This window comes from Anser anser, assembly GCF_964211835.1.
Source record: "Anser anser genome assembly, chromosome: Z".
NCBI lineage: Eukaryota > Metazoa > Chordata > Aves > Anseriformes > Anatidae > Anser > Anser anser.
The window spans coordinates 59,834,425-59,945,212 of NC_139723.1; the positions used below are offsets into that span (position 1 = coordinate 59,834,425).

The 110,788-nt window shown below is 39.4% G+C and overlaps 1 protein-coding gene and 1 long non-coding RNA gene across 6 annotated transcripts; one reads left to right on the top strand and one right to left on the bottom strand.

The window, feature by feature from the left end:
* Positions 1-941: 941 nt before the first annotated feature.
* Positions 942-102,745, bottom strand: DOCK8 (dedicator of cytokinesis 8). Of its 4 annotated transcripts, none has more exons than XM_083816391.1 (48): positions 102,275-102,745; positions 78,325-78,427; positions 74,098-74,273; positions 71,102-71,173; positions 65,968-66,091; positions 65,193-65,405; positions 64,577-64,662; positions 63,918-63,984; positions 63,403-63,552; positions 62,685-62,765; positions 61,731-61,890; positions 60,981-61,120; positions 60,655-60,748; positions 59,582-59,744; positions 49,231-49,348; positions 47,503-47,573; positions 46,697-46,835; positions 45,096-45,197; positions 44,223-44,318; positions 42,906-43,140; positions 41,816-41,980; positions 39,901-40,076; positions 39,151-39,246; positions 37,731-37,826; positions 36,754-36,903; positions 34,287-34,400; positions 33,061-33,216; positions 30,718-30,857; positions 29,717-29,886; positions 27,896-28,041; positions 26,749-26,931; positions 25,853-25,988; positions 24,949-25,036; positions 22,295-22,391; positions 20,888-21,022; positions 19,156-19,308; positions 17,843-18,001; positions 16,935-17,035; positions 16,285-16,477; positions 11,430-11,573; positions 10,410-10,541; positions 9,465-9,599; positions 8,838-8,927; positions 7,556-7,792; positions 6,773-6,916; positions 5,136-5,242; positions 4,066-4,233; positions 942-3,435 (listed from the first exon to the last, which is right to left on the bottom strand). In XM_083816391.1, exons 1-48 carry the CDS (start codon positions 102,325-102,327, stop codon positions 3,375-3,377), a joined length of 6,315 nt encoding a protein of 2,104 aa, XP_083672517.1. In that variant the 5' UTR covers positions 102,328-102,745; the 3' UTR covers positions 942-3,374. The 4 variants fall into 4 exon arrangements, with proteins under 4 accessions (XP_083672517.1, XP_083672516.1, XP_083672519.1 ...); XM_083816390.1 differs by having other exon boundaries at positions 65,193-65,408; XM_083816393.1 differs by lacking the exon at positions 102,275-102,745 and adding an exon at positions 83,732-83,750 and having other exon boundaries at positions 1,002-3,435; positions 65,193-65,408.
* Positions 83,882-91,153, top strand: LOC310889219. Of its 2 annotated transcripts, none has more exons than XR_014576464.1 (2): positions 83,882-85,045; positions 88,492-91,153. It is a non-coding gene; the product is annotated as an uncharacterized lncRNA (long non-coding RNA). The 2 variants fall into 2 exon arrangements; XR_014576465.1 differs by having other exon boundaries at positions 88,495-91,153.
* Positions 102,746-110,788: the final 8,043 nt, after the last annotated feature.

Genomic DNA, 110,788 nt, shown 5'->3' on the forward strand with positions numbered 1-110,788 from the left:
CACAGAATTATATTCATTTTACTCTGTCGAGCAGTCAATCAATGCCAGGTTTTACTGTTACCTTTCCAAGTAGTACTTGAGCTCTACTGTGAGCATGCATTGCCTTTATTCATGTAATCAAAAAGTACTTTTCTACAGGGGCCCCTTCTCCTTTCACTGCCCTGGTTAGACCAGTGCATTACCCAGGCTGAGATGACTTATTTTAAACACGTCATTTAACCAGCTTAAAAGATTGTTAAAACATAGTCAATTGAGCTACTCCTCAAATCACCCCACTTCCAAATTCAGCAGTAATTGCAACATCCTGTGAACACTTTTTGTATGTGGTTCTGTCTTCCAGAAGGAAGTGGCACTGTCACGCAGTAAAACATTAGGTGTTATTAGGTGGTTCATTTCTGCAACAAACTCTGCTCTGAGAGATTGTAACACCTTGAGGAGTTCTTGCTGTTGTGGCAAGATGGGGCACAGCTGGGGCTGTGAACAAGCAGATGCTGGCACTGAGCTGGAGGATTCCAGCCTTAAAATCAGCCCCGCACTCCTTAAAGCTGGTGCTCATTGGTGGTAAATGCAAGGAGTGAAATGAGGTGTGGTAAACTCTCAGCCCAGCCACCAGTGGGAACCTCTGGATCTGGATGGAGGTAGTTTTGCTTGCGTTTGATTGCAAGTCTCCATAGTTTACCCCTGAACCTCACTCATATGTGTGGACACACACAACCTTCTCTGACCTTGAATAGCCCAGAGAGCATGCGACTGAAGAATCAGGTGTGATTCTGTGTTATACCTACACTCCGCAGGAAGGAAGGAGGGCTTTACAGTCACTGAGCTTCCAACCTGCCATTTTTCATGGCAATTGAACGAAAAAAGAAGTTGCGAAGCTGCGCAGACACAATTTATCCTAAGGACAGACCAATGCTTTCCCATCCCAAATCTTTGCTTTCTGCTGAATGGACGATTCTACAAGGAGAGGCTGTTCCTACTGAAGCTTTCAGACACATTTTTTCTGAGGTACAAGATGCAACACAGTGGTGCTTCTGAACTTCCTACGAAACAGTCACTTTATTGAAAAAAAGAATATCATAAGGTAGAAAATTTACATTTCATATAGTTCAACTCTTCAAAGAAATGTACAAACCATGTGTCGTTTGTGGAAGGGATGATGTGGGCTACAAAGTGAGGGCTAGACTGGCCAACTGTTTGAGGGGTGTTCAGCTCATAAAACTTGAGCATTGAGTCCTTCAGTATTCAAATTACCCAGAGAACTGTTACAACACAAGGAGATCAATTGCACAGGACCACACAACATAAAACACTTCCTTACTTTTACATACTATATTGTACACCTGTAGGATTTTTTTCATTTGTTTCGATTTTGTTTACCTGATGTTTCTGATATTTAGCTGTAAAGGATAAGCATCTTGTAAACAATGAGGCTGGATTATGGGGTGGAAAGATGACAGTATGCTCACCTTCTTCCAAAATAGGCTGTTAAAGAAGGTAGATAAGAGGCTAGGCTTTGTCAGGCAGCGATTTCATGGCTTCAAAGCTTTGGGAAATTAGTCATCTTTTTAACTTAAAACTGTTTCACAGTAGCTTTAATATAGAAAAGCCACTCCATGGAGGCATCTTTTCCTTTGAGCTTTTTAAAGTATATATATATATTTACAAACTTTGGATGCTTTCACTTCAAAATCACAGTATTTATTTCTGATTGTTACATTTAACAAGACTATGAATGAGAAGGGAAGTTTTTCCTTACACTCTAAGTGCTGTATAAGTGCAGTATTTTATTTAACTTGTTTCCACACCTCGTCTTGTTAGACCATCTCTGTGAATCTTCTGCATATTACATGCAAAATCTGGCTTACTCAGATGTCAATGGAAGTGCTGGGAAGATTCCTAGGGAATTCCTAGGGACTTCTGGGAAGGCTGCAGATGAGCATAAAAAGTCGAAATGTTTCCACTGAAAGCAGCAGCCTCAGCCTACCTTATACTGACACAGCAAATAGGTTTTGTATTGAGAATCACATGATCTCTGAAAAGGTTCAGTATAATTTTCTAAAACAATGTATGTAGAAAAAAAACTCCTTAATTTCACTATTTCATTTAATTTTAACATCAAATTATGTTCTTGGGCAAATAGGATAGGTTACTTGAATCAGCACTGAACTATCATTTCCAAACAGTGAAAAGATAGAAGAAAGGAAGTAACATCAGGGGAACTTATTTCAAAACACAAACATTACACAGTAAACAAGGTCACAGTGCAAATTGTGGTTCTGCCATGGCCTCACTAAATGAGTTCTGAAGTCTTAAAATCTCTGTGTAACAACATCCCCATCTGCATAATAGTAACAATGTCTCCTCACTTCAGAAAAGTGTTGTAAAGACTATTTAGTAAGATGCTTGCTCAGGGATCAGAAAATACTAAGCATTAGGCATTATAAATTACATTGTAATTTATCTTTAAATGCAGTAAAGCCTGCATAAGTGCTTTGTAGGAAACCCTCACTGTGTGCTTTTGAAGTTAATTTTGAATAAGGTTATCTATGTAAGAGCATTACATAATAAAAATCAGTCATAGCTTAGCATCTCCTTTTTAAGCTATTACTTATTAGCTTTGCTAAACATGACATTGAGTATTAAGAAATACAAGAAATCCAACATGTCAGGTAGTTGTCTCTACATTTCACAGGAAATGTACATACTTTTCATACAGAAGAAAGAAAAAATAAAAATTATAAGAATTACTCTTTGCTACTTGCTTTCTGAGCTTTGGTAAGAGAATTTGTGCAGAAATCTCTCTGCAGTTGAACACTGTGTTGGAAACTGGTGATAGAAACTGAAGGAATTTTTCCTTCCTACAGCTCCAGCTCAGTGAACACTGAGCAGGGGTCCATGTCCCTTCTCATTAAGAAAACATTTAAGCATGTGATTAACTTGCAGAATGTGTTTTAGTGCCAAATGGACATGGATAAATGCTGTCTTGGAAAAGGAACATAAATAGACGTCATTCCTCAGAGTCTCTTAGACATCTTGTTTGGATTCATGTAACACCTCAGCCAAACCTCAGCCTGCCAGTGGTGACCAATCTCATGCCACTGATCACTGCAATGCTCTGCCCCTTCCGCATTACACGACTATTTCACAATAAATGTAAAAGCATCTAAAAAGCTCCCCCTTTTTCCCAAGCCCTTATGAGATATAGTTGATTTGGAGTCATCCCACAGTTCTCTGAGATCTCATTTAAATAAATGCTGTCCAGAAAGAGCACGTGCTATCTTGTAAGAGGAGATTTCTGATTTCACTGGTGTTGAATACTCCCATCACTTCTGGCTTCTGGCATGAAGCTCTTCCTTGGCTGAAGCAGATAGTTCTTAGGTGCTCTGTGAACTCTGGGCATCATATTTCTTAAAACTGTGGTTATGAAAAGATTCCCTGCAATGAAATGGATCCAGAAATAAAATTTGCAAATTAAAAAAATCCAGGAAATACCTGCACCGTGAAAAGGAGCAGCTTCCCAATCACCAGCTGAAACATGTTACATGTTTGCAGGCCAGAAGCTTAGTCCTTCTTCCCCTCCCACCCCACACTGGACACAATGGATTTGTGAACAAGCATATATTCTTCAGTAAAGAGCAGAAATAAAGACTCTTCTGTCTCAGTCATGGGACTAGACTGGATTATGTTATCTGGAAGTGAAAGAATCATTCTTACTTCATGCTGGCTAACACCACAAGGTGCCATACATTCAAAATATACATGTTCTTATCTGGCTTCAAGTGTTCAAGAAATGGTTAAGATACACTTGATCAGGTTGAAGGGGAAGTCTTTTGTCACCGTGCATTAAAATGACATCAGTCCCTAATCCATGATGGAAGTGCTTGAGAAACACAATACTACATTCTGCTCCAGTGGAAGTCAGCAGACTTCTTTCATCAAGTATGAATTTGACAGTGTGTATTATGGCCTGTTTTTTGCTGCTGGTAAACCTGCCTTTCCTCCTGAAAAAAAAAAAAAAGGCATATTTTTGTATAGCTGCAACAGAAAGTCCTGCCCTGTCTGTACCTTGTACTGTGGACTTTCACTACAGCATTGTACAGCTCTGGGATCTTCCTCTCAATCATGGGCCTAAGGTTCTCCTTCAGCTTCCCGTAGTTCTTTTTGAGTTCTTGTTGATATTCCCGCTGGTCAGCAGTTATAAGGCGCTTGTTCTTATCCACTGCTTCACCACACCTAGACAAAAGGAAAGAAAAGAAGGTATGACATGTATCACCTAGTTCTGCTAAACTCATTAACTTTGCATTAGGTAATCTGAATAGGCCAGTTGCTGGCTCCTCCAGGCCAGCCATTCCTGTGATATCTGGTCAAGTTGAAAGTGATAAAGGACAAGTAAGAAATCTCTGTCGAAGTACACAAACTGAAGTAATATTTTTAAGGAAATTAGAAACGCATGAGAGAGCTAATAAAAATAAAAACAAAACAACAAACAATAATAATACAAAATAAATGTAATGGTTGCAGAATACTGAGTAACTGGCCAACTTACTGTCAACACATGCAGCTACGGTATCTGACAGTAGTATTATATGCACAAGGCTCATTCTGATTTTATTCAGAGTTGTCCTTCAGCAATTGTGCTTTGTCTGGACTAAAAGGATAAGTATCTTGCTACATGAGTATGCTTATTAAAATTTACAAGCATATCTCAAAGCAAAGGCCGTATGTGTCTACCACTACCAACGTGTCCTGAGAGGGTCAAACATTTTCTTATATAAATATATATAAGAAATATTTATACATTTATATTCCTATATATAAATATCTTCTAATAAAATCAAAGCATTAGTCTTAAGTGCTCAATTTCCCTAAAATATCAGAAGATAAAACAAATTTAAGCTCTTATTTTCTACATAATTCTTTTGAAGTGTTAAAATTTACTCTCATTTGGGATGCAAAACCCACCAAAGCACTGACCATGAAGCAGAGACAAGTTCTGCACCAAGTGTCTGAAGCGTGAGCTGTCAGGATTTGTGGTTCTAGTTTGCATAATTTATTACACAGTCATATTACTGTTGCATTATTGCCATTACTGACATTATTGATGCAATTCAATATTTCAGTTTTGTTTTACTGACCTCATTATAAATTCTTTGAAGCATAACCTCAGCTTGTTGTGATGTCGATAAAGTTTGGGGTCTGCTGGAATTTCAGCCAGGAACACTTGTGCTACCTCTAGCGGTCCCTTGTAGGAATAACAAAGGAAAATATCAGAAAAACATCTGCTTAGACTGAAAACAGACCACATGTTTGGTTATTTTGTTTGTTATTTCATGTGTAGAATTATGAAAGAAAATAAAACCATGCACAGTCATGAGAACAGGACGTTTTTGCTTGTTTTTTCCCTATTTTATTTTTGTTAGAGTTTTTGCCTATTGTATTTTATCCTCTCCTCCTTTTATTTCTCCTCCAGGCCCACAAAGAAGAGAAAGAACAAATTCTAGTCAATAGAGAAGATCTGGGGTAGCTGTACTACCAAATCTGGTTACATGAGAGAAACACAGTTCCTTATGCTTGGTATTACAAAGACCTCAAGGGAGTTAGATAAGCCCAGGGCAGAAAGGTGCCACTCTCCAAAGCTCAAAACTGCATCTTACTTCATACTGGAGGCTTTGGCTGATGAAGAATCTGGAGAAACCAAGTGTATTTAGGCTTTCAGCAAAGAAACCAAGTCCTGTGAAAAGGCAAATAATGCCGACTTCCATTCTTTCCTTTCAGGTTTATTTATTTATTTATTTATTTTTACTGGGCATATTTATGTTATTATAGCCACATCTCAGCTTTCTTTTTGAGCACCCATGTATTTGGCTTCATGTATTTTCTGTGAACTGTCAGTTTGTGATGATCCCACAGCAGAGTTATTATTATATTAATTCCCTGAGGACGCATCTGGAGTGAACAAAATGGCTGAGATGGCTAGTGTGTTAGAAATAGAAAATCCTTGGATGAATCCACAAGGCTTATGTGAGTATCTGCACCTACAACCAACACAGCACTTCAACAAGCACTTTTGCCAGGAGAAACACTCCCACCTCTGCTTGACTTCACCTCTACTTGACACAACCACATAGCAAACCTGATGAAGGAACTGTGCTGAGAACTACTTGAGTAATAAAAGAGAAGATTGCCTCCTTTCATTTTTCTTTTTTATTTTTATTTTTAATTTTTTATCCCTCTGCCAGAGAAATCCTCTGCATCTGTATTGGTTTGAAAAGAAGGAACTGTGGACACGAAGGGAGCATGGAAGACCATTCTTGTCAACAGAGACATGTTATGTCAGTTTAGAGCATTTCCTAGACCTGACACCCATACCTCAGCTGATCTAATCCATGTTAGAGGCTCTGTGACCTGAGAACCAAGCTCTCATGAGATGTATCTAGCACTTCTTATATCACCTGGGGTGGCAATATCACAGAAACACAATGTCTAAGCATTTTAGTGTTTCTGCTTTCAACCAGGACTTGGAAAGTGTATGCACGTGCACAAACCTGCAAATGAATGGAGGATAAACTATTTATGCTCCCTAAATCTATGAGCAGAAAGTCCTAATGACTGTACAGAATACAAGAACTATGTATCAACGGATAAAGTTTAAATGCACATTGTGACTAAATGTGTCTGACTAAATGTACTTGTCCCAGTGCAAGAGATTATTGCGGAAAAAGTGCAGAGCATTATGCAGGAAATATTCATCTGGCTTATTTTGATCCCTTACCTGATTTACAGTGGCTCCAACTGAGCCCTGCAAAACCATTTGTAACATTTTGGCATCTGGTGGCTCTTGGTTTGTGGCTGCAGTTAGTTCCTGTGTTTTTTTCCTCATATCTTCAATAGCAACTTCAATTGGTGTTAAAATAAACTAGTGGAAATGGAAGAGATTCTTCATTACTTGAACTATATACACAGTTGAACCATTCTAAATCTGGCAATAAAACTACCATCAATCCATGTTAGAGTAGTAGTTGTGAAGTCCAGGAAGACTGTTCTTTCTAAATGCCGTCTTGATAAATGCTCCATCTGATCCACAACTCTTTGACGTCTTACCTTGCAAGAGTAGGATTTGGATCAGACTCCCTGTTTGTACATACTCATTATTATCCTAAGTTACTGATTTTATGTCTTAAAGAGTTTTCCACTTCCTACTGCTAAGAAAGTTTCCTTGCCTCTATAGCAGCTCTGAGCCCAATTTAACTCTTTAACTGTGCTTTATCAGCTGAAGTACAGCCATAAACAGAGCTCCACGTATCCTCCAGCACAGCAACTCAGAGGTCAAAAGAAGGATGTATATCCTCCATCCTCTCTGTTTCACCGTAAGTATTCATCTTGTATTTCTCTACCTATTCTATGCCATTCCAATTTATGAGAGTAATGTCTGAAAAATTCAGCTTTCTTTTCTTCTGTCAAGCAAAGAATTTGAAAATCTCCCCCTCTCCCTACCCTCTGCCCAGAGACTCCTTCAGCCCCCGAGAAAGTAGATCTGTCTTCAAAACCCAATTACCTCTTCTTTTTGGATAATATTTATTCTAGTTTTGATGTAGGGGAAAGCATGCATTGTTGTCAAGATGGTGTTCCTCTTGTATTGCTCGCTAAGCTCTCCTCTAGGGCGCCCATCCATGGTGAAAGGCGTAGTGTACATGAACCGACAGAGGTTGAAGTTCTTCTCAAAGTAAGTTACCCTGTCCTTCATCTCATACTCATCAAAATACGGCTCCACAAAAGTAATCTGTATGTATGCCTGAGAGAAGAGGAATACAATGAAAAGAGTAAAGGAATGGTACATATGAAATATCCCATAGTTCACACTTGGCTAAGCATGGTCTGGAACTGCACAGAGCTGCAAATCCTTCAGAGCTCCTTCTTTTCTCCAGAGCTGACAAAACTTATCTCTGGAGAGGGCACAGCATAACTCCGGGAATCAGAGCAAGAGCAGGGACTGGAGATCAGAGCTTCAACTTTCCATCTGCTGTGACTAGCTACCAAACCAAGCCTTTCACGTAAGCTTTCATGGAATCATAGAATATACCAAGTTGGAAGGAACCCACAAGGACCATTGAGTCCAACTCCTGGGTCCCCAGAGGATCACCCAAATGTCAGACCATGTGTCTGACAGTGTTATCCAAATGCTTTTTGAACTCCATCAGACTCAGTGCCATGACCACTGCCCTGGGGAGCCTGTCCCAGTGCCCGACCACCCTCTGGGTGCAGAACCTTTCCCTAACACCCAGCCTGACCCTCCCCTGTCCCAGCTCCACGCCGTTCCCTCGGGCCCTGTCGCTGTCCCCAGAGAGCAGAGCTCAGCGCCTGCCCCTCCGCTCCCCTCGTGAGGGAGCTGCAGGCCGCCATGAGGCCTCCCCTCAGCCTGCTCTGCTCTGGGCTGAGCAAACCAAGGGGCCTCAGCTGCTCCTCATACCTCTTGTCCTCTAAACTCTTCACCATCTTCACAGCACTCTTTTGGATGCTCTCTAATAGTTTAATGTCCTTTTTGTATTGTGGTGCCCAAAACTGCACGAGGTACTTGAGGTGAGGCCACACCAATGCTGAGAAAAGCAGGACAATCCCTTTGCTTGACTGGCTACCTTGATGCACCCCAGGATATGGTTGACTCTCTTGGCTTTAAGGACCTCCCTAGTCACACAGGTATAGCTGTAGTGTTGTTTTTTTTTTTGTTTGTTTTGTTTTTGTGCTTTGCTGTTTGAATATAAAAGCTTCAAGGAAGGAGATCCCTCTCTCTCCCTTTCTCTTCTGTGATGAAGTACTCAACTCAGTAGTACTTTCCCTACCTTATTAGGATCCAGCTTGCTTTTGTCTACAGGAGCGGAGTCTTTAATCACTTCCACAGCATCCTCCCCAAAACACTGGCCATAAAATCCCTGGAAAAGAAACAGAATTATTCCAGAGTGTTTTAAGTCCTTAATACAAAGCTATTGACCTAAGTGTCTCTAGGGAAAAGGAGCAACTATGACTATTTCTGGGCTCTGTACAGTAAACACACTGCTTCATGAACAACAGCTGGCCAGGCTCAGGCACCTTATTGACAAAGCTCAGTGTGAGCTGCTCACAAAAATGTAAAGCTCCAGCTAAAAAGAGAAGAAGAGAACATTGCAGTTTGAAGAAAAAGTTGAAAAGGTACCAAAGCAAATATTGGGCCTGTTTAGATCAAATCATTCAACATATCATGAATCTTCCCATTAGCGACATGGCCTCAAGGTACTGAGAATGGATCACTTTCATCATTTTGCCGTAAAAAGGCTATAAAAGAAAGGATATATACAAAGGGAATAATCTATGGTATAGATCAGATTGTGATTGATTTCTGTATATCAGTAATAATATTAGAGTTGTGCACATTCATTAGAAAGTATGACATAGCATAGGAGATTATATTATCACAACATTTTTTTCTTTACCTCTAATCTGTGAGAAATCTCTGGAAGTTTGGTAATTGCAGGCTCCTTATAAACAAATTCCTGTTCATCTAAGTCCCCAAATTTAGATCCATAGAAACCAACACGGAAGTAAGTTCCAAACATTCGCTTTTGACCCTAAATGATGCAGAAAAAGAGGAAAATTACAATTACTTTTTATTCAATGGCAACATAGAATACTTTGAATGCCTTTTTTTTTTTTTTCAATTTGATGTACTGAAAACAACTGAAAACCTACTAATCCTACATCTTCCCATAATTCAGAGTCATATTTAGTTTTATGTGTTTTCAATGCCAATGAATTAGAAGCACATGTTCATGAAAGCAAGCATAGAGGTGAAGGGCAGATTTGACTGAAACCTAACTTAAAATTTAGGCTGACCATGAAGTGACTTTTACAAAACAAAATAATATATTCATATGTTTTTTTAATTCCATCAAACTTGACAAAATTCAAATTTGGCAATGAGCAACGGTTGGTAAGAACTTGAAACTGACTAGACTCAGTAGTAAAATGTTTCTGGAGGTAGAGAAATTAGGGGGCAGCACGCATGTTGAGAATTCAGCCAGGCATTTGTCTTTCTTCTATTTGAGCATTGAAAATACTAGCTAATGGACAAGAAGGTTGTTTTTCTTAAGTCGATGTGGCCAGGTTGAATCAGGCAATTTCTTCTTCTAGGTCTGTTCAGATGTTCTTCTGTAACTCTAAAACAGTTTTAGATTCATTTCTTCTTTTTCTTACAGGGAGAATAGAGCCTGTTTCACTGTAGAGTGTACTTCACAGGTAAGACAAAGCAGATGGTAGCTGTTATTACAAAAAGGAAATGAATCTAGTTCATACCAGTTTTCATTTTATTATCACCAGTCATAAACAAACAGTGCAACCCAGTAACCTGTCTTGCTAGTGCTGCCTTGCCTTACAAGTACCTTATTAATAATGCTGTCAAAGGCCTTCTGTAGCTTGCTGTGTGTCAAGGTAAGCTTTCTGAAGTCTCGATGTGCTTCCAGTATAGGGATGACAATTTTGTACACCTCATTCACAGTTTCATACAATCCTCCCTTGGGAAAAAAAAGGGAAAAAAAGAAAAAAACATAGAAGAAAAGAAATGAGTCCTCAGGCACTCTGAAAAGGAACTGGATCTATACCAATGGACAGGCTGAAAAGGGTATTTATGGGACTTCAATCTGTTATGTAATTTGTTTTAGCTTTCTAAAATCCAATAATACTAGAAGAGTAGTTCTTAAAGTAGCTCTAAACCAAAAACTGGATCAAATTTGGATCTCTGATCTGCTGAGCTCTCAGCCCCAAATTCCTGTGTGAAGAACGTGGTTTCTGGTTATGGACCAGAACAGTTAGAGTTCTAGGTGAGAAGAAGGGAATGGATTTGTTTTGTGTGTATAGCTTTATTGAGACCAACGAGCAACAAAATCTGCATCTGCAATAAAGGAACCCAAATGATTTCTTCAGAGATGCTAAATAATGCTCTTTACCACTGCAGCAATGCAATGAGCTAGTTGAGTATTAACATCGTGACTCTCTACATAGTAAGGGTAGATTTTTAGGTCAGTGGTTATACTCTGTGTGAAAGCATAGCAGTAACTCTCACATCTTTCATAAAATCTGTATTTTAAGCAGGCCCTTTTTTTTTAAGATGTACCATCCCATGAAAATATCAGCCAGAAAGTCAATCACTTTCTGTTGATGCTGCCTGTAGTCCCCACAGTAGAGGTGGGTACGTGGCTGAGCTAGGCTACTTGTAAAGTGTGTTATGTGGAGCTGTTTGAGACAAGGCTGGGTCAACCACAAGATGCATCCCTTCCTTTGTCATCTGCAGTGGGGCAGATCTGTGGAGCCTGGCTGAGCAGTAAGCCTGCCATTCCTTGTGTGCAGGAAAACAAGCTGGCATAGCCCCTCTACATCTCCCCATGCTTTTGGCCCTCACTCACCGTGCTGAAGAGTTCTGCTGCTTGTTCCAGTAGCCCTACCAGACCACTTTCTGAAAAATACCTCCCAGAACATATACCATCTTCGTCTGGAGACAAAACATCATCTGAAACAGCAGATTCCTCCAGCACATTAGATGAAATGTTCTAAAATAAATCAGAGTAGAAAAATCAGGATCCAAGAGCAATAGTCTACAGTAAAGACCCAGGCAGAAACAGTTTCAACATATTTATATGACAGGAAGAAGAATGAGATGGAAGTGCAGCCAGGGGGTAAATAGTTAAATCTTATTTAGAAGCAAATGGAACATCATAAATCTTCACAGATGACAGATCAGGAGATTTTTAGAAGAATCCTAAACTTTCTCGCCTCAGGTTTAAAAGGCAAACTCCTGTAGATCACTAACTGACCTTCCTCTGGTAGCTGGATTTCCCTGGATCTGCAATGCACAGAATCTCCTATGCTGCAGCGGTCACTAGCAGCCATACCCTTTCAGTTTCTTTTACCTCAGAGGTGAAAAAAATTCAGGCTGTACATCAGGTCTCTTGTGAGCTGTTTGAATAAGCTGAATTTTCAAGTTGTTAATTTTACAACTTCTGCAAACAAAGAAGTAGAACATATACGATATTATTCTAAGAACTATAATACTGGAATGTTCCTTCTTGGCTCAGCCTCTACCCTGTTACACCTTGATCCTAAACAATTTACTCATTTTTTTGTTAAAGTTACTGATCTTATCGTGTGTTTAAATAAAACTAAGTAAATTATGCAGTGTCAGTCACTCTTTTGAGATTCTAGACCACAAAGTAACAAGTCCACAGCTCTTCAGGATCCCTTTGGATTAATGACACTGGGTAGAACCAACATAAAAACTATTAGAATATATAGAACTACATGTAAATGCACATTAAAATATGTGCAAATACAATATGGAACTAGCATATGTGACTTTCAAGAGCAGCAGTAATCCTAGGGTTCAATTTGTTAGTAATTAAAAGAAGTTAACTTGGTGTCATGGTGTCTCACTTCAGCAGAACTGACAACGGCAATCTATCTGAGTGCAGGATAGATGCCAGTTGGCTAGCTATCTGACTCCTGAAAGACATCTTTATAAAACTGCAGAGACACTGAGGGCTGTTACTATTGATCAGATTTCAGATAAGGAATTGGCATCACATATCATTAGCAACACAGGACTTTTCCCTGTGGATTTTGTAGCTGTATTTATTCCTCCACAGGTGAAATTTACTCCAGCCATGCTGCCATTACCGTGTCTAGTCTGAACACCATGTCAGCTCCACTGCAAGGGTGAGCACAAAGCTCAGGACAGCATCTGCAGGAGTTAAGAATGTGTCTGAATTTCAGCCAGAGGGAAAACTGCAGCACCTTTTAGCGTTCCAATGCCTGCCATTTTTGACCTACCAATTTCATGTCATGGAAGACAGTGACATAAACCACAGTTGGCATACCTGGCACATATCTAGGGAAACTCATACAACACGTTACAGTTCAATTCCTGGCTTTCTGTAGCAGTAGCCGTTAAGACTGTTTTCAGAGAGTGGCATGCAGCTTTTGAGGGCTTTCTTGTTTTGTTTTCTTTAGCAATGGGAAAAGTGTCCAGAGAAGTGATTTATTTGTGAGAGAAAACCAAGAAAATCACAGACATTAATTATCTCTTCTTTGGCTCTAAATCTGTAATAACTTATGTCAGACATGTATTTCCATGTTTTACAATCCACATGTTCTAATAGGAGGCCACCCTCCATGACATATTTCTGGTGCTAGTATGATGTTTTGCAAAGTGGACATACCTCATTCACCTTTAACCTTGATCTACCTTCCATATGGAAGAATTTTGTAAGTCACTATATGATAAAGGCAATACATAAGTTATGTCATATATTATTTGCAATTATTTTGGACCTCATGGACCTATTTTTCTTTAAGGAAAAGTGACACTTTTGTGAACTCAAGAGGCTTGACAGTGATCATCGGCCCTTATCCCCATGTTAGGAAGGAAGACTGCAACTTAGATCCCTAAAACAGCATAGCTGAATTAGCCTGACACCAGGCCCAGGCTAATTAGCCATGTGTCTCAGCAGGTAGACGTACACATACTAGGACCTTGTCTGTGGTAATATAAAGTGACTTTATAGTTAGTCCACATGTAGTTCATGGTTTCCTTAAGTCCTCCTCATCACTTGTAAGGGTGATTTATTGCAAACACAAATTGCTAATCTCCAGGGATAGTTTTATGATTGCAGAGATGGGAGCATATACAGTTTTGCCTGGCACAGTATAAGGACAAGTGTTATATCACTGACAACCAGTTGTCTGGATGTTAATGGAGTTGTCACAAGAGACCTATGTCAACTCGTTTAATTCTTTGCTACATCACTTTACTCTTTTATGCATATATACGTATATAAAAAGATAACACTTCTGCTCATTCAGAACAATAGTTTTTATACACATTAATTCTCTCAATTCCACAACTGAATACATATCACCAATACTAGTTAATTCCATATTCAAGCTAAATGGAGAAATGGATACAGAAAGAATCAGTGGGTGAGATCTGGAACTCCAGGTAAAGCTGGGACACTTTGAGTAGTGTTATTCTTTTTTTAAAGAGGTCATCTGAACAAGGTAATCACAGGTGCTACAAAACACAAACCTATTTGTAAAGAACGGGAGCTCCTCTCTTGAAAAGCTTTGTAAAATGCGAAGTGCTATTATAGTTAATTATTGTCATTGAGCAAACTGAGGTTTAAAATTATGCTGTCAGATGAAGAGTTTTGTAATTGGGTTTCTGGTCATTAAGGCATTTAATTCCCGCTCCCCTATGGAGCAACTGTTCCTTTAGCAAATGTAGTTACATAAGCATTTTGACAAAGGAGACTGATTTGTCTAAGATACTCTTAACTCCTAAGTTTTAACTTCTCTAGTGCCTTGTAGAATAGACTTTAGTTCTCTAAAATAACTGGAACCATACTCATTCATCTGATCAGTCTGGGAGGAAGGAAAGAAGGAATTGCATTAAGGTCAACTGCGCAAGATTACAAGTGTTCATGGTAGACTGGGAGCAGAAAGACCTTGGAAAAGGAATGCAGATTTCATCTACATGCAGACGATAATCATATAAAACAAGTAGGGAGGAAAGAAGAAAATAGAAATAATTATTGTAAGTTACAAGTCAGGAATGCAAAACTGATATGGGATGCAAAAGAATAAGGGATGCAGAAGTGTAAATCCATGGCCAGAATATTATCCAGTAAGAAGTATATACAGGTAACTACCAGTGTACTAATTGTAAAGGAATTCTAATAATGCTAGTCCGTTGCCTGATTGCTAAGGTGGAATTGTGAATACTATTCCCCAACATATTAAACTCAATGCAAAATGCCATGTGGTTCAATAATATTCACATTTACTATTCTGAAGGGAAAAAGCAAATGTGTTGTGATTATATCAAGGGATGATGAATGTACCAACTACTAGTGTTAGCCATTTCAAAATCACCTGGATCATAAAATGTGCCCCTCAACTCTTCGAATGAACTAAGCAAAAGGGTATTCATGCAGCTAGTACTGAGTTGCTGTATGTTTTGGAAAACTGGAGAAGTTCCAGAGGAGGAAATGTCTTTTGGGGACTACATTTTTAAAAAAGCGAACAGGATAAGCAGCCATTGGTAGGTTTATCAGGCTACATTCCAGACAAAATAGCGGAAATTCTGATACAAACTTTTACTAAGGAAAAAAAATCAGAGATTGTAATTAATCTGAATCAACACAGACTATAGAAACTCAGGTTCTACTTTTAAAGAGATTATAATCTGACAAAGGCAATAATGCCCAAACAACAGATGTCTATCCAACATCTGAGTTAGTACTGCACAACATTTCTATTAATTGCTTAGAATGATTCCAAAGCATTGCAGCAAATGCTACAAATGAAAAATAGTCTTAGATAGATCTTCACATGTCTTAGACAATAATCACAAATGAATAATCTACACATGGGGATATTTTAAGGGTACAGTCATTTCTGGTTTTTAATTATGTGTGGAAAAAAAAGTGATAAACTCAGTAAGTTGGCACAAAAATTAGTTCAGGTAAGGATAACTAAAACTGCATAATCTGACAAACTATGTACAAATAAATAGTTGCATTTCACAATGTCTAAGTGACAATAAAGAATGACTTCCTTATCCATGAGATGTAGAAAAGAAGTGTGTAAGAAAACAAATAAACAAACAAAAACCACAAAAATTCTTTGGAAAAGATCAATGTATCACTGAGAAATGAGCTCAACAAGGCCAAAACAACCAGTGGAGTCTTTGAAGATAAAACTGAGAGATGGTACTTCACAGGGTTAGAGAATTTATGGGACACTTTTACTGCTTATAGACTAATATGATTATGCCATTCACTACTCAGAAGGATGTTGGTTAGTAACTAGAGGACTGTCAAAGAATTGGAGAACATATCTAAAAGAACACAGTAACTCCAGTTACCTAGCTTATCCGAAAGAAGGTTGAAAGATTCATCTCTAGTTATTAAGAAACAACCCTAGGAAAAGATATATGATAATAGAAGGGTTCTATTTGGCAAACGTGAGATTACAGCATCCAAAGGATGCAAAGAGAAAATAGAGACAGAGAGATACTACAGTACCAGTTTTCATCAGTGAGTGTAATAAATCTTAAGCACAACCTATCAAAAGCATTGATGGATTCACTGTAACTTTTCCTTTCCATACATGCACTCTTACTCTGCTTTAACACAGGAAGAAATACACACACCATGACAGATCATCCCAGCCTTATACTGTCAGAACTTCGGATCCTCTCCTTACCTGAAAGCTGACACTGCCCACTGGGAGATAGCTATGATCTTCAAGCATGCTGAGGTACTCAGCCACCAGTGCTGCAGCATGGACAAGACACATGGCTGCTTCTGTGTAGCACTTCCTCTTGGTGTGCTTCTCTGCCATATTCTGCAGCCAAGTCAGTCTCAAGTCAGGCGATGTCTGGTATCCTTTAGCAATTCTAACAACACGAGGAAGAAAGGAGATATGACTGATCTCTTCTTCTCAAATAACAGAAAGGACCCCTATAGTTCCAGGGTAAATGGAAGCGGACACCTGTTTCTTTATTCCGTGAATATGATTCACTGAGCACTGGGCAAATGAAATAACTAGGGAAGAGGAACGAGGACAGAGAGAGATTATGAGGAGAGTAAAATTCCTGAATCCTGGACCCTTCGGTGATCATTAGTCCCTGACTCCTGTCCTTGCCCAGGCCCATGTCCACCAGCCACCTCCCACGGCTCCACTGCAACACTGTCCATCCTGCCTGGGCCCCCTGAGAGAGGTCAGCTGTGCTGAAGTAGCAGTGTACATGCAGAACAGCCATTGGTTTTGTCCACAGATTGTCCCTAACATACACAGCTCTTGTGCTCACCTCACTGCAGAATTTCCTCAGTAACAACTGTAAGTGGATTCACCTGTACATGAGATCCATGAGCATCTCTGGATCTTCCTGAAATTCCCTCATTTTCACCGTATCTGACAGGATGCTGTTCAGATTACACAGCAGCTCCTCTACCTGCAGTAATATAAAGATCAACATGAATTTCTCACGCATTTTTTTTCCCTTCTAGAAAAACACCAGCATCTTCACCAAATGATAAGTTATTCCCATTTAGTTCCTCTTAGCCAAGGAAATGACAGGATGCTGAATTGCTACTAGGTATGTTTTTCCAGCTCTACTCAATGCAGCAAACACTGCTGACATAGTAAATCTTATACATACATTTTAATGAATCAAAATGAGTTGGACCCCTGTGATCAGTTTAATTCTGAATGGAAAAAAATAAACAAAGCAAAACAGCACAAACCTACCTGCTAATTCAGTTCATCTTTAGTTGAACTGTGATCTGATAACAAAGCAGGTGTTTTTGTAAGTCTTCAACACAAACTAAGTTATTTTAAGAATTTCAGCAAAGCACCTGGAACTTGTCTGAAATGTTTTTCATTATTGCTACTCCTGCCTTATAAACTGGGAGATAAGCTTTCATAGTGCTACTTGTCTGAAAATATAATTAATCAGATTCCTTCTTGGGAAACTCTTACAGTGTACAATTCCTGCTGGAGTCTAGGAAAAAAATGTGCACAAAGCTAAGAGATAACTCTTCTCTAACGTGATTCCAATGGAAATTTCCAAGAGTTTATTCTACAAAATTACATCCTCCACTTTTGTCCTGCTTATTATTGCATAAGAGATAAGCTCAGGCAATAACTCCTGCATCCTTATTTTCATTACTGTGGAAGACCAAGATTATAGGTCTTGCTCCAAGCACATTGCTATGTGAAAGCTCTGATATAAAGCCACAGATATCACAAAAGATTTGACCTGAAGGGGAAATGGCGTTGCCTGCATATCCACATCTTCTTCTGCATAGGCCAGGATGGTTCGTAAGGAACGTCGAAGGAATTCCTCATTAAATTCGGGTGATTTGCCAACCAAAGAAGCTAGTGACATGGTCACCTGCATCTTCACTCTTGCAAAATTCTTTCAGAAGAAAAAAACAAAAACAAGAGAATGATGGCTACACCACACCATGCATATCAGTTCACGTATCTCTGTCTCCTGAATAAACCAAACACATTTTTCCCTGCCCACACTGAGTGGATAAAATCACTGCTCAGGCAAGTAAGAATCAGCAAACCCTGACTCTGATGTGTCCATGCTTTGGGGCAAGAATGTGCCTTGGAATACATATGCTTGCTTCAGACAGGGGGAAAGTCAGAAGCCCTTTTCTTTTCCCCTCTGGACAGGTCAGCAGGTACATAAGTCACGCCATCCACAGAGAAGGAGAGGCAGCAGGACTATGTAAGCATTCTGGAAACAAGTCTAGGAAGCAAAAGGCCTCTGAGGGCTTCACATGGTAATGTACCATGCCTTGCTGGTTAACTGTCTCAGAGGCATATTCTGCTCCTGCAAAGCCAACACTTTTCACATATTCAAAGCTTTAAAAGTAAAAACTAGAAAAAATACTAGAAAAATACTGTGTAAAATCAGATGCTATCTAAAATGCTAATGAATGTCCTTACAGGCTAGGACATTAGGAATCTACAAGCATAAAATAAGCATTTTGCTCTGTATGCATGGGTACAGTCAGAGCCTAGATTACTGTTCCCAACACAAAAGGGCAAGTGGAAAATTCACATTAATAACTAAATACAGTCATTCCACTGAGGCTGTAAATGCATTAGAGTAGAACTGGTCTAGGTTTAAGCAGTTCTGACACAGGAGTGAAAAAGAATACCAGAAAAACTGAAGAGTGTTGTTTACCCATAGAATCACAGGATCGTAGAATCATCTAGGTTGGAAAAGACCTTCAAGATCAAGTCCAAACAACAACCTGACCTACCCAGCCCAATCCCTAGACCATGTCTTGCCCTTGCTAACAGAAGTCTATTTGAAAATGCATTTACAGATACTGCATAAAAAAAAAATAAATCACATTTTCCTAAACAAGACAGAACAATAATTAAAACTACTTTTCCCCTACACTTGTAGGCACCTCTTTGACTTCATGTATGTGAAACAGCACAACATATTAATCTGCAGATGCTTCCCATGTGTTATCACAACTTAAGTTTTACTTTCACTTGGTCACAAAATTGATGTCACAAAACATACTGCTGTTCTCAGAATCTTACACTGGTAGAGCTGAAGCTGTATCTCATGAGGAGATAAAGAGTAGCACATGCTTGAGTCCGTGTAACATCTATGCTGCTGCTGCAGTGGTGGAGAACTCTTTGACACAGGTCAGCACACTGTTCCACCTCTTCTTCAAACAGGAAATCTCCAAACTAAGGGAAACAAAGAATACATCATTCATTACTCACATTTCTGGCCATTAAAATATGAATTTGTGCTTAGCACACAAAAATCACAGGATTCAGACAAAGATTAAAATTTGCAAGAAAGATATTTTATATCCTTTGATACAGACATCTGATTTCTGTGCCTCTGTAGGTTCCATTTCCAAGCCTTTTTACAGAAAAGAAAGGTTTTAAAATAGCCTTAGTGTTTAAATAAAGAGCAACAGATTGAGAGAGAATAAATTTTTTTATGGAGTCCCATGGCTCCAGAAGATTTTGAAAGATCAAATATTGCAAAATTCATAAAAAGCATGGAGAGTTGCTATTTTCAGAATATATAATGGTTGATGAAACACGCAAATATTTCCTTAAGCATAAGGAGCAATTACTAGCTTTTTGCACCAACACCCTACCCTTCCTCAGCCCTCCAGCATGTTCTCCCTCCTACGGTATGCCACAAAACTTCAATTGCCCAGCTTTCATCCAGACCCTCCTTTAAAGCGTCTCCTCAACACACCTCATAGACAACAAACCCATGGGACAGGATGTCTGTCCTAAGAAAATGTCAGTGTATACAGCACAGATGCACCAGTACCGTATGTACATAGACTGGACTGATAAAGGTGTGTGAACAGAATACAGGATATTATTTCTCATTTCCAGGACTATTCCCCAGTCCTCAAACTTTCTTCACTTGATTATCTCACTGTTTTAAGCCTAATTTATATTACAAACCTGCTGGCACAGGGTTCTATCATTTTCATTTGTTTATAAAATAACATTTATATACCTAAGGTGTAACAGAAATAATTGGAATGATTGCTTCATAAAATAAAGAACTGAGTCAGCTTAACTGGAAGATCTATTTCAATGAAATAACGATTGCTTCACAAAATTCATTATTTTAATTGGAAGTTAGCTTTCAAAGATAAAGTACAATGAAAACATAATTATGAGTTTCATAACTGCTCATATACCTACCCTATAATTAGGCTTTGTCATCCAATCTACATCTAACAGCAGACAGGCATTAATTGGACAGGAGTATCCTGTTTATTATTTGCATTTTAGAAACGTTTAGGTGAAAAAAGCATTTCACAGATTTTTCCTTTTTGGAAATGTTTTTCTTTGTAGGTGAATGGATCTTTACCAGATTTTAGATTGGAAAGTGGTCTTGATGATATAATAACTCATTTTACTTCATGGAATCTGTGCAGTCCCTAGAGTTAAGATTCCTAATTAAAATCAAAAAGTATTTAAAATGATTAGATGGATTTTTTTTAACCTTTTTTATTAGTGAGTTTTCTATATTCAAGAGTAAACTGCTAGAATCATGAAGTTATTCTGATTCAGTTAGTCCACTTTTTGTGGTCAACGAAATAATCTCGCAACAACTGGAGAAGTTTCTCCGTGTCCCTACAGACAGGCATTGGTATTTACATATGCAAAACATATTTAGTGAATGCCACAGGAAAAATGGTGAGTGAATGCACACAGCTCTGCTCTAGAAATGCTGCTCTGATAACTTGACTGGAAGCATGTAAACAGAAGTATTTCAAGAGCATACCTTAGCAATGAGTGCTCTGAGTGTAGCAAAGCAATGAGTCAAATAAGTGGTGCTCTGATCGCAGCCAAGAGAATTTACCAGGACCTTCAAAACTCCTCCCAAAAGATTGTCTCTGCATTCTGCCGCAAAGCTTGCCTATACACGGAGGAGAAAAACAACAATAACTGCATTAGGTAATTCAGCAGTGAACTGGCACATAGGAATTGGTTGTTCTACTATCCTGTCCACAAGACACATCTGGCAGCTTGGAGATCACAGTTTTTTTTTTTTTTTTTTTTTTTTTTTTTTTAATTTGTTAATATTTGCTGAAAAGGAAACTCAAAACAGTTTTGTAGTGATCAGGAAGATGAGTGAAAATGTTTCCAACATTTCTCAATATCCACAGACCCCCAATGCACTTTTAAGCTCAGCCAGCTTCTGCAGTGACTCTTGCAGCACTGTCCACTTTTTGTCCAGTCTTTCATGCACATTGGACTAGGAAGTGATTCCTTGGTGGCCATGCACCAGCCTTTTCCCTCATGCATTTCCTGGGCATACAAGCTATACAGGCATACTGGTATGCTCTGATCAAACCCGCAACCTGGATATTGGGAACACAAGGCTCTATGAGGAGTGTCATGCAAAAATCATGCCTGGTACTGCAACTATCTGCTAAATGCTTTTCAATTAGCAAGTTTTGAAGAACAAAGTCTTCTCTTTGTTATGTATTAATATGTATGTTGCTCCAACAGCAGTATTCCAATACCCATGACTTTGGAGCATCTTTCCTAAACCATCCTGGCACAGTTAACTATCACAGTTCCACTGTGAAATTTTGCTTCATCTGACTCCTGCAAGTTAAGTTCTTTACATTGCTGTTAAGGGGGAAACATCAGCACATCCTTTTCAGAAGCATTCCATGCTGGTGGAAGATCCTTTCCTGCATCAGGCACTCTGTGGGAGTCAAGGCTAAATCCTTTTCTCTCACAGGATCACATGAGAAGCAAAGTATGACCTAAGGCTGGCCACCAGCCCAGTTCCAAATTACTAATAACTTTCGATACATTCCTAACATAAATGAAAATTTTTCTTTCCTCATCCTCTCCAAACTCCTGTGTCATGGTAAGACAGCTGAAACAGCTTTCAGCCACATCAGCTGAAGACAAGGGGGTAGCCTTCCATTTCATTCACACTAGTGTAATGCTGTATAGTAGAAAGTGCTTGTGACACCAGTGTAAAGCAATAGTTTTGTCTTTGAATTAATTCATCCTTGTCTTCCCCTCCACTCCACTTCCCCACCCCAATTATACAAGCTTATAGGAGGTCTTTAATGAAAACAATTTGCAATGCCTAAGAACATAAAGGCTTGCTTCCACTGACTTCTGAGGGAGCAGGGATTGGTACAAAGCCAGCTCTGCAGTTTCCCACCTGGATGATGTTCTCTTGCATGTCAAGAATGATCAGGTTAGCTTCAGTTGCCAGGTTTCCGCTGATCAGAGCTTCTTGATCTAGCTCTGCTTTTGTCCTACAAAAAGGAGTTCTAATTAAAGCACACAGCAAGTATCACAGGAATTAGATGACCTTCTATCTAAACAAAAGCAAAATACAAATGATGGTATTCTGAATGATCCTGTAAGAGCAAACAATGAAAACAGTGTTCAGCAGTGTTTCTTAAGAACCATGGTGTCAAATGAGGAGAGCTGATGCTGTAGGTTACAAGTTCTAAAGGGAACACCTGAAAACTAGTCCACTGGATAGGTCAAATAGATGCTGATGCTTCCTTCTTGGCTACTCTACCCTCAATATCACGCTCCATTGTTCAACAACCTAGGCAGATATTTCTGAATGCATTAGCAGGACATGAAAACCCAAAATGGAAAAAAAAAAAAAAAAAGGAAAGAAGGCTGCATTTGGCAGAGGGGAAACAGCTTCAGCGCCATAGCAGCAGTACTTAATATAAGAACTCAAGAACGCTGATTCTTGGGATCGTTGACAATACAAGACAGCAGGTCCCATGGCTGCAGGGTCAGTGCAGCAGCACCCCAGACCACCTAAGAGAGGTCTGAAGCACTTCCCAAAGACAGAAAGTATGGCAATGTGACACCATTTTAGTTGAGACCTAAGGATGAGATCTGTAATACAGTTCCCCTTCAGCTGAGCACTCTGAGCTTGGGGCTCAACTCCTAACAACTGTGTATTTTCAGACATGCCATAAACACAAAGAGGAGGTTTTATTCTACATCCTAAACCACTCGGAAATGGGCTATTGCATGGCCTGAAGCTACTCTTTAAAGCTTGAGATTAGAGCTGCTCTGACTTGGGCCAAGAGCACCCAAAGGTGTATTTCTTGGATAGATGAACAGTCTTAAAACCACACTTCTGAGTGAGTTAATAATCTGTGGCTTTTCTGCTATGTTTGCTTCCCTTTTCTGCCCAGTGGAGTCACACCCAAAAAGAAAACCAGAAAAGTAAAGAGCCATTCTTTGGGGCACAACCAGGTAAATCTGGAGAGGGCCAGGACAGGAAGTCACGACAATAGTACAGTTATTAATTACAGTGACTCAAAGCAATGAAGAACAGAAGGGCCTGCCAAGAAGCTGGCCATGGATTGCTAAATACGAGTAAGAACTGAACAAATCAAGCAAACAACATAGTCCTTTGAACCATTTCCAGCAACCACGCAGTCTTACACAGTAACCATGCTGAATGGATCTTCTTTGACACCACACTTAGCTTATATCTGCAGCTCCCATCCCAGCCTATGCTGGGCTCAAGGAGAAACAGGCTGAGTGGCCACGTGCAAACTCACCATGCCACATATGCCCTGCAAACACCTTACCTGCAGGAGGTACTCTATGGGGATCCACAAAGGACGAGAGCAAAGATCTCACATACCATAGTCACAAGCACAATGAAACAGAAGTGCCTTGACAACATGAAGAGCTTTACTTATTTACCAGAATTTGTAATTTAAGTGGTTTAACTGAACCAATACAAATAGATATTGTAGAGCTGCTGCTTGAGGACTGGCTTGCTCTGGCTTCAGTGAAACTGGGGGAAAGCAAGCTGCTTTCAAGGCAAAGTAAGAATATCCTCACAAGATCTGCACCTCTTCCAATCTTGGACAGACAGCAGAAGGATTACTCTTTTAAGGTTCAAATAAATTCCTAATTAACAATCTTTGTGTTCAAAAATGTGTGTGATAATCACAGATGAATGCTAGGTGGCAACAACACAGTTGCTGAGCAGAGCACAACCCAGTATTCTCAGTTCAAGCTCACACACGTTGAAGAATACCATCAGAGCTCAGAGCAGCTGGACTGGTGAGAGGCCATTGTGTGTCACATAGTCAAAATTCAAGCAAGTATCTATGGAAAATGATCTATGCACAGCCCCTTTAGGGAAAAGCAATAAGTTTCATGCTTATAGAAACTTAGCACACATCATATGAAAATACTGTTAGTAGAAAACCTTTCTTGAAAATATGTTTTTCAATAAGCCTAGACACTCACTTGTGTACAAGTACTTGCGTACACTTGTGTACAAGTACTTGTGCACAAGTACTGAAAAGGTGAAATGTATTGGTACATCATAACTTACAAACTGCAACAAGAAAAATGTTCATAACGGAATCACCTTCCCCTATTCCTGCCAATAACTCTTCCATTAACACTGCACATCAAACCCAGCTCAACTTATTTAATGTGGCAAAACTTACACCACAGTGTTAAACACAGCGAGGTGCTACAGCAGCAGCAAAGTAAGCATCATAGCAAGCCTCTGTGAAGTATTTGACATGACGTACCAATGACTAGTGTGTCCCACTCTGGTATCAAAAGGAAAAAATGCATAGTGATTTAAACATCCCATTCAAGCATTTGTGATCTTTTTCTTGTGCTACAGCAACAGCTGATACCTCTGCTGCATAAACATTTTCTATTTCTTTCCCTTTGACAGAGGAGTGAAAGGATTGAGACTGCTGATTTTGCAATACAACAATCCTATGAGAAAGAACAAAACATAATAATAATAATAAAAGCTTGGTTCTAATAAAAGCAATATATTTTCATTAAATGACTTACTTATCTTGTCTCTCATTTGCCTGCCGCCAGTGAGTCTGCTCCTTTCTCCACCTCAGGTTTTCATTTAGCCCCGCTGACCTGTCATTCCCTAAAAGTGCAATATATATCAGTGAGATCAAAGGAAAGGGGGACACCTGAAGTCTAACAGCTCATTGAAAGACAGAGCTACAGGTCTGAAAAAGTCTGTTAGACTCATTCGATTTTATGGCCTCAGGGTTCTAGAAAAACGATAGGACCATTTTTTCACCTAGCATTTTTAGAACATCAGCTTGTGTACAGCTGTCGTCAAAGACCAAAAAAAGAATTATTCCATGTATTAAATGAAACTTTTTTTTTTTTGCTACAATTTGTTCTCACTTATAATTCTGACACTATTTCATAGCTCTTGATTAACAACAATTTGTCAGAACATCTTCAGATTTTTTGTTTGCTTTCATATTCTTCACCTGAGAAGAGGCCAGTCCTAGCTACCTGCTGCATAGTTAAAGACTAGTAATTTTTTTATCCACAGCAAAACAAAATGCTGGGAAAGGGAAAGGACTGTGGGAGAAAAAGATAAGGATAAGAACAGGCAGTGTGCATGAAACACAGGTTTCATGAAACTCCGGGTTGGAAATGAGGAGACATTTCTTCTCAGAAAGAGCAGTCAGGCATTAGAACAGGTTGCCCAGGGAGGTGGTGGAGTCACCATCCTTGGGGGTGTTCAAGGAAAGATTGGACGTGGTGCTTAGGGACGTGGTTTAGTGGGTGATAGTGGTGGTAGGGTGATGGTTGGATCAGATGATCTTGGAGGTCTTTTCAAACCTTAATGATTGTTTGATTCTAAGAAATTCAGCAAACACATTTGCATCTACAACCTCTTGAGATCCTGTCAAAAGACATGGGGAAAGGGAGTATGAAGTACCAGCTGGTATTCTGCAGCGCTTCATCATTTCTCCTCTGGCTCCTTCACCTCTCAATAAAGCCTCTTCTAATCGGGCCTTCACGTCTCGGGACTTCTGGAGTGCTTGGGTGCTAACTTTATCTGAGCTTTGTTTGCCCTGAAAGTAAAGTCAAAGCAATCACCATCAGTGCTGCCACCTTTGGACATGAGTCCAGGTTACACCACCAGAACCAAAGACAACAGGAAAGACTTGGACAGCAGGCAGAATATCATTGACTAGTATACAAAGGTTGGCACATATACTTAAAGGTTGCATATGAGGAAGGAGATAGTATATATACTGTTAATAAACACAAAAATGTAGCTCAGTGTTACAGAGTGAGGAATCAAAGCACAGAGATAAAGTTATTTGACCCATTTCTGATAGGCTCTGTCAGAGAGGGGAGTCCTGATGTCCAGACCCAACCCTTAAGTGAAGGGTCATCTGCCAGGACCTTGCTTTAAATGGGTAGTGCATAAAGAGAACAGCTCCAGTAGTGACAGTTCCAATTGCTTACATTCCTTCACAGACAAAAAATATTAGTAAACTGGACCTGTGGATGTATTACCCATCCAAAATAGCCTTCAAATCGCCAGGATAAGGAAAATAATACAACCAATAATAAAGCAACTTTATAAGATGCCCTCAAAGGTTTTGACGGCATTATGCATGAATGCTGGTGTCAGTTATTTTATCTGAATTAATTTATCTATTCGTAGTTTAGATTAGACAAGAGCTAATTTAACACTTATTGATAACAAATTTCCCCTGGACAGCCAGAATGAAAAAAGAACAACAACAATAACAACAACAAAAAAAGATCACCAGACAAACAAACAAAATACTTGCCAACAAAATCATGCTATGTTTCACTTACCTTGTACTCAAAGCATGAAACACAAATGAAAAGGAGGTCTAAAATCCTGTTCAGTTGCATGGATGGAAGATCTGCAATCCATTTCTGTATTAGATTCTGATCAGCGTTTTTCATGATCCAGAGGAAACAAATCAAAAGATTGCGAGTGGTGTCAGGACCTAATGTGGCACTCTGTCTGTAGGGCTGGAAGCAGATAAGGTAAATGTCAGCTGGAAGAAGAAAAAGAAGAGGGAGGATATTCAAGTGAAGTAATGTTACTTAAATTTCAGTGGAGTCAAATCTCAAGGTTACGCTTCAGTAAGTTTAGCCTCTTTCAGGTTATACTAACTGCATTTTTAAAATCTATGCATGTGTATTAGTGACAGCAGGTTTAGTTGTATGTATGTGAAAGCAAGACAGAAGCACAGAACCACTGTTGCTAGATGACTGTATTTTAATTTCTTTAGAATAATGTAGGCATATATTCTATAACTGTTTGGTCCCCTCTTGCCAGCTGCATCAGCCAAATTGCACAGAAGATAAAAGCAATTACAAAGAAAAAGATTTATAGAGAAAAACTGCATGGAGCTACGACAGAGGAGGTTCAGGCTGGATATTAGGAAACGGTTCTTCACCAAGAGGGTGGTCAGGGACTGGGACAGGCTCCCCAGGACACTGAGGCTGCTGGAGTTCAAGAAGCGTTTGGACAACCCCCTAAGGCATATGGTCTGATTTTTGGGTGGTCCTATGTGGAGCCAGGAGTCGGACTTGATGATCCTTGTGGGTCCCTTCCAACTCAGGATATCCCATAATTCCATGAAAAGATGGATCTAGAGCCCTAATTCCATGGATTTAGATGAGACTGGGACTGGGAGGTGGAAGGGTGGGAGATGGGGAGTTATAGTAGCATTTGCTGATGTCAAAATGTGACTAGGTTGGGTGTGAAGATGGCAATAGGCACACAGAAGAAAAAAATGGAATCACTTATGGTGAAGAGGCAATTAGAAGATTGGAACAGAAGAGTAGGAGATGACAGGAGGAATATACATGAAGCATTCTTGGAGGAAAGAAGAAAACAATTTCTTATGACTTTAGTTATTAGTCACAAGAAGGGATACCAAGAAGGAAACATATGCAAGAAAGGAGACTGGCAGAGCCCTGGACATACCAAGGACGCCAGCGATATTCCAGAGCTCCTGAGGCTGAACTGATTCCCCGCAATGGCAAGTGCCACATTTTGATTGATTGCCCCTGCAGACTCTTGTTCTTCTTCTGGGTTTCCTGTGCGCCCCTTTCCACTGCGTGCATCTGAAACTAGATTTGAAACATTCCATTGGGACTTCATCAGCAATCCAGTTGTTGCTGCTCACATGTCACAGTCTTCCATTAGGTGGTTACCTAACAATACGTTTGGCACCTCCATCCCTGAGACTTGGTCTGGCTGATGTACTAACCAGCAAGAGGCACAGCATTAGCAAGATCGTTTGAAGTCACTCGCAAAAGATGTCAAATTGTTCAAATAAACACAGGGAAAGGAGATGTGCCCAATAATCTCCATGTGTTCGTGGAAGCTGAATTAAAAGCAAAGGCAGTAGCAAACATGAGGTTGGCTCTGAAGTTCAAAACCAAGCCAGAGATGCTCAGTTTCTGTCTATTCCAGGTGAAAGGACCAATGTGAATGCCATGCCTGAGCTTGGGGATATTCAGAAAGTACCTAAGTCCGCTAACACCTAACACAGGCAATATTTCCTGTAGGTTAAAGGACAAGCTTAATTTCAGTTATTTGGCTGCTTCTATTCCCTGCAAGTTCTTGAAATCAATTTTCAGCAAATAAAGTTAGTTATACCCAAGCTTCATAAAAATCTCATTTGATTCTGAGTGTCCATTTGTGTTTTGCAAGAACTGTTTCTCACAGAAACTAAGTGACCAGCCAATCTCAGTGTGTTCAGAACAAGATCAACAACCTCTGATATTGCAGGTATTCAAAAGAAAGGCACTCTAAAAACTAGCCGTATCGGTACACCTGGGCTTCTTCACTCTGACTCCTTTTCATCTGTGGCATAAGGACAATAATTATATTAGAAGAATGCAGTGAGACCTGATTAACCTATGTGTAAAAAATGCTTTAATGTTATTAGACTGAAACTGCTCAATAATACATTCATAGTATTAATTGTTTTGTCCAGACATCAAAATGCAAAATATTTTCAGAACCAGTGACAAAAGTATATTCTTCAAAGATTACACCTTTTTATTTTCTGTAGTCTTCATTATTTTATTTTTATGAAAGTGAAAGGTAGTTTTCCAAGTAGCAAAGATCGACTCTCAAATAAACAGTCAAATTGTTATTTTGAGCATCTTCATATGAACATACTTGTAGAAAAACAGAAGTACTTAGATAAAAATGTATTAAAAGGCTTAATGATATCGGGCAAAGTTTATAGTTATAACAGGTGATAAGAACATATTTCCTGACTGATAGTTAAACTTGCCAGAGATTAATTTTGATATCATGTTAATAACCCTAAAGAGCAATAGAAAAATGTGGAGGGTATACAATCCAATTTATTTAACTGTGACGTAATGCAATGTCCATATCAATCTTGTTTTCTTTCCCACTGTCTGTTAAACCTATCTGTATCTCAGTATTTCTTGCAAACTCTTTTTGCAAGATTCTACAGACATATATCTCTGGTCTATTGTTTGTTCACGGGTGAGGACACTTAAATTTTTCCTGTCTTTAAAAATCCTGTTTACTTGGAAGTAAAGAAATATTCAACCTTGCTGAACTGTGGGGAATTTCAGCACTTAGGGTATACTTTTAATGTTTAAGTCAGATTGTTTAGACAAGGTACTTAGAGTCTACCCGATCTAGTGGGAGGTGTCCCTGCCCATGGCAGAGGGGTTGGAATTAGAAGGTCCCGTCCAACCCAAACCATTCTGCGATTCTATGAAGAGGCTGAAAAAGACAAACGAATAAGGGTCTTACTTGTAAAATCATGGAGCTGTGGCAGTGAATCCAAAATAATACCAACCAAAGGGAGGTATAAAGCTGCAATTTTAATCTTCACCTCTTTTTTGGAGCAACGTGGGTCTAGGTCATGGGAACTCAGCAGGCTAAGGATAGCACTGACAGCTTTTTTTTGTACCTTGCTAATCCTGTTAACACAAAAAATAGCCACGAGCTCCATTAATGAATTATGCACAAATTATTTTTAGATCAAAGGTTTAAGAAACACGGAGACGGTAGAAGAAACAAATTAGTACCTCAATATTCATTATATAATAACATCCACTCTGAGCAGAGAGCCATGTTCCCTGCAAAAGATAGCTGTCCTACGAGGCCAATTCAGTTCAGAGCACCCAAGTCTTTCAAAGCATCTCATAAAATTCAAAATGGTGAAGAGAGATTCTTAAAGATAAGCATCAGACTCTGTACAAAGTTAATCTAACCTCTTAAGTTTAGACAAATGCAGTGGTGTTTTACAGAGAAAAGCAACTGAAATTTTAAGCTGTGATCTGTCTGCTTGCAAATAGTACTTTCTCACTCACTGAGATCAACATACCACAGATAAAGCAATGACTGTTTTATTGCTATGTTACAGAGTGACTCATTTAAAGATGGTGAAGACCATTCTTTTGTTTCCCTTTCTCCAGAATCAATTTTCTTCACAACGACTGATTTATTAATGTTTGTGAGAATGTCAGTAGCAGATATCTAAACATCCACTGCATTTTTATATGAACCTTTATGAAGGTTCATGCAGTAGTACTTCTTTATGGAGGGAGCACCAAATAAGCTTTGCAGGACTCACCCACTCTGTGCCAAAGACAGAAAATATTATTTCTCATAACTCCAGCCAACACTGCTATGATATATTCAGCGCATCCAGGGGATAAATAGGACTACCCTGTAGTTAAACTATGGCCTAGCCAATAGTAATAGTGTGACAATGTTCTATTCTAAAATTTGCAGATTGGGATACTCACCCCTCACTGTCTGCATCCAGCGCTGCTGACAATTCTGTGAAGAGTAAGCCAGTCAAAAAGTGCTGCTGACGGTATTCTGATGAGAGGTCAAACATACCAGCGATTTTCTGGTCCTGGAAACTAGAGCAGGAGCTAGAGTTCTGCAGAAGTATATTAGCAGTAGTTAAAGGATGATTACTGAAATGAAACTTTCTTAAAAATGTTGTAGGGACATCCATGTAGATTACGAAATATCCTACCAGAGAAGTACAGACATTAAAAGAAGTTTGGACATTTTGGAGGAAAATATCTGAGAGTGAAATAAAAAGCACCCATTTTTCAGTGAGTTGCTTGCTAGGATGCAACCTCATCCTTTCCATTCTGCACAAATCAGTAACTCATTTGACATTTTTTGAGACGTAAAATTCCTACGCTGTATTTATCAGTTTGGGTAGGAGAGAAAGTCAGAATTTTCTCCACATTCAGGATTCTACATTGCTCTTACTGTTGCAGAGCAGATGAGGTGGACTTTGGAAATCAGAAGCTCTGCACTCTTCAGCATCCACAATGTCTACCATGGAAGTAAGGTCAGGAAGGTTGTGTGAACAGTGTTTCCTTTCACCCTGGAAATCCTTGACTGAGCTAACTGTCAGCAGACATAATTTAGAGCAGCGTTCAAACTCCTGTAACTTATGACTATGACTGATATACGGCCAGTCCAGGAATGGAAAGTTACTGCTATATATGTGTTGTGAACTTTTTAGCTTCTCCAATCATAGGTGCCACAGGTCACCTAGAATGCTTTTATCCCCTGATCAGGTGAGCATAACTCTTAGACTCTACTCCACAGTGCAGCTACTAGGGTTTATGAGTCCGAAATTTGCTTTTAATTTATATTGTTCAATATTCTCTCCCAGTATTTCCGTCAGTCACCTGGGAATAGTCCCAGAAAACAAACATATGAAGTATCAGTATACCACATCATGGAAGATGTCTTCCAGCATACCGGATCAAATGAAACCTACATCTCTGAGTAGCCCCATATTTCGGATTCACATAGCTCCACCTACTCCCATTTAAACCTCAAGCAGACAAGCACTGGATGTGATTTGTTTGTGTGGTATAACACTAAGGTGAAGAACATCCACTTAAAGTGAATTTGGCTACTCTCCAGGAATTCCAAAAGATTTATTCACAAGGCCGCATTTCTTACTGAAAATCTAACTGTAGTTGGGTAGCACTCCTGCAGACAGATCAGAATTAGTGCAAGGGTGGTCAGCTATTGTATTACATCATGCAAGGTTCTCAGAAGCCTTATTTATTTGTGTAGTTGCACTTCACAAGTTACTTCTAAATGAAAAAAAGAGTTGATGCTGCTTGAAGGAAAATGATCAAATTGGTGTCTACCCAGCTCTGATTTCCTAGAACTAGTTGCAAGAGCTATGCTGATTTCCCCCACCCCCACAAGCAGTGTACCCCTGTTCTAGCCCTTTGACATTCAGGATTAGCATTAAGCAAAACTCTAAGGAAAATATATATAAGGAAAACCAGGAAAAGCTCTAAGAAAATATTATTTACTATTATTGACCTGTCAGAACCCTTAAGGTATGAGATGTAGCATATCTTTAGCAATGACACTTGAAGAGGAAACCATAAATTTGAATTGCTCCATTACTCAGAGAAATCACTGGCAAAGTCATAGCATATTCTGTACTACGGGGTGGGGAGGAGCCCAAGAAAAGAACACTGCTATTTAACATAGAAAGAATGATAATCCTTCTCTGCACAACACTACAGCTCAACAGAAAATTTTTCAATGATATTGAAAATTACAGTGGTTTAGTCACTATCTCACATAGTGCTAGCACCTTCATCCACTTGGACAACAGAAACTTCGGCTAGAAGGCAAATGCACTGAAAGTTTGCTGTGCACTGCCACACGCCAAATTTTCCATAATGTCTCCAGACACTGATACTGAAATACATATTTGTGGTTGTGTGTGTGTGGAATATAGGTATGCCTGTAAATGAGCTCTGTACCTTCAGAGGCATGTTCCTTTTAGACCTTGTATGTCTACCTTAACAGTCATTTTCTATTTACATGTTTCTAGAGAGGTATGCTGAAGAATTACCACAAATATATCTGTGCCATACAAATTTTAACTTGTGTGGGTTCAGTTTCACAGTAGCACTCCTTAGTCTTTACTCTTTTGCCCCTTTTCTTACAAGAGGGAGATTGTTCTCCCCGATTCAGTGGTGGCTGATTAATTCTAACCTAAGCAGCATAATACAGAGCAACAGAAATCTTTCCCTACATTCATTGTTCAGGTGAAGTCCACATAACATTGCCTGATGGATGCCTACCTGGGAGGACAAGGATGGGGAGGGGGATGCTGGAGCAGAAGCTGAGGTCATGAAGAAGAGGTTCAGATTGAGGTAGTGCTCATGGCTGCAGAGAATTCTCAGGAATTCCAGCCTCATGGAAATCAGGGTGGAGAGTGAATTCAGCTTGTTCGAGAGCTAGAAAAACAAACCAAAAAATGTGCCTCGTGACTGGTGTTTGCTATTTAAATTACCACGCAGTGAAATATCCTCCTTCCTGAAACAGCCCAGCATGCATTAAAATGCTCAGTGTTTCCCTGTACCTAACCACTGTTTCCATCCATTAGGTGGTGTTTGTTTGGAATGGTGGGTGATGCTTTTTTTCCCTTCTGGCTGACTTCCCAACTTCCCAAGAGACTGTCATTTATTTTTTCTCTCCCAAAAGAAAAACACATAATAATTTTTCCCTTTTCCATAACAACAAGATGAAAAACAAACAAAAATTTGTTGAGTCTGTGGCAAATTCATCAAAAGGCTGGCTAGTCAGCACACAGCACCAGTGGTCTTGTGATGTCCCTTCATAATAATACTGACATTAGTGGGATTTTGCACATACTATAGGAAACTGGGGTGGCAGACACCTTGAATTCTCCCATCTCCCATTAGCTGACAGCTTTGCCTTGTTTTGGCAGAAAACCTGCAGCAGGTATATCAATTCACAAGAAAGAAGGAAAACCTTCCAACTCAAACACAACAAATAACTTCATACTATTACCCTGAAAACATTATTTATTTTTAATTTTTTGGAGGCTTGTCCTAGTTTCGGCTAGGATAAACCACAACACTTGTAAAGGAAGAAGACAGAGGTGGATGATTTTGATTGAACCTCCCATATCTAAATCTTGCCTATAACAGCAATGTTTTAGTGAGAGACCAAAAGCTGCTCTATATGCTCTGCAGGCCTTGAGGATCACAAAGGCTGCTACTCAGGGATGTAAAAGAGGAAGGGAAGAAAAGTAGCCCCATGGATGCTCTGCAGCAGTGTAAGGTATTGCATTTCTAAAAGAATCCTAACCTCTACTCACTTTTTTTCCCGCAGACCACAAATCAAAAGAGTTTTAAACTCTCTGTATATGCAATAGGAAATAGGAAATTTACCTTACCCTTTAACACAACTCAAAGGATCCTGATGGATAAATGAATCAAACACAACAGAACACAAGACTGGCCATAAGCCAAATACAATCCCAATCACGCATGGTGCATACCTGATTGCAGTAATGTTTGATGAGATTAAACACAAATCCTCGGTCCATTAAAGAAAGAAGATCATACAAGAAAAATGCCAGGCTGATATTAATTTTTTCTGCTTGTTCACTTTCCTTTAAAAAAATAAGGGTGTGGGGAGAGAGAATTACTGTTATGATTTACAAATGTCACGTAAAGGTGGAAGACTTTTTAGAATCACTGAAAAATACTGTAGGGGACAGCTCCCAGAGACATGTCATGGAATAGACTGGACAAATTGTTTCACTTCTCTAATTTACATGATCTTGTTAAAATTATGCAGAATCACTCCTGTAAATGATTTCAACTGTTGCTGCTTTCAGAGAGAAATTGGAATAGGAAGAATAACCAAGTTTATCTTTGCAAACCTTTGGGCTGACAACACTGAAATGGAATTTGAAACCTGTTCTGAACTACCTATGGGCTCCAAACTTGTATATGCCACTTTCTTTCTCTTTCTCTTTTTCTTTTCTTTTTTTTTTTTTTTTTCTTTTTCTTTTTTAAATTGAACTTTTAACATTACAAAAAAATGTTTAGGTATTCAACGTATTCTTTTAAGATATTAATAAAAATATTCACTGGATATACTGATAGAATGCCAAGTATTTTGTTTAGAAATTTAATGTTTAAAACTGATCAGAAAAATATTATCTCTAAGATAAACCTGTGGATTCTACCACTTGTTAACTAAACTCCTTTATATTTACAATTGGCCTGATTACCAGAGACACACAAAGAACTCCACGTACCCTCTAAAACAAGGGTACAGTTATTCCAAACATATCAGTTTAAATTATAATAGCTCAGTAGCATATGTAGTTCACCGAGAAGAATTTGTGGAGGTGCCTGAGGGGTCTGCACACGTTTTATGCTCAGAGCCCTCAGGTGGGTTAATTGAAGACTGACAGGAGATGATTGCAAAAAATGTTGCTGCTACTGTTATCTCTGACTAGTGAGAGCAGGTGTGCAGCACCTCAGGGTGCTTATGACTTACTTTTTCATTTTTCAACCTTTTTGTTGCTTTTCAGGAACATATATATATATACAATTTATGATATGAATTTACACTGCAAAATATTTTTCAACTGTGCTGAAAAAAAATAGTTTTCCACCAGCTTACAGGGTATTCTAAACCTCAGTTCAATCTAACATGTCCAACCATATATCGAAACATACAGATTGTAACTTCATGGGTTTAAAAAGCAGACAGGTATCAGCTCCTGCTGTTCTGTACAACTAATCAACAACCTTAATTCTGCAAACACTGCAGTAGGATTTTCACATGTAATTAGGCTCTGTATACTCAATCAAAATAGAATTGAATTAACAGTCCATAAAAACCTGTGTATTTCTCATGAAGAAGCCATAAAATACTAATCTCTTGGTAAAACTTACAGTTCCATTAAAACATTTTAATGTAGCAAATTTTTATCACACAGCATAATAATAATAAAAAAAAAAAGTCACTGATGCCTAAGTGAACATTTCCATGAAATGCTTTTCCTGCACGTGGCTATCACAGTAGCACACCAAAGGATGGAGTGGAACAAAGGCTGAAAACTTCAGAAACAACTTTTTGGTGGACAGTGATGATCACCTCTGCCATTCTCTCTCTCATTTGTCTGGTTGTGGCCCTTCACTAGTTTCAGCCACTTGACAGCACAGCTGGGCACAGGTGGAGAACTGGACTGGGGACCCAAGCTGGTTGAGCAGTAATTGAGCAGGTCAGCTTTCCAGCCTGGTTTGCCCTGTGGCAGAACATACTGCCCTGCCAGCACAGTGCTTTGGCAGCTCTGGGGCATGAAAATAAGCCAGCTGCAACAACAGAGTGAACAGAAGTCACCCAGTGCATATCTGTGGCTTTCACTTTATGTACTGGCCAATGGCGAGTGGCATCAGTGATGCCAGTTGACAGTAGTGATGTTAAAATACAAAGCGCATTTCATGATCCTTTTAGCTTCATAACCCATTATGTCAATGGAACGTTAAAATACACCAGGAGAAAGACTTACATGGGTTTTAGGGTTTATTTTTTGTCTTTGAGTTTCATGTGACCAATTCATCTTAAGAGATATTTGGGGCTATACCACTCATGGCTGGGTTTTGCAGACCTCAGGACGTACACTGCATTCATGTTACAACCAGGGAAGTCAAATGTAGAAAGAAGCGCTATGCAGTAGGATTGCGGGTAATGAGAAAGGCGGATAAAAGGAAAAAGCTACACATGGGCTGCACCTTGATGTCCTACAACTGAACATAAAGCAACTCAGCTACTGAAAGAGGGAGTCCAACATTTCCTGTCTGTGGGAAATGGGATTCCCTCCTATATCAAGACTACAGCCTCAGATTTGGTCTAATTCCTGTGACGCTCTTGAAGGTAAAACAGGATTAAATACAGCTTAGTGTAATGTAACATGATCAGCCATTATACTTATTTCATGCATTTACCTTCTGTGGTTTGACTAAAAGTGCAGCAATCTCTGAAGTAACAACGCTAACTATGGTGGTAATATCATCTTTGAAACGGTCAGAGAACCGGCTTCTTCGAGGGTTGTCCTGTTTCTCTATATTGTGAACATACTGAGCCATACTCTTTATCTGCAAAGAAAAAAAAAAAGGAAACAGAGATATAACAGAGATATAACTACTGCTTTAAGTTAGTCCATGGGAGTAAGATTCATAAGATTCCTTACTTCTTTCTCCCTGAATGTAGCCACCCTCATCTTCTCAGAGCCACTTGACAAATCCTATATTTATTGGCAATGACAACAGAGAGCTTAGGGCTCGACCGTAGATGGTCACTGATTCCTGCTCATCATCACTTGGCTGGCTGCTCTCAGCACTGAGGCTGGGATGACCCTCGCTGGTCCCCTGCCCCTGAAGCTCTGAAATTCTGCTGCTTGCACCTTCTGGCTTTCATGATGACAGACAGGGAGTAACACTTTCGGAGTTAATTCCCACTCCTTGATCTGCTCTTGTGTTGTTTATATGCTTTCAGTGGAAACCAGTATGTCAAAAAAATTTCCAGTGGCATCTGTCACCTCAGGGCTCTGTAAAACTGACTTTGGGAAGCCTTGCCACTTCACCTACGTTATTAACAAAGTGTAAGAAATGGGAGCAGTTATTCACAGAAAAGGAAGAACGGGCTCAGTTTGACATGTCTTTCAGACTTCTGTAGCTGTAGACCGCTGTGCATGTAGTTCATGTGAGATTTTGGTGTCACAGGCTGTCAGTTGGGAATGGGAGTGAATATGGAGAATTCTTCACATGTACTTCCATTATCTGGAATTTTACAGATAATATCACAGATAATGTCACAGTGGGATTGAATAACTGAAGACATTGTGGTCCAACTAAAGCTGTGCCTGCTGTACATGCTGCATTTCACCGTCAACTTGATACAAAACACCACTGATATATCTTACCAGGAGTTCAAAGAAGAACCAGGCGTACTTGAAGACAGTCTCTCTCACCATACCCGTGCTGACCACCATCTGCAGTGCCAGCTCCTCATGGAAGTGCTAGATAATAAACACAAAGTGTTGGTAAATGGCTTTTCATCCAACTCTTCCTTCAGTTTCAACCAACCCCCAACACTCACACCTTCAACATCACTCATACTGGAGTCAGTAGATGGTTGGGGACATGTGGACATCCCGGTAGGATGAGAAGGTGGATTTTACTAAAATGCTGCATAAGGAGCATGATGGTAGCAAACAGGCTTTAGGATCCATTTTTCTGTGGATCCAGAACCTTGGATACCCAAATTGGAAAATGCCTTTGGTCCATTTTCATCCTGTTGGCTGTGTGCCTGGCAGTGAGCGGTCACATCCTCTGCTCCCTCCTGAGTGTTGCTGTTTAGTACATTTGTGTTTCTTGAGAGAAGGTGTAAGTAAGATTAACTCTGTGGTGGGAGAGAAAGACACAGCAACAACCACAGCAGAGCATTCATCAAATTTTCAGTTGGACACCACTCTCTTTGCAGTGAGATCCAAACATAAGACTCACAGTCCCAATGATCTAAACTTTTAGGAAGCTCAGACCTGGACTAAGCATTTATTGTAGTGTTTATTGTCTGTTTCTGACACACGAAAAAATAAAGCTAATGAAATTCCAAAGGCTATTTACATTCAATAGAACACAATAGTGCAGACAAGATTCAGGATGGGTATGAACCTATGCTTTTTGACACAAATCAAACTGATAAACAGGAATAAGAAAGAAGTGTCTCTTAACCACAACAGAAATTCTGGACTGCTCACTGTAGAGTTTTTCCCAAGCTTCTTCATCCAAAGCTACTCCTGCTGATTAATGCCAAACATGAGATACAGCTCTGGAGGAATTAGCTATCTAATATGGTATCTTCTATGTTGTCAAAAAGCTATTTGGGGTTACATACTCAGGATGAGGAGGAATTTCTTGGTTCTAAAAGCTACAAAAAGGGGAGAAGTAAAACATTCCTTACAGAAGACTGAGGTGGCAAACACGTCTGAATGCAATTTACGGTAACATGTAAAGGCAGGTATCCAAGGGGAAAAAGCAGTGAAAAAAGACAGAGGCCCTAGCACCTTGAGAAAGAGAGCAAAGGGAGGATTCAGGCAGGCTGCTACTTGTCTAAATCTGTCCCAGAAAAAGAATTTAAAGACTATGGAGCAGAGGCAGAAATGTTTGGGCAATATTTACCCACAGATTCAGTATTCCACCACAGACTCCTTGTTCAACAAAACTGGTTGTTATTTTGTTCTCCCTCTCCCCTTTCCACGTGTGGAAGTGCTTATTACCAGCACTGTCCCCAGAGACTCCAGGCTCCGTTAATTTGCACCCTCATACTTATTGGTATGCTACCTTTTTATTGGATGGTCTTGGATTTGCACAAACACTTGGCATATCATTTGTTCCTTCAATGTAGAAAGACATCCGACTGGAGCTGTGATCCACAGGCTGAAGAGAATGGCCAGAAGAAATATGTACATAATAAGCTAATACATAGAACATGCTAATTACCAGAAAATAAATCAGCAGTGGTGTTTTCTTGGCAGGTAAATACAGATGTTCACCTAAACATCTTTTTTGCGTCTTTCTCTCCCACTGATCCTCCTCCCCCGAGGAGGCCAAAGACCACCTGAATTTGGCAGACACAGGAGAGCGAAAATACCAACACTGACATCATGTGCCCAACGTCAGCACTGCAGCTGTGTTTTGGAAGCTCTAAATTTCACCCTCGAAAGGTCCTTTGAAAGGTCCTTTAAGTATATTCGGTAGTTATACATCCTAAATAAACTATCATCTGGGATTCTTCCTACCACTAAAAGTAATGACAATGTAGTGGCAGTAGTCACTCAAGCATTGTAAATTGCTACATTTATCAATGCGATGAAGCTGTAACATCAGATGTTTTAACTGTGTATTATTTGGAAAAAAATAAAAACATCCTGAAATTAGGATGCTTCTGGTGATATATACAGTGCAAATCCAACTCTGGTTTATATGTATACATACATAAGAAGCAAATCCAACTCTCAAAGAGCAAATCTAGATTCTCAGCTCAGGTTTTGGCCCATACACTTCTCCAGATATTTGACTTCCTTCTCTTACCTTGGATGACATGATGCTTTTGACCTCCTCATCAGTAGCAGCCTGTGTGACAGTGATGTCAGGATTGCTGCAGCTTATAACTCGGCTCTGCAGAAGTTTGCTCCCCACAGCCACTGCAGAAGTACGCCCAAATGTGTAATAACGAGACTCCGACAGAATGGCACTGCCCCCTGCACCTGCCCATGGGGAGATGTTTGAACTAAGACTGAAGAACATATTTATATGAGACAAACATGAGATTCACTGAGATCTCTGCTTGGTGCTGCTACAGCACCAGCAATATGAATAGCACAGAGCTCCCAAAAATCTCACCACCAACAGCTTTGTTAACAAATTACTTAGGCATTGAATAACAAGGAACAGACATTTTGTGAAACTACAGCTCATAAGGTGATTGTGCGTGCGGTAGTGAAAGTTTAAGACTATCTGAGTAGCAGCACTATTGTAGTAGCTCTTTCTTCCCTCTATCGCCTCTTTTTAATTTTTCTGTAGATTAAGAAAAGATTCACATGCCTGAACAGATAAAATTTAACACCATACTCAAAGTAGCCAAGAAGGCTGGTAGATTTGCCTGCAGGAATTTCACTAAACAGTTATCTAGTTTTCAGCTTCCCTGTAGATCTTATTTTTCCAAGATAAAGATTTTCTAAGTGTAGGCAAACTTAGAGGTTTTAGCACATCCTAATGTCTGCCTAAATGTTCCTTATGGGAGGTTTACATGAATATTTGAAAAAGACTTACATATCTTTAGTTCTCACAGCACAGCTGCTTGGTGATATGTCAATCAATACATAGCAATTGATCATATGAATCCCATATGTTTTAGGACAATAGACACCAACAGAGTCACAGAACCAGTGAATGGTTAAGGTTAAAAGGGACCTCTTGAGGCCGTCTCGTCCAAACCCCTGCTCAAGCAGGTATACCCACAGCAGGTTACCCAGGTCCCTGTCCTGGTGTTTGAATATCTTCAAAGAGGACGATTCCACAACCTTTCTGGGCAACCTATTCCAGTGCTCCGTCACTGGTACAGTACAGAAGTGCTTCCTGATGCTTAGACGGAACCTCTTGTGTTCCAGTTTATGCCCTTTGCCTCTTGTCCTGGGCACAGCTGAAAAGAGCCTGTCTCTGTCCTTCTTTGCACCCTCCATTCAGGTATTTACAGAAATGGATATGAACCCCTTGACCCTTCTCTTTTCCAAGCTGAACAGTCCCACCTCTTTCAGCCTTTCCTCATGGAGTGATGCTACAGTCCCGTGATCGTCTTGGTGGCCCTCCATTCAACTTTTTCCACTACATCTATGCCTCTCTGGTACTGGGGAACCAAGAACTAGACACAGCACTCCATCTGTGGCCTCAACAGTACTGAATAAAAGGGAAGGATTATATTACTCAACCTATTGGCCAACATACAGGATTTTATTCTCTGCTGACATGCTTAATGCAATGGAGAAATTAGCAAAGCTTGGCCCTCTGCCACTTAGCAGTAAGTTGATTTGCATGGAAAGCAGTTCACTGATTTACAGGCCAGTAAGAAATTGGCTTCTTAGGGCCATTTTAATTTTGGAGGAAATTTCTTTGAAGAAAGCCTCAGTTCAGGACATGTCTTGCTCTTTCATCTCCATGGAGCTACATGTTGCCTGTAGCCATAATGCATGCCCTCTGACCAAGACTCTGGATCTTAAACAAAGGACAGTGGGAGAGAGATCATGGGTGGCAAATCTATGTTGCTCTCTGCAGCACTCAGAAAAGTGATGCATCTAAACAGTGCTGTGCTTGAAAGGTATGTAGTCTGGTTATAAGCAGTTCTTTTTTGCTATTTTATAGGCAGTTGCCTATGTCTCAGAAGCAGCACACTTAGAAGCATGTATCAATAAAAAAAAGAATTCTTTTGCAACTATTGCATCAATATTACCTAGTTTGGCCACTTCTCTTTGAGGGTCTGGCAGACGAAATACATAGTAGACATAAGATGCCAGAAGGCAGTTTCTCCCATGCTGGTCTTTGCTCAGATCTTTGCTGTTGTGGAGACTGTTCACTATTGCAACCACAGATTCAAAGGCAAACTGCGAGAAGTTGGCTGTGAAACAAAAGGCAAGAGTTAATCTTAGCCCTGAAGGGTGTTACACAAATAGGTTAGGGCATTCCAACTAATTCATACATGCTTTAATTCTGTCCTTAACAAATTCACAGCTGCAGACAACAATTGTTATACCACGCCAGAATCAAACTGTATATAGACCAATAACCCATCTTCAATTGACCTACTTTCTGCTTCTCCACCAATTGGTGCTTCAAAAAGGCAGACCCTAACTGTTAATTATCATTTCTAGAAGCCTTCAGGCATTTCCTATAAAATACCTACTTGAAAGGCACCAATACTCATTCTCCTCCAGCTGACAGGGAAATACAAGCTACCAGGCTCTTCCACAAATAATACAGTGAATGACAAGTACTGATTATCAAAATGAGATAGGAAATCAACTGCACCACTCTCTCCAAGTATGCTTTCCTTCCAGATATAACATAAGTAATAGGCAGCTGGCAGCTTCAGAAACAGAAAACGCATGACTATATCATCTCTGTTTTTGTGCTCACCCAATTCTGTCTAAAAATACTTGGGCAGAGGAAGTGGTGCAATCAGCAGTGTCAGCTGTAGAATAAGTTACTTTGCCGGTCTTTTCCTTGCAAAGCAACTGAACTCTAAACAAAGTTAAACCACAATCCTGCTTCTGATATGTCTCTCCAAGTAAGTAAACAACTACAATTTACCTCTAAAAGAGAGGTACCTCTGAAAGTTTTATGTGTGAGGAGAAGAGGAGGACAGATAATCTAATCAAACCTGATTAAATTGTGTTGTGAAATTGTGTCTTGAGAAGCACAACTCCTTCTGAAGTGGACTACCCCAACTACTAAACCTGAGCCTGAATAATTAGCAAGCTTTTCCACAGCCACATATTTAGTTTGCTTACACTACCATTCTAAGACCATGCATCAGTAAATACCTGTTTGGCCAGCTATGACCATGGGCTGTACAGCCAGCTGGAAAAGTTTATCTAGTACTAAATGTAAAAACAAAACAAGAGGTTCGAGGCGTGAAGAATTCAAACAGATAATGCTGAGTTTCAGTTCATGTTCCAGTGTAGCCTCTGTGATCTTTTGGTCCATCAGTCGAATGGGGAAGGTCACTTGACTTTCCAGAGAGTGGCACAGAGTGAAGAACTTCTCCAGGTGATTGTCCTGCAAATACAGTGCACTCACAGTTAACAAAGTTGATACAGGTCAGCCTGCTACTAGCTAAGCAGAGCCTGAATTACATCTGATATGTGGAGAAAAAATATTTTCGCCCTTCTGGCTTAAAGTGCTGGTTAGCTCTAGAGACCAATTTCTAAGTCAACTGCCACAACGATTTGTTTGCTTCTTTTCATCTGGCTCAAATTCAGAATGTGGTTAGCTCAGATTAAAAGCAGAAAAGCTAAAACCCGCACTAAAGTGATTGCTTCATTTCATGACAATGCTGTTCCTTCTCCCCGTCACATCGTAAGTTTATAGCTCCTCTGCTACCTGCATCTAACAGTCTCACTTCCAGCTACATACAAGTTATGTGCCTTATGGGTATGCCATACTTGTATGTAAGAAGTATGCTATAAAAGGGTAGCAGACCTGCTTCAGACACAGGATCTCTGGTTGTTTGGATGTAGCTATCAGAGTTAAACAGAATAAGAGAAAGAGTAGGAGACACAACAAAACACCAGAAACAATGCAATCTGTTGAGCTTCAAATCCCAACAAAAATGGGAAACCTCTGATTTGCTATCACATTTAGATGACCAGATTCCTAGAGTTCTCATTCAGCACTAAGCTTGGGTCCTTAGACCACATGGCATGGGTGGCTGAGCTGCCTAAAGCATTTTGGCAGTCCAACCTGTCCCTGAAGGAGGGGAGATGCCATGCTTCTCTGCAGATGTGGGTACACTGTCTGACCTAACTTCACAGAACAGAAGACACACACAGAAGAAACTGGCACTGCGCCCTGCAAGTGTCCTTCAAGCAGATCTCTGCTGAGCTGAGAGGACACCAGACTCCCTATCGCTTGATGTGACTGGCTGCTGAGAGTGCTCATTTGTTCACTCATACCCATGGATTTCATTCACCGAGAATATCAGGTTCTTTCCACAGCTATAAGACAGTAGGAACTTTTTAGCTGTTTTCAAACCTGTGTAGGCTTAAATGTCTCCAGTGTATAAACCTCCTCAATCAGCCTGGACATCTGAACTCTCTTTGAAATGAAACTACAACTGCATGTTGCTTCTGATGCATTACCTGGGTGTGAACAGATGAAACAGCTTGCACTTCAATATTGAAAACACCCTTGTGTCCTTCAACCCACTTAATAGGTGGCGTCTGTGATGGAACTTTCTGTGATAGAAAAGAAATATGGGAATCATTGTCCTCCTTTTAATGATCAAGCAGAAAGCCTGTTTACATAGGTCTGTAGGGTCTTCATGTGTTCACTTCACTTCAGATATCTAATTCAATGTCATACAGAGGACCCCAGTTAGGCATCTTCTTGCTGTTATAGACTAGGTGAATTAAAACTGATGCATTAAAGAGGGAAATGACGAACATTTCAGCTGGATGCCTAGCATAGACAGTGTGAATGCACATCACCTGATGGGAATTTTTTAAGGTCAGAAGTTCATAGTTAATGAAATGCCAAAGGCACTCATTGGTGATGTGGTACCCATGGACAGTTTTTAAACCCATGGACAGTTTCTAAACCTGTGGACAGTTTCCTGCTTGCCATATTTTACTCTGATTGCAGTTTTGTGCTCTAGTAGCAGCACCTGATTCCATTTCCTCTCCCTTTCCCACATAGCTACAAAAAATGAGCAAATCATGCTGTGAAAGAAAGCAAATTATTAAACTGACACCCTCTAAACAGATGTATCACCGGTTAGACAATTTGCAATGATTGGTTTGGATTAATAATTTTAAAAAACACAATATAACAATTTAAAATAATAATAACACCAATGAAAATAATAACAAAAACATTTTTCTCCAGAGCTTTCACCCTTTAAAGTACAAAAAGGGGCAATAGTCTACAAGCAGACACCAATGTTAGATCATAAAATACTCATAATGTTCTTCTACACTGGGAAAATATTATCTTTTTATAATTTTCTTTGTTACCTCAGGAGAATGAATTGAGTAGTGGAAAGGCAGCTTATCCAATGCAACAGGAAGACAATAATGTCCTGTTTGAAGACGATCATTTAGCAGAATTGGCAGCCACTGAAACAAATGAAGAGAAAATGCGGCAATATTCATGACTATATATGATTAGAGCTATTTATCTAATTTGTTATGGACAGTCGACAGAACAACAAATGGGATATTGACCTGAGTTTCTCTGCTCCAATTCATTCAACAGTAATTTGCATTTTAAATTCACTGATAGCTACTGTAGAAAAATGTTCAAGACTGCTTTACAAACCAACTCTTTTGAAGAAAACAAACACAGAGATTTTAATGTGACATATTTTTCAAATAAATCCTATCAGAAAGATTTAATAGGGCCCATGTTTTTATTTAAAAAATAACTTGTCTTGAATAGGCTGATTTCTGGCTTTGAAGCAAATCAACAGAGTTAAAGTTTTGCTAGGGATAAATTGAAGGTTTTGCTAGGGATAAATTGAACATTTTGCTCAATGTCACCATGAGGATTAGGGTCAGAATGACCCATCCAAACTCTGTATTGATATCCGGACACAATTCTTTTTGCTCTTATTTAAATCTGAAAGAGGCTGTGCATTTGAGTAGCACAATGCAGACATATTTCGTATTTAGGTGAGTAGAAACCTAAAAATTAAGTCCTCGCCTATGTCAAGTCTTGCTTCTGAACTACAGCCTAATTTACTTCTTACCAATACCATTGGAATTGGTGGAACTGTATCTGTCCACAAAAGAAAGCCCATTTGAAAGGATTATTGGTACTGGAGTCAAAAACAAACACATACTTCACAACCAGAACAGATAGATAGGCTCCACAGTTCAATAGCACTAGGACTTTTTCCATTCTAAAGTATTATCATCATTTATGCTTTTCACTCATTTTAAAATCTCTCTAGTTAAAAATATCTATTGATAAAGAAAAATGTCAAAGAGATTATACTACAATATGTATTTCTTATGCTAAAACATGCTAGGTTCAACATGAAGATAAACAAAAGTGATAGAATTACATTTTGGCTTCTGGATTTTTTGTGATTTTTATTTTTACAAGGGTAAAGACCAGTTTTAAGATAAACTATATGCCATATAAAACTTAATTATATTATTTTAGTTGTTACCTCATGTATGAACATGTTAGATAAACAGCAAATAACAGTAATTGCTTTTTTTTTTCCAGCAAATAAAACCTAACAGAATTAGGTGCTATACTATAAAGCACTGCTGTTGTAAATATTTAGGTGTATACTTAACTTCAGTTGCTTTGAGTGAATTCATCAACTTCAAAGATGATTACCAATGTAAAGTTACAGGACAAGGATGTAACATAGCACAAGTTGCATCTGTATTTTTAAAACCTGTATGCTTAATGAACATATAAATATGCCTGTGTTATCTGTGAATTGACTATGAGGACCTTCTACAGGTTTTGATGTGTTAACACAACCAGAAAGGAAAGGTGTGACAAAATTCTTGACAAGCAAAGAGTCTATATGCACGAGATGCACACCATGCCCACTTACCCCCCATACATGTACACATTTATATTAAATGAAACTTACTGAATACCCGACGACGGTTTCCACAGATGCTCCTTGCTTTGGCTGGCAGCTGATATGATAGAATGTGAACAATAGATGGTGTTTCTCTGTGAGTTTTGCTGGCAGTTTAATTTTAACTTCTTCATAAAAGTCAGGAGACCTGTTTAAAAAAAAAAAAAAGCCACACACATCTCCAGAGTAAGTATGAGACTGGGCAAAAGGCATGTTTGCCGGTAGGCTTCCAGATGTTTATAAGAAAAGTATAGATACTGAAAACAGCTTCTGAGACAAGTTAAGCAAATGGGGTACACCCATCTCTGGACATACATATGAACTATCTACAGCTTTGAATCAGGGAAAAAGCATAGATGCAGAGTGTATCAGCTGGAATGTTTCAAGTATCACCCATCTTCTTACTTCCAAAACCATTCAGTCTTAATTTGGGATTTCAGCTGTTACTGTATAAAACCAAATCTTGAGTACACATTCATAAGAGAGAGCCCCTTCAGCTCTTTTGGATCTGTGAATTCATCAAAGTGAATGTTATTACAAAGTTGTGCTGCTGCTTCCTGCTCTTACTCCTTAACCTTCAGACTATGAATATTTTTGACTAACCTTTGACTACAGAGCTCCAAACAAAATAAAGCAATGGTCACTTACGCAAATGCATGTACTAATCTAAATTAAATACTGACAAATACTCATAAAATATAAAAGTTTAAAATGGATTAGTACCATTATTCTTTAATTAACTGTGTAGGCTGAGAGTTATGTAAAGAATTCATGATTAATACATCTCATCTCATACAAATAATAAGAATGCTTACTTATTATGATATGTGATAGCTGTGTATATCTCCTGCACAAATTCTGGACCTGAAGATTTCCCAAAAATTACCTGCATTAAGAAGAAAAGAAAGTAACAGCAGTCAGATCTAAAGCATTTAATAGTTATCATCCTGTACCAATTTTAAGACAATATATCAAAGCTGAAAATAACCCTTCAATTTGATCTTTGCATGTTAAAACAAATGTGTTATTATCTGGCATCTTCCCCACGCAACATTCAGTGTAAAACACCAGGAAAATGGGGCAAAGGCACTGACTATCTTGTATTATATTGTCTAGTCATGCACTATTAAAAGTTAGGAACTGCAGAAATGAAGTTGTGATAAGCCTCTTGAACATTACCACATTGCCTTTAATCAAATGTTAAAATGCTAAATTATCTTTTTTAAGTTTGTTTTTCAGTTGTATCTTGATCGTTTAGGGTGAGATTCATCTCACCTTAACCTTAGAGGTCCACAGCTCCTTTATGTTTAATGGTGTTTGATTCACTTTTCTCATTTCAGCCTCCATGGTAAGGTGCTGGAACCCAGCAACCTTAAAGGGAGACCAGGGAAATAAGCTCAGACAAGGATATCTGTACAGCACAAGCCCGTATGTACTGAGGTGAAGCTCACGCTCACAGTGCAGAGTGATGCAAGACAAACTGCCTCTGTCCTACGTGATCATCAAAACTTAATTAGTAATACGGGGAGAATTTAACAAAACCAACACTGCAGTATTGTGTGAAAGATAAGTGTTACATTCATACAGCACAGCTCCAGAAGAAGAAGAAACGTGGCTTGGGAAAATATTGTGCTGATACTCTGATTTGAATTCCAGAGCTCAACTGGGGTAAGGAATGTACAACTGTAAAGTATGCACTGTGTTAGCATACTCATAAAGGCTGATCAGGTGTCAGTTCCTGCTCCAACATATTGCTGGATTAGGGTTCCTCAAAGTAATATTTCAATTCAGTATTTTTCCCTTTAGCACAACTAAAATCACAAAAGATGTTATCCCATGTCATTCTTAAATAGCCAATGACGTGGTCTGAAAGTTTCCCAAAAATTTCAGTCTGAAGCTGATGCCTACAGGGCTAAAGCACTTCAAGCTTAACACCTGAAACTTAGTAAAATTGAGGACAGGATCCTATGATGAGAAATGTTGGATGACCTGAACACTGACAGCACTGCCTGCTTTGCTAGGAGTGCATTCATGTGCCTTAATACACAGGACGGTCCAGAAAAAAACTACCTAAGCTGCATGATTGTGCACCCGTTCATATTCACGTAGCGAAGACTTCAACTTCTGCATGGCAGTGTTACATCATTTGCGTACACACAGTGCACATGGATGGGTTACACTGGATGGCAGAATGCATCATTCTTAAAAGGTCTCTGAGGCTCTGTGAATTTTACTGGCAGAGTTTCCAATATGGCATTGGTTTAATATAGCGCCACTCTTTCGAAAATAAGGTCGGAAGAGTTAGATAAGAGGGAGAGATATGCCCGTTTTCCACTCCAATGACAGTTCTTTCCTGGCATGGGTCAGGACTGCAGTTCTGCTTCCTGATGAGTTGACAAGCTTCACAATCTCTCTGATGTTTGCGTTCCTAAGGCCCAACTAGAAACTGTGGCAGCATGAAGTAAACAACAAGTTGTCTCTTCAGTGACTCCTCAGGACTGCACCTAAGCAAAAGGTTGCTAAAAATGCTCAGCTTTTATTACCGGCATTGCACAGGATGGGTCTTCACCGCACATAAACTGGATCTTGATAGTAATGTTTCTTGCAGAAGCTGGTCGGTTAGCAAAATTCAGCCTCTGAGGGTAAACGTAGAGGAGATTTCTGAAAGAAAGAGAAAGAAGAATAAAATAGGCAAATGGCAAGCTTTTCAAAATGAAGTGCACAAACTTGCTTTTACCTTCTCTCTCTTTTTTTTTTCTTCTCACTTCTCTTTCACTTCTTTTTTCATTTCTCTCCCTGTCCTTCAGTCCCACCTATATAGTGAAAGCTTTGCAGAAACAATTTTCCAAAAGTTTGCATGGAAAAGATAAGTTCTTTCTGTGAATAAAACATGTTGTGTTTAGGGATTCTAATTTCTAGATAGAAATGAATGAATAACTCTGCCTGATGTAATAAAAAGTAGGAATCTCTCAAGAAAGCAGCTCCCTTCTCAGCTACAAAGAATCAGATTTTGAAAGGGGAAAGGAATCACTCAGAGAATCACAAATAAAACCAACAATATACACTCCTAGATTACAACACCGAAAGCGGCGTGTTTCTAGATTATGCAGATCAAAAGGCAGTGTTGATAATGCTGAATAAATATAAACAAGAAATTTAACCTGTAATTCTAGAAACTGACTAGAAATGAGCTTCAGAACTCATTTTTTAGTAAGAAATACAAACAATTCTTTAAAACACATCATACATTACTAGCTTCTGTACCCGGACAGATTACTAAACTTAAAACGCACCATTAATTTCTGTGGGCTATTTGGCAGCACAGATGGTCTTCTGAGTTCAAGACCCAAGAATTCTGACAGAAGAGTCAAAATGAAAATACAAAGCTTTTTCTCCACTGAAGTCTCTGGAAGGTCTGAGATTTCAGCTAGACCTGAATTGTACACATTCTGGAATCACAACTATGTCTATTTTATGAGTAATTAAATAGCCATTTTGGCATAAGATTCTCACGCTTTGTCCTTATAGTATAAGAAATAAGATGAATGTTTGGTGGAAGCATGTCGGCTTCCACCAAGCAGTACTCACGGACTTTCACCCTTGCTTTGTGTCTGTGACAGTCAGAAACTACACACAAAGTTTCCCTGTCCTTATCACAGTACCTTAGTGCTATTGTCAGCTGCAATTGTGTGGAGTAGCTTTGGAGAATATTGTAATTAAATCAGATAGTCCATCTTCCATTTGTTGTATTCTAGGACATGGAAAACTGTGGTTTGTACTCCTTATTGTCATGTGCCAGAAAGTGACAGTACTTTTCAGTTACATAGTTCAAGCTACTGCACCAACCAACATACGCTACATGAGCCATGGCATGTCTTAGCAAACAGACCAGTACGTGACTTGCCTTTGCCTTAGTTCAGCATAGCACTCCTGGCTGCCACACTAATGTGCTTTCTTCCTTACCTTCCTACATGCACTTTCTGCTCTACCAAATTCTTTCCAACATGATGTTAGGAAAAGCTAAGTGAAAGTGAGAAATATATCAGTAACCTCCACTGAATTATGTCTGGGGAATGGCATATTAAATGAAGGATATTATCAGCATTACAACTGTCAGAGATGAAGAAATACATATAGGAGAGGGTGCATAATCCAGTTGTTGCTTCATTAATCTGCAGCCCAGCAAAAGATGTCACAAATCCATATAATGTCCCTGAGCACTGGATTTTACATTTAGATGTGACTTGAGATGAAAGATATGGAAAATCACAAACAAACAGAGCTCTCTGCTGACTCTGCTGACAACCAAGGAAGCATTACTCCAGCATGTACTGTACTGAAGAGCTAAAGCTTATGCCATTTATGCTCAAGCAGTTTTAGGGACCTTGCTTACATGTGTATTAAACCTGAGGAAGAACAGAGGCAAACACTGATTCTGGGCATCCTGAAGAGATGAAAGTGATGCCTGACTCTAAAAGTAGGAAGCTGGAAAGATGATTGAATGAGGTTTCTTCACACTGCAATAGGGACAGGCATGAACAGCAGATCCTTTGCTGTCTAGTCCCTAGAGTGTTACTACCTGCCAGCATCAGTGCCCTCCAAAAACCACAGAGCCTGGGCATTTCCACACAGCAGTTAGCATGCCTCTAAGGATGTGGTGAGCTCCAGGAGGCATCATGACCCCCTTGAGGCTCTGTGCTGAGCTGAAGTATTCAAACAACATGCCATAGCAATTGCTTTCCGATAGTGTAATTAAACTTCTCCTCTCAGTCCCTCAACAGAAAGAGCAAGGGTCTATCTCCAACCATAGCCAGAAGCATGCACAAAAAACAAAAGAGCCATCCACAAGTCAGTAGGCATCTACAAAAGCCATGGCAGAACACTGAACGCCAACACTAGAGTCCCAAAGGATAACAGGGTTCTGGGGGAGGTACTGATTCAGACAGCTTCTCTGGGTCCGAGGCTGACCCAGCAAGGACTGTAAAGTAAAAGGCTGTTTCAGGATGGGAAAGCTAAGGGTCCATACAGCTTGACACAGGACACAATGCAACAATTCTCAGTTGAATTTGCTGACTTTTCTATACTTTCATGAGACTTAGCAGTGATGATTTGATCACTTCCTATGGCCAAAGCAATGCAGACCAGTGTTTTTTCAAAATAAAATCTGTGCATACTTTTCAAGACTGTGATCTGACAGAATTTTTGTCTGTAGTAATTTGCTGTGTATTATATGTGTGATATAATGAAATCTTTCTTCTTGCTGTTACATATAAGGTTTCAACAAGTGCATCTCAAACTTCTTAGACATGTTAATTGATGACTGTACATAACAAAAGCCAATATATTAGCAAGCAGTCACTACTGATAAAAACTACAAATTGTGTGTAAGTGTACAGAGACTGATCAATCAGCATTGCTATATGCTACTTATGGTATTGGAAACAAAACCTGATACTCTCATTAGTTATAACTTTCAATCTTTGTGGATTTCTCTTGTTCTATTCTTTCTGGGGGAATCTTCAGAAAAAAAATGGTTGAAACAGATAATGTAAATCAAAAATACTGTACAGAACTACTGCCCTTACCAGGCACTGACTAGAACAAACGGCATAATGACAGAACTTCAACATGTCATATCCCAAAGGTTGTATATATATATCATATATTGTATATCTTAGAACAATTTTCTTCTAATTTGGACAATAGTTTGAATATTTTTTCTCATGTTGCTGAAATTAGGAAGTATTAAAGAGCCAGTGGTCGGATCACATTAAATTTTGAGTGAGAGTAATTTTCAGTTTAGTCTGTCCATTAGTACCGTTGTGAAAACCTTAATAAACATTCTATTAAATTTTTAGTTAAAAAAAAAATGTTACCAGAGGAATGGAGTGAAAGGCTGACTCTTAACATCAGATTCCTGAGGATTCAAATCACATCAAAATTATGAAAAGAAAGTAGATCTTCCTAAGCTTAGATGTAATCTAGAGCTTAGAGTCAAGGCAGACAAAAATCTTAACAGCTTTCTCTCCAGAACCCAGATTTATTCTATATACATCATTAAACTGACTTCCTGTTACTTCAAAAATTAAATATTACAAAAAAAAAAAGTAGTCAACCACATAACGTGATTGACAACCAGGACCAAAGACAAGTAAGTGAGATGATGTGAATCATAAAAAGCACGAAGAAAATAATGTTACCCATCATAATAATTTTCTAGTGTTCAAATGTAGAGAATTTTCTGACCCACAATTCTCTACTTCACATTTTCTTTTTCAGAAGTTAGTCTTAAAACAACTTTAAACTTTTTCAATATGAAAAGCAGAGATTATACCACCTTCTGAGGTCTCTACCCTCACATTGCAGTCCTCTGCCATAACTAAATCCACTGCTCCACTGATAATAACCTCACCTCCTTAACTTCCCAAGTAGCAGTGTTATTTAAGGGGATAAAGTGAGTGGATATCCACCAGGTATTGACTATTACAATATGAAGACACTGTAGTAACCAGATGGTAGGTCATACATAAGGCATAGCCCTGTCACTTGACTGAAGTATGAAAAATTGAAAAAGGAAGATAGCAACCATGACTTAAAGCTGTATTTCTACATCCATTCACCATCCCAGAACCTGCAATTCCTTTAGCTCTGTAAACCTAGGTGAAGTTCTACCTCAAAATTATTTGTAGTGAATCCCTGATAATTAAGGACATACCAGATCTTTACATGACAGTCAACCTACTCAAAATATGGTGGTATGGTTGACAATTGTGGTGGGATAATTTTGGCTTTTAAAATTTCATTTGGAAACTTAAAAAAACCTTAATGGTGGCCATAGGATTCAGCAGTAAACCTAGCACAGAAGAATTATGCAGCTAGGAGTCAACAAGTGGAAGCTGGATTTGTCTAAATTGACTTGTGGATTGCATTCACCACCACCACCTCCCCACCCTCCCCAGATCCTGATCTGGGAGGCTAGAATTTATACTGACAAGCTGCAATGCTCCTCAGTGATACCTCTTCTCTAAACTGCATGCCTCAAGGTATCTATAAAGCAAGAATAGAAACGTATTGAGAAAAATGATGTGGTCTCTGCAGAAAGCCCTGCAGAGCTAGGCTAAAGAAGTCATCTGTCTTACCAAATGGGAAGACACCTACTACTACCACCAGTAATCCAACATCTTAACAATTCTTGGGTGAAGTTCAAGCATGTTCATTTTGGTGGAAAGCAAATGGTCTGAAGAAGGCACAGTGTCCTGAGGTCAGCAACAAGATCTGCAGGCTTGCAAAGGAATTCTTTCAGTTCTGAGAGTCCTGGCTGAGAGCTCTTTACAATAGAAACAGATTCAGTCAGTATCTCTCAGGCTCACACTACTGAACTAGGGTTAGTATCAGTGATCAGAGTAGCTTCATTATTTCTCTCCAACACCTTCACACAAGATCACAGTATAAGCCATGGCCTGATGAAGTGGAGCTGCAGCAAGACCAAAACAGTGAAGAGGATGATTCCAATCAAAATCATCTGGAAAGGTAGATGCCTCATAGTAGTTGTTTCTTTCATGTTTTCAGTATAACTTCTCTCTTGTGAGGATGGTGAGCATTTGGTGTTGCACTAACTAGTAGCAATAATAATAAACGAGCAGTTCAATTTTTCTGGGAGTGCTTGACAGAGCGCTCTTATCTTAACATCCTAGAGTAGAAGCAATAGTCATACCTTTTACAGGACACAGAAGTGGGAAAAAGAAATAGCCTCAAATTTTGGGGAATCAAACCACAACAAATTCCCAGAACTGACTGAACATAATATACAAATATTAGTGTAAACCTTCTGACGTTCCTGCATGATAGGCATCTTGCTGTGGATGTGACCATGCAGTTGGAGAATATGAGATATAACCATTAAAACAAGGTTTTGCAGAAGTCAGTGACAGAATCGGAACTGAATTCAGGAAGAGCCATTCAGTCCCACATTTCTTATACTTTAGGATTCTGCTTGGACTGAGATACCTACATGTTAAATCCATGCAGTCTTTAATTCCTGCAGGTCTCTGGAAGACTCAATTTTACTTGCAAAAGACATGAACACTAGTTTCTTTGGAATATATTATGAATGATTTACATTTACTTTCTGTTAATTTCAAAGCTGACTTCAACAAGATTTTCTTGCTGATAGTGTTCTTTTGTTTCCACACATCAGACTGAAGAAATAATACTGAAGCTGAAGAACAAAGGCATCAAGAATAAAACATCAGCTATGTTTGGAGGCAAAACACAACATTTAGGTAAGATGTGACACTATATGGTAGATTTTAAATAGTATAAAAGTGCTATAAAAAGTAGTATAAAACAGAATGTGAAAACAAATATTATACTAATGATTTCCATATAGAGCAGCTATTCAAGACACCAAATTGTCAAGATTTGGTTAAATGCTATTGCATTTCAAATCACACTTGCTTAACAGCCAACTCAAAACTGTGTATTTATGAATCTAATTTATGATGTTAAATTACAATTACCCAAAATGTTTTGAACAACCCCCAAAACCCCTCTAATTAAAGTACTTGCTTTTTTTTTTTTTTTAATAATAAAACACTTTTCTTTAGAGGCTCTGCTTTCATCTGGAAGTTTAGGCAAATACATATTTTATTCAGATTCTCTGCTCAGTGAATATGCAATGATTACCATGCCATGGTGGCATGTTTTTTTCTGTGCCAGTACTATATAACTAATGAAGATTGTCATGAAAAACAAGCTGTCTATGGGAGTGGGGCCTGTGCTCCCAGAACGCTGTTTGTGAAGTTTTTATCTTTATTGTTTCTGCTTTGTTATACAGTATTTGACAAAGTCATTTTTAACTAAGTAATAAGCAGAGGAAATTTTATGAAACCTTCCATGAAAAGTCTTACTTCCCCCTCCAAATCTCATCAATCATAGGCTCATAGAATCATTGAATCATTAAGATTGTAAAAGACCTCCAAGATCATCTGATCCAGCCATCACCCTACCACCAATGTCACCCACTAAGCCGTGTCCCTAAGCACCACGTTCAACCTTTACTTGAACACCCCCAGGGACGGTGACTCCACCACCTCCCTGGGCAACCTGCCCCAGTGCCTGACTGCTCTTTCTGAGAAGAAATGTCTCCTCATTTCCAACCTGAGCCTCCCCTGACACAACTTGAGACCATTCTCTCTAGTCCTATCTCTGGTTATCTGTGAGAAGAGGCCGACCCCCAGCTCCCCACACCTTCCTTTCAGGTAGTTGCAGAGAGCAATAAGGTCTCCCCTGAGCCTCCTCTTCTCCAGACTAAACAACCCCAGTTCCCTCAGCCTCTCCCCATAGGACTTGTGTTCCAGGCCCTTCACCAGCTTCGTAGCCCTTCTCTGGACATGCTCCAGGGCCTCGATGTCCTTCTTGTAGTGAGGGGCCCAAAGCTGAACACAGTACTCGAGGGGCAGCCTCACCAGAGCCAAGTATAGTGGGACAATCACTTACCTAGTCCTGCTGGACACACTTCATGATCCAAGCCAGGATGCCGTTGGCCTTCTTGGCCACCTGAGCACACTGCCGGTTTGTACTCAGCCAACTATCCACCAATATTCGCAGGTCCTGCTTTAGTAGTAATAGGGGAATCACAGAGCATCATTTACCTACAGTCTTTCCTCACTCAACACTAGTCAAAGATGGGTGGAATGACTACCATAGAAAAGCCTCCAACTAATGCTGCAGACTGCAGACTAGAGCAAATCTGAGCACACTGCCAAGTGGTGTGCAATTAAATGAAATAAAACAGCATAGAAAAGCTTTATTTCCCCCCTTCCCTTAAAAATCCTGTAAACACTAGGCACTTCTCCTATCAAAGCACAGACTTTCCATGCCTGGTTAAGCTGAGTTACTGCTGAGATGATGGGACTTAACCATCCCTTTTCCTCAGAACCAACACCTCACAGGGGCAGTAAGCATCACTATTTTCATTTATACTTCACAAGAAAATAAAATGATAAACAAACTTTAAATTATATGTTTTTTCCTATTAAGAACAGAAGGAAAGGTATTGAAAGAAATAAATCTTGGAATGTTTTGACATTTTCAGGGAGCTATTTTTATAAAAGAATTGTAGGTACACAACAAAAAGAAGTGTTCAGTTTCTCAATGCACAAAGAAAGTGGGCTGGCTGATCTCTCTGGCATAAATCAGAAACAGAATCACCTAAAATAATGGCATTACACCAGTATAAAAACTAGCAAAAGCCAAGTTCAAAGAGTACTACAGAGGACTCTGCTTTTCCTACAATAGAGAAAAAACTATTATTCAAAAAGAAAAAAAAAAGACTTTTTTTTTCCCCCCCTCAGGTATCTTACACTGGAAAAAGAAAGACAGACAGACAGACAGACAGACAGACAGAAAGAAAGAAAAGAAAGAAAAGAAAGAAAAGAAAGAAAAGAAAGAAGGAAAGAAAAAGAAAACTAAGACTTTGCATCTCTTTTAAACATCCAGGCAACAAACTGAAGGTAGGTATTTCATTAGTATTGTCTGGACATGTGCAGAAGTATTATTATCTTAGTAAGATCTTACCAGACTGTATTTTTAAAAGCTTTTATTGATTTGTTATTCTAATAGTTTTCTATATGTAACCCTCTCCTACGTTCACGGTAACACATTAATAGGAAACAGCTAATAACTTCATCCATTTTTCATTCTTTTAATACCTAAATCCATAGCACTGGTAAATAAAACTGGTTTGTAGACTTACAGTCAAAATTAGGAAACATTAAACTGACTTCAGCACACCAGCAGGCCGTCACAGTCAATTCAGTTATGACTAACTGCTAGCACATTGTTTTATGAAGCTATGGCTCTACTTCTATGATTCTATGGTCCTTGAGTTAGAGGAAAGATAATAAAATAACATAAAAAACTTCGTATCTGGCTTTGTTCAAGTTCAGAGTTAACTTCGTGGAGGGTAGCTTTGTCTCAAGCAAGGAGGCTTGGATGGCGATTAATTTAAACAGATAATTGGCTTATACTCCCTATCAACACTTATGCTCACCAAAAGGAGCACTGTTGTGATTGTGTATATGGTGTAGGAAAAGCATCTCAGACACAGCTAGGTTATTCTAGCTTGTAGGAAAAGGAGGTGCTTTCAATGTTGCTGCACAAACCCAGGTGCTACTTCCTGGCCCCACCAAGTCCGCATTTTGTAAGGTTTGCAAAGCTGCCTCATTTGACTTTCTGCAGAACTATTTCTGGAGTTCAGAATTATTAACTATTTCAGCAGCCTTTATAGGCAGCTCCCTGGTCTGACTCCAAACATGGTTGCAGTCACAAAGCTGTCAGAACACAACCTAGCATTCTGGCGGTTTTTTTTTTACCTTTCCCCCAGTGTATTTAAAAAGCTGTCTCCAGGGTTAAATTGAGGTATTAACTGATTGAGTTTACAGTTTACAGCATAATACTATTTATGGCATGTCTGTTGTGTCATCACCATTGATTCATTAATTGAGGTAAAGATTACCTAAGGCAAATATACTAAATAGATCTTCTCTTTATTACTTACTACTAGTTAGGCAGGACAGCATCCATTTTGTTGCCACAACTTTTACTTAAGGTGAAAATCAAAACAGAGCTCAAAAAAAATCTGAACAGGCTATGCATGCTGGGTGTGAACAACTGTTGAGCAACAGCAAGAGTTTCTTCTAATATGGACGTGTTTATGCAACACAGATGCCTAACTACTGAAGATGTGTGGAGACACACCAACTTGCTTCTGGAGATCCACAAATTAATTTTTAACATGGTGACTCTGGTATTCAGGATGTCTAGCTGCAGAAATTTACCCTGGTGAGAATTAAAGAGAATATTCTGTGTGAACTCAATTCCCTTTCTAGCTCAGGAACTCACAGTGGTTGCCAATGCTTTTTGTTTTCAAAAGCAAATCTTTATACACTACATGGCTCAACACTGGAGCTAGAAAGTGCGGCTCATTTTTGGAGACAGACAACGAATAGGAAAGTTAAAACTTCAGCCTATTTTTTTCATTAAAAAAGTGTTTTTACTCAAGTTCATTTACGTTTGCATTTTCAATTGTATAAAAACTACCACTGCTTTTCTTCCATGTTTTCACTAACAAAATGGTCACATGAAAATATTTTTTATCTGTAATACTGCAATAAACACCTTTTGAATTACTGTTAGTTAGCTACTTCCAGTATCACTACTTATTAGAACACTATGCTGCACAAACACATTGAAGCACATTCTTTTGATACGTGTTGCTTCTTGGAGACTCAGGTATGTCAGACCACTAAGAAATGCTACTGAGTATTTTAGTCTTCTTGAAACAACCAGAACAGATTTAATGAAATAAATGACATAGAGTCCTTGTTCAAAGTGAAAAAATACACAGAGCTACACATTACTTCCTTAGATGGCCAGATGACTCAAATTAACAGTAGTAATTATCAAGCACAAATATCTATGAAAACTATGAATATTAAAAATAATGGTAATTGAAATAAACACACAAAAGGGAAGATGATTATATATATTAAAACATATTATATATATATATAATATGTCAAATATATATATGTGTTTGTGTATCAATTATATATATATGTAATATCTATGTCAATATATATACGTCCATTATATATATGTCAAGTCAATGAAAGCTGCTAGGTTTTTGGACATTTTAGAAATATTTTGCATGGGACAAGGTAACTACATAACTAAATACAGCATCCAGCAGGTATCTTACCTTGTAATGGCTAACAATATCAGATCATCAGCATAACACATAGTTTTAAGCATTTAAAAAATATTTCTGAAAAAATAAATCACAATTATCTTTGCAAATGGATCTTAAGAATTAAAGAAAAATAATCTTACCTATAAATGGTATGGGGAACATACACTTCTCTAATTGGGAATTCCAAAATCTCTTTGTGAGGACGACTACGGTTTTCTGGAAATGGCTTCACTGGTAGTAATTCTGGTGTCAGGCAATAGCCGAGGTTTTCTGGAGCTGGGGAGATCTCCAGTTTAAGTGTTCCTTTAAAGAAATCATATTTCAGCAAAAAAAAAAAAAAAATCAAAAATAACTAAAGCATAGAAATAAGCAGAAGTAAGAACTGGATCTTTGGTTTGAGGCCTACGTAAGAATAAAAAACATGCATGTAGAAGGATACACAGCGAGCTGAAAAAAGGTGCTGTCTAGCAGAGTTCTGTCGCTGTCTATGAAGATTCTGCTTTGATTAATATCTGCCAAAGTAGACACCACCCAACAGGAACAACACACTTGCTGTGTGGTCAGCAATTAAATGATTACTACTGATAACATTGACACAAAAATTAACCAGGCCTTCAATTTAAGTTTTGGTAAGTGAAAACTTTTGGGGGAACACAGACTTGTCATTTCTGGCTGTCAGCTAAAAAGGCAAAAGAAGCTTTGCACTCAGTTCGTGTTTTCTGAGGTTCCTCTACAATCCAGAAGAGTTCAAGCCATAATTTATGTAAAAAGTGAAAATCAGCTGGGCAGGTGTTTAAGTGTAACTAAACTCTATCTTCACATCTCTACTTTGTTAGCTAACACTGACCCAAATACAAGATGAAATATGTACACATTTTAATCTCCTTCTGTAAAGTATGACCCATTAAAAAAAACTGCAAGGAAAATCTCCTTTGAAAGCACTGTCTTCAAACAGCTTGAATAATAATAAAAGGCATCCAGTAAATACACTGTAAATTAGGGAGGAAAGCAAATCACTGGAGAGTATCAAGCTAAATATGAATCTTCATACCCACTCATGTGGACCTGAGGAACCCAGAGAGTTCCACAACAGTATGTTATAGAGTTTAAAAAAAAAAAAAAAAAGTTTATTATATTTTGGGGTTGAAGTTGATAGAGCAATTTAGAGGAGAAAAGTACGTATATTCTATTCCACCCAAAATGGATTATGTACCTGGTAAAGTCTTAATTCTTCTCTGCAAGGAAGATGATCTTTTGAAATCAGCTAAAAATTTGAACAGATCTTCATCACTAAGCCTGTCACCTTCCTACAGGAGAAAGACAAAAATCAGTATTCTTATAACAATACTCCATGACACTGAGAAAAGTTTCTGAGTGAAACATAACCTTGAGGCATCCAAAGCAGGTGGGTCACTGCCAACTCAACAGCAATTATCCTCTGTACCCCCACTAACATCACTGGGTAATTTTTCCCAACACAGCTCACATGACACATATGAAATATATCTTAGGCAATCAGAAATAAAGAGCATCTTGTACCTGTTTAAAGAAGGTGCTGAGTGTCAGAGAGATTGTTTTGAAGTTTGATGATGGATAATTGTCCTCGGAGCTGAGACTTCTCTCAGAAAGTCTTCTCGCCTGTAGCAGTGTTGCCTTCTTGTCACTAGCTGATCCTTTCCCTTCAAAGGGAAATTAAATAAAATACCAGCTTGCTTTGTATTGCTCCTCTACAAAGACTATAAGGATACACTAAAAATCCACGAGTTCCTGGTAACGTCAGAGGACAGAGAACAGTACCTACTACCTTTTGCCTGTATTTCCCACTACTCGTATTTCAGACTATGCGACATAATGGAATGCCAGGACACACCTAGTGTGACATTATTTCTGCTGCAACGCACAAGCTTATTTAAATTTTTATTTAATGGGTTTTATAACCCCCTTTGGTCAATGTTGGGTGCAGCTTAAAAATATCACTTGTACAATCCAGAAACTAAGTATTTTGATTCCTACGTATTGCAGATGGACTCCATACAGTAAAGACACTTTCCCTACTACAAAGCTAGTGTTCAACCAAAATTGAGTCTAAAACATGGAAGAATATTTAGAGTACATAAAAATACATAAGCAGAGATGAAATAGTGAGAATATTAAATTGTATTTGAAGGCTGAGAAGGTGTGAACTTGAATCTGTCAGTCATTCTTGAGGCCAGAGTGAATGACATTGTTTCCTGTGGTCAAAACCACCTAAGAGTTGCTTTGTGTTAGTTAGAAAACTTAGATGACTACCATTTAAACCTTCAGTCTCAGGTATTTCTCGTTCAAGTGTGGAAACATTGAAGAAATTAGTTAGGCTTATGGGAATCCAGGCGAACGGCATTCTGTATTTCCCCAGCCGCTGACAGAAGGATTCAGCTTGTGCTTTCAGTTTTTCAATCTTTTCTTTTGTCTAAGACAAAGAAAATAATGGATGTGTTAAAAGCAATCAGTTAGTTTAACTCAGTAATGAGAAAAAAAAAAAAGAAATTTACAGTTCAGTAAATTGCACTCTTATCTCTTGTGTTTTCTTGTTACGTTACTGCCAGGATCATAGCTGTTTTAATTTGTAATTCACTTCCCATTTCTTTTTAACAAGTTCATTTTTATTATCAAAAATGAGTATGCAGATCTTCTTGCAGTGACCCTTATGCCCATCATGAGCAAGCACAATAAAATGTTAGCAGGTTTAGTTCCTTCAACAGATACACAAACAATATTGTACTGAAGGTGATATCTAAAAGGTGAGAGATGTGGTGGGATTCTAGGAAACACTATCAGTCTGCTCCACGGAGGTAAACGACCATGCATTCCCTGAATAAAGCTCATGCTATCTAGTGATGTCAGCAACGAACTGGTCATGCACATGCCATAACAGGTTGGTTGTCTATCCAAATTAACAGCTTGTCCCTGAGGTATAAATATTTGTGCAAAATCCATTTTGCATTGCCATCTTTTTTTTTGTAAATCCCTAGCTGCTTTGTGGCTCAAGACTTTGGAATCAGTACAGATTTTCAAAGTGGTCAGGAAGCAAAAAGTCTTCTTTGTGTCTTGTCTTCTCCTGACTTCTTCATGTCAATCAAAGACACCAAATGGCTTGTCCCATGGATGCACCAACTGACTTCCTCCCCATTGTTCTGTGGATTCTGCCCTATTCCATGTGTGTGCATTTTTTGATCTAAACATTCTTCATGGTTGTTGACTTACCTTGCCAGCTTCACTTTCTTTAAGAACCATGTAGGGTTCTGCACAGTCTCCAATTTCTCCTTGCTGAAGTACTTTTTCTATCTACAAAAAGCAATAAAATAAGACACTCAGAAAGGAAAAATGTCACCATAATTAACACATTGCTTCTCTAGCAATATGAAAGAACCAGCCTAAATTTACAATACACAACTCTTAAAGCAGTCTTTATGGACTAATGTACAATGAAACTTCTCCCAGTTTTCCATCTGTTTAGTTATAAAGCAGAAAACCTGTATGTGACAACACTGTCCATCAAGTATGACTGAGTTTTCACTGAAATCAAGAAAATTAACACATTCCAAATGAAACGGTTCAGGCTAACTTAGTTTCAGAATTAAATATACAAAAAAATGCAAAGTGTTCTAAACCAAAGGCCCTTCTTCCTCTCACCCCCCCAATATTATTCAAAAATTAAAAATGACTTATTTCACTTTACTTTTAATTTTCTTAACAAAGAGAGAGGAAACTCTACCTACTAGAACTAGAACACAGAGTATTGATATAACTTCTTAGCTTGGGAGTGAGATATACCTACATCTGTATGATTAAAAATTATCAGAATACCTCCTCTCAGCTATGGGAAACTTACGTTTGTTAACTATTTGTCAACTCCACAAACTCAGACAATAGGCACGGCTGGGAACAGGAAGCATGTTGTTGAGGTAGCACTGTAACATACCTTTATTACTAGGTATATATCCGATGAGGGATAAGTGACAGAAAATACTGCTGATCTTGCCTGAGTAGACGGGTCAATGGAGGGTGTATGAGAACGCAAGAATCCTCTTAATGAATCAGGGTTCAGGTCACAATGAAAATTTTCAGAGATCTTGAAAAGAAAAAGACTTATAATGTATTGCAAAGTAAAAATGCATTGAATTTTGTTTTAATAAGTCAAAAGAAGTAACTTGAACTACAGAATAAACAATTGCAAATGTGATAGTTTGAATAAAAAGAAACCTGGATCAGGCTGCACACGTGCAAAAGTTGTGTACTTTTTGTAAGTTGTTCTAAATAGCTTTTAGAGTTAAAAGATATAAATAAGAGATAAAATCCAAGCCAATTGAAAAAACAGAAACAGAAGACAAGATAAACGTCCTAGAATTTTCAATCAATAATGAAATTAATCTGAAAAAAGTAAATGAATGAACAATTATTATTCCATTCCTTTTTTAAGCTGTAGTGTACACTTACTTTTTTTCTTTCTTTTATATCATAGAGAGCTATGCATGCAAACAAAGGTTCAATCTCTATATCAAACCTGTTAAGGAAAGACACATAGTACACTCATTAATATTTTACTCCTAAGACTCTGCATAACAAAAAAAAAAAGGGCGGATATATTTTCACTGGTATTTCCATTAGGAAGTGAGGAAAAATATTTAGTTCCAGAGTTTGGCTCTCCCAAAATTTGGAGGATTTTTTTTTTTTAATAGTGCCTTTCATTAGATGATTTCAAGAGGAAAAAAAACAAAAAGGAGTAAATTGCTGTCAATATTTTCTAAATTGGTCCGAAAGCTGGTCTCAGATATCAGTTAAAATGATCGTACCATTCTTGATTTTTTTTCTATTTATCAAGTCCACTAGCATGCACAGAGACCAATCTAGTTTTACTCATAATATATAACTGGCATCATCTCCAAATCCTTTTCACCATGACAATATAAAGACTTCTGTAAATATGGATAGAAACAGTTTTCTGCCAAAATTACACATGGCAAGAACAAGCAAGCATGTAAATGCTTGTTGAACAGGAAACATGCAGTGTAACAGGTCTGTAGCAATACAATCAGATAAATTAAGAAACTGTAAATGAGAGCTGTAACTGAGGCCTTCCAGAGAAGGATACTTACTTCAGAGACTGCAGCTTTACCAAAATCCTGTTACCCAGGTGTTCCTTTGGGCGATCTGGCACTGGTCGTATCTCCACTGCATCTTCCTATCATTAAACAGTTATTCTATTCATATACTGTTAAAGTAATTGTAAATTTGCATGCTTACATAACAGCTTTATATGATGTAACTTGGCTGCTGCTACCAAACAATGTTCCCTCACTCAGCAACCATTTCACCTCTTCAGCCAGAAAGAAAATTGATATATATTCCCAAAATTGATATATATTCCCAAATATCTACACTACTGACTGTCATCTGGTGTGTTTCCCAGGCATGTGTTGCTTGTTCTGACACAAATATTTTAACAGAATGTGGCTTGACCCACACTAAACGAGGGTAACAAGGCCTTAGGCAACACCATGAGTCTGGTACAACCACCTGAATGCACATACAAAATACTTTGTGGAGCCCATGGTGGTGTCCCTTCACCCAAGCTAGACACACAAAAGCAGAAGAGGCAGAGATCCAGGCCAGGAGCCCCATGTTTCAATGTGGAGCAGGCATCCATCAACACTCCGAGAATGCCCCCCCCAGCAAAGCACAGCTTGTGCACGGGAAGTCCTCCGAGCTCACCTCGTCCACGGATGGGTAGAGGGCGAGGAGCTCAGCGTGCCTGTTGGTTCGCCGGGCTTCCTCGTTCTGCCTCTCAAACTCCTCGGCGCTGACGTGCCGCAGCAGGTTCTCCAGGCGGGGATCGGGCTGCAGGCTGCGCAGGTCAAAGTCGCAGGAGGCCGGGGCAGTTCTGGAGGTGTCCTCGTGGAGCGTGGGCACATGTCTGGGCCCCGTCTGCTGGAAAATGAAGGCACAGCAAAACCTCTTACAGCCCACTGCGGTGTGGACGTCATGAGGTTTCTCTTGCCTATCTTTCAGAGGCTGCCTTAATTTCACATCTGCCAGGAGGCCCAACAAGTGGGAGATGACGGCAAGTACTGTCCTACACTTTGTGCCTCTCCACGTGCAGGGGAACAAAGAAAAGGGTTGTTCACCTCCCATTTTCAAGGTGGACATTGCTGAAGTCAAAGCAGAGCAAGGTGAGGTGGTGAGCCATTGTAATTCTTCAGGTCTCCGAGCCTGACTATATCCACATTGGGAACAAACAGGCCAGGGGACCTCCAGCAGCACATAGCCCACTTTGTTGCTCACACTTCCCTGATCAGGGGGTGGCAGCGGGAGTTACACAGCCACATCAGCCCGTGCACTGATACCTACATGCTCTACATGCAATGGTTACAGAAACTCCTCATAAAGACAAGCCAACTGCTACAGCGATCCCAGTATGCTGCACCTTGACTTCTTCTGAGGGAAGCTACTATATTTGATAACTTTTTCTAGAGAAAATAAAAGATACCTGAAAACTTGCTTCACCAGAGTCCAAAGTTTCTGATTCAAATGTTTGCTTCTGAAGACGCTTGTGAAAATCTTTTCGGGATCCCTTATTTTTCAGATTACAAGTATCTGAATTCCCTTGGTTCCTTTCAGAGAGAAACCCAAGTAAGTCAGGATGAAGCAAAAAAGGAATTAAAGGAAAACAAAACAGAAAAATAAAAACTAAAAATTAAGTAATTAAGCAAATTAAGTGTATAAAACTATTTATTCTTTTCGAACAATCTGCTAAATTCTGTGGTAGCCTTTTTGGAATTAGTTTCCTTAGTTACAGTATCTTGCTCTGTTCATTTTCCTTTCCATAGCACTTACAAAGCAACATCTAAATATCTCAGTACTTTCATAAAGATGTCACAATACGTAATTATTGATCAGGGAGACACCTTTTATTATATTTTGAGACTAACTGAATTATATCATCTGATGTGTATTAATTTTAATTGTTTTTGAATTTTAATCATTTACCAGTTCAGTGCAAATGAAAACTGAAGTCATAAAAGAGACAACCCCATCTGTCCTTGGTTATGACCTTGTTTTGGAACTGCATTAATCATCCAGAATGAAAGACAGGAATTTAATACAAGTTTGTTTTGAGACACCTTAGCATCCATAAGAGGTTTTGTTGATTTATTTTTAACTACCTCTAGTGTCATTCCAATGATGAATACAGAGATTTGCTTACCTGAGATCACACTTTCCCTCTGAGGCACAAGCTACACTAAAGATGCCCTTCCCATAAAGCATTCCTGGAAATTTATTTTACTTATTTTTAAAAGGATGGTAGCAATTAAAACTCACCAGGAGGCAAACTCTGTTTTTAACAGACATGTCACATTAATGGCTGAATTCTAAAAGCAGGACAAGGAAAAGAAATAAAGGACAACTGAAGGGAGAAACCAACATGCACAGGAACTCACCTCATCTTGGCCTATACCAAAATAATTGTGGTGCTTTCAGACTGATAGCCAAATAAACTCCACCACACTGCTCTTTCCATCGCCCCTCCTCAAAGGAAGGAGTGCAGAAAATATGATGAGGAAAACAAAAACAAACAAAAACAACCCAAATCCTCACTAGCTGAGATAAAGATAATTAAACTAAATGATATTTAGTCACGTCCTGGGAAGCAGGGCCTCAATACATGTAGCAGTTGTTTGGGAGGACAGACACAATGACAGCCCACCCCCGCCCCTTCTTCCCCTTTCCCAGCTTTTATTGCTGAGTGTGACTCCACAAGATAAGGAATATCCCTTTGGTTGGTTTAGGTCAGCTGCCCTGGTGATGTCCCCTTCTCACCCCTTGCCAACTCCCTGCTAGCTCTGGGAGGTTTGTAGGGAGTCTGGGTGCTGTGCCTGCACTGCTCAGCAGTAGGCACAACACTGGTGTGATACCACTGCTGTTCTAGCTACAGGTGCAGAGCACAGCACTGTATGGGCTGCTGCAGGGAAAGTTAAGGCAGTACAGACATAGTACAACCACAAAGACCCCTCAGCTGCACCTAGCCCCTATTGCACATGTCCCCCTGCTCAGAGGCATGAGGACTAGGAGACCTCCTCAGTCTTTGCTCCTTGTGCCACCCACCAAACTTTTTTCGCTCTGCTGCCTTTAACTTTCCCATCAGGAATGGATGAAAGCCACACACACATTTCTATCACCCACAGCTCTCCAGACCATAAGTTCATCTCCCTGTCCTACAAATCTTTATCTCTCAAGTTGACAACCACATCCTTTTCAGACTTTCTCAATACAGTGGAAAACTTCCTATGAGTACTTTCTCCTCCCTTAACTTCTTTGCCTCCTCCTCATACCTGTTTTCAGAATAGTGCCCCAGCATACCATGAGACTCCCAATAGCAGCCACTGGTTTTCCCAACAGTGGAGCATCTTTTATGCTACCTTGTTCTTTGCAATTTTAATTGCTTACTTTGTTAGCCCTCAAAGGTCAGCTCTTTGGGAGGGCTCAGACTTAATAAAGCGTCTGAATTCAAATTTGCCTCACCTGAAACAGTGAGACAATAAAACACCCCAAAAGTCTTTTCATGCATGTGTATCTCTCTGGCTCCATTCACATTTTTGCATGCACACATAAGAGCAAAAATAGCCATGTGCTATTTATTGTTTGCTGCATGTACTTGACTGCTCAGTCGCTATTTGTGTGCAGAGACAATGCTGCCTCTTTACAGTGCACTCAGAGCTGTGCTGTGTGAAAGCATGAGCACTGTGCACTGCACAGTGTACGTAGTGAGCCTGCAAAACCCGCCAGCTTCTTTCTGGTGACTCATTGTGGATCACTTCTGAGAACTGAACCAATTTCATAAGCACCCCTGGAGGAAGTCTCCTCACAGCTCTCGGAAGCTGCTTCCTCCCCGCACAGGTGGCAAAACTGAACCATGCAAATCCTTTATGGCCGGGGGGAGATGATCCACAATGCATGGTTGCTGACATACCCCCACATCAGTAAAACCAGTAGCTGGGTGACTGGGCACAGCACAATGACAGCAAATATGCTGGCCTGCCCAGTGCCACATTGCTCCTCAGGAAGAGGGCATGAGCACACGAGGAGGTGAACAGGAAATGCTGCAGAAAACTGGAGCCCCAGAAAGGTTTTTCTGAGGAACTGAACAGGAGGGTCTGCTGGGGAAGGCAGAGAGCTCCACTCACACACTGCATCCCCAAGAATCTGGGTTTGGGCTCCCCTGCACAGCAAGCATGTGCTGAAAGTTCCCTTCACATGTAATATGTGAAATTGAATGAAACGAAATAAAAATGGATAAGAGAAGAAAAAAAAGGAGAGGAGGACAGGACAGGACACGACAGGGACAAGGATGGGACAGGACATAAAATAAAATAATAAAATAAAATAAAATAAAATAAAATAAAATAAAATAAAATAAAATAAAATAAAATAAAATAAAATAAAATAAAATGCATAGATCCAGTTCTCTGTGTTGAATTACACTGACCCCAAATGCAGAAATCCTTCACCGGATTCTATGTAAAATAGTTTTCTTGGATGTATCGGTAACAATCCAATGAATACTGCCAATCTCTGCCAGGAAAGCCCATAATACTCTTTTTTTTTTTTTTTTTGTTCTAGGACTACACTTCCTTTTCACACACCATTAGAAATCAAATCATGTAGAATTTTCAGGGCATGTAGAGGAAAGAGATGATCCACACATATTTATCCCTGTTCTCATTCCTTTTAGTGTTATAAAATAGTAAGGTAGCATAAATCAAAATTAGTGCGGCCTGGTTATTTTAGCAACAAATGTAATAAAAATGGGAAATGCACTTTCCCTGCACTGTCAATTGTACAGTGTATAGTTTTGACCTTTCGTAAAATGATAGCATTTTCAGTGCAGGGGCATGTTCTGGTAGCATCTGAAAATTTAGCCATGAGCAGAAATCTGTCTTGTTTCTGCTTAAGGTGATTCTTTAAATCTCCTGTTTTCTGACAAGAAATTCAGAAAGTTTTGGAAGCTGTGGATCTTCAGGAAATCTACAGCATTTGCAAAACATAATCAAAAAACTGTATATAGAATCATAGAATACCCTGATTTGGAAGGGACCCACAAGGATCATTAGGTCCAACTCCTGGCTCCACACAAGACCACCCAACAGTCTGACCACATGTCTGAGAGCACAGTCCAAATGCTTCTTGAACTCCAACAGGCCCGGTGCCATGACACTGCCCTGGGGAGCCTGTCCCAGTGCCCGACCCCCCTCTGGGCGCAGAACCTTTCCCTAACACCCAGCCTGACCCTCCCCTGTCCCAGCTCCATGCCGTTCCCTCGGGCCCTGTCGCTGTCCCCAGAGAGCAGAGCTCAGCGCCTGCCCCTCCGCTCCCCTCGTGAGGGAGCTGCAGGCCGCCATGAGGCCTCCCCTCAGCCTGCTCTGCTCTGGGCTGAGCAAACCCAGGGACCTCAGCTGCTCCTCATACATCTTGCCCTCTAGTCCCTCCACTATCTTCATAGTGCTCCATTGGATGCTCACTAATAGTTTTATGTACTTTTTGTATTGTGGTGCCCCAAACTGTACAAAATAAATAGTGTACAATAGTAGTCAAAGAGCCTGAAAGGACTGAAGACTAGACAGCTAACAGCTGTATATTAAAAGCCTGGTATGAATGGATAGAGTGAAAACTGACAAAACTCAAACTGCAATAGTCCTTACATAAATGCACAAAACTTAAAAAGAAAAAAAAAAAAGAAAAGAACAAAAAAGATTTTTCAAGCATCATATAAAAGGAGAAAAAGAAGGGATAAGAGGTCACGATGAAAGATCAACTACTCACCACATAAACACTGAGTAGACACCGAAGCTATTACAGTAGGAGAAGAGATTAAAAAAGCTTGGCTTGTTTAGCCCATCAGTTTAAAAGCTGGGGTAGGATATGATTGCTGTCCCTCAGTGTGCAAAGAGGCTAAAGAGTAAGGAGAGAAGAAACAGCTTTGGCCTAAGAAGAAGTGGCACACATGGCTATGAAAATGTTTAGGCCAGGACCTGGAAAATGACTGCAACTTTTAGATGAGTAAAGTTTTAGGACAACCGTGGTAACAGCTACTACTACTTACTACTAAGATACTGCTTTAAAATGGAGGTGAATCAGATTAGAAAGGTATTAGGTAACCTGAAAGCAAGGGATTGACCTGACACCCACTTGGACCACACGGTTGAGGAATAAAATTGGAATATATTTGAATTGGTTCATTTGTAATTTGTTCATGAATTTATGACATGGAAATTTTAACTACCAGGCATTCAAGAACTAAGCTTTGTTTCTCTGAAGATAATATTCCACCAAGTATGTTATAGTTGCCAATTAATTGACTCCTGAGAATGCAAGGAAGCACAATGAATGTATCCTGAATTAATCCTGATTTAGATAAATCATCATTATAGACACTTGATGTGAATTACTTCCTGATTAATTCCCATCGGCTCAAACAAAACAGTAGAGCAAAACTACTGAGAAGTCAGTTCTGGTCTTCAGTCACTGATTCAAATTATTTTTTAAAATTACTAATAACATACATCTTCTCTCTGTCAAATAGGACACAAAATGTTTTCTACTTCATTTACTTGTAGGTAGCTTACTTTCTATTCACAATCAGCCAGTCCCGGAGATACGTCTGAACACAATCTCTGACATGTGAATCCAGTTCAACCCTGTGGAAAAAGCAACACATGGTAAATATTTTAGTAACTAGGTCATGCCTTAAGGACAGAGAAATTTATCTAAACATGCTGTTCAGATAAAGGCCTCACTATTAGTTCTCTCCTGTATGTTTATTTATTGCTAAGCTATTGTTTGAGGTTTAAGGAATATGTGTACTGTATGGGTACCCTTATGCAGGTTTTGGTTGCTGTGTTTATAAATTAACAAACATACATTTAACAGAGATAACCACTTGCCACTAATATAAGACTGGTGTTGCTATAAAGTACTGCAAAATAAATTAAAGTGTACCACGTATCCATCTTTGTGTTTTTCCAATAGAGATACTTTTCCAGAGGCCTCAGCTCCTGTACTCTTGCAAATACATAGTCTCTTTGTAAGACTTTGGTATAACTTTCTTTCTCACAGAAATGGAGAAAATTCCAGAAATGGACCCTAAGCATTTAATCAGACAGCTCAAAAAAACTGTGAGATATGAAAATACTTTACAATTTTATGATTCTGAAATGTCTCATCTAATGTAGAAAGTTGTCAGTGCTGCCTGAGAGGCTGGATACTTATTGGCACTGAAACATTATAAGCTATAGTCAATGTTAGTGATGATGAACGTGCTATCATGATGTTGTAGCACAATTACCCTACCCCTATTCTGAAGAACGTTAGTGACCTGTACCAAAATCGATTGTTAGCACTTTCCACCCAGTGCTCAAATAGATTTGCAGCCCAGGCTGGGTAACATCTGATCGGGGTTGAGACCACCTCATGGCACGAGTGGGCTGAGGCAGCACGTGGTGACTTCCTGCATCAGAAGGACATGCTTTTGTCAGCAGCCAGCACATTAACCTCATCTGGTTGGTGTGTCTGCTTCCTGCTTTCAGCACAGGAAGATACTAAAAGCTGCATTGCCTGCACGCAGATTTCCAGTGTATGCCCTTCCCAAGTGATCACCTCCCTAACATGCCATGCATCCTTGACCAGGATTTTGCATGTGGTGTTAATATCCATAGTGGCAGCGTAAATGGCTAAGCAAGGAGCTGTTGTATAAAAACGTCTGTTGGATACAAATTTGTTGCTACTGTCTCTCCAAGCTATGCCACAGATACCTTTAAGTATATTTTAATACCACTGTGGTGGAAAAAGTTAACTGCTGTTTTAAATAACAGTTATATTGGGAGACAGTGCTGCAAATGTGTGTGTGTATGGGAATCATTTTGTCTTTTAAAATCACGTTGAATAACTACTTGAGCTGTTAATAACAATAAACTTAATTTCACTTACTCACTTGTTGTGAATAACTTAAGTAAAACATAACTTAAACACATAAACTTAAGTTGGATATTTTTTTACTATTTTCATCCTGTCTTCCTGTCTTATTAGTAGTGTATTTATATACTGAATGTGAACTTCAAGCATCAAAATATTGTCTTTTGATATCCGTTCTCTTTCCCCAGCTACAAGAAAACAAGAGTTCATAAGAAAGACTGGAACATTTTATATGAGTGACTTCATGTGCAACTTTAAGTCAAAAATCACATTTTGTGCAAATTTTACAAAATCTCATGGGATCTGTATGATTCAAAGAGCTCTCAGGATCTGCATGATTAGTGTGACACCTTCTCTAACACCTTTGCTCTTCTGAACTTCCTGAGAATTACGTTAGGCCAGGAAGGAATATGCAGGCTGAGAACCCACCTAGGGGAACTCAGCTAGTCCACAGACAGTGAAAATCACCTGAATTGTCATTCCCACTTAGCCTCATCACATTTGGTGTGCTGAGCAGAAAGCACTGAAGGCATACGGTTGTTGTATAGGGCTCTAACTCATACAGCTAGCTGGTATAAATTAGGACAGGCTGTTACATCTCATGCAGGAGCAGAGGGGGATGCAGGTCTGCCCTGAGACAGGACACCATAAGCTAAGCCTGTTCATGCCTTCAGCACTCAGGTTCAGCACAGCAGAGAACATAGACCATGTTCATATGGTTATATCGTGAATACACTGGAAGGAGCCAAGCTGCATCCCAAACACTCCTACACAGTTAGCCATCTTTGCAAACACAACAGTTTGGGGCTAAACTGGTGCTGACTTCAGGTTTATCTGGCTCTTGCTGCTTGCAAACCTTGCTACACCTTTGTGGTTCTACTCAACAGTAACATTTATGGCCAAACAATCCTTGGAGAGTATTTTGCATACAGCGCATAGGACTCTCCTAAACCACACTAGAAAATTCTCCAAGGCAGTGCTTTTTCTCATTCTGAAAAATTCTTTTGCTCGTATCTTCCTTGTTTATCAAACCACCGTAAGTATTTCCAGGATAGATAATTACCAGTATCAACTCATGCTAACTATTATAATTTAAAAACCATTGAAAATAGTGGAAAGCTTCCTAATTATTTCAATAATATATACCTGGGCCCAGAATTGACTTCTACACTAGAAATTGACATTTTTTTTCTTCCCCCAAACCTTCTGAATATTAAACAAAGAAGATACTGAGAAAAAGATGCTTAGTGATCTAGTCAATGCCATGTAACACGCAGCTGGTAGGAAAGAAAAAAAGGAAAAAAGGCTTGGTCCTATGGTTGTTACATGATCAAAATCAGCCTCCACCTCCAAGAGTCACAGCTACAATTGTTTTTCATACTACCCTCCTGCCCTTCTTCCCTCTTTGTCCTGGTCTACCCCTACCTCCCATCTGCAGCTACCAGCCAGAGCAGAAAGTTGTCTAAGTTCTTGCATAACTTTAACTGTGCCAACAGGCCTAACAGAATCAATGACAAAGTTCAGATATTTAAAGCTAAGCAAGTACATGAGGGCTGGATGGATAGCAGAGTGAGGTGTCTGGACCAATATCTTTATGCTCAAAACTATTTTTAATCATGCAGCATTTCAGAGAGAGAAAAAGTCTCCTTACCCATCTTCTGGCATAGAAGGTTGTAAAGTCCTGCACTCTTTGGGTGTAAAGACAACATCCAAGTCATCTTCAGGAAAATCACCAAGTTCATGTGCCAGTTCTGAGTCCAAGTTGTTCAGCTGCATCATTAGGAAGCCTTCAAAATCTAGTGGGTCTACTGCGTCATAAAAGGAAGGCTAAAGAAAGAAAGAAATAACTTTGTTTTAGTAACAGAGGTATTTATAATAGTGTAACTTAGGCTTCCTTATTTAATTCTTGTCATTGTCCCATTTTTATTAAAAATAAGGAAGAGCTATCTAGCCTAATGTACTGTGCCATTGCATTGAATGCAGGGAAGAGTTGCTAACAAAACATGTAGCTGTAAAAGAAATGATGAAACAAAGAAAGAAAAGTTTTAATGTAAAACAAAAACAAAAACAAAGAAAAAAAACAAATTTGCACCTATTTTCCTTTTTAAGCTTTCACAGATGCTGGTAGGAGTAGTGCTGTCTGAAGTACATTCTGGATTCCCTCAGATGTACTCTGCTGGATCCCTGTGAAGCACACCCAGTCCCTCTTGTCCAGTCTATGGCGTTCATCAGAGTGATAGAAAAAGCATCAGAAAGTAGGAAACAAGGGCAAGGCAACCAACATGACAGTGGCCAGCTGGCAGGGAGCTGCCAATGGGCTCTGAACCATGTGTGAGAAAGGCACTAGCAATAACAATGCTAAGGCAGTAAGTCTGGTAGGTTACACTGAGCTAAGTGCCAGCACCATGGCTGCCATCGTGAAGATGCCTCTCAACTGGGGTGTTGTGCCTGAAGGGTACTGGCTATTAGAAATGCTATGTGCTTACAGCTCCAAAGTTGAGGGCAAGATTTACCCAAAATAGGAAGAAATTATTTTCCATCTCTGAATGTTGTTGGTTTTAAATTGTTTGGGATTTTAGTTTTACTTGTTTTAATTTTATTGGATTTTTCAACAGTTAGTACAATAACTATACAACATATTACATGGAACTACTAAAGTAATTATTACAAACCTTAGGTAACCACCATTTCTATGGCATGTGGCATTGCACCTCGATAGAGAACAGAAGTATTTGATTTTATTTTATCAGCCATTCTTACACAGAACATTCAATCCACAACAAAGTTCAAAAAGTGCAAGCTCTGCCACTCGTACATGCTGTGAAACTGTCTGGCTCTTTTTATTTGGTTTGTCTCAAAAACAGAAGCAGTAAATGTAGTTTGATATCATATCTAAAATTGTTACACATAAATGTAACTTCATATATTACTTTAAATGTATTTTTCCATTTGTAAATAAAAATGACATTTATTTTCACTTTCTATATGGTCAATAAAAATAGATTGTATATGTGTAGAAAATAAAATATCTGTCTAGTTGTGTGCAGAGACCAGCATCTCATATTATTGACTGTCTTGACAAGTAACTAAGAGTTCTAAAAAGTACAGATTTAGAAAACTCTGGTTTATGTTTTGCGAGTTCCAGAAAGGCCGTGGAAACCTAAGTGCAGTAATATCAATGAAATATAGTTAGAGCATTAAAACAATAGCATTGAAATACCTTATTTATTAGGAGGAAGAATTTTAGCCAAAAAAATAGATATCAAATCATCCTTGATTGTGAAGAACCAGGACTGTATAGCACCAGCCAGCCCAAACACATTTCATACAACGGCTTTCTGAAGCTTCCAACAATAGTTAGTCTGAAACTTGATAAGATAATCTATCTCTATGGTTCTGTTGATGGGGTGTGGGGAAAACAAGGCACCTGATGTCCTTGATAATAATACTGCCGTTATATGCAATGTTACTGTGACAATTGTCTCATCCAGGGTATAATCTCGAGCTATTCTCTTTACATTTCTGTCTTCTTCTCCACAAATAAAATCTGCAGGTCAAAACCATGAAGTTTTCACTCATTATTACTGAGACCTACTCATGAAAGACTCTCATGGGAGTTGGCTGGATTTTCACCGGAGTAAGAATTTACTTCTGTAAGTGACAGTGTTGTACTCAGGAATTTTATCTCAACTGGACAATGAAGAATTCTGCAACTTATGAAAAGTACAAAGGTGCACAGCAGTAACAAAGGTCTGGGTAGCTCTGAACTAAAATGGTTCATGCGTACCATGCCACATCACATCAGTCACTGTAGATAAGGAGATGAGTTAAAAATGGTTGGTGGTATAACTACAAGTATTGGAGGCTTATTAGTGTTCTGGAAACTTAAGTGAGGAAGTTATTCAGCTAATGAAAATCCAAAAACATCACAGAAAGTGAAGCATATTTTGGAGAAATACTGTAAAAACATCTAGGAGATGCAAAGCATTTTAAACATTTGTAAAAAATAGCAAATGATGCTGTGGAGACCATTGAGCACACCCCACAAAAACCCACATATTCCTCTTTTATAGGGAAACTCTAGTGGTCTCTACATGAGCGAAGTGTCAGAACTTGCCCATCTGCCTGTACATTTAAATGATCTATTTAATTCTCTGAAATCAGTTTTGGAAAAATTTTTCTCATTCTTTGCCCTTCTTACCCAAAAGGAAAACCTAACACTGACTGAGCATACTGGGTCAACAGTTATGAGTAAATAGGAATCTTTATTAGCTATTGACTTTTCACTAATAGTCTTAGGACAATATCCTTGAAGCCCATTTACTGTACTGTCCTGCTAGTAGTTAGAACAGTATGTGTTAATGCGTAGATATATATTAGCAAACTGTACAAAAAATAATTTGCAAAAGATTAAAGCAAAACACAGTTTAAATTATATATATATGTATAAACATATTATGTCCTTTCAGTTGCTGAAGATGTAATGTTTTGCATGCAAAATAATGTTGCTTATTACAATCTAATTTTCAATTAAGCATTGCATTTCCTTTCAGATACCACACTTCGTCATTCCAACAAGTCAAATACATCACAATTCATTATGTCTTGTAACTTTTTCTAGCTGAAGTGATAGTAATAATCTTTAATTAATGGAACTGTGTGCTTTTGACTATTGTGAATGAGATACAAATGGAAAAGATGGTGAAAAAGGTAAATACAGGTGGAGGGTAATGGTCTCCCTAACTGTGCAAATTATCAAAGAAAACAAAGAGAGATACTGTTTCAATCCAGACGCCTACACTCATATTCACACATTACAGAAGTGTGCAAAACAATCATTCTACAAAAAAAAAGAAAAAAGCCACAAATCATTACTACAAACATACCTTTTTAAGGAGGATGGACTAGAGGCATGTAGATTGTGACAGCGCACAAAATGGCAGCTATGGTGCAATACCCAGGAAATGAAATGTTACCGAGTTTCTTAAGAGCAAAAGCAACTTTATGCATGCAGAAGAGAACCCAGCCTCCACTGTCGGAATAACCACAATGAATAAGTTAAAGCACACCACAGCATTTCAGATTAAGGAAGTGAGTAGTGGCGGGAGGCCCTGACACACAGGAAGTAAACGCTTACATCTAGTGTTTTTCATTTTTCACAATCACTGGTGCATAGAGACTTTTTCTGCTACTACTTATTGATACCAAAGTTTTTTTTTTTTTTTTTTTTTTTTTTTTTTTTTTTATGGCATAGCATGTTTGCAGAATCCTCATCGTCCTGAAAGGCAATTAAGAAGATCTGGTATTTTTTCCCTTTGTCATAAGGGCAATGTCATATGGTCTGATTTTGGGGGAGGGGAAGAGGATTAACTGTGGAAGGCTGAATTTGGAGCCATATAACCATTGACTCAGTTAGGTCTATGCCAATCAGGACACACTTTGGCATTTCTCACTTAGCACGCTTACTCAATATCACTGAAAGGCAGGCTGGCATGCTGTCTCTGCTGCTAGCTCTGGGAACTATGAAATAAGCCATGCTAGTAGAGCCTCCACCTTTCTGTTTTTTTCTTGTTGATCTCGTTTTGTAAAACATCTGTGGCCACCACACAATGCATTTCCTTGGTTGTGGAGTTGAACATTTCTGGCAAGGCAAGGCAAGGCTGTTATATATTCCAACACTAACTATTTAACTTTGATTCTCAGTAGTATGTAGAACGACTGTCTATTTCAGGCTCCAAGGACCATTCCTAGTTCTTTCAAGTGTGTAATATCCTCAACATACCAGGGAGCATTTTTAACAGCTTGAGGCAGAAGACAGGTGAAGTAAAGATGGCTTAAGATACCAAACTTGTACATAGAAGACAAACCCAGAACTTACCAGATGAAGAGTAGAAAAGCCAGGTGTGCTTAAACTTCGTTGACAGAACTGCGCAAAGCCTGGTTGGAGAGTAAATTGCTTTCTTATTTCTGCAGAGGAGTACCTTTAATTAAGCAGAGAAAACCCTTATAATTACAGTTATACACATACATATGTCAAATCCTAGACCTCATCCAATCTAGCCTTATGTCCCAGTGTTTAGAAACATATTTTGATTATGTTCTAGACTCCTCTTGTTTTGTAATTCATACAGATCTCCAACAAACATTTGCAGTCCTAAGTAATTAATATTCTGACACTCTTTCAACACATTTATATCCTTATGTATCCTTGCAACTGGGAAGGATTACGCAAGAAAGAATTACCTTGCCCTTAAATGAAGTATGACTGCAACCTGTGGCAGTGATACCTGCAGATTTGTTTCTGTAAAAAAGAATTAAAGAATAATAGAGCAAAGAAAGAAGAATGAACATCAGAGAGGAATATATTTTAAAGAACTAGTAATTGACCAATGGATAAAATCAAAGTAGGACTGCTCATTGAACAGTGTAAGCACAGATTTATGCTAATAGCGTAATCTGTTCTGAACAACACAAGAGAAACCCAAGCATGAATTTAAAAAACAGTCTGAACTGTGTCAGATGAACATTTGAGGAAAAGAGAACTTTAGTGCTAATTAGTTGATTTCAATGGGAACAAAAAGGCCAGTACTGACTTCTTTGGAAATCCCAGAGTGATAATACAGTTGCATGTACCCAGAGTGCAAAACAGAGCAGCTTGCTCATTCTTCAAGGAAATAAATAAATAAATATGTAATATTATTTAAGACTAATCAAACATGAAGTGATAACAAAACATTTACAATATATTACTCCATGAATATTCAGGACAAGATTTTCAAAAGAAGAAGAGGCAATTAAGCAGATTCCAAATCTGAACAAAAGCCTTCTGGCAGCCAGCCCACCAGGACAACCAACACTGAGACAGGAAAACACAGAGGCAAGAAGACCTTCTCTTCTATATGAGACTCTCTTCCAACTCCAGCGAGCATTGGTAGGTGTCTTCAAACTACCATATGCCACAGTCTCCTTATTTCCTGTGCACCTTCTTTCCGTGACTGCTTGACCTATTCTGCCACATGTAGTTTCTGGCTACTGCTGTTGTTCACACGTATGACAAAAAACAAATTCTGCTGAATGCAGTTCTACTCTTGTTAAGGGTCAGGCATCTCACAAAAGGTATTTAAATTTTTGGCCTTATTTCCAAAGTATAGATGTATAAGATGCATAACTAAGAGTAGGTGCTTGGAGGTCAAGGCCTGGCATGAACGGGACATGACTATACTCTAAAGGCAGCAGTAACTGCAGACAGAGCAAAGCCAGAGTTACAGAGAAAGAAAAGGAATCCATTTGGAAGAGAAATTCCTTGTCAATACTGATATCCCAAATCTCAGGAAGTACAAAATGTGTTTTGTTTTTTTTTTTTTTTTTAAAGGTGATTCAATAATTATATAAGAAAGAAGCCATGGAGGGAGAGTAAGGAAGTCTGCAGATTTCCTCATTATTATTGCCCTATTTTGAAAAGCAAACCTGTTTGTATATCAAGGTGGTTTTTTTTTTTTTCATCTTCCCACTACAGACAATCTCTAATCATGAATGTATGTAACAAAGCATGAAATACACCCCAGATTATTAAAAATTATGATTTTCCTTTGAACAGAGTAAGTCAGTTTCTATCCCGTGCGGAAATACCTGTTACTGATGTAAATAAAAGTCTAGGAGCAGATGTATTCATAAACCTGTGTTACAGTGTATTGCAGAAGCTGCTGCTAGGGAAAAAAAAAAAAAGTAAAAATTACACCAGATATGGGGTCATTTTTGAAAAGGAAATGGTATGAACTTTCACCCACAAAAGAGGAAGCATGCATGTGGACATGGGGGCTAATTTGCTGTCTGGTAAAAGCCTGTGCAAACCCAGCTAACTGAGAGGAAACAAGTTTCTCAAAATTAGTTCCAGAGGCTCCCCAGTATGCAAAAGAAAGAATTTGCAAAATAAATTGCTTCAACTGAAGAATAAGCCCATAATCTATAAAGGTGAATTTCAAAAGGTTTAAGAGTAGTTTAATTGATTGATTTCACATTTTTCTTATCTCTGAAGGAAGAATGAGAAGAAATAGAGTTATAGTTACAGAAGACAGCAGGTTGGTTTGAACTGACTCAGAAATGATTGGCAGGATCTAATGGGAATAAGTAGAGGAAAGACACAGCTGCTAAGAGCCAGCAAACCCAAAGTACAAGTCAGCTACCCAACATGGAGAAAAGGTGGGTGCTACAGTCAGAGATTGTCATGGAGAGTTTTGAAAACCTGAGTACCAAGCTGGGAACAGATGGCCATTCCAGAAGCCCTTCATGATTATTTGAGTTCTCCGTTTTTTGGGAGGACTCAAACAATCACGAATCAGTCAGCTTGTCTCTGACACTCAAAAAGATAGCAAAGCAAATTACTGGGCAATCAACTGATGACCAGCTGGAACTGGTCCAGGTCCCAAACTATAACCTCCAATTGAAGCACAGGCCATGAAATCAATTTTAATCATTAATCACCATAACAATGCCTGTTTATTATTAGCCTGATGATGAATTGCACAGTGAGCAACTAAAAGTTGTTTAGTACCCCAAGGTCTGAAAAGTTTGTGACTTATTGGTATAGAAAAGAAAAATTAGATAATGATGATTATGGATTTATCAAATGACAGTCACATAAAGATTTATAATACTTTTCTCTGAGAGTTAGCTGGTTTCAGTAAGGCTCTTGTTAGTATCCCTCACAGCATTCCCTTAAGCAAATTAAAGAGAGAATGTGTAGATGGAATCAACGCAACTGCTTCCAAACTTGGTTAAAAACAAACAAAAACAAACAAACAAAAACAAACAAACAAAAAATATCCCCACACTTACGCAAGGTGTAGTCATCAAAAGTTTAGAGGAAGATTGTGAACAGATTTCAAACAATGTACTGTAAGTGAGTAAAGTAATTTGTCTTCAGCCTAGCTCCAGCCTAGCATTTTATTTAAGAACACTGATGATGGTATAGATGACGTAGTAATGAAATTTGTGGATGACATCAGACTGGAAGAAATTGTGAGTACTGAAAAAAGGGCTATACTTAACATGATCTCACATTTAGAAACTGTCTAAATCAGCACAATTAAATTGAATAAAAATAAATGTAAAACCCTAAATGTAGGAAGAAGAAAGCCCATCAAACGCAGAAATACAAAAAGGGAGATGCACTGTCTAAATAAATAACCACGCTGCAGACAATCTGAGAGAGAAGACCAGGCCACTTATTAACAGAGTACTATAAGTGCAGAAAAAAGGGGAAGTTATTTCTATCTATTTAAGCCAATGACAGTGTTAAAGCTGATGTACACGCTAAGAATACCACAGAGGAATATGCAATCACAGTGAAAAGGCTCCAAAGGAAAGCAGTGAGAATACTCGACATTTTGATCCACCTGGTAAGATTGAAAAAAGTGGTGTCCAGATTCCAAAAGAGATGAGTGAGGGGAGACAGAGCAGTTGTCCCCAACTACGTTAAAGATAGCAAACCATAAAGAAAACAGTGAGCAATTCATGTCCATAAATGGAAAAAAGCAATCTTCTTAAACTAAAATACAAAATATTTAATAAGCAATTGGGAAAAATGTTCCCACTTTGAAGGCAATGGGACACTGGAAGAAGCTATCTGGTGATGCCACAGTGATGAGAGCACACCAGCACTGTAGTGAATACTACCAAGAACTAACAAGAGGCAACAGCTGGGCAGCTGCAAGCCTTTCACAGAGCAGAAGTGGCACCAGCAGCATTAACAGCTGCTGCAGCTCTAACAGCTCTACAGAACTATCATTTTGGTACCAGTCCCCCCGCCAACCCCCCCTTTTTTTTTTTTTTTAGGAGAAAGCTGCCTGAAAAATAAAAATGTAGATTTGGAGGAGTTTTTTTTTCCACAACAGTCACGGTGGAATTCACAGTTAGTCAGTGTTCCCATGTTATGTTGCAAGACAGTATAGACCTAGAGAAAGATGGGAGATGATCGCAGCCTAAGGCTTTCCTGGGTTTTTTAGATCCTTGGTTGCTCCACAGTGTTGGAGCAAAATAACGTCAGTTGGAATTCATTGCTTCACTCTGTATTGATGTGGCCCTTCATGAATGATGATGCAGTATTCCTTGGTGCAAATCTTGAAAAAGCTGGAGCTCTCCAGACTTTCTGAACCACCCAAATATGACACAAGATAGCCAAAAAAATATACCAGTGCTGTTCTGCTTAATCAGAATTTTGACAGCATCTGCGTCACTCATTGATACAATCCTCCAGCAATTCTCCTGAATTGCTGAAAAAAAGTTGAAACATTCAACTTTTCATTGCAAAAATACTATCCAATGCAAAGTGTATAGTTTGTATAATATATTAAACCAATACTGCAACTGATGTAACAGACTGTATCTGTGGGTTTTAAAAATTAAATCTAACTCGTAGGTCAAATTCTGAGGTGTGTCTCAGTAGAGAGCTCATTGCAGGTTTGGGGACCTGGAAGTTTGGGGTAGTGCTTGGGCCTAGATGAGGTATCGGGAAAGGAAGGTAACATTGTCATTTACTTTCTCTCTCTAACATGTAATACTGTAGTTGAACACGAGTAAGTTCTATAATTAAAGTGATATGAATATACATAATGCAAGGAGCTAGTTCTGTAATTCTTTGAAACATGTTTAAAAGAAGAGACAATAAGGATTTTGCTAGTACAGATATCATACGAAATCTTGAACACAGAACGAGGGATTTACAGAGAAAAGAAAACATAAAGAGAATAGTTGTAAAGATCATCTATTTATTGGAAAACAGAAGGTACGTAATAGGAAAAAAAAATCTTAAAAGTATGCTTCATACACCTACCAATCCAGTTATCCAAATAAAATTAAACATTATGTACTAGATTGGGGTATGAAAAGAAAATTTTAACACCCTGACAATCTCTTTCAGCAGATTCTGAGGAATAGTGAGTTGCCTTCTGCAAGAGCTGCCTACATAATATGACATCAAGAAAAGATGAAAAAAAATGAAATAAAAAGGGACTATAAGAACAACATCCAAGGATGGAGAAACATTTGCATGTAAATGTATATAGATGGGAGAATCATGAAGTAAAACAGTGAAAAGTTTGGCTTAACAGGTAAAATATTAATCCTTAGCTACCCTGAGAAGTAATCCCTTCCATCTGTTGCCGGTGCAGAAGCTTCTCAGCTAGCTTTTGTTCTTTTTCTGAGCCTTCAACATGCAACTTCTCTAGTTACAACTGAAAAACACAGAACCAAAAATTCTAGAAGAGAAAAAGCTATCAAATACCTACCCCTCTCCTCCACTCCCACACACAAACACACAGATTTTTGGGCAGCAATCCAGATCTTTAACTAGCAAATATGGGAATCTTGCTTAGAAGTTCTTCTCTTGCTGCCAGTGGAACTGCCTGTTCTTCTTTTAAGTTTATAATTAGTCCTTAAGGCACCAGAGGCCAGCTTTGTTACTCACTGTTTACAGCAGTGGCTGATCTGAACTAGCAGCTAATTGGCGACTCAGGTAGGCTGTGCATCCTTTGGCACACTCCTTCTTAGGGGTCTACCACATTACGTCGTATCAACTAAGGCAATAACAATCCTATTCAATTTGGCTGAAATTTAACCACAATCTTCTCAAAAAAGATGGTGCAGGAACGAAGAGAGAAGTCTTGGAGGGGAAATTGACTTCATTACACTGGCAGCTTGTTACACAGAAAAACAGGCAAGAGGTCACTTTTTATTTTTGTCCCAGGTCATGTATGCCATTCATTCAGTGAAGATTTTTCACTGCAGCTTGGCTTTGCTGTTTCTCCCTCAGGAAGAGACATAAGCATACAAGTAATAATACTAATACTACTGTAAGAAATGGTCCAGCAATTCGTGCCACTAAGGGGTTTTGAAGGGTTAACATTGAGGCCTGGGTTTAGGCGCGAAAAGAACAAGGGATTTCTTCGGAGAAAAACTACTGACTTTGCACGGATGTGCAGTAACTTCTGATAGCCGGCCAAGAGACCACCAGATAAGGAGGAAGAATGAGAGCCTTCCTGTCTTCCTGTCTCCCTGGACCACCAGATAAGGAGGAAGAATGAGGGCCTTCCTGTCTCCCTGTTCGAGCAGCCCCTGAGAAAGTAACAGAGACTGATAAGCAGGCGACATCGGATTCGGGAAACCAATTATAATAACCTTGCCTCTTTTAGAAGTAGTAATAAATATGTATTAGCCTAGGAGTATAAAAAAGTAGATGCCTTACGTAATGGGTGTGCGTCCCGGTGGAGCAGAGACTCCCGGCGCACCCAGCGCTGTTTGCTTGCCTCTATTCGTTTAATAAATTGTAAACTCTGATTGTAATCCTATTTGGGACTCAGTCATTTATAACAATTGGGGGCTCGTCCGGGATGGTCTTGGTTCCTGAATTCTGACTTGATCTAGGAGGGGCGCCCCCACCATTTGGTGGCTCCTGTTCGAGTCAGGTCGGGGCTAATGCCATCTTGAACCTGAATAAGGGCAAGCAAAGATTTAGATTTTTTTATGAGCTCCCTTTGCCGGCTGCAGCACTATATTTTGCCCGTAATTCTGCGCGCGAAGATCCGAACGAAGACGACGGAGTCGTAAGTATTTAAGGCGTATACCGTTCGGTTGGGTGGGTTTCGGTTGCCTGTGTGTGTGTGAGAGTGTGATTGAGACGGAACGTAGTTCCGAAGCGATTGTGGAGGTCTTCTAACCGCGGTTCCAATCTCCCGCGAGGGACTTGGCCGGTGAAGGACCGAAGCGATTCCTATAGGATTCGTGGGTGGGTGATAGGTCCTAAACCCCCTGCAAGACACTCTCACTAAGGCAACCAAGGGCTGTAGGAATTGCCACAGTAAAATTCCTAGATGGGTCAGACAAAATTGAAGACCCGGGACCAGAGAAAAGGGAGCAAATTACCAGACATACCACCAGAAAGTCCATTAGGGATAATGATTAGAAATTGGAACGATAGGGGCCCCAGAAAAGGGAAAAAGTAAATTAAAAATGGTTCAGTATTGTATGACAGAATGGCCAAAGGAGCCTTTAAGACCACATGTCTTTTGGCCCGTTTTCGGATCCTTTGAAGACTGGGTTTGCCAGGCCTTAAATATACATGTTAATTCAAAGGAACCTTTTAGCCAGGAGGAAAGTGATTATGCAGGATTATGGATCAGGATCTCACGTCCTTTTCCAGCCTCAATATTTACACTAAAAGCAGACGAGAAGTTTGACGAAGAAGAGAACAAAAAAATAAAAAAATAAAAAAAAAAGGAAAAAGAAAAAGATGATGAATGGGAGTCATTGGATAACCTACCACCTCTATATCCTAACAATCCACCCCCGGTGGTGCATCTTGTAATCCTGTTTTGTTCTTAAATGTTTTGACTGTGTCAAGGAGGAAGGTGGGAGCATTATCTAAGTAACAGTTTAGAAGTTTGGGGATATTCGCGGTGGTGTTCGGTCAGTTTCCCAAGTATCGGGGGAGAGGGGCTGACTGATTATCAAAGTGGTAGAACGGAGAGTCACTTCTTTGGTGGTTCGGGCCTGAGCCCTGGGAATTTGGTAAGAAGGGGGAGAGCGAATTTATTTAGGCCTCAATACCTTTTTAAACCCCCATCTTGACGGATACACAGGAGTGATTCCTTGTTTTGTGTAGGCTTACTATCAAAGTGCATGAGAAAAATTAGCATTTGGCTTGAAATTCGGTCTTATTGAAATGTAAATTTTGTGGAAAAGGTGTTATTGTTTGTCTAGAAGACAGAAGGCCGAGTGCTTCAGGTGTTTTTCCGAAGTCCTGCGGATTTATGATTGGAATGGGGCTCATTAATAATCTGAAATAGTAAAGTTTGTATGTGGAAAGAAGAGTTTAATCCCAGAGAATTGGGACATTTGGGAAGAAGATTAGGAAAAGATAGTAAAAACCTGCAATAAAAAGGTTTGCGTGGAAATTGAAACAAGGGACAGTAACTAATATAAATAAATAAAAGGGAATGGGAAATCAAGGAAAAGGGGAAAATCCAAAAAAAAAAGACGTCCTAAAAAAGAAAAAGCCTCCTTGGGTGCATATTGGCACATTGGAAGGATATTGTTAGAAATGGGGGCACAGAAAGCAAGAGGACTTTCACTAAGTATTGCAATCAATGGTGGCCACTATATAAACTAAATGGCCACTTTATGGATCAATCGACTATAACAGTGTCTTGCAATTAATGTTTTTGAGGAGAGAAGGAAAATAGGATGAAATGTTGTATAGTGATATGTTGTTTCAGCATGTTGGAGGGAAAAGGTTTGGAATTAAGTTGGCCCCTGACTGAGCATTTGGTGTTGGCATTAGAAAAGTACGGGCTGGAGAAAGATAAAGGAAGTGTTAAAAGGGTTGTTGAAGGTGTTAAAGGTTGTGTGGCATGTAGTATTTAACAGAGCTGTTTGAAGTTGAATGAGCAGGGGAAGAGGATGTAGGAATGTTAATAGTTCCGTCTCAACCCGAGGCTGAGATCTCTAAATCGCGGGTGTGAGCCCTCTGGGGCAGGGGGACCGTGATGGGTCCGAGAGAGTTGTCGTGGAAACAGAAAAGCAGCTAACTTTTGAAACAACCTGAGTTCCTGTGTGAGCTCAGATTGCCAATGGGACCGCTCAGGGAACTTTCAACGATTGCATTCCCCTGACCGACCCCCTCACTGAGACCCTAATCACCCCGGAAATTATGTAAATACTAAAATCTGGTTAAATTGGCTATTGGGAATTGAGAATCTGTTCCAACAAGGTCCAAAAGAAACCCCTATGGAATTTATGGAATTTTTGAATTTCTGGACCAACTTTGAAATGCAATGAAAAAAAAAAAAAAAAAAAAAAAATGGACCTGGCTTAAAAAAAAAAAAAAAAAAAAAAAAAAAAAGAGAGAGAGGCAACTGGCTAACCTCTTTCCAGGGCAATCAGCCCCTGATATCAGAAAGAAATTGTCTTAGGCTGCAGGACAAACTTACAACAGTCAGGAATGATGGGGACCTGGGGCATCTACCCTAGCAGGTCCACTAGTTGAAATAAAGCTAGGAAACGAAGACAGGCTTGAATTTTTTGTTGGTTATGGGAGCTTCTTTCTCTGTGTTAATTAGGCTGTAAATGTAATAGGAGCAACATATTCAGTGTTAAATAGTTTAAAAGGACGATTAGGAACTAAGACAACTACAATAATTGGAGCCACAGGGAAAGAGGAAGAATGGTCATTCTTACGACCCCTTGATTTGCGTTTTGGGGGTGAGGAACTAACCCATAAATTTTAGTATGTACCAGAATGCCCGATGCCACTCTTGGGACGGGATCTATTAGCCAAATTAGATGCAACAATAACCTTTGAGGATGGAGAATTAATAATGAAGGTACCTGAGTCCAAAGTAGGCCAAATCCTAATGATCAAAGATAAACCCTTTGTTAATATTCCAAGAGAAGTAGAAAATGCAGTTATAGCAACAGTACGGGAAACAGATGTACCAGGGAAGTCGAAACTGGCACAACTGGTAAAGGTGGAATTAAAGGAAGGAGCCAAACCTGTTTGAATCAAACAATATCCACTTAAGATAGAAGCTAGGCACGGGAATAGTGAAAATTATTGACAAATTTCTCAAATATCAGATTCTGGAAGAATGTAAATCGGAATACAATACTCCAATTTTTCCAGTAAAGAAGCCGAATGGCGAGTATAGATCTGTACAAGATCTTAGAGCAATAAATGAAATAACAAAGGATATTCACCCGGTAGTAGCTAATCCTTACACATTGTTAACATCTGTGAAAGAGAAATATAAATGGTTTACCGTGATAGATTTAAAGGATGCCTTCTTTTGCATACCTCTTGATAAAGATAGTAGAAAATTATTTGCCTTCAAATGGGAAAACGTATTGAAGTTTTTGGACCACATATGGTAACAACCGTTTTGGAACAAAGGGGGGGGGCACTGGTTATCACCCAGCCGGATGATGAAATATCAGGCAATCCTAACTGAACAAGATGACATAACCTTGAAAACGACTAACCTGTTATATCCAGGAGTATTTCTAGGAACCGTTCCAGAAGAAGGACCGTTGGAACACAATTGTGTGGAAATAATCGAACATACGCCAGCCACAAAGATTTGAAGGATGTACCCCTTGAAAGGTATTCAGTGGGAATACCACACTCCGTGGCACCCACAAAGCTCAGGGAAAGTAGAAAGGATGAATCAAACAATAAAACAACAATTGGCTAAGTTAATGATCGAGACACAGCTGCCCTGGACGAAATGCTTACCATTGGCACTTTTAAACATAAGAACCAAACCACACAGTGAGACTGGATTATCATCATATGAAATGTTATATGGTATGCCTTATTCTCAAGGGATGCCCCTAGGGAACAATGTAGTTGAGGATCATAGTATCCAGAAATACATAATTACCATTGGAAGGAGATTACAGGAGATAAGAGAAATTGGGATGATGACTCAGACACCACCTTTAGGATTTGCTATTCATAAAATACAACCAGGAGACAAGGTCTTAATAAAAACCTGGAGAGAAGAATCATTGAACCCCGATGGGAGGGACTGTACCTTGTTTTACTTACTACTGAAACAGCTGTGAGAACAGCAAGAAGGGTTGGACCCACGCATCCAGAATAAAAGGACCAATAACTACCGAAGCCTGGAGGGTTGAGTCCACTCCTGGGGAACTGAAACTGAGACTAAAGAGGAACTGATATCCCAGCAATGAGGTTCTGCATGAATTAAGGGCACTGGATAAAGAGGACAAGGCTGAAGGGAGGAAAGGGAGAAGGCAAGACCGGGGTAGGACCCTCCACTGCGGCGTGTATGGTCTACCGAGGGAGGCAACCCCTATGGGTATTGACCGCCGAGTGAGAGTGCCTCGACCGGACTTCTCCCACACCAAGATCAGTTTGTCCTGAGAAAAATAACATGAGAACCTTTTAAACCCATAATAAAATTGTGATTAGTTTTTCCAGGAGCTGGATCACCCTGAAGGGCTGAATGGTAACACAAGCTCTGAAAGCGGGCCCAACCCCATGATTGAAGGCGCTTCCCACACTCTCAAGATTGGACGGCGAAAAAGGCTTATAATATGACAGGTCGCCAAAGAGAACTGAATTGTGACTGTAAGTGGAAACCCAACGTGGGAGCTTGGAAGCGTGCATATACGAGTACAAACGGGGCAGACATTGTAACAGGACCACTCGGTAACAAGGACACTCTGTATTATCACGCCCCAAGGGCTAAAAAGGGATGGAATGGTCCTTTTCCAAATGGGACATGGGCCCTAAAGGGACATTATTGGGTGTGTGGCAAACATGCTTACAAGAGGCTACCTGAAAATTGGTCGGGAATATGCTATGTGGGGTACATAAGACCCTTGTTCTTTTTATTGTCACAAACACAAGGAGATCATTTAGGAATAAGATTATATGATGACCTGAACAGAGTGAAACGATCTATAGATACTTCCTTAACCGGGGGTAGTGCCCAAAAATGGGGAAAGGATGAATGGCCTCCTGAAAGAATCATACAGCATTATGGGCCAGCCACCTGGAACCCAAATGAGTTGATATCAGGAGCCCGAGAACCTATTTATAATTTGAACCGAATAATTAGGTTGCAAGCTATCCTCGAGGTTGTAACAAATCAAACAGCGACAGCCTTGGATCTTTTGGCTGACCAATCCACTCAAATGAGAAATGCTATATTCCAACATAGAATGGTCTTAGACTATTTACTAGCAGAAGAAGGGGGAGTATGTGGAAAACTGAACGATTCTAATTGTTGTCTACAGATTGATGATAATGGAAAAGTGGTCAAGCAGATAACAAAGGAAATTAGAAAGTTAGCCCACGTCCCAGTACAAACTTGGAAGGGTATGGATTGGGATTTCTTTTCATGGTTGCCTGGTGAACCATGGGTTAAAAGGATGCTGTTTTTATTTTTATGTGGTGTAATGACATTATTGTTTATACCTTGTATGATACCTTGCTTTACGTTGTTGATACGGCGAGTAATAAATAGCACCCAATTTGTGATGACTTCAGTGGAGAGAAAAGGTGACGTGTCGATAATGATGCTTAAGAAGTGGACACCCCGAGAACTGACTGATGAAATCCAATTGTTACTGACAAAGGTTGAAGGAGAGACACGAATTGATGATTAAAAAAAAAAAAAAAGGGAGGAATTGTAAGAAATGGTCCAGCAATTCGTGCCACTAAGGGGTTTTGAAGGGTTAACATTGAGGCCTGGGTTTAGGCGCGAAAAGAACAAGGGATTTCTTCGGAGAAAAACTACTGACTTTGCACGGATGTGCAGTAACTTCTGATAGCCGGCCAAGAGACCACCAGATAAGGAGGAAGAATGAGAGCCTTCCTGTCTTCCTGTCTCCCTGGACCACCAGATAAGGAGGAAGAATGAGGGCCTTCCTGTCTCCCTGTTCGAGCAGCCCCTGAGAAAGTAACAGAGACTGATAAGCAGGCGACATCGGATTCGGGAAACCAATTATAATAACCTTGCCTCTTTTAGAAGTAGTAATAAATATGTATTAGCCTAGGAGTATAAAAAAGTAGATGCCTTACGTAACGGGTGTGCGTCCCGGTGGAGCAGAGACTCCCGGCGCACCCAGCGCTGTTTGCTTGCCTCTATTCGTTTAATAAATTGTAAACTCTGATTGTAATCCTATTTGGGACTCAGTCATTTATAACACTACTAATAATAAATATTTTCTAATCCTAGCAGTGGAGGAAAAGGACAACCATACTTTCTTGCCATGCAAAGAAACAGAAAACTTAGGATGTGGCCCTGATGAACCATGCTTTTATGGGCTTTTTAATCACCGTGTTCTGTGGATAATATGCAAAATATAACATTTGAGAAGAGGTTGTACATTGTTGACTGGTTGCCTATTGCAATTGGAGTGTTTCTAGGTGTAATGTTTCATGTGACAGTATACTGGTACCTCCTGGAAAGCAAGGTATATAAATTAATCTTACCTGTCATTTTAGTGTAGGCTTAAACTGATCATGAGAGTTTATATACTCAATACAAAGTTTCTAATGAATATTTCACATGATGCTAATTAGCAATGCTAACAGAAGATAAATTTGTGTGGAAACATTTTTTTTTTAATGTACCCATTGGCTTAAAATCTGACAGCATGCTGCATTATATACACAAATCTTTCATTCTAAAGTGATTGAACTCAATTTATCTAAGGATAATTTTCCATGGTTGTCTCAAGAGAACTTTCTGTGTGAGCTAAAGCTCACATTAGGGCCTCCTTAAATAGCCATTTCAACCGAGAGGGCTGAAGAACATCGTTCTAACAAATGTCCCCTGATCTCTACAGAAGACTCTATCGGTATTCCCGGGCAATACTTTGTGGCTGTGCTTAGTTCTTTGTTTGTTTGTTCCTTGCTAAACTGTTTAAATGGCTTCCAAAATCCCAGATCATCTACAACAAAAAGGGCAATTTCAAAAGCATTAGTGATCACATGTGCTAGCTTTTATACTGTGACTGAAATGTAATAGAGCGGCATCAGCATGTCCTTCTGGATTTTTGTTTGGTCTCCACAGTTCTACCAATTCGAAACAAGTTGATTATGGCATAAACGTAAGGATTTATCTTTCAGCTCATGCATATCACCTGAGCTTCACAAAGACTTCATTACAAAAGTGCTACTGTAATACTGATAATTTTTTAAAAACCCATAATTATACTAGTTGGCATGCTTTGTTTCCACTTTCCTCCTAAACAACAATTATTAATAGTAAATGAAAGAAGGTCAGACATTAAAGATAATTATAAAGAGCACTTTAAAGTTATTCTTGGGGAAATTTTCATTTTTTCTATGACAAGGCTGGTTATTTTGTCACTTCTTTTCTTTCCAAGATCAAGGTTGTTATTTTTATCAAGAAGGAAAGAATGTGTATTTTGTATTTTTCATGACTGGCTTCAAATCAAATTCACTACATATTCCAGATGAGTCTTTCACACTGTAATAGTGTAATTATTTCACAAGCCAATGGAGGAGATAATGAAAACAACACAGAATTGGAAAAAAAAAAAGAGTTAATATTTTGGCCCCTCATTTCCTAAGCGTACTGATTTGTAGAGGTTCAGTGTGACCTTTCTGTGGGTGACCTTTCATTTGTTTCATGAGGAAGCAGCAGAGCCCTGCTGTGATGTTGCTAATGGCATAATGTAGGACTTATGCTGATATTGTTAGACTGGCATCTTCAACTCCTCTCCTTGTGGCCTGTGCTACCACAACTCACTCTGGAAGATGCTGCTTGGTCTTACTGTAGATGTAAGTTCTTTACGACACAGTATTGATGGGAAGCTCATAATGCTGATGATTATCTAACTTCTGCCTCTCAAATATGCCTAAAAGCAGTGACTGATGTTGGAGCTGGCACTGGGATAACACATAAAAACATACAAATCTTGCCCCACCAAGCTAACACACTAGATCAGTAACAAAAATAAAATCCTTGAGTGGTTTTTTTTTTCCCAGTTATTTCTTAGAATAATATATATTTTTTTCTTTACAGCTTTAAATTTAAAGGAAAAAATAATGATCTTCTACTAGGTCTTTGTACCTGAAAGACTTGGCACAATTTCACGTACATGGGGAGGTACTGCCATTTTTAGAACAGAGAATTTTGATTTCAACAGAATGCAGAGCAATAACTAAGATACATGTGAAAGCTGGATCTTCTGCTCACACTCTTATAAATAAAAAAGCCCAAAGAATTTTGCACATTAACAATGATGTTGTTAAAAATAATATATTTTTGTATCTGTTGGCTATTGCTAGAGGTACAAATTCTGTAGAAATTATGCTATACACATACACACACACATTGGGATGATGCATCATGAAAACTGCATTTCAATTTTTAATTCATCTGTAAAATGTCAAGCTTGGGAAAAGCTTAAATATTATTCTAACAGTGTTCTGGACATGAGATTTTGTTATTATAATGATTGTAAAGCTCAGCTCATGTGACTACTGAAATAAAATATACTCTTGCCAAATCCAGATTGCTTGACTTTACGGAAAAATAATACTGAGACCAGGCTTGCTAACTCTTTTATAAAAAATCTCCAGGTCATTATTATCAGAGTTAGGTAACTGCATGACTTATCACATGCAAGTATTGCTCTATGAAGGTCAATAGAAAAAATGCTGTTGAAGTTTTTGTTTTTTGGTGAATTTGGCTAAACAGCTGGTTTAGTCCTAGATCTATTCTGCTGTAACTGCATTCTTGGTGGCAAACATTTAGGACGGGTATGGTATCTAGTAAGCACTTTTCAGAGGGTAGAATTTACCTGCTGCTACAAACAACAATATAGTTCCGTCTGTTTTGTTTTGTTTTGTTTTTTTAAAAAAAAGGTAATCAAGTTAGAATAGAAATAAAGACAACAATGCTCAACTATGCTCATGTACAATAGTTTTAATGACCATAAAACCTAAAATAGGTTTTATGATTTTTTTTTTTAATGAAATACAACATTAAATATTCCTCTTTGCTGAAAATCATGTCTGAAAATTCAAAATGCCTGGAAAGGTAAAATAAGGAATGCTTATATGTGGAAACTGGTGGATGTAAAGATGTTTCTCTTTTGCAACTTCACTTTTTTTTTTTTTGTGTGTAAACTTAGCATTTCCTGTGCCACAAAAACAGAACCTCATCACAGACTGCAGCTTAGACTTCCCAATGCATGTAAATGTTTGAAGTCTGAGAGTGACATAAGATTTTTGAAATGGATTCTAAATGCAGCTTTTGTGCAGAGCCTAAAGTCCATTTCTTGCTCATCTTCCAGAGATAAACCAAAACCCACAGTATTCTAATCATGCAGCACAGATTATCATGTCTGGCTTAGTGACTGCACAGATATATGTGCAGTATAAATCCAGTCTTCAACAACTGTTATAGAAAATAGCTGTATTTTAAAGACAATTTGAATAGCCAGTCAGATGAAGAGATTACCTTCCAGCTAACACCTGTCAATAACATCTGTCTCCACAGTAACAACATTATTCTGCTTGTGTGGCCAAATGTTCTCTAAAGGCTTTGTTTCTACAGAGGCTGTTTGCTGATAAGTGGCTGCTGTTACCTTGGTTCTATAAGAGGCAGACCACTCCAGAAAAGGTAATCATAAAATTTAGGGTAAACTGTACAAAAGTAAATCACTGCAAATAACCAAGGTCATCAGCATCCTCGAAAAGTAGGAGGATGGCATTTTCTTACTCTTTCTATTCTACTTCCTAAAAGTTACTTTTTTTTTTTTTTTTTTTTTTAGGCAGGAAATGTTGTAGTCTTTTGCACAGATTACCATAAGAAAGGTCTGTAGGTCTGTGCATTTATTCTTTGTAATGGACAACAGGATGTCAAATCTAATAAGAGTGTTCTGAATAATCTTATCTTTGAAAAAATGAATGGATACTTATAGACATTTATCTCAGCACTATGAATTTATATCCTATGGCATAATCTTGGTATATAACGTTGATTACTTTGTAAACTCATTCCTGTAACTGATTTACAATCCGCCTCTGTCAGAACCAGCGTTCACAGTTCCCACCAGGATCAAGAACTTCTAAAGGATTCACATGGTGTTGCATGGGCACATGTGTTTTTGCAAATTGCTTGCTTTTCATTAACTCTGTGCTTGTACAAAATATGACAGCTTGCAATCTAATCTGAGTCTATAACATGTTTATAGGAATTTGAGAAAAAACCTTGTAGCCATGTTCGTCTTTACATGCAGTTGTCTCTCTTGGGGCCTCCAGCTAGGTTCTAGCTCATATGGTCTACAGCACGGCTCACTTCCAGGTGCAGTCTGATTGTGTGGATGCATACAGGCTTTAATATAGTTGAACTTAAATGCAACAACTATTAATTGCAAAAATGTTATATGCAAATCAGCTGATACTGGTTATATTGCACATAGTGACCAGCTAAACTGCACCACCTACATTTGTCGTTTGCACAAGCATGGCTGTAAAGCAAGTTTAGTAGCAGTGCACTGATGTAGATTTAGTCTAGTTTGACTACTCACTGGAAACACCCTAGCAAAGGCAAATGAATTATCTTTAGGGCTGATGAAAAGATAAACTCACAGGCATTAAGAAGTTCCCTCTATTAACTGCAGAACTATTTACTATAGACAGGATCCCTACCAAGCCTGCTTTAATATTTTTAACTATATGGTAGATTTAGGTCATAGTTCCTGCAGGTTACATCTCCCCCTTGGAGTGGAAGAATACTTATAAACATGTCCCAGATAAGAGAGACAGGATATTATACCTAAGGAAATAGCCATCTGAGGCATCTAATGTCGCTTAGTCTTTCACATGCAGTGAGCAGTCATAGCTGATACAACAGGGATGAAACTGTGGTCTGAACTCCTCCTCAATTTTTCGGCTCACTCAGATTGTCCAGAACCCAGGAAGTAGTGGGATGGGAGGTAAAGAACCTATATGCAGAGGCTGCAGCAGGGACTGGCCTTTGTGAATAGCACATGAAGGAGCAGACTTCCCTGTCATCTCTCTTCTCTGCCCCTGCTCTAGATGCATGTACAATCTATTCCTTGTGCTGAATACAAATCCAGAAGACACAAAGACACTGACACCTTAAAAAAAATAAAAATAAGGCAAATCAGCTTGCAGTAAGTCAGGAAGAAAGGAGTGACCTTTCCTGGGAAGAAGTAACGCTTAAGAAATCAGGTCTTTCATATGTATAAAGGAAACAAGTCTAAAGCCAATGAATTATGTGTTGGATGAGCAGACAGTGAGGTAGTTTGAGAACTGGCTGAACAGCTGGGCCCAGAGGAGGCTCACTGGCCTGTAGTCTAGCTGGAGGCCAGTAACAAGCAGTGTACCCCAGGGGTCAATGCTGCATCCAATCCTGTCTAACATCCTCATTAATGATCTAGACAATGGGGCAGAGTGTGCCCTCAGCAGGTTTGCAGATGACACCGAACTGGGAGGAGTGGCTTGCTTTTGCATACACCAGACCCTCTGTGTCTTGCTGCCATCCATCCAGAGTGACCTGGACAGGCTGAAGACATGGACTGACGGGAACCTCATGAAGTTCAGCAAGGAGACATGCAAAGTCCTGCACATGAGGAGGAACAACTCCAGGCATCAGGACATGCTGGTGGCCACCCAGCTGGAAAGCAGCCTGGCAGAAAAGGAGCTGGGGGTCTTAGCAGACACCAAGCTGAACACAAACTAGCAATGTGCCCTTGTTGCAAAGAAGGCTGGTGGTATATGCTGGAAGGCTGCATTAAGCGAAGTGTCACCACCAGGTTGATGAAGGTGATCCTTCCCCTCTCTGCAGCACCAGTGAGGTCACACCCTGGAGTGCTGTCTCCAGTGCTGGACCCCCCAGTACAAGAGAGACATGGGCATACTGGAGAGTTCAACAAAGCGCCACAAAGATGCTGAAGGGACTGGGGCACCTTTCCTATTAGGAGAAACTGAGAGAGCTGGGACTGTTCAGCCTCAAGAAGTGGAGGCTCAGGGGGGATCTTATCAATGCCTACAAATATCTGAAGGAAGGGTGCAAAGAGGACAGAGCCAGGCTTTGTGGAGTATCCCTCCTTAGAAATATTCATTGCTCTGGACATGGTCCTGGGCAACCTGCTGTAGGTGACTCTGCCTGAGTGTGGAGGGGTTGGACCGGATGACCCCCACAGGTCCCTTTCAACATCAACCATTCTGTGATTCTGCAAAAGAAATGAGCTGATAATTTGATCAGATCATACTCTACCCTGTAAACTGGAAATAGGTTATACATGCTCTGGCAATTGAGAAAAAACGCATGTTGAACCCAGCTGAAAAAATGGAAAAAAAAATGACTACAAAAATTAATGAAAGGTGAAAACAGTATAGTGATAACCTCAAGAGACAACTGCCCAAATATTTCCTATAGCCAAATTAAAAAGCTGTCAAACAAAACTAGCATGCAGAAGCAAGATGACAGCCTGTTCTTTATGCTCCCTGCGTGTGCAAATCAAAGTAATTTCAAAAGTCATCTTCTCATTTAATTTCATGGAAGTCTATGAAAACTGTCCTTTTAATATAAACTGTTAGTAAGAAGCTGTTACATATAAGATGCAAAACTTACGTACATGCCATTTTTATCTTTAATTTATTACCGCTTAATATTCTCCACGCAAAATACAGAACCACTACTATTTCACACATGTAGTACATAAAAAGCAATCTGTTGCCATAGTAATTACAGATTAGATTTTTTTAGCTTCTCTTAAAAGCCATACTTATATGTATATTTATGCTTTGGATCTCAGACTAATTCAGACAGATTACTATTTGATTGCTTGAACAAACTCTTTTGAATATAAGCTTGCAAGGGCTTATTAATCAGAGTTATCATCACTCAGATTCCCATTGTGCAACTCATTTGAGTGAAACAGGATTCAGAGCTTTGATCAAGCGTGCTTTCCCTTGTGACTCTCTTTCCTGAATTAGGTTGACTCAGTAAAAATGAATACAGGATTTTTCATACTACCACTGTCCTGACAGTACACATGCTTAGACAATGGTTCAGAGGTCATATTTGATAAAAAGTAGATAACAAGTAGCTTTTACTAGTTGATAAGCCATAAATGTGTGTTTTAGGTTTACAGCAAAAATCTGGTCTTAACTATTAACATACTGTTATTTTATTGAGGTTTCTATCATGCACTACTTCATGTAAAAAACTGACTAGGACAATTTACCACAGTTTTTGAAAAGTGCATCTTTATACTTACCACATGAGCCTGTTGTACATACAGAATATAAAAGGATTGAGGACCTCTCTGCAGCTTATTGAATATATTTAAAGTAAAACGAACAAAAAAAATAATGAAAAGAAATATCTTGGCCTATGCAATGAAGTCTGGAAAACTATTCTAAGTAATTATTAGTTTATTATATCCATTCAGTAAGAGTTCTACTGAAATTCAATCAAAAGATACATGCTTCAATCCCATCAAGGTGATGCAGTGAACAGAAGTCTGCTGTCAGAATAGGTAGGAAATGGCCTGTTCTGCCACTGAAACCATTCTGCACTGTACCTGACCCCTCTGCACTAGGCTTTGCCACTTAAGGTAATTTCTTCTGAACCTTCAGAGATAAGACTTTGTACAATACAAGAGGTTAAGCTGGCTTTATTGTGTCAGGTAGGAGTAATTTTAATGTACTGTTGTTATTAGTGTAGAGTTCATGGTACTATTTGAGAATGAGATAAGGTTTTGACTGTAATCTTAAATTTTATTTTTAACAGGATTTCTTGAGCCAAAGGTTTGCCTTAATATATATTTTTAAATATAGATCTATGACTCTAAACTCGTCCTTAAGTGTACTTCTTAAAAACTAAAAAATGAAAAAAAAATTGTTTGGCAACTGGACAATTTCAAGAACACAGAAATTAAATGGTAAAACTAAATACTAAAAATGTTTTATATCACTTGCAAATGCAAACATTGGTGGTCTGTAGAGAGAGTTCAGAAGCATGTCTATTGCGAGGGTTTTAAATTGCATGGGTCACATGACTGAAAGTTAAGTGATATGTTAAGGGGTTGTAGTGCTGCTCTTGATAGCCTTCTGTTTTGTAATGTATCTGTTGAAATGTTTTGATTGTACAGGTAGGTGCCTAAAGCATAATTTTCTTCACTTGAAGTCAAAACAAAGTACTACTACTGTTAGATCTATGTGGAAGATAAAATAATAAACTACATTAGCTAAATAAAAGTAATAAAAATAGAAATCTCTTTAGTGAATGTTATGTTTATTCTAACCCACTGCTGAGGCAAGCTGCTTAAAATTCAGCTTGTATTGCCTCTCAGACATACATTGCTCAATTGCTACATGTTAGAGCCCACACTTTCGACAATGATTAGTTGCTTTCTTCAGCACTTTAATAAAATTTTTTATCAACTTTCTTGGTTTCTGGTTAGAAATTTTGTGATTGAAAAGTAGAAACATTTACAACATGCAGTCCATGTACCTTCAAATTATTATCTCGGATTTACTCGATTCAGCATGGACAATCAGCTTTTTCATGTTCCGTGGTGGTTTCTGAAAACTATGGACCCCTAGCACTCTCAGACAGCACCAAAAACATCTCCCAATAGTGCACAGTAAGGAGGATTTTCTTCCCCTTCCTTTGCCCTGTGCAGGAAGCCATTTGGAAAGACAGGTATAGCTTATTTTCTTTCAAGTGATACCTTTATATGTTCTTTGAAATGAAGTCTAAGTTGCACACGAATTTAATTTCTCATGTAATAGTAATATTATTTGAATAGGACGTTTTCTGTGGTCTTGCTGAGTTTTCAGCCACTCAGCTCTAGGTAGTACACAAGTAAGTTTTAAGAATGTTGCCTAGCATGAGGGACACTAATTTAAGGGCTTGCTCCTTCACTCTGCATATAAGATGAACATCGTTATATATAAAAGTTATCCCATTAAAACAGAAGGAACTACTCACACATGCGTGCATTAAAAACACATGTGCAAGTCTTTGCAGGATTAAAAAAGGCAGGAAGCAACAGGTTGGGGCAACAAACACAAGATAGGTGGAAGGAAAAATAAAATGATAGGAAAACATGGTTATGTGGGCAGGTTGAATATGCAGCCTACAAATCTGTACTTATTTTAAAGCCTGATTTTAAAGTTTGACCTTATTTTAAACAATTATGATGCTTGTCATGTAATAGTCATTCCTGAAGCATCTGCAACCCCATTGCACATGATCAAGGACTCATGCTAACTTTAAATCATGACACCAGAGCACTAACACAACATTTTGGATTATGCCACTGCTAATTTTTTACAGCACAGTGGTCAGCACAGCTTGCAAGATGGTTGGATACCTATCATGCTTTCCACGAACATAAAAGGCTCACCCATAAGATCATGGAGGCAGCCAGTGTTGTTGTACTGAGGAACCTGTAAAACTCTACTGGTCCTCACTGAAAACTCCATAGCTTAGTCAAGTCACTGGTGAGAGAAAGAACAAGAAAGAGAAGAGCTTGCATATGTATTTGTAGTGAATGGAGAGTAATTATACAGACAATGTAATAACTCCTGTAAATGATGCCTTGCTGGTAATGACCAACTTTCATTAAGAGTTGTATTTTGAAGAAGTAAGCTCAGGAACTCTGAAGAAAGGGGAACAAAATTTTATAGCTGTAGAAGAGCCTTTTGTGTAAGACAAGTAAATTTAGACAGTGACTTAATATTCCTCTTATTTTGAAGATTCCTTTCCAAAAAAAAAAAAAAAAAAAAAGCTTCTTGTGAAAAATACTACTCTACTGTCAGTAAAACAAACCATGCTTGGGTCATGCAAAAATGGCCTGGTTCTTTTGAAGAAAGGGAAATATGATGTTCTGCTAGCAAATACACATCATTCCTACCAAAGTGTAAAAGAGAATATTCTTACTTGCCAAATAAACATGCAGGTTGTTAAAATGGAGCTACAGCCAGAACATGATGAGTAACATATTTGAACATTTGACTTTCTACCAAAAATACTGAATATTTTGCTATCAGATCAAAATAAAAATAAATAAAAATAAAATCCAAATGGTTTAATTTCACAACAGTTCTTGCTAGTGAAACTTTTGTCAGCCCTTGTGAAACAATGCCAGATTAATTGGTATGACTGCACTCCTTTGCAAGGCTTTAGTCACACTGATGAACAGTGACCATCACCACAGCTGGGAAAGGCTGCCAGAAAGCTGACCCTAAAAATAGGAAGAAAAAAAAAATAATCCAAGCCCTCTAAATATCAGCCAGTTACAGTATATTCAAACAAGCCTCCAAATGATCAGAAAACATGGCAGGACCCTGGAGGGAACCGCTCATCTGATGGCTTCTCAATATGGTATCTCACCCTTGTGTATATTCCCCATACATTTAAAATGAATTCTCAAGGGACAAGGAAAGGTACACTGATGTGTACTCTGCCATGGGAAAGGCATATCACAGTGGAGCTAATTTTATCCTCTGTAACTGAAAACCCCAAGTCTTCCAATAAATTGCTGGGGAGGTGGAGTTTCTGTGCATACTTTTCTCTCTGGCTCAGAGATTGGCCTTTTCCTCAGTTTATATTACCATTGTGCTATTTGCTCTTTTACGTGTCAGCAAACTCAGTTACCTTGTACTTACATCAACACCATGGAAACAGAGATTTTGTCTCAAGCAACAATGCTCTTGAAAAGCTGGCCTGTGTTTTCCTTTAGCAGTGTGAAAATAATTGTCTTGCTTTCCTACTGCTGCCACGGAGCAGAGAGACCAGCTGAGAGTCACCACTTCCCTGGGAAAAGACAGCGGAGCCTAGCAGACTGCAAGCTCAGAGTTTGGTGTTCAACAGCTAACTCACCCACTTGATTCAACGGGGGAGAGAAGGATACATTTATTTCTAATCAGAAGGATTTTTTTCTTTTCATAGATGAAAGGGTAAAAGGAAAAAAAATAGCGCACGGAGGGATGCCACCGCAGTACGGACGCCCTACATAAACCTTCAGTTTGCCGGGTGCGACGCTTTCAGCCTCAGATCTTTTTGCCGCTGCGTGCGGAGAGGAGAAGGAGGAGAAAGGGAAGGAGGAGGAAGAGAGGGAGGAAGAAGAGGAGCCCCCACCTGCCCTCGGCAGGCGCGGGGGCGGCGGCAGAGCCCGGCTGCCAGGGGCAGGCAGGCGGCTCCGCGGCCGGGGGGCTCCGTCCCGTCCCGTCCCGTCCCGTCCCGTCCCGTCCCGTCCCACCGCGGGGGTCTCTCTCTCACCTGTTGATTTTCAGGGCAAACGCCCTCCTCTCTGCGGCGGGCAGAGTCGCCATGCGGCCGCCGCGGAGGGCAGAAGCCGGCTGCACGCACGTCGGGCGCCTGGGTTATTATTTATTATTATTATTACTACTGCTTATTGCATGCTGCGGGCTACGGAGCCGGCGGCCGTCTGACAGCTCTTGGGTGGCAACTTCCGCATTTCACCTTCCTCGCCGAAATCGGCCCAAGTGGGAGGGCTCTGCCGCTCGGCACCGACGGCTTCTTGCCCCGCTCCCCCGGGACGGGGGGCTCCGGCGACCCCACCGCGCCCCGCAGCCCCCGCTCCCGACCCCGCTCCCTCCCGGATCCTTCCGAGGGATCCAGAGGGGATCGGCGGAGAAAGCAGGAATTTGACCGGGAGAATTTGCCGTGGAGAATTCGCCTCGCACCTGTGGGCGAAGACCTGCGGAAAGTGTTGAGCATCCCCGCCAACACCCCCAGCCCCTTTCACTGGGGAGCCGTGGCGTTGGTGTTGCACACCCACACACTGCCATTTGCACGCGTGGTAATAGCTGGGATCACTTCTCTGTCCCCCCAGCACGGTGATGGAAGGGTTCAGGCAGGTGGAGGTGGCAAGGTCGGGAGCACGTGAGGGTCAATACCTGGGTATTGAATACATGCGAGCCACAAGCCACGTCTGCAAGGAGGAGCACACCTCACCTCAATGAAATGTCACCTCACGTCAATGAAATGTCTCATTTCACCTCAGTGAAATGCAGGTTTAAAGCTTGTGAAGCTAAGAATTAAGTGGTAAATAGATACCACTTCTTGACCTGTGATGATATTTTGCCGATACACACATGCACTCTGGATATATCTTCCTCTTACCCCTTAAGTACTTGACTAGTAAGGAAAACCTACAAATACCAACACCAGATACCAGCTAAGTTTGGCTCTAAGCAGGCACCACTACCGTACTGTTCACCTTCACTTGCAGCTTGACTTTTTTAAACAGCCATTTTTAGTAAGTATCTTGTGGTTGTGTTGCAAAGCGATGTTTCCTGACTGGTATGCTTCTCTCGGTCTTGGTGCAGATTTCACTGCTACTGCAAATAAGCAGAACTCGGGCTTCATTGAAAGGGGAAACAGAAGCTAGAAATGGTTTCTGTAAATGAATTCTGGGGTAGCAGAGGCAATTCAGTTTAGGTTGTCTGGTTTTTATTAAATCATTGCCTTGGAGACAACAACATTAGGATTCAGCTGTTGAAAGGCAGTCACAGCTTGTTTCTCTGTTCCCAGTGAGCTGAAGTGTATCTACAGGTAAACAGAGTAAGTCGACTGAAGCAAGGAATGGAAGAATATCATGCAGTGCAGATCTAAAATTGTATTACCAACAATTACCTTTGACTCTACAGGATTCACCAGTTTTAAGAGCACTGTTAGTACGGGTGGTCTTGAATATGAATGTTAACCCATATGGCCTTCAAAGAGCACTATCTACACGTCCTTACAGACGGGCTGAAATGCTGAAGAGCTGTAAGATTTAACAACAATAACAACAAAAACAACAGAAGTAAATAAATGGAAAATGGAAACAAATATAGACATGTTTAGGGGAAAAACATGCAAAGGTCTACAGCAGAATGAGATCTTGGAGACAGGTTTGAAAAACTGAGAAAGAAAATACTGAAATCTACTATTAATACACTGTTATTAACTGGAAAACAATTGCTTTGGGAAGAATACATTAGAAACTTTTTTGGACAGAACTTACCCACCACACCCATCCTTTCTTTACGTCACCAAGATAAAGCTAGCGCCACTTACCTACTTGTAATTTCAACTTAGTTATCACTTGGTTACAAATCAGTCATAACTGTGATCCGGCATGTGTGTCGGTCTCAAGAAAACTGTTGAGTGTCAGAGATACTGGACGAGGCAAGATAGTGCTTTGCACTGCCTTACTTCTGTGCACTTGCGTGCGTCTGTTGAAACTTGATCACTCCTTCCGAACTCTTTCCAGTGCTCAACCCAGCTGTGGGTTTAATAGATATTTTACTACCATGCAAGAAACTCCAGATGTGCAACCTGCCCTCTGACAGGCCATTTGCAATCTCCTTGTGTCAACAGTGAAAAAACAAGAACAATTAAACATTTTTTAATAGACCCATGCAATTTTAATTGATACACCTATTTTTTGAGAGCTTAATTTGACATAAAATGCACACACAATTGACACAAAACACCCAATGCTTGATTTTTCTTGGAGCACTTCACATGCATTTCTTACCTACTCTAGTTGGAGTCAAGGGCCTCAGCACCTTTGAAAGCTATGCATCAGAAATGAGCTGAAATATTTACTTTAGTATCCTGGCCTCTCTAGATCACTTACTCTTTTTGATATTACTCAGAACTGGTATATAAAAGACATTATTTTCTCTTATTTCCTTTTTTCTTTACAGAATTTTAGCTTAGACATTAATATAAACCACACTCTTCTTAAGATGCCATGAAATAAACACCAGTTTGTCCATTTTCTGTGCTGTTCAGACTCATTGCAGAACAGACAGGAGACATTACTTATGTCCTCTTCATACATGTTGAGATGGTCTCTCTCAGCTCAGCTGCATTCTAACACCTCTGTAAAACGAGTAGTGGAGGAAAAACTCCATTTGCAGTTTTTCACCAGTACAAGGTTACTGCTATCACATGCAATTGTTTTCGGGTAGCTTAAACCTGCATTATGGATAGCCTGTCATTAGAAGAGCTACATGTCCACAGAAGTCAGGTCTCTTGTTTCTCAAAATATTGCTTCTAAAAACCATAGCCATCCTTTCATTGTTTAATTTCTAAAGCCTCCATGAAGTGCTATGCATTTTCTAACTATGAGTCTGTTTCTAGCAGCTTACAAGCAAAGGAGGAGAAAAGTAAGCAATGAAAAATAAGCAAGTAGCTCCCTTAACCATTCTGTACATTGTCTGGATGTGGAGACAGTAGGACAAAAGTTTTGGCAATAAATAGGTTTCACACCCATCTTTCTGGTCACTGCAGGCCCAATCACAGGAATAGGACTTTCTCATTCTTCCTTTACTGAAGTGTATGGTTAATTGGGTTTGGGGTGTTGGTTTTGTTGTTTGTTTGTTTGTTTGTTTGAAGACAGGACCATTCTTCTATTTCTAGCTGTGTCTTCAGAACTGCTAACTATTCAAGAAGAAATCACTACCTCAATTTTTATGCTATAAAAAAGTACGGGCTTTATCTTAACAGCTCATGTGGTACCTTCTTTGATTGCCAAATTTGGCCACACAAACTGAGGTGGCAGTAATGCATATAACATCTCAATCTCACAAATACACCTGTTTATGAATGACACAACTATTTATTTTGCAGTTTCCCGCTTTTTTTTTTTTCTTAAACGAGGACAAAAGGATAATTCAAAAATAATTTGTCACATGTGGGAAAAAGCACCTGAAGAGAAACACAAAACTAGGGTGTTGTGGTTTAACCCCAGCAGGCAGCTAAGTACTACACCCTTTAATTAATCACTACCCTTCAATTAATATGCAGACATCGTTCACTTAGTTTATAGACCACCCCCATGAAATGCCCTTAAAATTTTCATAAAATGTCTACTGAGTTCTTTCAGTCCATGACTCAGATTCTACCTGTTGTGGTGGCCGCTCAGGACAGGAGAGTTACTGGATGGAGTTACTGGATACCAAGGCCAGCTCAGGTTGGGTCACTGCTGCACTTGCACTGCTTCTTGTGAGACTCATGCTCTGTTGGTTTGAGTGGTTCCTGCTACAGAACTTCCTATAACATGCGACTCAGATTGGGTTGAATGGGTTACAACAATTTAAAGGCATATCCATCACAATCTCCACCCCTGGTCCCCTCTGACCAAGCTACAGGGTTCCACATTGCAATGAGCTCCTCCCCTTGCCCCTGGCCTGGCTAGCAGCAGAGGGTTCCTCCTATAACACTTCCTATAAAATGCAGCTCAAATCATGAGTTACAGCAGTTTGAAAGCATATCTATTACAATCTCTACACTTTGTGCTTTTGGACCAGGCCATAGGGGTTGCCATTGCAATGAACACCTCCCCTCGCCCCTGCTCCAGCCTGGGCTTGTCCACTGGCCACAGTCCCTTAGAGGTGCACCTGCTCCGGCACGGCCTTATCCAGGAGCCACAGCCTCTTCAGAGGCCTACCTGCTGGGGCATGGAGATAACCACAGCCACAGCCACCTCAGGGTGTACCTGCTCTGGCATGGAGACACGGGACCTTCAGACGTCCCTTCAGACACCTCCTGCGTTGTGGTCTCACCCACGGCCACAGACACTTTGAGGTGTATTCTGTCATGGCCTTATCCACGGACATGGACACTGCAAGGCGAACCTGCTGTGGCATGGACATCTCCACGGCCACAGATACTTCAAGGTGCACTTGCTTCATTGGGGCTTATCCATGGCCAGAGATGCTTCGGGGTGTATGTCTCCCACGTGGGCTCACTCACAGGTCTCTATCACTCAGACTCGAGTTCACTCTGGAGCCCCAGCCTGTCCAGCAGAGCTGCACAGGGACAGCAGTGATGCCTTGGCCATCTGTCAGCCCAGGCACATGGTCACAGCTGTTATCAAAATGTTTCCAGCTGAGCACCATGGCTGCGCGCTCACCCTCCCCAGGTGGGATGGGGGAGAGAGTTGGAAAGATAAAAGTGCAAGAAATCGTGGGTTGAGATAAGGTTCCCCTACTTCCCATCAGCAGGCAGGTGTTCAGTCACTTCCAAGAAGCAAGGCTCATCACGCAGAATGGTTTCTTGGGAAGACAAATAGCATCACCCCAAATGTCCCTGCTCTTCCTCCTTCTTCACATCGTCTTTTATTGCTGAACAGGACATCATACAGTGTGGGACACCTCTGTGGTCAGTTGGGATCCACTGTCCTGGCTGTGTCCCCTCCCAGCTCCTTGTGCACCCCCAGCCTCCTTGCAGGCAGGGCAGCATGAAAAGTCCTTGGCTCTGTGTAAGCACTTCTCCTCAACAACTAAAACATCGGTGTGTTATGAACACTATTTTCATAAAAAATTCAAACCATAGCAACATACAAGGGTCTATAAAGAAAACTAACTCTATCCCAGTCAAATCCATGACACAGGGTTTCCATGGCTGCTAGTATGTTTTATATTGTCTAGTATACTGTCTTCAGAAGACATTTAGATGAAGAACTTAGTGATATGGTTTAGTGGAGGACTTGTTAGTGTTAAATCAGAAGTTGGACTTGGTGATCTTGGAGGTCTCTACCAACCTAGATGATTCTGTGATTCTGTGATATTCAGCAGCTACAGCCCAAACATTTAGATCATTAGAAGTTTTCATCTTTTTGGATGAACTGAATTATCAGCAGCCTACTTCATCAAATGAGAAGCAAAAGTCATCAAGTATTCTTTTTCATATATTATTTCACCACTTTTTTTTTGGTTTGTTTTGTGAAAAAAAAAGGAATTCTGTCATGCAAGTTTACATATTTTTAACTCATTGGATTTATCAGATGAGATGTTAGTAGGTGGACTTTTTAAACTATCTGATCCAATAAAATTTTGTCAATAGTGTTGCTTCAGCTTATTATTAAACACTGTCATTGTTTGAATTCCTGCAACTAACAAACCTACTATATACAAGGTCATGAAGTGTAATCATGTCTTTAGGAAAAGAAGTAGGAAGGTCTTTCCAGTCAAGAGGTAAAAAAGTCATCAAACCAAGTGTGAGTGAAGGGAGAAAAAAAATCAAAATAAAGCAAAGAAAATAATGCAATTTGGAACACATGGTGATTTTCCACACCTGGCTTGCTTGGATGGCAGCAGATGCTGAGTGGCCTTGCATACAATACACTAGAAAGTACGATTTCATTCCTCATCTCCTCAGCCCCATCCTCCTGTCACAGACAAAACCGTCCCAAACCGTGATCCTAATCATTGCTTCTTCACGCAGCACCACATTTCAGCCCTAGAATCTGTCATAAAGGCATGCATCCCCTGAACCCCACTGCATTTTCAAATGTTCTCCCTCTGCTTTGGTCTCACTCCTGCAACCTGGCCGGCAGGAGGTGGGACACCAGCAGCTGGGCAGGGTGAGGAGCTGCAAGGCCAGCCTCCAAAGGCAGCGAGGTGCTGCTGACTGCTTGTACTGCCAGAGCAGGTACGGTCCTGACTGCTGCGTGTAACTGTCAGAGCTGGCAAGGGATTGGGAAGCACTGGAAGGGACAATAAACAGCGTGTCTATGCGCCATCTACCGGGGGCTTTTTTCTGTAATGACACGCATTTCTAAAACCCTTTTTCCTTAAAAGTGTAAATAAGGAATCACTTGTTTACTGGCAGTCATATCCCTGAAAAAATGCTATTGCATGGCAGGGTGCCTACCACTAAACATGACTTTGTGGCCCAGGACAGTCAGGGATGCTAAAGCCCTGCTGAGGCTCTGAGCGTCCCTTGCTCTTTGCCGAAGACATGCCTTTGATGATCTACCAGAATCTGAATTAAGTCCACGGGAATATTCTCAGTATCTTTTCGAAGGGTAACTTTGTATCCTTGGCAAAATACACCAGCAGTATGCAATTTCAGTAAAGAATAACTGTTTACCGATCACCTCATGAGAATATTTGGAGGTTCACATCAATGGGAAAACTGTGATGATCTCAGTAACCGCCAGCAGCACACAATGACTGACGTTTGCTAACACAACACCCTTCTACAATGCTGCTGGCTCATGTAGCCAGTGCCACTACGTACTCTTGCTAAGGGAAGCTGGATCTGGTCATTTGCAGTGCTCTCCTTGGCATAAATCTCAGTAACGTCTAAGATCACTTCAAGTTTAATAAGACAAAAACTCTTATATAAAAATTAGGAGGCTAAATCTAAGAAAAGTGTACTTTTCTACTACTCCTACTTATGTGTGAAAGAAACTGGCAAAGAGATTCTCAACCATCCTTTAAAAAACAAAACAAACAAACCAAAAACCCCACCCACCCACCCAACAACAACAACAAAAAAACACTTCTATCTTTAAGTTTCATTTCTGTGTTGGTGAAACATAAGAAAGGGAACTTAGACCACACTGCAGCTGCCGTTTCATAGAACACTTGATTCTAGAAACAAAGCAGTAGCCTATGTGAATCTTCTTTTTTTTCCATTCTTTTACCATTAATTTATCCAAATTCTTCTGTAGAAATATAAATATTATAGGCTGAACTCTCAACAGAATGCTCACATTCACAGTAAACAGCACTTAGGTGGAGGCAACGCTGATAGGTAATATTTTCCATTATAACCACCATCCTCTTACGTACAGTTAGGGAACTTGCTAGGTTGTATATGTTGATATTCAAATTCTGACTATAGGCCATGCATCTATTCAAATATTGTGTTTCATTAAAACAAATTAAAGCATAACGTCATATTACACTCCAGTCATAAAAAGCAGAAGTGTCAAAAAGTGGGTGTACTGACTGAAGTAACACTGTTGCTTTTAAAAGCATTTCCTTGTCTTATATTGCATGTTAATGATGTGTTCACTAAAAAAGAAAAAAATAATACAAAAATCCGGCTATGTCCTTTTATCAGGGAGTTAATATTTCAATATGCAAGTCATTTTCAGAGTTCCACATGGGCAGAACCTTACCTCATTATCGAACCTCGCTACAATGCAGCAGCTACAGAGGTCTGACAGCACCTGAAGTGCTTCTCTGAGTCAGGTCAGCACGTGCTGATGACACCGACTCTCCACATACATAGCGCCAGGAATCCATCGCAGTATTTGCAGGATCTGGGCCAGCTTTATATCTTTTACCTACTGTACCTTTTTTACCAGTTATTACTGGACATCATTTCTCAGAAGATTGCTCAAGCAAAAGGCTTTCAAACCCTCTTTATTTATCTGTTTATTTCCTGTGTGTCCACACTGGGCGTAGCAGAAACATCCACAAGTACATTCATAACAACTGTCATGAGAAGTTCTCAATCTACATACAAATAAGAAAATAGAATCTAAATATAGATAAGAACATAGAGAAAGCTTAACAGAAATACTTAAACAGCATTCACAGGCAAAAAAGAAGTTAATGTACCCAGGGCAGTATGCAAATCACACTAAGGTTATGCCTCTGCTTACCAGTTTATATTTTGAGATATACATGGGGCTGTTAAGCAGCTACTGAACTCATCACAAAACTGAAAATTTCAGTTCCTTCATTGTTTTGCAGGTTAAATAACATCAAAAAATCTGGTATTGTTGTATTGATTTGCAGCAACACCTTTCTCTGGGATGCTGAACTACACTTTATTATATACACTATTAATACCATACAGAAACCTCCTTCTCCAGAAGGCATGTTGCTTTAAGACTGTTATATTCTATATACCACGGAAATGTCAATGATTTTATTTTCCTGTTGTTTTAACTGCATCATGCTCCCATTATTGATACGTGATACGGCAGCAATTTTCAATCTCTTGCAACATTCTTCAGTACATCCTTCTGCT

Excerpts from the sequence above, each read along its gene's own strand:
- DOCK8 (XM_083816390.1), bottom strand. The coding sequence starts at position 102,327 with ATGGCGACTCTGCCCGCCGCAGAGAGGAGGGCGTTTGCCCTGAAAATC. Across the intron at positions 39,247-39,900 it reads AAAGCATCATGTCATCCAAG|CCTGTGGATCACAGCTCCAG; the intron begins GTAAGAGAAGGA and ends CATTCTCTTCAG. Across the intron at positions 5,243-6,772 it reads TTGGAGCCACTGTAAATCAG|GGACCGCTAGAGGTAGCACA; the intron begins GTAAGGGATCAA and ends TATTCCTACAAG.